Here is a 121,896-nt window from a genome sequence, read left to right as displayed (position 1 = left end):
GCGTGTGCATGATCTATGAATACACTTTCCCAGATTTTAATTACTAATTAAAAAACACATTACAGAATGGCGGTAAATGTAAAATGGGATTAACAATACCTCTAGCTGGGATATCAAAAGGATTAATTGAGCGCTAAATATTGAGAGCTAGTCCTGAGAAGTAACAGAAAAGCTGGATCTCACTGTGGGGCATCATTCTGTTATCTTTCGGGGAAGGGTGGTCAGGGACGCTAGTGCCCAAGCCAGGAGGGCGCCTCCACTGAGCGCACCTAAGTGGGAGGAAATCTAGGAAATGGAAAAGGGGAAATTGAAGGCACCGAAGACAAGATTTGCCTGGATCACAGTTTACACGCGTAGTCTTCGCTGTCTTTTGAGGACATTGACGCCCGCTGAAATCCTGAATGAGGCTGTTCCATTTTCTTGCTGGTCATCTCCCAAGAAAGGGGAAAAGCCCACCTGCGACCCAGCTTCTTTGCCAGTCGTCTTCCAAGGCAACCGGGGAGGAGGCGTGACCTAAGGGCTGGCCCCGCCCCATCTCGACAAGTCGAACAGCGATTGGCCCGATGGCGCGGCGGTGGCGCAAGGAGGCGGGCTTAAGCGCCTCAGCTCCTGCTGGGCCGCGTCGCCATTTTGAGTTGTGTGGGTTTCCAGGACGTAGTGAGTGTGGCCTCGCCCCGGGACGTTCCGTAGATCACAGGCCAGAGGCACGCGTCCGAGTGTCAGGTTGGAGCCGGGAAGCGTCCCTGGGGGTAGCGGCGGCGGGGGCAGGATGAGCGCGGAGGCGGCGGACCGGGAGGCGGCCACCTCCAGCCGGCCCTGCACCCCGCCGCAGACCAGCTGGTTCGAGTTCCTGCTGGAGGAGTCGCTGTTGGAGAAACATCTGCGCAAGCCCTGCCCGGGTAAGCGCGGCGCCTGCACCCCGAGGGCACGGGGACCCGCCCGCGGCCGCCGCCCGCCTGGCTCTCAGGACCCGCCTCTCCTCGGCCACGAAGCTGCGGGCCCGGGAGGCGCGAACCCGTGTGGAGCTGTGGCCCGGCCCCCTCCCCAAGCATTCAGCATCCCAGAGCCGGGGCGCTGCCGTGGGGGGCTTGAAAACGCAAAACCGAGGCCCTCCTGCCTCTCGCGCCCTTGGCCCTTTTACTGTTTGCGGTTTTAGCATCTTCGACCTGGTCGTGTAGGATTGCGTGGGCTGGGGAGGCTGGCTCTGACACCCCCCTGCGGAACGCCGGCCTGGCATCAGTCTGGAGCGGGCGAGAAATTGCTGTTCTGGTGCTGCTCCTGACGCTGATTCGTTATATTTTAGGTCCCTATTTAAATGTTTCTTAACGAGGGGATTTTACCGATTATGTATACATCTAAACACACACACACACATACAATATAGATACCCATATATTTGTATATTCCGCAGTTGGGCTGTGAAGTAAAATGAGAAAATCTCCCAAGAGTAGGAAATGCTGTACAGTTGTAACATGGTTGTTTAATGATGATGATCAGGATTAATATCCCAGTTAATGAGTGCTGTTAGGGAAGGAGGAAACCCTCCAGGCGTGTCTGGAAAAAGGTACTGGCGTGAAAAGGTAAGTTTCTTGAATAGTATTTGGCTCCTAAAGTTCATAAAGATGTAACTTGCTCAGTCTACATCAGCTTCATTATAGAGACAACTCTGCCAGAAGTTAGTGGTTTCACTCCGGCAGTTTTACTGCCTGTATCATATTTTAATTTTTTGCTTTTCATACACTTACTGAGTGCTTTCTGGGTGCCAGGCTTAATGCTTCTCACTTGTTATCTTATGTAATTCAGCCTTCATAATCTCAGGTATCTTCTGTTTTGCATTGATGGAAACAGGTGCAGAGAGGTAACCTGATGCAGGTCGCACTAATTGTTAAAACAGTTCTAAAGATGACATGGCTTTCCTGTAATTAACACTGGAGACCTATAACCATTATGTTCTTACTCTGCAGGTGTTTTCTTCTGCACTAGTCTCCTACACTTTCTCCTTACCGCCCTTTCTGATCTCCGCTGTAATCCCCAAGCATACTTCTTAGAAATCATATTCCTTAGTTATTATAAGTACACAGCTGTTGAGGTTCTTTTTGTAGCCAAAAGCTAGTACAGGGAAATCATTTGCATCTTCATAATTAAAACTTAAATATAAGATTTTTTTTTTTTTTTTTTTTACATCCTAGATCCTGCACCAGTTCAACTTATTGTTCAGTTTTTGGAACAGGCTTCCAAACCTTCAGTGAATGAGCAAAACCAGGTGCAACCTCCACCCGATAACAAGAGAAATCGCATTTTAAAACTGCTTGCTCTTAAAGTTGCTGCACATTTGAAGTGGGATTTAGACATATTAGAGAAAAGGTATACAATATTTAAAAGGAATCTGTTTTTGAAGTACTATTTAGATATTTTGGGTTATTTCTGTGTATGCTTATGATAACCAGCCCTTAAAATGCATATTATTTTTCTGTATTTTCTTGGTAAAATATGCAACTTTTTTTCAAAAGGTATAAAATATTTGAATGTTAGATGAATTTAAATCACTTTTGAAGTATAAACTTACCCATAGTGACTTAGTTTATCCTTATTATTTGATATGATGACTAGGGAAAATCCACACCTAAACGGTTTTAAATGTTTCAGTCTATTTTTACGTATCTGAAGAAAATTAATGAAAATTAATGATAGTCATTCTGTGATATAGATGATTTGCTTTTAAATAAATCAGTTATTTTTTTACTGGTCATAAATCACTCACTAGGTCCCAAACTATTAAAATATCTTAGAGTCAATGCCTGTATTTTAACAATAAGTACTGTTAAGGCTATGCTTAGAAAACAACTTGTTTTCCTCCTCTTTTTCTCACAATTTAAAGAGAAAGTACTTTGTAAAATTCAAAAACTAGTGGAGGGGAGACAAGTACTTCTAACATTTTTGTGTAACTTTTGTTGTTTTTCTCCCAATTTTTTTTAAGTAATTTTTATACCCAACATGGGGCTCAAACTCATGACTCCCAAGATCAAGAGTTGGCTCTTCTACTGACTGAGCCAGCCAGGCACCCCTCTCCATATACATATACATGTATGTATATGTGTGTGTGCATATATATATATATATATATATATATATATATACATATATTTATTGTTTATTTAAAGATTTTTTTTTTTTAATTTAAAGATTTATTTTAGGGGTGCCTGGGTGGCTCAGTTGGTTAAGTGGCTGCCTTTGGCTCAGGTCATGATCCCAGAGTTGTAGGATCCAGCCCCGAACTGGGCTCCTTGCTCAGTGGAGAACCTGCTTCTTCTCTCCCTCTGCCACTCTGCCTACTTGTGCTCTCTGTCAAATCAATAAATAAAGTCTTTAAAATATATGTGTGTATCTATATGTTTATTTATTTTAGAGAGGGAATTAGTGGGCAGGAGGGAGAGAATCTCAAGCAGACTCCCCGTTGAGCTCGGAGCCAGATCCCACAACCCTGAGATCATGACCTGAGCTGAAAACCAAGAGTCAGATGCCCAACTGACTCTGCCACTCCAGTGCCCCTTCTTTTTTCCCCAAATAACAATATCATGAACATTTCCCCATTTTGGTTTGTTGGAGATAATTCCAATCATGTGGAGAATTTATTAACTGTTCTTCTGTTGATATTTAGTTTATTTCTACATTTTCACTCTAATAAGTCAGAGCCTTAAATATCTTTGTCCTTAAATTTTATCTGAGTTTTTGGTTATGTCCTTAGTACAGATTATTAAATTGCTGACTAAGGTGGTATAAACATTTTTAAATCCCATGATAGGTAGTGGCGGGTTGCATTTCAAAAGAGTTGTACTAGTTTATGCTCTCATTGGTAGTCTTTAAACACTTTTTCACCACCCTTCTGCAGCATTAAGCATTAGAATTAAAGGAAAGAATTCTTTAATCTGAGGAAGAGCCTGTCCATTAATAGGCTGGAGGTGTATCAAGAGATAGTGATGTGTTCAAAGAAAGTATGATGTATATGATACAGGTGGAAATTGAACACTGATGGAATATTTGATAAGCAACTGAATTCTTTTTAGATGTGAAATTAATACTGTGGCTATGTTAATTTTTTGAAGTTTTATTTAAGTCCTCTCTGCATAAAGGTGGGGCTCAAACTCATGAACCCAAGACCAAGAGTCACATGCTCTTCTAACTAAGCCAGCCAGGCACCGCCTAATTCCCGCCCCCCCCCCCCCCCCCCGTTCAGTTAGTTTTTTGGAGATCTGTTCTGAAACACTCGAGGAAGACATGATTTAATGTTAAAAATTTGCTTCACAATAGTGAAGGGAAGTAGGAATAGAGATGAGACCAGATTAGCCATCAGCTGATAATTGTTGAAACTAGATGATGGCACATATTGGTTCGTTATATTCTTATACTTTTGTGTATGTTTAAATTGCTTTCATAATGAGATTTTAAAAATATTTTGAAATTTAGTATTTCTGTGTTGTTGAGACAGGTGAATAAAATGGCCCTGTGGATTTAGTCCTTTAGCATTTTGATTATGTTCTGTGAAAATACTGAATTGTGCATTTTATGCCTCTTATGCAAACATTAACCTTTTACTTCTTTCTTTTAAGTTTGTCTGTTCCGGTATTGAATATGCTACTAAATGAATTGCTGTGCATCAGTAAAGTTCCTCCTGGGACAAAGCATGTGGACATGGATCTGGCCACTTTACCTCCAACCACGGCCATGGCTATCCTTCTCTACAACAGATGGTAAATTTTTTCATAGACCTAAAATATGTTGGACAGCCTCTTTTTAATTGCACTCTGGCCTTCAAGGGTATGCCTTTTTTAATTTTTTTAAGATTTTTTTTATTTATCAGAGAGAGCACAGGCTGAGGAGTGGGGAGGCGGCAGAGGAAGTAACAGACTCCCCACTGAGCAGGGAGCCTGAATTGGGGTTCGACTCCAAGACCCTGGCCCAGATCATGGCATGAGCCAAAGGCAGACCCTCAACTGACTAAGCCACTGAAGTGCCCCTCGGGTATGCTTTTAAGGGTCCCCTATAACCTAGAGGTCTCTCAGAGGATCTTGTAAACTGTGAGTCTGGTGGTGGAGAAAATTGATGACTGCATAGTTGAGCATTCTGATAAAAATATGGATGATTTATGAAATTTTTATCTGAATTAAAACAGGATAATTTATAATACAAATGTTCTAAGGAGTACTTGAAATAATAAATGACATTTATAACGTATTAAATTTTCTTTTTTTTGTCTTTTCTTCAGGGCAATTAGGACAATTGTTCAAAGTAGTTTTCCTGTCAAACAGGCAAAACCTGGACCTCCTCAGTTAAGTGTGTAAGTTGGCAGATATGACCCTTTGTTGGTACTTTTTTCATCAGAGTTAAAAAAAATTTTTTCTTGCAAATTTTTAAAAACCCGTGGTACAGAAGGTGTAGAGTAGAACCAGAGGGCAGAAGGCTTGCATCCAGGTAGGTTTGAAGGAGTTGGAAGGGTAAGAGAATCAGGTAGGGTTCTGGACATCTAGAATAGAGAGCTCTAGAAAGATGGTAGGGGAGGGCGCTTTGTGAATTGTGCCTTTCATCTTTGGTGTTAGCTCATCTGCTCCAGAGTATTAAGATTTCTTCATATAATTAAATTTATGTGAAGGTGTATTTGTTCTGTACATAGAGAAATTATCTTAATATGTAAAATTGATAGGAGTTCACATGCTGCTTATAACCTGAATTTATCTGTATGTTTTAAACCTAATACTTAAAATTTAGGTAGTTTACCCAAATTTGTGGCTCGAGAGCATAGTTTCTAAGTTGATATAAATGAGCTTTTGCTGGCCAGTAAGTTTTAGTTTTAAATTGAGAATTATTTTTTTTTTAAACACAAAGCATATGGGAAAATAATGGTTAAATTAGCATCATAATTGAGTTTTTATGGGTTTTTTTGTTTAATTTTTTAAAAGATTTATTTATTTTAGAGTGTGCAGGTGGGGGTAGGGGCAGAGGTAGAGATTCTTCAGACTCCCTTCTTAGCCCTGAGCTTGACTCAGGGACAGATCCCAGGACCCTGAGATCATGACTTGAACAGAAATCAAGTTGTTGGATGCTTAACCAACTGACTGCCCAGGCGCCCAAGTTTTTATTTATTTAGTTATCTTTAAGCATGAAAAGAAACAGCATTAAAAACATTTTTATTTCAATTCCAGCTCACGTTGAATAATGCTCTGACGCTTCGACTTTATAGTCCTTTGAGTAACATTTGATTCTTTTCAATCATTTTCTCTTTCAGTATGAATCAGATGCAACAGGAGAAAGAGCTAACAGAAAATATTTTGAAAGTAGTAAGTATTGGCATCAGTTATACTTTTATATTTCCGGGTTGCATGGCAGAGTATGTTCACATGCTGCTTATAACCTTAAGTATATGAGAATTGGCAAGGTCTAGAAGCAATGACATTTAGGTTTTTACTGTTAGAACATAGTTTGGTAATAATTGTAAATTGTATAGCTTTTCAGTGTTAATGGTGGTGCTTTACCATTTTTTTGTCAAATTGTCATGATACTTGAGATTATCACTCCTTCAGTGATATTTTTATATTTAATATTTCCCAGAATTCTATAATAAGCACATATTACTTACATTTTAAAATTACTTCTACAGTCAGGAAAATGTAGCTGTTACTTTTAAATCTAGTTAATATAAAAGTAGAAATATGGGAGTTACCATAATTTAAAAGTGATCTCTATAATTCTTTAGCACTTACAATGTGCCAGAGATACTCAGGGAAGATAAGATACCTTCTGTATCTATATCTGTATAAAATTAACATGCTCTGTAATATTTTGAATGTGGAAGAAAACTGCATTATTTTATTTTTGTTACTAGTGCCTACTAAATGGATATCAGTGATGCATACAAATATTTCTGGAATAAATCAGTGGAAACAAAACTTTTAAAGCATTTTTCTTTCAATTTTCTATTAAAAAAATCTTTTCGATTTCATGTTTTCTAATTTCAAAATAGGAACTTCTGTATTTTTAAAAATTTAAGATAATCTCAACAGATCTAATTGCACTCCTGTGTTAAAAAAAATTTTTAATAGCTTAGTACAACAAGCTACTGAGTATCCTGTAAATATATTTTGGTTAATTTTCTGTGATTTATGTATTTTAATAGTTCTTTTATTGAATTCTTGTAGCTAAAAGAGCAAGCTTCTGATTCTATTTTGGTGCTAGAGGCAGCCCTTAAATTAAACAAGGATCTTTATGTCCATACGATGAGAACACTAGATTTATTGGCAGTGGAGCCAGGTATGGTAAATGGAGAAACGGAGAGTTCTACCGCTGGATTGAAAATCAGAACCGAGGAAATGCAGTGCCAGGTATTTATAGCTGTGTTTAATCAATGCGTGGCAAATTTTTGGGAGACCTTAAGTGAGATCATTCTAGCGTTATTAATTTCTGCCTTTGTCTCTCTGATTTTGACTTAAGATGTTGTTTAAAACTTTGCATCATATTTATTTTTTGAAAGATTTTATTAGAGAGAGCATGAACACATGCACAAGTGGGGAGCCTTGGGGAGATGGGAGAGGCAGAGGGCAAAGCAGATTTCCCGATGAGCAGGGAGCCCAGTTCTGGGCTCCATCCCAGGACCCTGGGATCATGACCTGAGCTGAAGGCAGAGGCTTAAACCACTGAGCCACCCAGGTGCCCCATTTGAAGACTTTTTAAAGAAAGATCTGTCTGGGTGCCTGAGTGGTTCAGTTGGTTGAGTGTCTGACCTACGGTTTCTGCTTGGGTCATGATCTCCAGGTTGTGGGTTGAGCCCCACAGCATGCTCAGCCCAGAGTCTGCTTGAGATTCCCTCTCCCTCCTTCAAATAAACCTTAAAAAAAAATCAGATTTGTCAGTGATGTGTAGAATAAACTTGAAACAGGATATAAGGAGCTGTAGGGATCTGGATTTGAGCCTGGCCTCTGCCAGTACTTGGTTATATGCCTGTAACCAGACATTGTCACTTTCTGGGTCTTGTTCCTGTTCAGAAAATGTTCAGGTTGGGTTAAATAATCTGAGTCTTTGAGTTTTGCATTTGGTGAATCTAGGCATAAATTTTAAAAGGTTCTTGAAGAAATAAACAGATTCTATTAGTACTTTCCCTGTTGGGTTTTTTTTCTATTTTTTATAGTTGAAATTTCTTACTATTTCACTCTGGCCATTTAGTTGCTCTTCCCCACTTTAAAGAGAGTGGAAATTGGGCCGCCTGGGTGGCTCAGTTAAGAGTCAAACTCTTGGTTTTGACTTAGGTCATTCTCTCCCTCTACCCCTTCCCCCACTTGTGCACACTCCTGGCGTGCTCTAAAATAAGGTCTTAAAAAAATAAAAGAAGTAGAGATGGTAGAGAATTCATTATGATGGTGGATGCAGCAACGGTGATAGTAACATCTAGTTTCCAGTGGCAGCCCTAGCAAGAGTATAGCTCCTTGCTGCTCTCTGTGTAGTGCTGGTGGCCACATGTGGTAAGAGCTTTGGAGTCTAGTGTTGAGATGGCTGCAGTGCTCACTAGGTCACTTTGGGCTCTCATCTGGCTTCTTGCCTCCCTTGCCCCTTTCGTTTTCCAAGCCTGATTCTTTGGCCCAGTAATTCGAAAGGTCATCTGAAATCTTAAGAGTTAAATCTATTTTCTGCTTAAATCAGTCCACTGGATTCTGTTGCTTGTGACTAAGAACATTGTTTCATTGCTCACTGAAATTTTTTTTTCTTAATATATGTACCTGTGTTTTGCTGAGATAAACATAATTTTGTGTTTTGTTAGCTCTTAAAAATGAAAATTACTAAACAAATTTCATCACCATTTTAGGTGTGTTATGATTTGGGTGCAGCATACTTCCAGCAGGGCTCTACGAATTCAGCTGTCTATGAAAATGCCAGAGAGAAGTTTTTTAGAACCAAAGAACTAATTGCAGAGGTAAGTATAGTGATAACAGGCACAAGATAATCAGTCCTTAAAAAGTCCATCTATTTTTTGGCTTTTTCTGATGATAATAAAAACAAGTGCTCATTGTAGTACATTTGGTAAGTTTTAAAAAATACTGAAAACATTTTGAAAATCTGTAATACTACTGCTTAGAAATTACCCCTATTGTCATTTTAGTTTATTTTCTTCCTATTTTCATTCTTTGTTTTTATACAGATAAGCTTAGACTGACTATATTTACCATATTTTTACCATGCCCAAGTCTTTGGATAGATACTTAAATGTATTCTCTTCTGCTGTATAGATGAGCTGTGATTTACTTCATTTCCCTAATGTTTGGGCATTTATGTTTGCTACTTTTATTTACTGTAAAGCTATGATACTTCTGTCTCCAGGCATAAGTTTTTGTTTGGTTTAATGTCAAGTCAGTGGTTACTAAATTTGTAAAGGCTGTGAAACATAAAACCAAGTTGCTTTCCAGGTACATTTCTTTCAGGGTACTCTCATCTGCAGTGCAGTGTGTTTTTCCTTTTTCTTCCCCTTCCAGTTGCTAATTTGGTTGGGTGAGAAATAACAGTAACTTTAAAACATTTGCATTTCCGTAATTCTTAGTAAGGGTGAACTTTTTCATGTTTATCACCTGCATTTTTATTTGTATGATTCTGGCAACTGCATTATGAAGTATATAACTAGGTTTTTATGTGCTTGGTGCCTAGAAAAATTCCTATTTCAGTCTCTCGTCATCAGAGAAATTGATTAAATGTTCAAGAGATTTACTTTAAATCTATTCTAGACCTGTTGGGAATTCCCATTTTCCTTTGTCCAGGCATTCATCAGATTTGTTCTCCTTTTATGTTTTCTTAAGTATCTTAAGTTGTTTTTTAACAGTATTAGCTTTTTGTTAATGTCTTAATTGTCATATCTACTTAGAGTAAAGACGTCTGCCTTTTGTATGTTGGTCTGAAAACTAAACCAGGAGTCAGCAAACATTTGCAAAAGGCCAAATAATAGATACTTTAGCCTTTGGGCTATATTCAGTTTATGTTGCATATACTCATTTTTTTGTTGTGTTTTTTGTTTTTGTTTTTTTCCTTTACAACCTTAAGTGTGGTTCTTAGCTCAAGGGCTCTACAGAAATTGACCACAGGCCAGACTTGGCCTGTGAACACTAGTTTGCTAACTCGTGCTAATTTTTTATGGTTCCTCCATCCCTGAATTTTCCATTACATTTTCTTGTACTGTTAAAATGCATTGAGTGGGTACTAGACTGTTGTTTTTGTAACATTGATGGATAATGATGTATACTTCTTACTTTGCAGATAGGTTCATTATCTCTTCATTGTACCATAGATGAGAAGCGGTTAGCGGGCTATTGTCAAGCATGTGATGTTCTTGTACCTTCTTCTGATAGTACATCTCAACAATTGACTCCATATAGTCAAGTCCATATTTGTTTGAGATCTGGCAACTATCAGGTAAGATGTATGATAGGGATGTAATAGTAGTTGAAAAGTTTTGGAAACCAGGCAGAACTGAGTTAAAAATCTGGCATCGCCATTTACCAGTTGTGTGATTTGGGGCAAGTAAAACAGATTGACCTCTAAAATGGTGATAATAGTTAACTCATTTCATAGGCTCCCTATGAGAATCAAGTGAGAAGTTATAGTTTATAAACTAAGCAGTGCCTCGTACAAATATTGACTCATTTTGATAATATCCTTTTTTTTTTTAAATTTATTTATTTGACAGAGAGAGATCACAAGTAGAGAGGCAGGCAGAGAGAGAGATAGAGGGGAGCAGGCTCCCTGCTGAGCAGAGAGCCCAATGCGGGACTCGATCCCAGGACCCTGAGATCATGACCCGAGCTGAAGGCAGCGGCTTAACCCACTGAGCCACTCAGGCACCCGATAATGTCCTTTCTTAAAGGTCAAGAATTTGCCCATATTAAGTAATTTTTTTTTTTTTTAAGATTTTATTTATTTGACAGAGAAAGAGAGCTCACAAGTAGGTAGAGAGGCAGGCAGAGAGAGAGGAGGAAGCAGGCTCCCTGCTGAGCAGAGAGCCGGATGCAAGGCTTCATTCCAGGACCCTGAGATCATGACCTGAGCTGAAGGCAGAGGCTTAATCTGCTAAGCCACCCAGACGCCCCTTAAGTAAATTTTTAAAGAAACTCTGTAAGCAGAACTTTTAATTTTTTAAATTAAAAGTAGAGAATTTTTAGTTTTGTGGACCCTTAAGTCTTGTGTCTGACTTAAAAGTATGGCCTTATAGCCCATCCTTGTTAGTCACTGCAGATATTAAGACTGAAGAAGAAAGTGACCAAAGTGGTGTTGGTAGTTTTGGATGGTCTCTTACACAGCTTGCTTTACCAATGAGTGTGGTTGTTACCTCAGTTTTATCCATGCAAAGGGCTTAAATTAGTCTTGAGATTTTTATTGCCTCCTTTGGGTATATATTTTTAGTTTTATAATGAAAATCACTGGGAATTAGCATTTGTAGTTTTAAAATCTTTATTGGAAAGCTTTCTTTTTAGAAAATGAATAGTGCCTTCATGTTAGCTCAAAGCTGGAGTCATGAAATGACAAAGCTATAGCATATCTTTAGTTTTGTCTCTACAAATAGGCTTTTAACCGAGCTTGTTATTTATTTTTAAATGAAATTAATTTTTTAAAAAAGATTTTATTTATTTGAGAGAGAATGAGAGAGTACAAGCAAAGGAGAGAGGGAGAAGCAGGCTCCCTACTAAGCAAGGAGCCTGATGAGACCTTTGATCCCAGGACCCTGGGATCCTGAGCCAAAGGCAGATGCTTAACCAACTGAGCTACCCAGTGCCCCTTAGCCAAGCTTTTTAGTTCAGTCTTAAATAGAATTGATACCCCCCCCCCCCCGCAGAAAATAAGAGTAGGGATAGTACTTCCTCCCCCACCTCTGCCCCCTTTTTAAATTCTGCTTTGCCTTGGGGAAGAAAACTAAACTTTCTTAAAGACAGATTAGATACAGATGGATTTATATAGACATCTTTTAGTTATATATCCCTAGTACAGGCTCTATAAAGAGAGTGGAAATCAGTTACAGTAAGATTCAGAATCTTAGGACACTCTCTGGCGTGGTAAACCTTTGTAAACAGACCTTAGAAATATTACTCATGGATAGGCAAATGTTAACTGTGAATATAATGAAAAGCCAACATTTATAAATCAGAAGGTGTTGTAATGAGTAGCTGGGAAGAAAAAAATCACAATTTTATTACAACTCTGAAATTTATCATTTCAGTTATGTATACAGGAGTATTGTAGAAATCCTATTTAGCCTGGTTTTAAAAATAGGGTTCTATTTATATAAACTCTGTAGTTTTTGTGCTGATTGTGTGGTTACTTGGTGGTGCCTGGGTGGCTCACTTAAGCTCAGTTAAGTCCAACTTCTGATTTCTGCTCAGGTCATGACCCTGGGCTGGTGGGATTTGAGCTGCTGTTCCATGTTTCGACTGCCCTGGGAGTGAGCTTAAGTGAGCCTACGTGGGATTCTCTCTCTCCCTCTCCCCACCCTACCCCCAATGAGTGAATGATGAATGAATATAGTTATTTGAACAGCTATAACAAATGTGTCTTCTTGCATGTGGGAAAAGTCTGTCTTGCCTGTGTGTAGGCCTACTCTGTTCATGTTTTGCTGTGGACAGTGCTTGCTCCCGAGTTGTGAAACCACCTTGGTCACTACTTTTTTTTTTTTTTTAAGATTTTATTTATTCATTTGACAGAGGTCACAAGTAGGCAGAAAGGCAGGCAGAGAGAGAGGAGGAAGCAGGCTCCCTGCTGAGCAGAGAGCCCGATGTGGGACTCAATCCCAGGACCCTGGGATCACGACCTGAGCCAAAGGCAGAGGCTTTAACCCACTGAGCCACCCAGGTGCCCCGGTCACTACTTTTTTGATGGTGACAGTTGATTAGCTTTAAATGTTTCCAGAAATCCTCTTCCCTATCTCGATGTGTTAACACTCCTTTCAACCCTTCTCTTAAATTGCTTGATATCACTCCTTTCTCCTCCTCTTCAATTGCTTAAGAGCTGACGCAAAGTCTGTATGGAGTGATATAGGTATTTTCTGTAATTCATTAATGACTATATTTTAAACCATTTAAATTTATTATAATTGTTTCTTTGTGTGCTTTTTCCAGCTCAGTTTTAATATTTTTAAAAGTTTGTTGTATGAACCTATGTTTAAAGTAGATGAGTATTTGAGGGAGAAAGTGAGTGAGCACAGAGGGAGAGAGAGAAACAGACTCCCCACTGAGCAGGTCTTGATCCGAGGACCCCAGGATCATGACTTGAGTCACCCAGCACCCTGAATTTTTACAACTTCTAATAATGTACCTGGGTTGCTTTTGATTGATTCTTCCTTTACATCTTATTTTTGGCTCATTATCTTCAGTTTGAAAGGGCAGGGTTTAGGGAGTGGTAGGTGGCTGTTTTTATCCTCAATCTAATTTTAAAGTTTTAGAAAAGATTTTCCTAGTAAGATGATTTTCTTTCCTAGTTTCATGATTTTCTTCAATATATATTTTCCATTATAGAAAGACTTTTTTCTTCTTTTTGGAAAGACTGTTAAAGAAACTTTGCCAGGATTTTTGAACTGGATGCAATTTTATGTCTGTGTTCTAGGATGTAGTAAAGATTTTCATTGAAGATAACTTAACCTTCAGTTTACCTATCCAGTTCCGGCAGTCAGTACTAAGGGAACTCTTCCAGAAAGCTCAACAGGGGTAAGTAAGTAAATTGAAGAATTACTTTCTTATTTTTGGATAAAAGAGCAAGTGCATTTTGGGTTTATCAAAAATAACCTCCAAATTACCTATAAACTGTGACAGTAGTTTCACCTTTATTAATAAATGGGAAACTAACACAGTCAGAGGAGCCACTTTAATGTTCATCTAATCCATTTTAAAAGCACTTGGGAAAAATTAGCAGAATTTGGTTCTGTTACCTAAGCTGTAACTAAATCATCCCTTGACAGATTTAAAACTTTTCTGTTCTGCTCTATCCCCACCCTTGACATGTGCCTGAATAACCTAAACTCTGACCTCTCAAGGATAAATAACTCATTCTTGTCAGTTTGGTTTTGTAATATATACCTTTTATTAAGAAGAATGTATTAGTGGATCTACTTTTGTATTCTACAGAAATGAAGCTCTAGATGAAATCTGTTTTAAAGTCTGTGCCGGTAACACAGTCCGTGATATATTGGAAGGTAGAGCGATTAGTGTTCAATTTAACCAGCTATTTCTTAGACCTAATAAAGAGAAAATAGACTTTCTTCTTGAGGTAAGATACTTTTTCCCTTTTTGATGTGTAATTTTGCTATAAACATAACCAGTGACCTCTTAGTTGTCAAATCCAGTGCCCTCTTTTCTCTCTTCATCTGACTTGCCGGTGTTGGATACTCCTGACAGACGGTGCTCTCCGTCCTTATCTTCTGCTAGAGCTCTTTGCTGATTCCCCAGTACTAAGTTGTCCTTGGTCGTTCCTTGACGTCTCTTTTGCTCTCCCTTTAGTGTTTCTGTTTACAGTAGTTTTGGTTTTGGCTCAGTTATTTCATACCATTTTTGAATTCTTATTTAAAGCTTCAGTCACATGTTGACTAAACATTCCCAAATCATAACTCTAACCTCTTCTGTGAGCTCCAGAATTCGTGTTTTTGTTGGATCTTTCTACCTCTTTAACTGTCTTAATATAACAGACATTGAGAGAAATATAGAAAGCACAGTTAATACCAACTTAGTTCCAAAAATACAACATTGCCAACACTCTAGAAGTCCTTTTTATTTTTATTTTTTTTAAAGATTTTGTTTATATGTTTAACAGAGAGACTGTGAGAGAGGGAACACAAGCAGGGGGAATGGGAAAGGGAGAGCAGTCTTCCTGCTGAGCAGGGAGCCCGATGTGGGGCTTGGGGCTTGATCCCATGATCCTGGGATCATGACCTGAGCTAAAGGCAGATGTTTAATGGCTGAGCCACCCAGGTGCCCCTAGAAGTCCTTTTTATGCCCCTTACCAAACCCTCTCCATCTCCCCTTGAGGAACCACTATTCTGCCTTTTGTGATAATTTTTTTTCTTTTCTTTATAGTTATGTCACCTTTATATGTACCCTAGAGAATATTCTTTAATTTGCCTTTTTCAAACTTTATAGAAATGAAATCATACAAAATGTATTTCTTTTCCTTCATTAAAGAATATGTTTAACAGATTTTTTTCTAAGTCATATGCATTTATAGTTGACTTTTTTGTTGCTGTAAGATGTTAGCCGCTTAATATATTGTTTGTAACTATTTTCTATCTTTTCATCTTGTTGATGGCTTTCTTTGCTATGCAGAAGCAGATGTAGGCACAATTTTTTTGTTTTTTGTTGCCCTTACCTTTGGAGTCCACTCCAAAAAAAAAAATCATTAAGACTGAGGTCAAGGAGCTTACCGCCTATGTTTTCTCCTAGTTTTATAGTTTCAAGTCCATTATTCAAGTCTTTGTCCATTTTGAGTTAATTTTTATATGTGGTGTACAGCAGTGGTCTACTTTCATTCTTTGCATGTTGCTCTCCAGTTTTTCCAGCACCATTTGTTGAAGAGGATTGTCTTTTTCCCCATTATTTTCCTGCTTTGCCAAATATTAATTGACCATATAATTATAGGTTAATTTCTAGGCTTTCTGTTCTGTTCCGTTAATATGTGTCTGTTTTTGTGCCAATACCATACTGTTTTGATTACTATAGCTTTTGATTACTGTAGCTTTTTTTTTTTTTTTTTTTAAGATTTTATTTATTTATTTGACAGAGATCACAAGTAGGCAGAGAGGCAGGCAGAGAGAGAGGGGGAAGCAGGCTCCCTGCTGAGCAGAGAGCCTGATGCGGGGCTCCTTCCCAGGACCCTGGGATCATGACCCAAGCCGAAGGCAGAGGCTTTAACCCACTGAGCCACCCAGGTGCCCCTGATTACTGTAGCTTTGTGTTTTTTGTTTGTTTGTTTGTTTTGAGATTTTATTTATTTGACAGAGAGGGTGAGAGAGGGAACACAAGCAGGGTGAGTGGGAGAGGAAAGAAGTAGGCTTCCCACTGAGCAGAGAACCCGCTGCGGGGCTCGATCTCAGAACCCTGGGATCATGACCTGAGCCGAAGGCAGCGGCTTAATGACTGACCCACCCAGGGGCTCTGGTTACGATAGCTTTGTAATAGAAGTTGAAATCTGGAATTGTGATGCTTTTCTTTTCTTTTTTTAAGACTGCTTTGGCTTTTCAGGGTTGTGTGTGTGTGTGTGAGATTCCATACAAATCTTAGGATTGTTTGTTCTAGTTGTGTGAAAAATGCTGTTGGTATCATGATAGGAATTGCAGTAAATGCGTAGATTGCTTTGGGTAGTATAAACATTTCGATAGTACTTGTTTTTCTGATCCATGAACATTTCTTTCCATTTCTTTGTGTTATCTTCATCTGTCCCAGGACCCTGAGATCATGACCTGAGCCAAAGGCAGATGCTTAACCACTCTGAGCCACCCAGGCACCCCAAATTTTTAATTTTTAAAAAATTTTAATTCTAGTTAACATGCAGTGTTACTTATATTCGTTTCAGGTGTACAATATAGTAATACAACAGTTCCATGTATTATTCATTGCTCATCAAGATAAATGTACTCTTAATCCCTCTCCCCTTTTTCATCTGTCTTCCCACCCACCTCTCCTCTGGTAGTCCTCAAGATATTCTCTGTAGGTAAGAGTCGGTTTTGGTTTGTCTCTCTTTTTTCATTTGTTTCTTAAACTCCACATATAAGTGAAATCATATGCTATTTATCTTTCTCTGAAGCTTAGCTTTATACTCCCATTCCATCTACATTGTTACAAATGGCAAGGTTTCATTCTTTTTTAATGGCTGAGCAATATTCTGTTGTATCTATACACATCTTATCCATTCATCTATCATAGGACATTTAGGCTGCTTCCATAGTTTGGCTATTGTAAATAATGCTTAAGTAAACATGGGGTTTATCTATCCTTTTGAATTTAGTGTTTTTGTATTTTTGGAGTAAATACCCAGTAGTGCAATTACTGACTTACATGGTAGTTCAGTTTTTAATTTTTTGAGGAATCTCTATCCTGTCTTCTGTGGTAGCTGCAGAAATATGTTAATTTTAAGGGTTAAACTACCTTGGCTTGCTTGTAGTAAATTCAGCTAAATCATGACTTTTTAAAAAATTGAGATATATTGGGGCACCTGGGTGGCCCAGTGGATTAAGCTGCTGCCTTCGGCTCAGGTCATGATCTCAGGGTCCTGGGATCGAGCCTCGCATCGGGCTCTCTGCTCAGCAGGGAGCCTGCTTCCCCCTCTCTCTCTGCCTGCCTCTCTGCCTACTTGTGATCTTTCTGTCAAATAAATAAATAAAATCTTAAAAAAAATTGAGATATAATTGACATGTAACATACTAGTTTTAGGTATATGTTCACTTTTTGAAACATATTGCAGAATTTAGTTTGTGATATATTAAGGTGTTTTACATTTGTGTATGAGGTTGATATAGCTGTTTTTTTGTTCATGTCCTTCTTTTGATTTTGGTACCAAGGTCATACATACCTCATAAATAAATTGAGGGATCTTTTTCCCTTGCCTGGAAAAGTTCTCCTAAAAGTAAACTCATTGCTTCTTTAAGTGTTTGGTAGAATTTACCAATGAAATATTTGGACCTGGAGATTTTTTGTGTGAGGAAAGATTTCTGGCATTGCTTCAGTTTCATCAGTGGATATAGAGTTAGTGTATTTTTCCTGATTATCTTTAAGAGGTTTTTTTTTGTTGTTGTTTTTTTGTGTTTTTTTTAAAGAATTTATCCACTTAACCTGAATTTTTTTTTTAAGAAGTCTCCATGCCCAGTGTGGACCCACTTGAACTCAAACCCTGAGATCAAGATCTGAGCCTGTGACCAAGAGTCAGACATTTAACCAGCTGAGCCACCCAGGTGCCCCCACTTCACCTACATTTTTAAGTTTATTATGTTTTTAAAATGGGTGGCTCATTCGGTTAAATGTCTGCCCTTGGCTCAGGTCATGATCTCGGAGTCTTGGGATTGAGCCCCATATTGGGTTCCTGCTCATCCGGGGAGTCTGCTTCTCCTACTACCCCTGCCCTCAACATGCACCCCCCCACCCCTCTGCTTGGGCTCGCTTGCTCTCAAATAAATAAATAAAATCTTTAAAGAAAATAAAATGTTTACAGCATTTATAGAGATGCCCCCATTTCATGTTTTAATAACTGAGCTTAATTAACACATTTGTTATATTGCTTATCAGAAGTTAATACCCATTCCCTAAGTTTCTTGATAGGTGTACAATGTATCACTTTGTTCGAATAAGCTATTGTGAAAGCATATTCAGGTATTACCTATAATAAAATCATTAGTATTTATAGTGTGGAGCAAAGTTATTGCTACGTATTTTGTACATCAAGATGTTCAGATGTGCTGTATGCTGATAATCTATTCATCTGTGCATAGTTCTTTTACAAGGCTGTTTCTGAGCATGGTACTTGAAAAATTACTGTTTTTTTCCTTTTTTAAAGAGGGAGGGAGAGAGGTGGGAGAGAATCATAAGGCGGCTCCACACCCAGCCTGGAGCCTGAAGTGGGGCTCAGTCTCCCAATCCTGAGATCATGACCTGAACCTAAATGAAGAGTCTTGGACGTTTAACCAACTGCGCCACCGAGGTGCTCCCTTTTGCCCCCCTTTTAATAACAGCCTTATTGAGGTACAATCACATATCCTACTGTTCACCCATTTAAAAACTACAATCCAGTGATTTTTTTTTTTAAGTATGTTCATAGATTACGCAACTTACCACCTCAATTTCAGAACTTTTCATCCTCCCTCTTCTACCTCACAACGAAACTCCATATCTGTTAGTAGTCATCCCTTGTATTCCCTCAGTGGCCTTTGCCCCAGGCAACTACTAATCTAATTTTATCTCTGGATTTGCCTGTTCTGAGCCTTTCATATAAAAGGAAATCATATGTTCCCCCCCTTTTCTTAAAAATTTTACTCATTTTAGAGGGAGAGTGTATGAATGTGAGTGGGGGAGGGGCAGAGGGAGTGAGAAAATCCCAAGCAGACTCCACACTGAATGCAGAGCCCAATACAGGGCCCTAATCCAGCACCCTGGGTCATGACCTGAGCCAAAACCAAGAGTCATAACAAAATGTACTGACCCACCCAGGTGCCCCTTTGTGGCCCTTTTTTTTCTTTCTTTTTTTTTTTTAAACCAACTTCTTTACTAAATGTTTTCAAGGTTCACCCATATTGTAGCATGTATCAGTGCTTTATTAGTTTTTGTGGCTGAGTAATACTCCATAGAAGGGATACATTTTTCATTGTTCATTTTATGTCTCCATTAGTTGATGGACTTTAGGGTTCTTGGCTATTATGAGTTCTTGGCTTTTAGTAATGCTGCTGTGAACATTCTGTTTTTTTGTTAACATATTAGGGAATATTTGAAAATTTCCACCACTTAGGGACTTTTATACTGATGGCGTTGTTTTGGTTTATTGTAAATAATAAATAAATAAATCTGATGAATAAACTCAGAATATTATGAGACTGTTATGCGTAATAACTAACATTTCCACAGTTTTCCTTAATTTCAGTCTTTATTTTTAAAACCTTGGTTATCTTCTTAATCATTGGTTCTGTATACTTTAGCTGTTACTGATCATTCAGCTATTTCAGATTAATCTTCTTTCACTTTTCTGACTGAAGCTACTGTAGAGTTTACCACCTCATAGAATTGGTTAACGTACTTTATATATTCTGGGAAAGCTTTATACCATGCTAGGTACGTTATTTTTTATATCATATAAATACCTGCAGTTGTTGAAATGATCACATTCCACTCTCTCTCCCCATAATGATTCTTATTTCACAGTCTCATTTTTTAAATTACTTAGGTAAATCTGTGATTGATAAGTGTCTGAAGAAGGAGAACTTTGTTGTTTTTAAATGTAAACTTTTCAAACTGCAGGGTATATTTTTTAAAGTGCCAATATTCAAATAAAAATTACTCAAATTCCTAGGTATGTTCAAGATCAATAAATTTAGAAAAAGCTTCCGATTCTTTGAAAGGAAACATGGCTGCTTTTCTAAAGTAAGTGCTTTTTTTTTTCCTTCACTTTCAAGTTAGTCCTGTGAGAAAAATAATATTATTTTTTGTATATAACCTGCATGTTTTATAGCCAGGCAGTCCATTGAGAGCCAGTTAAGTTCAGATTTGTATAGTGACACAAAATTTAGGATTTATATTAGTTACTCCTTTTGTATATTTTGACACTGACTTCACAATTTTAAGTAAGGACCAAAAATATTTTTAAATATATTTCAAATATATCCTTATACAGTTTATGAAGTGGTAGCTTGTTAAATGGTTTATGAGTAAAGATTGGTTAATATGATTGCTTTTCCCAAACTAAATTATAAACTTCTTTTGTTTTACAATATTTTTACTGATCTAGGAATGTGTGTCTGGGGTTGGAAGATCTGCAGTATGTTTTCATGATTTCTTCACATGAGCTTTTCATTACATTGTTGAAAGATGAAGAACGAAAGCTACTTGTTGATCAGATGAGGAAGCGATCCCCTAGAGTAAATCTGTGCATTAAACCTGTAACTTCATTTTATGATATCCCAGGTTAGCTCTCTAGTCTGCTAGCGAAAATGTTGGCACATTTTGCCCCTCTATTATATTTGCCCCTCAGTGTATTTGAGGATGCCCTCTTATTTGTTTTAATTTATACTTATGTCAGTAATTAATTAGAAATTTACCAGTCTTCTGTAGTCGTATTTCTGTCTAAGCATTAAGTGCCGAACTCTGCTGAGTCTATGGTTAATGGAGATTGAGGCCTAGTTACATACAAGATTCTAGCTGGGAAAATAGAGTGATTCTGCTGCTGCTGCTGTGTTCTTGGAGGTAAAAATGAAAGCTGGGAGGGAGTGGTAAAGGGTCCTGAAACTAAAAAAAAAAAAAATACAGGTTCTCATGCGTTTCAGTCTGCAGTCCTGTGTGACACTATCTGCTGACTATGCATTCCTCTTTGGCAACATTGCTATGTTTGCCTTATTTACTTGATGATTTTCTTCCATTTTTGCTTTTATATTATGGCTACAAGTAGAAAATACTATGCTCTTATTAAGAAACGTAATATTTAGAGCTTAATATATAGGTGAGTCAGGATGTATTTGATTTAACAAAACAAAATTGTAGCTGCTTTGAACCTTACTAGGAAAATGACATTAAGACCTAAAATGCTGGGAATGGATTAATGAAGACTGTATCTGAATGTCGAGTTGTAATTGGGGATTTTAATGAACTTCTTGGTTTTCTGGGAAGATATTGCCTCCACCTTCTCTTACTCTCCCTTTAAAAACTACATTTTTAGTATTTACTAAAACAAAAATTTATTTACACATGCCTTTGTTAACACATTATGTTTGAAAGTAGGAAACTGTCTACATAAGTTAATTTTTCCGTATATCCCACCTAGTTCTTTGAATCAGTTACTGGTTTTTATCTTTGTTTATATTTTCGTTGTATTTATTTATTAAATGCAGACTTAATACAAACTGTTAGGTTTTCTGTATGAGGATAGAATATGTAATTTATGATGAATGAGTTCTGAAGATGAGAGCTGTTTCTCATACTTATAATACTTAACATACAATTTCTCTCAATGAATTATCATTCTTATATTTGTAGGATTAAGGATTTCTTTGAATTAAGTCATTATTGAAATGGAAATCTCTTCTTTCTTAGCTTCAGCAAGTGTCAACATTGGTCAGTTGGAGCATCAGTTGATACTGTCAGTGGATCCCTGGAGGATTCGACAGATTTTAATTGAATTACATGGTATGACTTCAGAGCGCCAGTTCTGGACAGTGTCTAACAAGGTTAGAAACCCTTTGTCAAGAACACATAAGAAAATCACACTTATTTTCTGATGTAATTTATTTATTTTAGAAAAAATTTTATTTGTTAGAGCGCATATACACCAGTGGGGGAAGAGGCTCCCTCCATAACTTCTAAAAATAAGTTTATGTCCTATTTATTGTCATAGCATTTCTATATACTTTAAATAAAGCTGTAAGTGTCTGTATAAGGAATGTTCTTTCTTTCTTTCTTTTTTTTTTTTGTCAGAGAGAGTGAGCATAGGCAGAAAGAGTGGCAGGCAGAGGCAGAGGGAGAAGCAGGCTTCCTGCTGAGCAAGGAGCCCAATGTGGGACTCAATCCCAGGACGCTGGGATCATGACCTGAGCCAAAGGCAGCCGCTTAACCAACTGAGCCACCCAGGCGTCCCTGTATAAGGAATATTCTTTATGCATTAGGTAGCTGCTCCTTGCTATGTGCTTCTAGAGTATTTTTGTTTTTATGAATACCCTCTTGAAGTCTAAAGCCTGAAGGTTGAAACTGATTCATTAAAACTTCTTTATGGGACATTGTTTGCTTTATATGTTCATTTAAAAATGCCCAGCTAATGGATTTACCTGTTTCTGAGTTACCTATTTAAAAGCTTTCCTGCATGCAAAATGCGCATGAAAATAACTTTTAGAACACCATTTCAGTGGAATGTAGCTAAAGATACAAAGGTTACAGGAGAAATAAAAGTAGTATGGCAGTACTTCTAACTCACTGCGTACTTCTCTGCTAGAAATGTAGTAAAAAAGCAGCCAGAAGTTTATGTATATTTTATGGGATTTGAACATGTAAGTGCAGTGAAATGAAAGATTTCTCTGAACATTAGTGTTGGGCTTCATTAGTGTTGATGTTTCTGTTCATGCTCATTCTTAGAGATGAACAAGGGTAGCATAGTGAAGAGGGAGTTCTGATCTGACTGCCTGAGTTTGAATCCTGGCCTCTATCCATACTAGCTGTATAATCAATCTTGGGCAAGTTATTTGACATTTGTGTGTTTTGCTTTTCTTATCTGTAAAATGAGGATAATAGTACCTACTTAATAGTATTTTTGGTGAGGATCACATAAATTAATAGATATACGCCTAGAGCTTTTATTTTCTTCTTTTTGTCTATAGATTATCCTTTAGAAAGTTCCAGTCCATTTAATTTATTACTGGGTGATAGTGAATATGTTCATTTTGATTAGTATTACATTATGGCTATCATTTTCCTTTCACTACAGAAGTGACCCTTGCCAATCCCTTTAAAATATCATTAAAGATAGGGAGGGCACGTATTGCATGGAGCACTGGGTGTGGTGCAAAAACAGTGAATACTGTTACGCTGAAAAGAAATTCTAAAAAAATATTTTTAATCACCAGTTCTTCAGTTTTTATAATTGCATTGTTTTGCCTTTAAATCCTGTATACCACACTATATACCCATTTTATTTTTAAATTTTCTGAAGTTTAATTCCAGTTAGCGTACAATTTTATATTAGTTTCCACTGGACAAGCATCTTTAATTAAAAGACTTTTTCTTGAAAAAAAAATGATTAAAGATTATTGAAAGATTCTTCCCTAGATTTGCCTTTCTGTGTGTGTATGTGTATTTATGTATTTTTATCTCTTCTAGTGGGAAGTGCCTTCCGTGTATAGTGGGGTTATCCTGGGAATTAAAGACAATTTAACAAGAGATTTGGTTTACATTCTCATGGCCAAAGGTTTACACTGCAGTACTGTTAAGGTAAGTAAAAGCGTACATCAACTACTGGTTAAGAATGTGCTTTATATTCAGGGTCTGACCTAAAAATTGATGGCAATATTATGTCCTTTAATTATGAACTTAGTATATGTCTTCAATTATTTGGGTCTCCAATTTATTTATGTCTTTATCTCTTTTAATGTGTGTGCTAGGTTTTCACTCAAAATCTAGTATTTTACACTCAAAGACACTTCCTAATTTGGACTAGTCACAATTCACGTGGTCAGTAGACACGTACAGCTAGTGACTACCATATTGGACCATACAGCTCTAGGTAATTGTGGAGCTCTTGACAAGTTTATAATAGGGGGCATGTCATTCGCAGCTTTTCTCTTTCCATCCCTAAAGTAAGTAACATTTATTGGGCACGGAGAGACTCTAATGCAGTTTTCATATATATTTATTCTTTAACTTATTACACACACACACACACACACACACACACTCTGTGTAGAAGGTGTTATCTCAGTTTTATAGGTGAGAAATCAGTCAAAGGTATTAAATTAACGTCACTCAGCTAGTAAGTGGCACAAGTCTTAGAACGGATAAAAGAGAACAGAGGGAAACATTTAGGAGGTAAAATCTAGAATTGAGGGCGCCTAGGTGGCTCAGTAGGTTAAAGCCTCTGCCTTCAGTTCAGGTCGTGGTCTCAGGGTCCTGGGATCGAGCCCCACATCGGGCTCTCTGCTTAGTGGGGAGCCTGCTTCTCCCTCTCTCTGCCTGCCTCTCTACTTGTGATCTCTCTCTGTCAAAAAAAAAAAAAAAATCTAGAATTGATTGCTTACTGATGTGCTATGGAAGGCAGAAAAGAATGGGGAGCAATGCTCAGCTTTTTGCTTTGGATGCCAGCAAGTGAATATTCAGAAGAACATTTTTGAAGGATTGATTATTCATTTTTACAATGGTTAATTTGGGCCTGCAATGAGAAACAGTCTAAAGCCTGGGGAATGGTCTGGGCTACAGATAGAGATTTGGTAGGCCTGAGAGATGACCCAGGGAGAATATACAGAATCGAGGGGATACAACATTGGGTCCAAGAAACAGTGGCATGATGTGTATGAGGACCAAACAGAGGTGGAGTCCTAATAGCCAAGCGACCAGACAGACTATCAAGAACAAGGGAGTGGGCAGCACTTGGATGCAGTCCTTAAGTCCTGTAAGATAACTAAAAAGTGTTGAGTAGTTTGCACAATTAGAGTATCTTTGTTTAGTAAGAACTGTTTTTTCATTGTGATGGGGGTAGGGGCCAGATTGTAGGAGTCAAGGAGGCACGTGGGAGGAGAGAGAGAAAGAATGAATGAAGACTACTCTTTGAAAAAATTAGAAGCAGATATGTAAAGAAAAGGGTTGGACTTAGTGAATTTATTTGATTTATTAGCCAGTTATATGAACTAGTAAGCTCGTATGCAAAGATTGTAGAATGTAAAACCTTACTGAAGAGTGTAAGAATGTAAAACCTTACAATTACAGAATTGTAATTCCAATTCTGAATAATCTAGGTGTGTAGTAGGGTACTTGTCATAGAAAGTGTATGCATTCTCTATATACATAAAAGTATGTGACGTGTATAATTTTATGTGTGTGTATATAACATGTATAGCTTATGTATATAAAATATATGTATATGATACGTATATAAATTATGGAAAAATTTTTTTGTTTTATATTTTATGTAAAACTTGTTTTCTATAGCATGTTTTTATACTGTTTATTGGCTTTTTAAAATTGTATACTGTAAATTGGATTTTTTAAAAGAAGTAAGTATTGGAATAAATCAGTGACACAGATGATAAAAAGATACTCTAGCCTCACTCTCTGAGACAACTGTTGTTAACCATCTAAATTAGTTCTTCTCTTTGCTCTGTACTTAGAAAAACTGCACAACTTTTTTTATTCCGGAGGAAAAGTAATCCAGTGATCTGTTTTTTCTTTCTGTAGGACTTTTCCCATGCCAAACAGCTGTTTGCTGCTTGTTTGGAGTTGGTAACAGAGTTCTCACCGAAACTTCGTCAGGTCATGCTGAATGAGATGCTGCTTTTGGATATTCATACACATGAAGCTGGAACCGGGCAGTCAGGAGAGAGGCCTCCTTCTGATCTTATTAGTAGGGTGCGGGGATATCTGGAAATGAGGCTTCCTGGTAAGATGTTCACAAAGTCAAGTTTCAGAAATGCAGTGCTCAACTAATCGTAGGGAAGAACCTTAAACACTTGCTTGGCTTTTTGCCATTCTTCAAAAAGTTACTGCTCTCCTAAAACAGAATTCAGATGTGTTCTCTTGAGAACATCAGAGATAATGGAGGAAACTATTCATTTCCTAGGATTCCCATAACAAAGTATCATAAGCTAGATGATTTAAAACTGCAGAAATTTATTCTCTACATTTTTGGAGACGAGATATCTGAAATCAAGGTGTCTGCGAGGCTGTGCTCCCTCTGAAGGCTCTGGGAAAGAATCTTTTCCTTGGCTTTTTCTAGCTTCAGGTGGCTGCCAGCAATCTATGGCATTCCTTAGCCTGTAGCTTCACACTGCAGTCTCTGCCTCCTTTGTTACATGGCTTTCCCATGTGTGTGTCCTCTTTTAAGGCAGCAGTCATTGGGTTTAGGGTGTGTCCTAATCTGTGTGATCTCATCTTAACTAAGTATATCTGTGAAGACCCTGTTGTCCAAGCAAGGAAACTTAGGTCTCAGGTGGAAATGAATTTTGAGGGAACACTGTTCAGCATACTATAAAACTATATTGCAATGTTAAGATATTCTGTTAACAAAGAATTAAAAATGTCCTTGTAAGTATAGGTTGAACATTTAATTTCTCATTACCATCATAGAAATTATGAAAATCATTGCCAGGGGGTTAGGAACTCACTTGTCACTTTAGGAACAGACCTTCTGTGTCCAGTTATAAGTGTAAATATGTTATGATAAGGAGCTTACATATATAAATGATCTCTGTTGTATGTAAATCTTGCTTAGTTAAAGCAATTTTACATGTTTAAGTGATAATTTAGAGCAATTAAATCATACGGTACACATTAAAGCTATAAAAGTGAAGTATAAAGGAAGGTGCTTAGTAATGCGCAAAAACAGAAATGGCTTCTGGCCCTCTGGGGCTTTTGGGTGAATTTGTTACTACATTCTGATTTCTAGCAGATATTACAACTTTTTGGCACTCTGCTGATAGAGTACCTTTGAGCTTTAATGCATCAGTGCCCTTTAATGTCTTAAAAATGGATCCAGTAATATATTGGCACTATCAGCTGACACATGCTACTGTGTGTGTTTTCTTTTTAAAGGTGGAAGTTTGGTTTTTTATTTATAATTTCTCTAAAATGTAAAGTAAAAGGAATTTTTAAATTTTTAATTTTAACATTTGTTGAGTGTTAGCTGCATGTCAGATGTTGGAGCAGCTTTAGGTGCAGAACTCATTTAGTCCTTCTGGCAGCTCGGTGAAGTAGGTACTTTAATTATTACTGTTCATAAATCAGGAAACAGGTACAGAGAGATGAAGGAATTTGGCCAAAGTCATGAAGAGACTGAAGAGTGATTTGAATCCATCAGTCCTGGCTAAGCCTCTTTTTTCACTCTTTGAAATAGATGGGAATGCCTTTAAATAAGCACAGGTCACTTTATACCACCTTTTTGACCTTTAAGTCGTTTGGAATTCACATCACTTTTTTTTTTTTTTAAGATTTTATTTATTTGACAGAGATCACAAGTAGCAGAGAGGCAGGGATAGAGAGAGGAGGAAGCAAGCTCCCCGCCGAGCAGAGAGGCCGATGCGGGACCTGATCCCAGGATCCCGGGACCCATGACCTGAGCCACCCAGGCGCCCCACATCACTTTTTTGTTTGTTTGTTTTTGATCCAAGACTCCTAGCACTGCATGTAATTTATATAAATTTTTACCTTGCTGGATGTTCAGCTGCTTGTCCCATAGTTGGTGTTACATTTAGTGTTTAAAATGGAACTGCAAGGATGTCATGTATTGTTAGGAGAAAGAGGCATAGGCCTAGTGCCTTGCTTCAAGCCTCAGTTACAGACTAAGGTCCCTGAGTTCAGCAGACACCTGGCAGTTGTGCACCCCACTGCCACTGTGAGAGTCGGGGTGGGTAGGATGGTCTCTCCAGCAGGGGGAGGGGTGCACACGAAAGGTGACATCTCTTTCATAATCCTCCCTCTTTTTTTCTTTTCTTTTCTTTTTTTTTTTTTTTTTTAAAGATTTATTCATTTGGGAGAGTGGGGAGCATAGGGAGAGGAAGAAAGAGAAAAGCAGGCTCCACACCCAGTGCAGAGCCCAGCAAAGGCTCAATCCCACCAGCTAAAGCAGAAATTTCCCAATTTTAATACCTTTGTATTAGCTTACTTTCTATTAAGACGTGTCTTTGTTATGTTCCTAGGATTTCAACAAAATTGAATTCTAGGTCTGTCCTGGGTGCCTGTTATATTATAGGACTCTACATTTAGAAATAATGATTAATTGTATTGCAGATGCTCAAAGGGAAGTTTAATCTCCAAATCATTGCTTTTCAGGCTGTATCAGGATTCTCCCTAGATTCTGATTTATCTTTAAGAACCATTGCTCTATTATTATTGGGGAGTGCTGGGTGAATAAAGGAAACCTTCGAGCCAAATGCTGTGTGATCTGCCTTTGGCAAAACGTAAAGAACTCAGTGACATGCATGCATTGGGGATACTAATTTCACTTCTGTCTTTGTTCTTTCTTGACGATGTTGCAAATAATGTATATTTTGCTGTGTTCCTATGACTCTCTTTGTCCTGTCAAATCCTTTTTTCGGCAAAGTGAGATATAAACTAATAGCCACAGTCTTTTCTAGAAAGACTACACTATTAATACAGTACTCAAGGAGTTTAATAGCTCTCCCTATTTTAAGTTAACATTGTTATTTAGTATTCTTTGGGATTTTTCTTTTTGCTGAAGTACATTAAAACATGAATATTGGAGCACCTGGGTGGCTCAGCCTCACATCTGGCTCTCTGCTCAACTGGGAGCCTGCTTCTCCTTTTCCTTTTTTCTGCCTCTCTGCCTACTTGTGCTTTTCGCTCTCTGTCAAATAAATACATAAAAATCTTAAAAAAAAAAAAACCCTGAATATTCTATACTTTGAGCTATGAAAATTTGCAGCATATTTAAATAGTTAAGGTATATTATTTAATCTCAAAGGAAATTATGTGCAAAAGTTTTTGTTTTTTGTTTTTTTTGGTCCAAAACAGTTGAATTCTGGGTGATTTTTTATTTTTCCCCCTCATCACTTTTTTTTTTTTTTTTTTTTGACACAGAGAGATCACAAGTAGGCAGAGAGGCAGGTAGAGAGAGGAGGAAGCAGGCTCCCTGCTGAGCAGAGAGCCCGATGCGGGACTCGATCCCAGGACCCCTGAGATCATGATCTGAGCCGAAGGCAGCGGCTTAACCCACTGAGCCACCCAGGCGCCCCTTTTTTTTTTTTTTTTAAAGATTTTATTTATTTATTTGACAGAGATCACAAGTAGGCAGAGAGGCAGGCAGAGAGAGAGAGAGAGAGAGAGAGAGGGAAGCAGGCTCCCTGCCGAGCAGAGAGCCCGATGCGGGATTCCATCTCAGGACCCTGAGATCATGACCTAAGCCGAAGGCAGTGGCTTTAATCCACTGAGCCACCCAGGTGCCCCCCCTCATCACTTTTTAATTTAAAATTGGCTTTGGTGCAGTAAATATTTTTTTGAAAGTAAAAGTCTTATTTCTGAGGAGTATTTATTACATTTTAATCCGAAAAAATATTTTAAATGGTATATTTACTCAGATTTATTACAATTTTATTATGTTTTAGTTCTTTCTGTGCTCTGAGTTTGCTACAAGTTTATGTGGTACCATTGTACTTTGTGTGTTTACTCTCTGCTTGTTTGAATTACAAATTTCTAGAAGACAGGTACTGTGGACTTTCTCAGGTTATTGGCCATGTAACATATTCCTAGTAGATGGTTGTGTTGATTAGTAGTGGGGACCATGCAGTCTGTTTGTTATTGGGAAACCTTAGTTTTCTAGGGAAAAATGTAAAATGTTGGAATTTTTCTATTTTTTCACCTGTAACTTGTTTTTAATTTGTTCAACTGAAATCTTAGTACATGTTTGCTTTGTTCTCATTTTAATGTTATGTGGTAATTCCAACTGTTTTCTTTTGGCTTTTTAGATATTCCTCTTCGTCAGGTGATTGCTGAGGAGTGTGTTGCTTTTATGTTAAACTGGAGGGAAAATGAATACCTTACACTGCAAGTTCCCGCGTTTCTGCTTCAGAATAATCCATATGTAAAGGTAACTTGTGTTTAATCTAAACAAAGGGGTTATTAGGTTGGGATTATTATACCTGTTTCTTTAGATCTATCTTTATGTATTTATTTTTAAGGTTTATTTATTAGAGAGTGAGCATGAGCAGGGGGAGAGGCAGAGGGAGAGAGAAAGGGAGAAGCCGACTGTCGGCTGAGCAGGGGCCTGATGTGGACTCCATCCCAGACCTCGAGTGTCATGACCTGAGCTGAAGGCAGATTGAACCACCCAGGGGCTCCTGTTTTCTTTAGATTTGTACTACTTAGGGAACTTATCCATTTTCTATAATACAGTGGAAGATTGGACAAATGTTTGTGGTTAAAAGTATAGTTTTGCGTTCATGAGAAGGCAAGCAAAAATTAGTAACAGACAACATTTTGGTATAACTCTAAATTAGTGAAATGTTAGCTTTTCTTGCTTTGATCAAAATAATCAAACTCTAGTTTTAAGGTCGGGAATACATGAGCTTACCTGTGTATGAACTGGTGGAGTTGTGAGGGGTACATTTCCAGCTGTTTCTATCTGTGCACCTTACCTTCTTTGGAACCTATTTCCTCCTTTAGATTTGGGCGTGATTCTTGTTAATGTTTATGTAATTACACCCCAGTGAAAGAATTCCTTCAGCGAATTGGTGCTTAGTTCTCCTTTCTTAATTTTAGCTGTCCTGTGCAACTGAAATGTTTCTGGGTGGAGAAAACAAAAAAAGAGACTGGAGTTTTCCCTAAGACTGTGTCTGTTTTGTGCTGTGTATACTGTGAATAAGCAGTTGACTATTCTCGCTTCCTGGTCTTATTGTTAAGATAACATTTAGTGGGGCCACCGGTTGGCTCAGTAGGTTAAAGCCTCTGCCTTCCGCTCAGGTCATGATCTCAGGGTCCTGGGATAGAGCCCTGCATCGGGTTCTCTGCTCAGTGGGGAGCCTGCTTCCTCCTCTCTGCCTGCCTCTCCACTTACTTGTGATCCCTGTCTGTCAAATAAATAAAATCTTAAAAAAAAAAAAGATAACATTTAGTGATTTAACATTTTTCTGTGTGTACTTTTAGTTTTTTAGATTTCCTTCTTATTGTTTGTATGCTTTTTGCTCTTTATCTGCTCTCAAATTTAGTACATAATCTCTTAAATCAGTGGTTATCTGGGAACTCTTGCAAGACTCTTGTCACTTTTTTACATTTGTCTTTGGTTGTTTTTTCCTCCTAATTTCATGTATGTCCTTTTAAAAACTGAGCTCATTTCAACTCTTTGAAGATTTACTGCTATTTTTTGGTGAAGGTTTTCCTCCTTTTTGTCTTCTCTACAATTGTTTCTTTTTTTTTTTTTTTTTTTTTTTTTTAAAGATTTTATTTATTTATCAGAGAGAGAGGGGGGGAGAGAGAGAGCACAGGCAGACAGAATGGCAGGCAGAGGCAGAGGGAGAAGCAGGCTCCCTGCTGAGCAAGGAGCCCGATGTGGGACTCGATCCCAGGACGCTGGGATCATGACCTGAGCCGAAGGCAGCTGCTTAACCAACTGAGCCACCCAGGCGTCCCATCTTCTCTACAATTGTTTCTAAAATTTATTGTCATAATTTGAATCATTTTTGTCTTTGGAATTTTAGACATTGGATTATATCTAGTTTTTGTTTGTGTGTGGGGGGGGGGTTGTTTGTTTGTTTGTAACCTTTGTGATAGGAGTTCCTCATATCTAGAGTAGTTGTCTGATTATGCCCCATAATCTTGGTCTTTACTAAACTCTCAGGTGAGAGAAGCATTTTGTTCCAAGAGATTTCCACTTAGGATTGTCGCTTGTGGCTCAGGACAATACAGTAGCTTTTCTGTTCTTCTCTCCAATGAGTTCTGTGGAACTGTGCAGAGGCACATGGTTAAGGGCCTCCTGTGTGCAGGATATTGTGCCTCAAGTTCCCTGCCCTTGGGCTGGGTGATATCCCTGCTTCCTGCAGTCCCCCTGATCACACCCAAAAGGAGGGGTGACCTTGCTGAAGAGTCACTGAGGCATCTCATTATCTCCTCTAGTTAGGGTTTGTGTGTCCCCTTCCCTCGTTGGCCACTTGCTGCCTTGTTTATGTGAGGAAAAGGGAATCCCTTTCAAAAATCCCGTCATTTGGAGCAGTTTCCAAACTTGGAATTTGGCATGGAATATGTATACATATGCATAGGGAAAAATCTGGAAGGGTATTGACACTCATTATCTCTGGATAGTGGAATATTTGGTGATTTTAATCAGTTTTATTTTCCATATTTTCTTATTTATTTGGATATTCTGTAATCACAAAAAAGAAAGGGAAAAAATCTTAAGCATGTAACTAAATTGTGCCCTTTTGAAATAATACAAAACTGTGCCGTCTCCCCCTTGGATCAGGAGAGGAGGCAGCGTAGTATATTGGAAAGTGCACAGGATTTATGGACTCTTGGGTTATAAGAGACTAGCTGCTAGGAGGAGGAAGAGGGCTTGGTGGTTATAGTAATAACGTAAGACCAGGGTTTTTAATGTGGCCTATAAGGCTTTTTAAAGTGCAGGTGATTCTTCCCCAGTTGGCTCTCTGCTGCTCCTCTGTCATGCCAGCTCTGTGCTGGTGGTACCAGACTTCTCCGAGTACTCACATGTCTCTGTGTGCAGGATACTTTCTCCGCTTCTACACTTAAGCACGTGCTGTTTGGTCATTTAGCTGGGATACCCTTCTTGCTTCTGCCTGTTGGTGTGGTTTCTTTTCTTTTTTAAGATGTTTGTTTGTTTGTTTGTTTATTAAAGATTTTATTTATCCACTTGACAGAGATCGTAAGTAGGCAGAGAGGCAGGCAGAGAGAGAGGAGAAAGCAGGCTCCCTGCTGAGCAGAGAGCCCAATGTGGGGCTCGATCCCAGGACTCTGGGATCATGACCTGAGCCAAAGGCAGAGGCTTTAACCCACTGAGCCACCCAGGCACCCCAAGATGTTTGTTTATTTGACAGAGACAGGGCACTAGCAGGAGAAGCAGCAAGCACAGGGAGAAACAGGGTCTGTGCTGAGCAAGGAACCTCATGCAGGGCTCAATCCCAGGACTCTGGGATCATGACATGAGTCAAAGGCAGATGCTTAATGACTGAGCCACCTAGTGCCCCCTTGTGTGGTTTCTTTGAAGCTTTGCCTTATTCCTTTCTCCTCACCTTACCTTTGAAATTTGCTACTGGTCCTGTTACTTTTGAATCATAGACATAGATTTTTGTTGGAGTTATGCAGTGTAATCTTGATAGTTACTTTTTATACTCAGTGTTTTTTTTACCTGGTGCCCACACATAGTAGATGTTTAAGAATGTTTGTGGAATTCAATTGACTTGGGGCCTTAGACTTTTTTGTTTGTTTGTTTGTTTTTTAAGTAATCTCAGTACCCAGTGTGGGGCGTGAACTCCCCACCCCAAGATGAAGAGTCATATGTTCTTCCGACTGAGCCAGCCAGGTGCCCATGGGGTCCAAGATTTCTGAAAATTTTTACTTTCAAGTAAAGTAGTCTAGTGAGGTTCAACTAAGCGTGTGATTCTTGACAATAGAAAATGAATTAAGACCAGGAGCTATAAGGGGCCCTCATTGCACTGCCTGTCAGTAGCTGCATGTATGGTGGGCCTCGTTGTCGGAGCCGACTTGGGTTCAGTAGGCATGCAGGAGGAAATGTTCTGCTAGACTATGGACTCTTGATTTCCTTTCACGTAGCACAGCTAGAGTTGTTGAAGAGTGCAAGCAGTCGTGGGTGTGGAAGGGACAGTGAGAGCGAGAGAGGGAGAGAATCCTAAGTGGGCTCACGCCCATCACTGAGCCCGATTCAGTGCTCTGTCATGTGCCCCTGAGATCATGACCTGAGCGGAAATCGAGTTGAATGCTTAACTGACTGAGCCACCCAGGTGCCCCACAGCAGGGGTTTTTACATCATTTTTACTACCTTAGGAAGCACCAGGGTTCTAAATTTTCTTAGGTGTGATCACGGAGTAATGGTTATGAGTTGTGATTACGTAGGAGAATGTTCTTGTCTTAGAAGATACATACTGAAGTATTTAAGGATGAGGTGTAGTGTCTGCAGCTCACTAGCTGACAAGCAGTATAGGTAGACATGTAAAGTAATTGTGGCAGAATATTCACAGTAAGTCAAGTGTATGGGTATTGAACTATTCAGATTTTTTATTTTTGAAATTTTTTATTATAAATTGAGAGAAGTATCAGTTTTCATCTTTGTCATAATATGGCCACTTTCTTGAAGAAACTGCCTTAAGCAGTGGGGGCCCCATTATGAATATTTTCTAGGTCCAGTAAGGGATCTGGGGTTTCCTGATAGACTTGAAATTATACTTGCCATTTTACCCTCTTAAAGAACAATTAGTTACCAGATTTAGTAAGAATGAAGGATGGGGAGGCTCTCATTTTGAAATTACAGAGGGAAAGAAATGCTGAATTTGACTTAATCCAATTTTTTCCTCTACGTTTGGGGCCTATCTTTTCTCTGTCTTTTGCTTTCAGCCCTTCTACTCTTCATGGGTTTCTCCTGCATTTTTGGTCATTAAGGCTTCCTCTATTTAGATCATTCACTTTGAGTAATCTGTCCTTCCTTCTGTCTCCTCACATCTGCAATAGCTCCAGTCAGTGGCTGCCGTTTTTCTTAGACAAAGGTTGTCCTTAAATCTTACTACTTTATCTTGCCAACTTCAATTTCCAGATTTCTCCTCTCATTTTTTCACTAAAAGTTTGTTTTGAGTGATTAAAGCATGTGTGAAGTTAAAGCACTGTTTTAATTGCTTCTCTGGGCTTTACCACAGTTAACATTATGTATATGTTCCATTACACACACACACACACACACACACGCACGCACACACCCACGTCCCCCACCCCTTTTAAAGTGGGATCATACTATTTACCAGCTTGGTGTGCCTCCTCCTCCCCCGCTCTGCCAACACAACTTTTAATGAAGCATCTACCTCTTTGCTTTGTCTCAGTTTTGTTCTTACTAGACTATACTTGTTTGTCCTCATTAAACTTTAATTGTGTAGAAAAAATGAGCTTTATAGTGTGGCAGAACCAGAGCATCCTCTTTCCCATTCAGATTTCTGATCTGTTAGTAGACAATGAGCTCTAAATTCCTCAGCGGTTGGATGGAAGGTACAGTATAAAATAACTGGTATCTTTGGATAGTTATCTTTCTTTCTTCAAGTGTGCCTTAATAATAGAACTTACATCTGTGGTTCTGTTGTTACAAATTATTTTTTGTGAATTTTTTGTTTTTTGTGTGTTATAGCTTGGACAGCTTTTAGCAGCTACATGCAAAGAACTTCCTGGCCCGAAAGAAAGTAGACGGACTGCTAAAGACCTTTGGGAAGTTGTTGTTCAGATCTGTAGTGTGTCCAGTCAACACAAACGTGGAAATGATGGCAGAGTTAGTTTAATAAAGCAAAGGGAATCTACATTAGGTATAATGTATCGGTATGTTTCTATCAGTTTATTTTTTGAGTTATGTGTACTGTGTACTGTTTCAAGAACATCAGCCTTTTATCTTTGTATATCATAAAGATAGACACTATTAGAGTTCTCTGGTACTGATTTCTGGTCTGACATGGCCACCTTTGGAGGTATCTTATGCTTATATGCTATTTTAAGAGATTGCTAATCATTTAATATCTGTTGGAATTCAGAATCAGTGAAGCCTGTGATTGCATTGTACTGAAGAAGTCACATAATGATAAAACAGACAAGTTGTTTTATTAGGTTAGTGTGACAATAGAACATTATTCTCTTTTATATGTGCAGAACTGGAGAGTTAGAAGTAAACCATCTATAATTTGCTTTCTTTTTAATTCTGATAATAAATGTAAATACAAAATTTGTGTTTTTTTTGTAGGAGCGAACTACTTTCTTTTATCAAAAAATTACGGGTAAGTTTTATTAAAAGTTGATCTAATTACTGCTGATTTTCATACAACAGGACTGAAAAAGAGTGTTTAAATGCTGATTATTTAAATACTCTGTATAATGTGCTTATTATCTTCAGTGATCATTCCTGAAGATGGGTTGGTCTAAATGCAGAGGTTTATTTTGCATTTACCTTAACATGTTTTAGTGAATAGAACAGGTATTTTTTAAATTTTAAAGAAGTTTTCCTAATATAGAGCTGGTTGTGTGAAGCCTGGTTTTAATTTTTGTTAGCATTAATATTACCTCTATATATTGGACATAACCTAGATTCCATTCCATTCTTTATTATTGTAGGGAATAAAAAGTTTAATTTTTTAGAGATAGCTGGAAGTACTAATTGGAAAGAGATTTTTTTTTTACTCAATTTTAAAAGTCATCTGAGGACTGGAGCACCATAGGCTTGTCACCTCAGTATGGTAATTTTTATTTTAAGATTTATTTAATGTAGAGAGAGGGCGTACATGCATACATATGGGTGCACATGCATGGGGGGCGGGTAGAGGCAAAGGGAGAAAATCTCAGGCAGACAACATGCTGAGTGTGGAACGCAGCTCAGGGCTTAATCCCATGACCATGAGATCATGACCTGAGACAAAACCAAGAGTTGGATGTTCAACTGACTGAGCCACCCAGGTGCCCCTAAATAGAGTAATTTTTGTGTAAATTGTATGCTTGATTTCTTTTATGAGATTAAAAATAACCTGTAGTGTGTGATCTAAAGAAGATGGTATATTTCAAAAGTGAAAGAATTTTTTGAGAGCAAATCCTTCGTGTCCCTGAGGTTGACAGGAATATTAAATATATATATTTAAGGATTCTTTCTTCTTTTCTTTCTTGTAGGAGCCATTGGTTTTGACTATTATTTTGTCACTCTTTGTGAAACTTCACAATGTTCGGGTCAGTATTTCATAATCTCATTAAAAAAATCTTCAAAAGAAATTTTTAAAAAATCACACTTTTAAAAATATGTATTTTTTTCTTATTAGGAGGACATTGTCAATGATATTACAGCTGAGCACATTTCTATTTGGCCATCTTCCATCCCCAAGTAAGATGTATTATAGCTTTATATTTATTACTTTTATATTTAGAAACCATCCTGATATAGGTAACCTTGAGTAATTTGACTAAAAGGCTTCTCTTAGGCTTCTCCAGCTAAGTTTGTTTCTTTGTTGCAGTCATTATGTTTCTATAAATGAATGTAACCTAACTCTAAGAGCTAAGTTATACCAGCCTTCAGTTGAACAGAAAGATCCCTAAGTGATCCTGACAATTTGTCAATGGGTAGAAATTCTAGAAAATCGAGGCAAAAAAATTGATTTCCTGTTAGATTTCCAGGATTTTGCATCTTTTACAGGTATCTATTTGAAAATGACTTTTTAATCATTCTTTGTAGGTCTGCTCTAATACTGTGATTGTCAGAGGCGCCCCAACCCCTTTTAGTTACTAAGAAGTTCTTCGGTACTTTAAGAAATGTTCTTTCTTTTATCTCCTGAGAACCACAATAAGATGATGGGGGAATTTTGGAGAGAGAGAAGAAAATGTTCTTTTTCTATTTTATTTTATTTTATTTTATTTTAAAGATTTTATTATTTATATGATAGAGAGCACAAGCAGAGGGAGGGGCAGAGGGAGAAGTAGAAGTAGGCTCATAGCCGAGCAGAGAGCCCAATGTGGGACTTGATCCCAGGACCCTAGCTAGGATCATGACCTGAGCAGAAGGGAGGCACTTTAACTGACTGAGCCACCCAGGTACCCAAAAATGTTCTTTTTCTGAAAGAAGAAACCATTTACACATTGCTTTTCCTACCCATAGCAACTTCTCATTCAGGAGTCCCATTTCTTTTCTCACGAAAGTTACTTTTTCTTCCTTCCCCACTCCCCAATTTTTTCTTTGCCTTTTTTTTTTTTTTTTTTTTTTTAACTTATGCCTGAAGGGCAGGACTAAGCCCTATTTTATTGCTCTTAGTGGCATCTTTGAAGAAGGAAAGATTTTGGTAGGTAGGTAAGTGGTCTATAGAATGAGAGTAATTTGCTTTCATCTCAGTCTTAGAGATGGAAAGTAGTTGTGCATCTTGAGTAGAGGTTTGGAGGGTCAAAAATGGGTGGGTGACCCTTTCCTCCACTTACAGAGGCTTGTTTCCCGAAGAATCACCCTGCTTCATGAAGCCAGTGTTTATACTACACAACGTTACAACTGCAGATTTGTTTTTTCAAGATTTTTAAGTAATTCTGTACCCATCATGGGACTTGAATTTATAACCTGGAGAGCAAAAGTCGCATGCTTTACTGACTGACCCAGCCAGGCATCCTGTAACTGCATTTTTTATATGAATTTTTAAAAAAGATTTATTCATTTATTTGATAGAGTACAAGCAGAGGGAGCAGTAAGCAGAGGGAGAGGGAGAAGCAGGCTTCCTGCTGGGCAGGGAGCCCAATGCGGGACTCGATCCCAGAACCTTGGGATCATGACCTAAGCTAAAGTCAGATGTGCAACAGACTGAGCCATCCAGGCACCCCTGAAAATTTTTTTTTTTCCTAGCTTACCTGCATGAACCAGGTTGGGCGGGGAGGGGCAAAGGGAGAGGGAGGGAGGGAATCTTGCAGGCACCAGATGTGGGGTTTAGTCTCACAACCCTGAGATCATGACCACAGCTGAAATCAAGAGTCTTGATGCTTAACCAAATGAGCCACCCAGGGGCGCCTTATGTAAAATTCTGTATGTAAGATAGTAGTCCATAAGTCAGGTAGAAATACTTCTGCTTTTTTTAATTGATATTCGCTAGCATCATAATTTAATGATTGATTTTCAGTGTACGTTTATAAATGAAGCAAAAGAATAGTTTACCATAGAGACTTTGAGCTAGATTGGTAGGGTTTGAGTCTGAGCCTCTTTTTCAGTTACCTGGTGGATGACCTTGGATAAGTTGCTTTCTTTGCCAGTTCTTCATTTATTAATTGGGTGAAAGAATAGTACCTACCTCAGATTTGTGAGGATTAAATAAGTTAATACATTTTCTAAACTAGGTGTTTAGAATAAGGACTGGCACATAATAGGCTTAATAACCATTATCTTCATGATAAAGGCACTCTAATGTAAATTGACCCAGAGAAAATAAAATGTGACTAAATGACCAAGAAAGCATTTTTCTTGAGCAAGAGTCTTTATTGACTCCAAAAATAGTGTGAGAATGGCCTGGATTAAACATTACTATTTTAATGTCAGTTGTTTTGATTTGTAGATAGAATTCTTATTAACATTTTATAAATTTCTTGTATCACAAACCTGTTTAACTCATTTAGTTGTAAATGTCTGATCAAGTATTTGCCAACAATACCTTAGTTTCTTTCCCTCTGTACTGGGATGCTGGTGAATTATGGTTAGCTCTTGACCCTCTTGTGTGTCTGAATCCAGAGCCTATGTTCTCTCCCACTGTCCCGTACTGTTTCTGGGAGGTGGGCACTATCAGCTGTATTTCTTGGATGCTGGGCTGGCTTTTATCCCCACAGTTCCATCTTGTATTTTTGTGTCAAAGGACTTCCAGGTTTAACCAGGCTCAGAGCAGCTGACTTCCTTCCTTCCCTGTACTCCTTTTTTAGACTTAGTTGCTCTGATCATTTTAATATATTTACTCTTAGTAATACTTAGCATTGTATTTATGGTCACCTAAATTTTGGCTAAGTCTTTGTTTTTAGTGTGTCTGGAATTTGAAGTTGAAAAATAAAGATTAATGTTCATTGTCTTTTTTTTTTTTTTTAAAGCCTCCAGTCGGTGGACTTTGAAGCCGTGGCGATCACAGTGAAAGAGCTAGTTCGGTACGCCCTCAGTATAAACCCCAACACCCATTCCTGGCTAATTATTCAGGCAGACATTTATTTTGGTAAGTGAGATGTATGGTTGCTTTGTGTTTCTGCTTTTTTGTAGCACTTTCGGAAGTGAAAATAAATAATGACACATTTTTCCCCCAATACTTTAAGTCTTGTTTTTGATCTCTGACTCTTCTTCCTAGACAGACTTATATATTCATTTTTCCGTATTGAGCATTTGGTTTGCATACTTTTAATTTTTTTATATTGACTATCTTTTTTCTGTTTTTTAAAAAAAAGTTTGAATGTTCATCTACTAAGTTGGTTAAAACATTCTTTTTTTTTTTTTTTTAAAGATTTTATTTATTTATTTGACAGAGATCACAAGTAGGCAGAGAGGCAGGCAGGGGGGGAAGCAGGCTCCATGCTGAGCAGAGAGCCGGATGCAAGGCTTCATCCCAGGACCCTGGGATCATGACCTGAGCCGAAGGCACAGGCTTTAACCCCAGTTAAAACATTCTTAGGAGGGACGCCTGGGTGGCTCAGTTGGTTGGACGACTGCCTTCGGCTCAGGTCATGATCCTGGAGTCCCAGGATCGAGTCCCGCATCGGACTCCCAGCTCCATGGGGAGTCTGCTTCTCTCTCTGACCTTCTCCTCATTCATGCTCTCTCTCACTGTCTCTCTCTCAAGTAAATAAATAAAATCTTTAAAAAAAAAAAAAATTCTTAGGAAAAGAAGTTAAAGGTAGGTAGTTTGTAAAATTGCTTTTTTTTTTTTTTTTTTTTTTAAATTTATTTTTAGAGAGAGACTGAGAGAAAGCACAAGCAGGAGAGGGGGAGACAAAGGGAGGAGAGAATCCACAAGCAGACTCCTCCCTGAGCTGGGAGCATGATGTGGGGGCCTGATCCCAGGACTCTGAGGTCATAACCTGAGCCAGAACCAAGAGTCAAACACTTAACTGACTGAGCACCCAGGCGCCCCTTTAAAATTGCTGTTTTAAAATATTCTATCCCAGAGGTACCTGGGTGGCTCAGTTGGTTAAGCAGCTGCCATTTGCTCAGGTCCTGATCTCAGGGTCCTGGAACGGAGCCCTGCCTCAGGCTCCCTGCTCAGTCGGGAGTTTGCTTCTCCTTCTCCCTTTGTCCCTCCTCCTGCTTGTGCTTGCTGTCTCTCAAATAAATAAATAAAAATCTTTAATAAAGAAATTTGGGGCACCTGGGTGGCTCAGTGGGTTAATGCCTCTGCCTTTGTCTCAGGTCATGATCCTAGGGTCCTGGGATTAAGCCCCACATCGGGCTCTCTGCTCAACGGGGAGCCTGCTTCCTCCTCCATCTCTCTGCCTGCCTCTCTGCCTACTTGTGATCTCTGTCAAGTAAATAAATAAAATCTTTAAAAAACAAACAACAGCAAGAACAACAAAATCACCTTTTAAAAAGAAATTTAAAATATTCTATTCTGAATATGCTGTTCTAAAATCTGTCTCGGCACTCTTGATAATTATTTGTATTCTTGGAAGTAGATTCCTGACTCCTCCCCCACCCCATTATATGTGATAGATACTTGATATGAAAGTTTCGATATTTCTGTTACTGTATCGATAAAATCAAATTTCTGACTGATAGTGGTTCAGGATCAATTTTCTTTAGGAATTGAATTTTTTAAAGAGAAAGTTCAAAATAAAAGAGAGGGTAAAGGCTAGTATAATGAACCCCCATGTATCTGTCATCCAGCTTTAACAGTCATTAACTTATGCCCAGCTTTATTTTATCTGTACCCTCACCTGCATCATCCCCCCTCTCCTGGATTCTTTTTGAAGCAAATAATTACTAGTTTCAATGCTCATTTTTACCATAAATCCTCAAAGAACTTACTCTCAAGATCTTAATATCCATGTTCAAAATAGATTTATCAATTATAAACTTCCTCAGAAAATTCAGGTTATGTTTCTAGTATGGGTGTTTGGGAAACAGATACCTCCAATACTAAATTCTAGTAATGTGCTAGTAAGGTTGACAGGAGATCTGAGCTAAATTTTTGGCTAATCGGTTTTAGAAAGCAAGGAACATATTATATTGCTTCTTTAAAGTAGTTCTTTAAAATGTGGTGTGTGTGTGTATGTGCTGTCCTGGATAAGTCTTATCCCTACTCCTGTGGTTTGAATCTGCTTTTATCAACTCATGAAGTAATAATACCCGACTCTTCACAAAAGAGGCCTTGTCTATTTTTTCACCTATTATGTCTAATTATCAGTAATTCTTTACTTCTGTTTTCTACTTTAGCAACAAATCAGTATTCAGCAGCTCTCCACTATTACCTGCAGGCAGGAGCTGTGTGTTCTGATTTCTTCAATAAGGCTGTGCCCCCTGATGTATATACAGACCAGGTAAACTATTTTTGTGGGCTCTCTTTCTTTCCTACCTTTACAATGTTTTTTTTTCGGGCTCCTTTTTGGGTAAATTTATTTCTTTCCGTGTATGTAGGGATAACTCCAAATTGAACGCTCTAGCTGCAATTCCACTGTATATTTCCAGGGCCCACAGATCACTGCTGCTTTGATTTCCCAAAACACTTAAAACTCAACCTGTCCAAAACTGATTTCAGTATCTGACCTTACATTCTCCCTCCTCATGACCTTTTCCCACAAAAAGAACAAAACACCAAAATACCAAACACCTTTGTTCAACCATTTGAGTTGACCAAGCCCAAATCCTGATGTCCTCTTCTTTACTGACACTCCGCCTGAAATCCAGTCAGCCTTCAGGACATACTGATTCTCTCTTCAATCTCAAATTTATTTCATTTTCTTCTCATATGTATTGCTCTTTCCTCTGGTTTAGGCCACCGTTATCAAAACTTACTGAATGGGATTTTTTCAGTACTTTAGTAATCAATGGTTTTTAAAATGAGATCTTAAATTTTGTAGTAACTAGCTACTTTTAATTAAAAATTCTGGTTTTTTTAGAGCAGTTTTAGATTCACAGCAAAACTGAGCAAAAAATAGGGTTCTCATATACCCACCATTTCCACATACACAAAATTTTCACCACTGTTGACATTCTACATCGGGTCAGTTGGTTACCATTGATGTTGAATCGTTTTTGAAAATAATCTATTTTTGTAGGTAATAAAACGAATGATAAAATGCTGTTCCTTGCTGAATTGCCACACACAGGTTAGTTCATGATACCATGTTGTTGATTTGTTTTCATGTACTGAGTTTACTTTAAATATAAAGCATTGAACTGGGAAGTAGCCTTTCTTTTCTGTATCATAAAGTTTATGGTGCTTAAGATTTTGGCATATTCTTTCAAATTTTTTAGTAAATTTTAACTGAAATGAAAGTATGAATTAGAAAACATTGGTCTTTGCGTTTTCAAGTATTTTTTTTTTATATGTAAGAGCGGGTATATACATTAGTCAGCAAGGAACCTATAAAATCAATATGGCAGTGAGATACTCCTTCATATTCACTAGGATGGCTGTAATTGAAAGACAGTAACTAGTGTTGGTGAAGGTGTGGAGAAATTGTAACCCTCATACATTGCTGGTAGGAATATAGAACGGGGCATCTCCTTTGGAAAACAACTTGGCAGTTCCTCAAAAACTTTAGGCATAAAATCACCATGTAAGCCAGCAGTTCAATTCCTAGATTTGTAACCAGAGAAATTGAAAACCAGTCCACAGAAAAATTGGTACATAAAAGTGCACAGTAACATTATTCATAACAGCCAAAAAGTAGAAACAACCCAGAGGTACATCAGTTGGTGAATGGATAAATGAAATTTGGTAGATCCTATGGTAGAATGTTATTTAGCTATAAGAGCAGGTGAAAGGCTGATATGTGCTACAACAGGGATGAATCTTAGAGGTATTTTGTTGAATGAAAAAAAGCCACATAAACATGGCTTTGTATTAATGATTTTATTCATATGAAATGTCCAGAGTAGGCGAATCTATAGTCCAAATGTAGATAAGTGGTTGCCAGAGACTGAGGGTGTAGAGGAGTGGACTAGCTGTGACAGGTCTAATTGCATGTTCTGTATGTCCTTGAAAGTCATTATGTAATACTTTTGTTTGGCAGTTTTCCATTCCTTTCAGTTTTCTGAACTGGCTTTTTGCCAGTTTCTCAAATAAAACTAAACTATGATTTAGTTCATTGATTTAAAAAATATTGGGTAGATTTTTTAAAAGATTTTATTTGAGAGCACGAAAGAGCATGCGTACTAGAGTGCACACATGCACATACAAGCAGAGGGAGGGGCCGAGGAAGAGGGAAAAGCAGACTGAGCAGGGAGCGCGATGAGGGGCTCCATCCGAGGACCCTGACACTTAACACCCTGAGCCAGTAGGCGCCCTGGGCAGACAGATTCTTGTGTAAAGGTTTTTCATAGTTAAAATTAGATGTAGGAGTCCATAAATACAAGCTGATCTACTCAGTACGATCTGCAAGCCCTCTTGAATATATTCTTGATGTAAGAATCATTAAAAGTTAACCCTCCCAGGGGCACCTGGCTGGCTCAGTTGGAGGAGCATGCCACTCTTGATCTTGGGTTTGTGAATTCAAACCGCCCATTGGGTGTGGAGATTATTTAAAAAAAAAAATTTAATAAATTAAAAAATTTACCCCGCCCATGGGAGTCATTGTTGACACTGGTTATGTGAAACCATTTTCAAATCTTTGTTTATGTAGGTGGCAATTTTATGTCAGTTCCTCAGAGAAATTGACTACAAGACAGCCTTTAAATCATTGCAGGAACAAAACAGGTACGAATCATTTTTTAAATGAAGTTGAAATTTTTTGGCTTAAGAAAGAGGAAGTAACTAAATTCTATTTTTCAGTCATGATGCTATGGACTCCTACTATGACTACATATGGGATGTTACCATTTTGGAATATTTGACTTGTATCCTTTCATCAGCATATGTGTTACTGGAACAGTTCATTTCTGTAAATTGAAAAAATACTGTGTATTTCCTAAATTAAAGTTGAGGAACAATTGAGATTACGTCATGGTATTTAATAGTATCAGATTTATTATTCTTAACTGATTTGTTTAGATCTTCACCATAAAAGAGGAGAAACAGATAAAAGACAAATTGCAGTAAGTTACTTTATATGCCTTTCTTCAGTGATATACTTAATTTCCATGGTATTAAACCATTGTTAACATTTGGACCAACAAAAAAAGATTTCATGTGCCTGGTTATTGCCAGAATTTAGTTATCTGTGTTTACTTTTAATAGGTCCTATTTTTATCTTAGAGCTTTTACCTCTAGTTTATTTTATATTAAAATGTTAGATCATATCCCTCTCTGCTCCAAACCTTTAAATGGTTTTCCATTTCCTGCAATGCCAGAGTCCTTAATAATGACCCACAAGGCTGCAGATGACTTGACCACTATCCATTCCACTTTCTCTGTTGCTAACTTCTGCTACACCATTAGCTGTTCTTTGAGCATGCTGAAAACATTCATCACTAAAGGGCCTTTGAAATTTTATTTTCTAGAAACATTTCTTAACTTCCCTCAGGTCTCCTCAACTGTCTTCTTAGTGATCATCATTTCTTGGGCATCTTATAAAATAGGCAGTCTTTCCCCCACCCTTTACCCTTTAACACTTCTCCTTTCTCTTTTGAAATTTTCCTTCATTACACTTATTACATTTGATACACTGTATATTTACTTATTGGTTACTTCCCCACAAGGTAGGGACTTGGTTTTGTTACAGCTGATACCTAGAATGTTTCCTGGCTCATAATAGATACTTAGTAGTTATTAAATAGATTATTAAAGATTTGACTTATAAGCCAAAGCATTATAAATTTATGGCCATTTTTACTTGTCTAACATTTTTGCATCATTATCACTAAAGATATTTTCTCTTTCCTCTTTCACCCACATTAACAAAATTACATGTTATTATGCATATTTTAAAACTCTCTACTTGGACTAAATTGTAGGACCATTATTTAGAGGAAAACTATAATAGTATCTTTTTTAAAAATGAAAGGATAAAAACGTGAAACTAGCTGCACTTGACTGGAGGCCACTGTCCCTGCATTTCCAGCTTATCCAGGGCTGGAAGCGTGTAATCATCTTACACGCTTTCTCTTTAAAGCTTACGTTGGTCTCCACATGAGCTCATCTAAACCAACCTACTGGGTGTTCCTCTACATACATCAAAATACGTGGTCTGTTAACGCAGTACCCCTAGCTTTGCAGGTTCCATTGTTACCTTTACTCTGAATCAGCCACCCACACCCATAGCCAGGCCTTATTGTCAGTTGTTCTACGTAAGGTCTTTCTGCCAGTAATCTATCCCTCTCTTATTTCCTGGCTCCCATGTTCATTATCAGTGAGATGTTCAGGTTCAAGACCAGTTTTTCCTCAGTCTGTCAGTGCCTCCCCAGCTTCCCGTCCTTCCCTACTCACCAGTATAGCTAATAACCAACCTGTGTGCTGTCGGAGATACTGATTCAGTTGGTCTGAGACGAGGTTCTGGAATCCACATTTTAATTTTGGCAGGTCGTTCTGATGACAAACCACATTTGGAAACCCCTGCTTGTCTATGGCTGACTGTCAGAACTACCCTTTGATCAATATTATAGCATCTTTGCTTTTTTTGGTCCTTCACTTCACCTGGAAAAATCCCTTTTCAAAAATGTAAGCTTTTTATTCTGAGCCAGAGTCCAACTGGAAAAACTCCTGCAACCTTAGAAGCTGGTGCCACTACCAAACCCTGGTCTCCAACCTTCATTGGCCCTTCATCTCTTGTGTTATGGCCAGCAGTCAGGGGTCTGCTTTTTCACGGACTAATTTAGACTTGCCTTCTGTTTAGCCCCCCTGTCCTTTCTCTCCCTATTCTGTACTTCATTGCCTGTGTTCAGACCAGAAAAAAGACTGACCAGCTCCTATCCATATAGGAATTGTAGTTTTGGGAATTGTGGCCATATGAGTTCAGCTTCAGATCCCTCCTTCCCACCTTTAAAATCTAACTGTGCTCACCACTAGGCGCCCTCTTAGTAAGAGGTTCTGTTACTCCTTGATGAAGGCACGTTTTTAGGCTTTGATTCTCTCTTCAGTGACCTTTAACTAGTTGTCTCCTCTCCTCTATTGTCAATCTGCCCCATAGCTTATGAACTATTTGATCCTTGACTGTGCCTCTACCTCCCTCTTCCCTTTCTCTGCCTAGTTTTTTGAAGCTCTTTGGTCCAGTGTAACTCACCACTCCTGTTATCTCAAGGTTCATTCAGTCAGTGGCTGTTCTTCAGTCCTTATCCTTTTGTTTATCTCTCACTTCTTAAAATTCTTTCCCTGACATCATTTTTACTGTTCTTTTCACTGACTGTTAGGACTTTTCTTCTCTGTGGGTATCTCCCTGTCTGCCCCTTAACTTTGATTTCCCCCAAAAGTTGGTCCTTCCATTATTCCGCTTGCTCTGCGTCCTCCCTCGGTAGCTCCATCCACTTAGAGTTTTGACTGCTACCCAGAGTACATTGTTTCTCTCAAATCTCTGGGCTGTTCCAATTTCTGTCTTCTACTTTGGACTTTTATAGCCAGTTATCTTTGTGACATTTGGTTTGTTTGAAATTACTCTGTAGTTATACCTTGGGACCATGTTTTTCCCTGTGTATTCCTTCATATGGAAATGGTATTATCCAGCAAGTCTTCCTACTCTCTGATCCTAGTCTTGCTACCCCCCTTCAAGCTACATATCAGAACAGTCTTTGTTGTTTAAAGATGTTCTAATTGGGTTTCTTTTTTTAATTTGTAGATTACTTTAAAGGTAATTCAAAGATACTAACATGTTCTCACAAAATGCTCCTTGGCAGAATACTGTCGATTTTTAGTAGGCTGAGGTATTTCTTTCTAATCATGGAAGAAGTGCAGTACTATGTGCTGTTACAGTGCTGAACAGCTAGCTATTTTTGCACATTAAAAAAGTGAAGCCTTTCCTGAAACATGAATTTTGACTTCTAAACTTTTGTTGGAGCCCTAATTTAACTGTAACAAATGTGTCAAATGACATGTAGGGGTTATTTACTGGTATTTTTAGTCAAACTTATATGAATTAATGTTACTGTAGCTAGAGTTGTCTCCCCCCTTTTCCACAGGGGTAAGTTCTAAGACCTCTCTGGTGGATGCCTGAAATCATGGCTAGTACTAAATGCTACATGTACATACCTACCTATAAGAGCAGTTATAACAATATACTGTAATAAGCTATGTGAATATAGTCTCTCAAGAGTATCATCACCCTTCTTCTGATGTGAGGTGAATGATGTAAGCATTGTGGTACAGTATTAGATTACTGTTAACTTTTTTTGTTTTTTTTTTAAGATTTTATTTGAGAGGGGGAGAGAGAGCAAGCAAGAGCACAAGAGCAGGTGGAGGCTTTGATAAGCACTCAACCAGGCAGAGGGAGCAGCAGACTCCCTGCTGAACAGGGATCCAAAGATGCTGAGATTATGACCTGAGCCTAAGATAGATGCGTAACTGCCTGAACCACTTAGGCCCCCCTACTCTTGACTTTCTAAGATATGTCAGGAGGAGGATCATCTGCTTCCGGACCCTAGACCTTCAGATAAGGGGGACCTATACTATAATTCCATAAAAAGTGGCTTAGCATATCCTTTTTAAGAGTGGCTCTAGTCTGTTTTTATTAATTTCTTCCATCTCTCTCATCATTTACAATTAGAGGTTAACTAATCATTAAGCTGAGTGTTAGTATGTAGGTAGTTTTATATTATGTTTACTAGTATTTTTTACCACACCTGTAATAATGTCACTTTCTTGTTTTGGAAGATCAAAGCCATCGGCCAGACAGAACTGAATGCAAGCAACCCAGAAGAAGTGTTACAGCTGGCAGCGCAGAGAAGGAAAAAAAAGTTTCTCCAAGCAATGGCAAAACTTTACTTTTAAGCAGTTAGTTAAAATTTTTTAACTTTTATTTTTTAAACAATGGGCTAAAAATAAACAGTATTAGATTATATAATACATATGTACACATTTAGTGGTGTTTTCTTTTCAGACAATACTGAAAAAATTTAAAAACTATACAGAAGACTTCATACCATAACCATAGCTTAAATTTATAATTTCTTCAAAGGAAGAGATTCACATGTCCAGTAACAGAATAAACTAGCAACTTAGTATAATTTGTTTTCTATTTAGACTCCCTCTTGAGGCTGAAATTTCATTTTTTTAAAAAACTAAAATATGTATAAGTAGCTAGTCTATATACAGCAAGTTCTTATGTCAGGTTTTTTTGTTTGTTTTCAATAAATAATCTAGCAGTCAGTATACATTTACTACGTTTCTGCCTTATGAAAATAAGTTTAGGTCAAGTGTTAAGCTTTATCACTTTGACACTGTCCTTAACTCATAATGTAGGAATTTAAAAAGGACCTTAATAATTTTGCAAACATAAATAGTCTTAGTCACACTAAATTAAGAAAAAGTCCTTGGGGATATCTTGGAGTTAGTAAAGTGACTTTCTCATATAAATAGGTTGAAAGGGTACTTCTTCACTTAAATTGTGATGTACAAAAAGTTATTATAAAGCAACCTCTGTGTCAAAGCCCAAAGTAGGAGCTACAACATTTATCTTGTTTAAAATTTCTTTGGTATTCCCCCTTTTTAGAGCACAGTTTAAGCACCATGTTCATCTAAGCCTTATTGGTTAAAAAATGTTATGGCAAGGCAAATGTATCAGTTAAAAAACAGATTAAAGTTCATTTGTAAAAATTCAAGTTTTATAATAGCTTGCTACAGCAGCTATAGATAAATTAGTCACCTTATTATAAAACTAAACCTTTGTAAACAAGTTTAAATTTTATTTTCAGAGACCAAATTGCACTAGTCAAGAATATAAATTTTGCGAATCTAGAAACTAGATTCAAAGTATTGTATTACTCATGTCCCCTTTAAGGTAGCACTTGTCTAGTCTAAAACTCCAATGATAAAATTCTTAATTTATCAAGATAAACATAGTAACACTGGATCAAAAAAATTCTTACGGCATAAATTGTGACTGGCTTCTATCCAGTCATGCTGGGAATGAAGTCATCTTTGTAAACAAGTCCAGCTGTTTAAACAGCTAACCTAGGAATTTCTTCCTTAATGCCAATTTTAAGTGTTTTTTCTTAAAATCAAAGAATGGCAGTGAAACTTCTGAATTGGCTAGGACAGTCATAGCACTACTTTCCTGAAAACTTTAGTAGTTCAGTTCTATGAAATTCTACCCAATACTCAATTCCAACTTGTTTGCCAGTTCACTTTAGTGTTTTCCTGGTGGTTTTTCAGTGCTCTTCGGTGGTGTCATAATACCTCCACTGCACACTGGTGACAACTGTCCACCCTTTCTGAAAGTGTTTACATAATTTACTTCATCCTGTACATGTGAAGAAATCATGCAGAGATTAATAGGTAAGCACTGACAGTAAAACAAAACCCAGATTTTTTGGGTATTAACCTGAGACTACTTAGGCCTCGTGTAGGTTTCTGTCTTTGAAAGCATGACTAATCACGTTTTAGAGATACAACGGTTTGAACTGCCTACTTTAAAAACTCTTATCTGGAATACTGGCATTGATCTTGAGACACTCCACAAATCTTGCTGTGACATTAGTGTGCCCATAAGAACTTTCTAGCCCCTAGTAGCCTAAACCATTGCCCTAAAGTATTTCTAGTATCCTTACTATCAGTTTCAGTGACTTACTAGATAAAACCCAGAAGCCCCACAAGAAACATACCAGCATAGCCAGATAATTCGTATGTGTCTGGATATTGTGTCTATCTTCCATAGAAATCTTCTTGAAAATCTTCAGCTTCACGGGGCTAGAACTTTTTACTACGCTGACAAAAGGCACCATCCAGTCTACACATTCAGATATGTTGTCCCATTCCAAACCTAGACAGAGGAAAGTTTAGGAAAATGTGAAGGTTCCATCAGAAACGATCTTTAAACTTAGTTTGAGAGTGCTAAACTGCTTTAACTTGTTGTAACTTGATTCTGGCCTTTTATTTTTTAAACTTATTTATTAAAGAACACATGTTAGCAGCAGAGGGAGAGGGATAGACTCCACAAAGAGTGTGGAGCCCACCATGGGGCTCGATCCCATGACCCAAGATCATAACCTGAGCTGAAATCAAGAGTCAGACAACCCACGAGCTATCCAGATGCCCTGATTTTGGCCTTTTAATAATGTGACCAATCAACTTAGAGCCTTTTTTTCTTTTAAAGGATGTATTCATTTGAGAGCACTTGAGCAAGGAGAAGGGAGGGGCAGAGGAGCAGACTCCCCAGAGTGCAGAACCAAAAACAGGATTTGATCCCCAAAACCTGAGCCAAAACCAAGAGTTGGACATTTAACCAACTGAGCCACCGAGACTTAGAGCTTCTTAATCAGTACCTTCTATATATGAAACAAATTGTCAAAACCCAAAGAACTCTTAGAGCTTTATCCATGTTGACTAACTTGAAATGGATGTAATTTACATTTGATCTTTTTGTTTATGGATATATATTGACAATTAGAAAGTACTTCTAACAAAAGGGAACATAATGGCTAAACTAATTTTCTTCCATTTTAATAGAAAGCTAAAGTTGATAAAAGCCCCTTTAATATTTAGTTGTAAACATATAAGAAGATAACAAAATACAGTGCCTTACCTGAGGCTTTCTTCACCACTTCAACAGAGGTAAAGTGGCATAAGGCAGCGGCAGCCAATATTCTGTACTGGAACTCTAATGAATCGATGGCTAGAATACACAGATCTAAAAGCTAACCAAGGGAAAAGCAAAAGTACACATATTTAAGAGGAGAAAGGATGAGTGATACATGTTGCTACTAAAGATGAGTCAGGTACAATTTTAGAGTACTTAAGAAGTGGATCCATATGCCAAGAATTGCTAAACTAAGGGATCCAAAGGTAATTTCCTTGAGAGTGGTGGCTTGAGTTAGGAAGTGAACAGACAAGGATTGTTAGGATGTGGTGTGCTCTGTAATAGTAGGAGGGGCACCTAATCCAGGGTGGGGAAGACTTGTGCTGTTTAAATCCTTTTTTTTTTTTTTTAAGATTTTATTTCAGAGAGAGAGATAGAGGGAATATAAGCATAGGGAGTGGGAGAGGGAGAACAGGCCTCCCAAAGAGCAGGGAGCCTGATGCAAGGCTTGATCCCAGGACCCTGGGATCATGACCTGAGCCAAAGGCAGACGCTTAAGATTGGGCCACCCAGGTGTCCCTGTGCTGCTTAAATCTTAAAAAAACAGGATAGCTAAGAAGATTGGAAGGTGTATTTTACATATAGGGAACAGCATTTGCAAATGAGAAATGAGACAAATGAGAAAGTATTCCTTGCCCTTAGAACTCCTAGTTCAGAACAAAGGAATTCCTTTCCTTCATTCCTTATTTAAAGGGGGGGGGGGCAGTGGCTGGAGAGGGATAGATTAGATCATAGATTAGCCTAGGTTAGATCATAAAAGGTCCTTAAGAATTCTAGTTCTGATTACTGAAATTACTGGAGGACTTTAAATCAGGAAAGCTACATTTTAAGAATGATCCTTTAGAAAAGTGTTCCCCCTGTATCTGCTTCAGTGTAGTCTAAACAGTGAGATTATTTAAAAGGCGGTATAATGGAGAAGAATGGTGTAAAACGGCTAGATTTCAGAGGCCTAAGGTGAATACCTGTGCAGTGAAATAAACTGAGCAGAAGACTTAGAAATAAACAATACAGATACAGTAATTACCAGTTTATCAAATGTTTGTTCTCGTTTGTTACAAAATGTTATAAAATGAACCAATTCTAATATTTTACTGGTAATTCAGTGTTAGTGTTCATAATTGTGTTGACTAGATTTAAAATAAAACTAAGTTTCACCCTAGGTTATTTAAAACCCATCCCAGTATGCCACAGTTCCTTCAATTCCATATGTAAGCTTTTCATATCCTACATAGAATTAGAACACAGAACAGTTACAGTGGCCTTTAAGATACTTAGGAGAAGCAGGCAGGAAAGAACATTTGTTACGATGGCCTAGGAAAGCATAATTTGAACCTAATTTAAAACAAAAAAATCTTAATTCTAAAGTACAAAGTAGGCACTCTTTGTATTCAAATAAGAATAAGATAATCATATAGAATAATTTCACATCAAACTAAAGGCAACTGGCTATATGTCTTTTTCCATTTTATATATCAAAAAGAGGTATTTAACTCTACTTTGAACTCAAAGAATGGAAAGTATTCATAATACATTTAAACTCTAAGTTTAAAAAGTTTGTTTTCTAGAATTACTAAGCAATATAAGTATTGGGAACAGAATTTTATGCATCAGTTTTGTTCTTGTCAGTTAAGGAGTGGATTTAATTCATTATGCTTTTTATTATATAACTTAGTTAAGACTTTAAATGCACTGAACAGCTATAATAAACATTAGCATATATTCATTAAAAATACCTGAGCTATTTGAATGAACTTTTCCTGAGAATACTGAGGTAGAAGAACTTTAGGAGCATCCTTAAGAGCATCAACTTGGAGGAAGAGATTTAGCCAGGAGATGACTGTTACAGGACAGAGTTCCCATTTTAAAGCCTGTTAATGGAATTAAAATACCTGTTAATAAATGGAGATATGTACACACTATAATACATAGTTACTTTATTAGTCAGTTAAAAACTTTCTGCTTTAGGTTTATTTCTTCCTAGGAATTTTATTGACCCTTATTTTTATTAAAAATATTTATAGGTACCTCAGGATGTAAAGGTGCTTATATTTTACAGTCTACTAATAGAGGCCCCTTTATAATTCTCTAGTTGTCTTTCTTTAAAAAGCTTACTATGTCTGGTATTCATTCATCCTCTTATTTCTTGCAGCGCCCCTGGTCTTCCACATCTATTATTATTTATTGAAACTGCCTTTGTAAAATTGTATTCAGTGACCAGAGCTAATTCCATGTAGATCTTTTCATGATCTTTGATGGCTTCTTGTCAAATTTAAAAGTTTAGAACAAAAAAGACAAATCCCGATTTATGATATACTCTCCTCCATGAGACCCTAGGACTTTACCATTTACAAGCAGTCTAAAATAATTAGGTGAGAACCGTGTTACAGAAAACTCCATCTCCTCTTTACCTACTCCTTATAGTGTGCTTCAAGCCTGAATAAGGTTATTGTTAGAATGGCATCTTTCTGGTAAGCTGATATTTAACAGAGCTATGAATATGAATAGATTGTAAACATAATTTACAAAATATAAATTTATAATTTATAATAAATATAGTTTAGATAATCTATAAAAAGTCCTTGTTTTCTGGTGTGTCCTATATATAAACTCAGGGTGTTCAAATTTAATAACATACTTTCTAGTTGCTAACATTCAGCATTTACTTTAATTCAGGGCCTGATTAAACACCTTTATGCTTCTCTTCTCCATGCTTGTTAATAGTCCTTTTTTGCATATAGAAAGAAAAAAGACAAATAATTTTCATTCTGTATCTACTGGAAGAAGGGGGGGGCAGTATCAGAACTAAGATTTGAATTATCAGAATAAAATGTCAAAACTAAGATTTGAATTGTTGGAATTCATTTGTATACACAAATGAATTAGGCTATGTTAATTATACTTTTCAAAGTGTTTTCCTTAACTTTAAGAAAATAATATATTCTCAATAGAAACAAAGACACAGAAAATGAAGAATCTACAGGTTATGTAAATTCCACTCTGTCTATATACCATTGTCAGTATTTTGATACATTAACCTCTTTGAACTGATCCTAATGCTGAGTGAAACCTGTTTTCACTATTTACATTGTGGTCTTTCAGATTCAGTAGTAACTACTAACTTAGTAAATAGCAAAATAGACAATAAATTTATTACCTTTAATATAATAAGTTCCATTCTTAAGATATCCTCTTCACTGCAGGCACCATCAGTAACATAAGCAAACTCTTGTAGTTTAGGAGCATATATTTCCTTTAAAGTGGATTTTTAAAAAATTAAGCACAGTTGAGATTGAGATTAAAACAAAAGGTTATATAGAAACCACATACAGGCTTCATTTTTAAGGACAGCTTCATAAAGTGATTATGTGTCTTAGTAACAAGATTTTTCACAGATGTAGGAGTCTGAATCAGCCAACTACATTGACACTTATTTTCATAGACTTGATCTTGAATTTCAATTAATAAACAACTAGAGTATCTTAAAATATTTCAGTTAAAAAACAAAAAGCCATATTTTAAGACTCCTTATTTATATTGGCCACACCAAAACAAGACACTTCAACAAGGTTTAGAAACTACTGAAAACAGTTCCTTTCTAAAGGTGTGGTACATCAAGAAATATGTTGTGCAGTTTGGCTGACAGGTCTGTCTCTAACAGCCCAGAGGAAAACAAAATGATCAGAGTAGAAAGGAGGCCTGCTACAGATGAGAACAGGTTAAACATCAAGAGTTCAGTCTAGAAAGATACCTGAAGCACACAGTAAGGATAGACCGAACACAAAATTATTTACCAAATATGTCAGAATTGGGAGATAGCTCTTGGTGCTCAAAAGACAAATTTGGAAGAAAAACACACTTAGATTAAGGCCTGATTCACAGTCCCTCTCCAACTCTCAAAATGATGACAAGTTTCAAAACTTTCAGAAGAAAGTATGATATCCAAAATGGATTAAGAAAAACAAGATTATGTGAAAGAAAACCTCAGGCAAAAAAGGGTTGCCTTCCATCCTGGCAGCACCACCCAAAAACAGAATATAGACCATTCAGTATATACAGACCATTATTTTAACCCAGCATAGTATTTATTTCATTTGATTGGTCAGTTAGTTTTCAAAGGCCATTCTATTGAAATCAAGTGCTGTATATGTATACAGACCACACTTTTGGTGTATTTTGTCCAGCAGAATGGACCATAGGATATTTCACCTAGATGCTTCCAGAATCTAATAAACCAGATGCTTATAATAGGCTCAGATACTAACAAAGGGAACTGTACTTATCTATCCAAGTAAGTAATATCCAGAAAATGTTCTGGGGGAAAAAAACCCATTCAGCTTTCCTATAGAGTTAATGTCAAAAGCTGTATTTGCTGGGATTATTAATGTGTTGATTTAAAAAAGTGAGATATATGATCATGGATAAAGCTTGAGAACTCACCTCCAGTTTGGAAGCAATGAATAATGAGGTAATTCCAATGAGTTGAAGCATATTTTTATTTATATCCTTTTGTGTCAACATAAATCTATCAAAAAAGTCTTGCGCAAGGTAAAATGTTTCTCTATGAAGTGTGTATACCTCACATACCTAGAGAAGAATTCGAACATTTATAAATATTCTATGCATTTCTCCAAATTAGAAAGTTCTCACCTAAAATACCAGTCCTTAGAATACTTTTTTTTTTTTTTCTTTCGAATACTTTCAAGACCAAAATTGCTTTTTTAGGATAACAGAGCTAAGATTGGGCAGGGATATGGAGGGGGGTACTAATTATATACAAATACTAACATATACTAGGATATAGGATAAAAGAATCTATTACTATCCTCATTTACTTACTAGATTTTTTTAAAGTTATTTAAAGGTTTTATTTATGTATATGTCAGATGGAGCACAAGCAGGGGGAGCGGCAGGCAGAGGAAGAAGCAGATTCCCCACTGAGCAAACAGAACTTGATCCCAGGACCCTGGGAACATGACCTGAGCTGAAGGCAGATGCTTAACTGACCATGGCACCCAGGTGTCCCTACTGTTACTAGTTTTATATATGTATTTTTTTCATATGGACTTAACTTATTCTCAGATATATTTATACTTTTGCTGACTGTGAGTGGAAACTTTTTTCCATTAGTTTCCTAATTGTTTATTACTGGTAAGTGGTTACGTTTTCATGCTTAGTTTATAATTTTAACAGCTCGAGATGATTCTCTTCACTGTTCTAGGTAGACATTTAACTACAAAATAACATTTTTTTCAGTGTTTTTAAACTTCATTTTTTTCAAGTTTTACTGTGTTGGCTAAGAATTTTTATAGAAGACAACTGAATGAACAACATTGGTGATAGACAAAGTCTTGATCTCATCCCTTGTTTCTTACTGTAATGGGAATTTCCCTAATGTTTCACTATTGTTAATAAACAGTATCTGTCATTTCCATACTTAGTATAGGGAAAACTTCAAATTCTGAACTCCAGGAAGTAGCAGCTTTATCGCCATTTTGAAGATGAGGAAACAGGGACGGAAGTACATGAGTTTCTAGTAAATTATGTGTTAAGGAACTCTTAGTTTACTACATATTTTGAAATGAGGAACAGAAACTGATTTTCAAAAAATGTCTTTCAAGTCTATCGACACTTTATGTTTCTCTTTTAAACTGTTAAGATAATATTGAACCATCTTTGCATTCATAGACTAAAAGGATATATACTAAGAAAAACTAGAGTTTAACACTGCTGGATTGATTATATTCTATAGTTTTGCATATAATCCTATTTAAGGGAAGATAGCAATAAATTTGATGGGCAACTACTGGATAAAGTCAGCGTAACCATAAAAAGGAAAAAAAAAATCTATTTAATTGTGCTTAGGTTGCTTCCATGGTCACTAGGCACTCCAAAAGTAAAAATTCAGCCACCTTCTTGTACCCACATGACTGAAATATCTCCCCTGTTAGTCAGAATAAGAACTGATAACCTAACTCAAAAGGACAGTGTTTTATAATCTTAAAAACTTTTCTGATAGCTTCTGAGATCTACTCTGCCATGTATTATTCCACTGAAAAGCCTATAGTGTCATCTCTATCAAACACAGGGAAACTACAGAGTAAACATCCAAGGGCTGGAGAAAAATCAGTTTGTCATTTACACAAGTAATTTTCTCAATTTTAGAGACTCTTGGAATTATTATCCAGAGAAAAAGAATGGGCCTAAACAGAACATTCTGTCACAGATCTTTAGAGATTTGGAGAACACGGTTACTTCTTTAGATTAATGGTACAGTGTGTTTCAAAAAGGAATAAAGGTGTGTAATAAAGGGAAACTACATGAAGCCCAGAGGGCTTAGGGCCTCTGGATATTCAAAGCCTCCTTATTATTTAGGACCTAGAAATCAGGATTCCAAATCATAATTTGATTTTGGTGATGTAGAAAAAGGACTTCTGAGGGCCAAAGCCTAGTCCTGGTTCTTCACTTTGCATAGCAGAATTCAAAATCTTTTCAACTATGTATATATTCTGTTTATCTTGATTATCCTCAGCATCTAGTGCCTGGTACACAGCAATTCCCACAGACACTAGGAGTTCTGAATTAAGTTTAGGTTGTATGGGATGCAGTGCCTGTGTTACTTTATTCTCACAAAGCGGACATTTTCCATTTTGGTACTGTTAACTGCAGTATGTATCCCCCAAAAGATGGCTACTGAAAATATAGCAAGGGCACATGGAAAGCACATATACATCTAAATACTTTTCCATTATACAGAGATAAAGAAAATTTGTATTGGTGGAACATACCTCTAAAAGCCAGTCTAGAAGTATTGACCTCATCTGTGGTTCCAAGTCAGAATGCAGAACTTCAAAATGTTTGTCATGAACATACCTGGTCTCCTTTTTTAGCATGTTTAGCCAAACATCCTTTGAACATCCCCAGCTATAGAAGGGGAGAAAAGAATATGTAACCTACTTAATATTCAAGCTACCTGTTGTACAAAGAATCAACTTCAGGTATTGAAAAACAACTTTGAGTTAGAATTTGGAAGGAGGAGCTCTTAAAGTAAATTAGGAAAAAATTGCTACTTTTAGAAACCATTTCTTTAGCATAAAAAAGCAGAAGCCTGAAATTGTACAGCAAGAACTTAGACTATGGCTTTCAAGAGTGCTTCCCCCATTTATAAATTAAAAGGCTTCCATTTAAGATAACAGTATTTTCTCAAGAGCAACACTGCAAATTTAAATATTTAAGCATATAATCCCAGTAGAGACAAGTTCCAGTCATCTCTAAATAAATCAATAGTAAACTCACCTAAAGTGGTGGTGACTGGGGCAGAGAATAGTAAAGGGGAGGGATGGTGAGTTTAAATGTCTGCCCATTAATTTGTATATTAGAGCCAAATATACTACATTACATGCTTTGTATAAGCTGTACCTCTTAGTCATATTAACTAGAAAAAAGAATATAGGTATTTCTAAACTTGGTAAGAAATAGGGTTGATCTATCAAATGAAAATGTCTTACCTGTTAAAGTGCTTCCTTACTAAAATTTAGAAAAATGACTTAAACCTCATTTAAAAAGCCTCTAATGAGGCTTAGAGTATTCAACAAGTAAATGAAAAGCACTTCATAAAATCAGTATTTTAAATACCCATATCCTTTGCAAACATCACCATTCTCAGTACATGCATAAATATTAGTAAAGCAATTTTTGGATGTTTTTCGGTCTTCTAATGAAGGCAAAATAGGATTCAAGATAGTGTAATATACTAAGTAGTTTTAATCTTTGATATTAAATTATAAAAAATGTTCTTACCTTAAATCAGGCAAAGGTGAAGGATTAATAAAAAGATTTTTAAATCTGTAATTTGTAAATCGGGAGAAGTCACTTGTTCCTATTTCTTTGTGGGGTGTTTCAATGATAATACAAGGACTGATCCCCCCAGATAATACAGGTGGCCAACAGTTCTGTCATATAAAACAAAAATTTGTGCGAAAGAAAATCAGCTTTTGTCTTGGATGGAAGCTAGTATCTCTAAACATCTATAGTTTCCCCCAACACCACTGTTAGTTAACCACTGCTGACAATCTAGTTGACATTCATATTTTAGAATTCAGACACCGTTCATACAGATCTTCATACATAAAGAGTAACAGGTGGGGATGTTTTAGAGAACAAAATACAATTCTGGAAATATACAAGACATTAGATATTGGGGAAGGGAGTAATAACAAAATGCATCTGTAGTCAAACACTAATAATCACTTTCAAGATCATAAAACGGAAATTCTCCCTCTTTTCAATAGTGGTAAGGGCACCTTGTTTTATAAAAAGCTCCTCCCCCCACACCAGTTAAGTCTGCTTTCATACTTCAGAATACTATAAAGCAAAACCTTAAAAGTGGAATCAACTGATGTCAATTACTTAAATAGCTTTTAAAGGACCCTCTCCCCAACCAATGCTGGTTTCAAAGAGAACCATTGTCTCTAGTGTTCTCTGCACCACACATAGGGAGAATAGGTGGCAAAGGGCTATGTGCCAGTCTGTCAGTGACTTCTATCCTATTTATGCCCCAAGGAACAGCTATTAGGACCCTCCACTATAGTCAGAGAGGGAACAAAGAGCAGTACATTGGACAGATTAGGCGGGCCCTGGTGCACCAGGCGATTCCAAGAGGGAGGGGTTTACAAAGAGGAACCAGCTGCTTCAAGGCAAACTTGATCTGCAGCTGTAGTAGGATTCAGGCACCTAAAAACCACCCAAAGATATGGGCCTTCTGCTGACCTCTAGGGGCATTCGAAGTAAAAGTGTCAGAGGTATCTTCCTATTGCATAGCAATAACACAATTTTATCATTTGTCCTGCATTTGTTTCCCCCAAGCCCATCCAGCCCAGTTCTGCATTACCCTAATCTCGTACTGCTGTTTCTTGGCGACCTCCTCTTTTCTTTTTTTGACATCCTGGAAAATAAAAAAGACCATTATTAACCTGAAGTCCCAGCAAAGAATTTCTTCTCTCTCCTCTCTCTCTCAACTCACCTGAGCTGTTTTTCTCCTCTTGGCCTGAATTATCTGGGCTTCCTGGGGGGAATCCGTCTGGCTGGGCTGGGGCTGTTGCTTAGCTTGTAAACGGCTACTACGGTGACATTTTTAAAAGAAAGTTTAATCAAGAGTTTAAAGCGCAGCAGCGAATTTTTAAACATATCTACAAGACAGTGTTACCTGCGTCTTGACATTCTCTTCTTTCAAGTGTGTGAAATCTCTGGAGGGGACAGGAAAAACGAGAGTCAAATATTGTCACCCATATTCTCCCAAGTGCCAATCAGACGCTCCTTCAGGGGTTTCAGCTAAGTCCCTCAGGAGATGGCCTGAGCCATTTGACCATGCTGTCTCACGCACTACAATGGTTATCTCACGGTATTAATTTTGGACACATGCCTGCGTCTCCTCAATTGAATAGACAGCCGGGACGCGAGTGTCTTCAAGAATTTACAAAGCACCCAAGCAAGGAGGCAGGTCTCCCCCAAAATGGGTCTTTTCTGCGCCCTCCATCCTCTCTCCCGGAACCCCGACGGGGGCTTGGGCAGCGCCCCCACATCCCCCTTCCATCCAGGACGAGTCCCGGAGAGAGGGGGTTGTGGAGGCGAAACGCTGTAGAGAAGCCGGTTCCGCGCCAATTTGGAGAGCGGCGGTGGCGGGGAAGCAGGGGGCGGAGGGAACGGAGACTTGTGTCACGTCCTTCAGTCTCCGTTCCCTCCTTCCCAGCCCCACCGGGCCCTGCCTGTTGCTTGAAGGGGCACCGGGACCCCGACTCCAGATGGGGGTGGGAGTGAAAGGAAAGAGAGTTAAAGGGGAAACTGGGGTGGTCAGGGAGCCCTTCGCCCGTGAAGGGAACCCAGACCCCTATCCTCCCTCCCGCGGGAGAGCTCCCCTAACGAGTGTGGGCGAGAGAAGCCCCTAGAATGAGGGGCATTTTCCGTGGCCTCCCCCTTCGGGGCAGTCTTCCACCCCCCGCCGCCTCCCCGGCTCCCTGCCAGAGATCCTGACAGGGACGCAACGCGGGAAGCCATCCGCCCCAGCCGCCTATTTCTCAGCCTTCCCATTTTTCCTCCTCTAGGCTCCCGCCCGCGGGAAGAATCGGCCCCGTAGGCTTTCTTTCCTCCCGCACTCCGCCCTACGCCCGGCACCTTTTCACCGCTGGACCCGCTACCGCTCCGCTCTCAGCTGGCGCCGGCGCCAACCCAATATATAGGCCGGGCCGGGCCCGCCCCGCACGCATGCGCCTCACACTGACACCTCCGGACTGCGCGCTCCCGTCTCCCGCGCGCCGCGCCCTGATCTCAGTCCGCGCCCGCCCACCCCGAGGGGCCGGGGCCAGCTTGCCCAGGCCCTCAGTCCGCGTTCACCTGCTCTCCACCTCACCTGCCTGCGCGGCCCGGAGGCGGGAGGGAGTCTCTCAGAGGCTCCTCCTCCGAGGATTGGTTCCCGGCCGCTCTGCTTCCGCATCTCCCGCCAGTACTTTTAATTTCCCTCCCGCCCTCAACTCCCAGGTCCCGTCCACGTCAGGCCGCGGCTCAGTCCCGGCCTACGGCCAGGTGGAGGCGTCACGGGCGAGCATAGAGTACTGAGGTAGTGGCCCTCCTGCGGCGCACCGTGGCGGTCACGCTAAGGCCTCAAGGAACCCGATTCTGTCGGGAAAGACGCCAGGGCCGGGAGGGCCCGCCCCTGCGGGAGGAGCGCCGCTTCGGCTGGCGAGCTGGCCAATGGGAGGCGACGACGGCGGCACAACGTGGAGCTGCTGCAGAATGTAAACACAGCCCGGCGCGCGGCGGGCCAAGTGGGTCCCCGCGCGCCCCCCGTCGGGTCCGGGACCACCGGGGCCGGCCGCGGCACCCGAGGGCAGCCATTCTCTGCAATGCCGGTCTTGCACTTTGCTCCAGCCCGCCGACGGAGGTTCGTATCAACCCTCTTCCCGCTCCCCGCTCCGCCGACCGGTTACCTCCCATGGATGGGTCCCTCGGCACCCCGCCGCCTTTCCCCGGCCCGGCGCCTTCCCACTCCGAAGTCCCCGCGCTCAGAGAACGCTCGCGCCAGGCCGCACCCTCCCTTCCTGTCCTCCGGACCTGAAGTTCTGGGGCCCCCCACGAGTAAAACGTCTCTTCAGAGCAGGTCCGGGGGCAGCATCCCGCCTTCCCCTGAGAGCGGTGGCTCTCCCGGGTTGGGCCGGGAGAACTGCCCCCACCACGTGCAGCCCGCGGGCCGACCCGCCGCGCCCCGCCCCGCCCCGCCGCCGCCAGCGCGCCCTGCGGAGCCCGCGCGAGTTGCCCGCGCTGGAGGGAGCCGCCCGCCTCCGAGCTATAATAGCAGGAGGCGGGCCCGACGCGTTTCCTTCTCTTTCCCCCCCTAGCCAGACACAGGGGTGTCCTCGCTACCTCTATCACCGCCCCTCTCGTGCGCGCCCCGGACTGGCCATCTCCAAGTAGGACAAGCCGTTGATAGTCCGCCAACAGGTTTGGCGGCGGGAGAGGTGGGGCGGGGACGCCTACGGGAACAAAGACCCCCGCGGCGGAGGAGCCGAGCGCAGGCTCCCGGGAACTCGCGGCTGGTCGGGCCGGCCGCGGGCTGGTGGCTTCGGCGCTTTGCCTGGCCCGGCGCGAGCCGCTGGGGTAGGGCCAGGGATAAGAAGGCGCTCGGGCCGGCGCGGTGGCGCGGCCCGGGCGGGAGCCCTTCCCGAGATGCACCAGGAGGCGGCAGCGGGATCGACCCGCGCCCCCGCCCGGCGCCCTTTGTGCGGCTGGGTCCGGGAGGCCCTGGGAGCCTAGAAATAGCCGCAGCTCTTCGGGATTTCGGGCCCGCAAGGCCAACTGTTTTTCATGCTCCCTCTCTCGATTCTTTTAACGACAGTCTCGTGCCTCCCGCAAAATCATTGTTTCTCCCCGGTATTAACGCAGGAAAAAATAGGAAGAGCCTTGCCTCAGGTGGCATAGAATCAGGAGAGGCCCAGAATCTAGTCGGTTCCAAGAAGCTTGATACCGTTATAATGCTTAGGATGGCGCTCTCGTTCCGGAAGGAGTTGCCTCCGTTTGCAGTCAACTCAGAACACTTGGCGGTAAAAAGCTTAGAGATGTCACAGCATGATGGTAAGAAAAGGGAGGTCTACCAACAAGTGTCTGTTACCTTGACGGACGCAAAACGGGCGGCCTAAATGAGTGACGGTGATAATCAAAATATACTGAAAACTAGGGATGTCCATGAACATTTGTAGGATTAATCTTGGAGTGTGCATGTATTGTATGCCCAGCACTGGGCTAATTAATAAATTACTTGTAAACAAGACATGTAATTAGAAATGTTCTTTGCTCAGTGCCCTTGGCTATGAAGTGAATACAGTGCAGTCGTAGTAAGAAAGAAATCAGAAGCAATCTCAAGACTGCTTTGTCTGGAACCAACAGGGTGAATTCTGCCATATTACAAACAGCTGGATGGTTAAATGGGACTAAAAAGGACATGGGTTTACTCTCAGATGGACCCTGGTTCCAGTCTTGTTCTGCTGCAAGATACTGAGTTCCTCTGAGTAGGGGTTTTCTCCCGAAAACACAGAAGATACTCATTTCAAGGCTCTTTCTAAAGATTACATTTGATAATACATAGAGAGACCCTCTCTTGTGTATGTTACCTGTCACAGAGAGATGCTCAGTCCTTGCTCTTCGCTCCTCCGTCCCCCCTGTCTCCCCCGTTACTAGTTCACACCCATGGAATTTGAGTTGTTTGAAAGATCTGCAATAAAATGAAGCGGAATTAGGAAATTGCTGTTTCCCAGAATTTTTTTCATGTAGTCATCCTTTTGGATACTTACTTCAGACTTCGTTTTTTTCTTAAGATATATTTGTTTGTCAGAGAGAGACAGAGATCACAAGTAGGCAGAGAGGCAGGCAGAGAGAGAGGAGGAAGCAGGCTCCCCGCTGAGCAGAGAGCCCCATGTAGGGCTGGATCCCAGGACCCTGAGATCATGACCTGAGCCAAAGGCAGAGGCTTATTAACCCACTAAGCCATCCAAGTGCCCCCAGACAAAAATTTTTTTTTTAAGTTTTTAAAAGTTTTTTAATTCCAGTAATCTCTGTAACCAACATGGGGCTTGAACTCATGAACCCCCTCCCCAAGATCAAAAGTCATAGACTCTTCCAACTGTCTAGAGGCCAGCTAGATGCCTCTAGACATCATCTTTCAATATGTTATCTTTGTTTCACATTTTAGTCCCCTCATTTCCTACTGATCTCGCTTTTACAATTCACTTATTTTGCGTGACCTCAGGGTTATGTGATTCAGCCCGGAGTTGTGCTTTGTGCTCAGCAAGGAGTCTGCTTGAGATTTTTTCTCCCTCTCCCCTTTATTCTCTCTCTCTCTCAAATAAATAAATCTTTGAAAATTCACTTTGAAATGTATATTCTTTCATGCTTGTGATAATTTTAGAAATTTTGGCATTTTCTAAAGTATACTTTTTCCATTGTTCATGTAAAGTTAAAACACCATGTTAAATAAAGTATTGGCCTCTACAGTGCTTTTATTTTCAGGGAAAAGGACAGGGAGAAAAACAAGACTTTTAGAGGAATACCTTTAAAAAAGGCTCAGTTCACTTATTTCTTGCTTATGTACCTTTTCCTCTCCATGCCTCCTCTGCAAAACCTTCCTAAACCCCTTTATCTCTGCTCTTCAGTTCTGCTCACCTCACAGTACTGTAATTACCTATTAAAAATGTCCTTTATCTCCAACTAGGCCTTGGATCTTGTTCATTTTTTTTTTTTTTTATAGTCAGTACCCAGCAGTTCAAAGGCCTTCAGAGTAGGACCTTGGTAAATACTGAATTGAATTATGCATGGGATATCCCATTATAGAACTTCAGTTCTCAAAGGCTAGAGTGATGGATTGTAGAATTATTCACCAATTAATAATAAGGTTTTTTAAAATCCTATTTTTTAGAAAATTTTAGATATACAGAAGAATTGAGAGGGTAGAACAAAGCTTCCATATATTCCTTTACCCTCCCTGACCACCTCACAGTTTTTCCTATTATTGACACATTAGTGGGGTACATTTATTACCATACGAATAATGTCAATGCATTATTTTGAACTAAAACCCATGCTTTATTCAGATTTCATCAGTTTTACCCTAATGTCTTCTTATTGCTCCTGGATCCAAACCCATCACATTTAGAACTCATGTCTCCTTGAGGTTCCTCTTGGCTGTGACAGTTTCTCACATTTTCCTTTTTTTTTTTTTTTTTTAAGATTGTATTTATTTATTTGACAGACAGAGATCACAAGCAGGCAGAGAGGCGGGCAGAGAGAGGAGGAAGCAGGCTCCCTGCTGAGCAGAGAGCCCGATGCGGGACTTGATCCCAGGACCCTGAGATCATGACCTGAGCCAAAGGCAGCGGCTTAACCCACTGAGCCACCCAGGCGCCCCCATTTTCCTTATTTTTTTACGTCTGACAGTTTTGAGGGGTGCTGGCCAAGTATTTTGTAGGATGCCTTTTTTTTTTTTTAAAGATTTTATTTATTTATTTGAGAGAGAGAGAGCAGGAGTGGGGGGGGGGTGCGCAGAGCAGAGGGAGCCAGATGTGGGGCTCTATCCCAGGATCATGATGGGAGCTAAAGGCAGCCACTCAACTCACTGAGCCACCCAGGTGGCCCTGTAGGATAACTTTCTAGTGAAATTTGTCTTATGTTTTTCTAATGGTTAAATTGAGGTTATAGGTTTGGAGGAAGAATATCATAGAGGCAAAGTGCCATTTTCATCATATCATATCAAGAGTACATATTATCATCGCGGTTTATGACTGTTGATGTTGACCTTGATTACCTAATAGTGTTTGTCTGGCTTTTGCATTGTAGACTTACTTCCCCCATCCCCACCCTCAAATACTATACTGCTTGGGAAAAAATCACCATGTCCAGCCCACAGGGAAGGAGTGGGGAGCTATGCCTCTCGTCTTCAAGATAAAATATCTACGTTATTTATTTGGAGTTCTGCTACATTTGTCTCTTCTCTCCCATTTACTATCTCATTCAGTGATTTATTTATATTAGTATACACTCATAGATATTTACACTTTTTGTTTTGTTTGTGTATTTTGAAGTATTATTCAGTATTACTTTATCTTATTGCTCAAATTGTTCTAGCCTTGGCCAGGGTATTTTTGATACTTTTTTTGGTCATAGAGTTGATTTGAAATTAAGCAAAAATGAGTATGACTAAATGATAACCAGTATATCTCCTATGAAGAGGGAACTAAAACTTTGTAACATTAAACGTGTTTATTCATCTTAGTCAAAACTCATCAACAGAAAAAAAAAGTCCTTTCATATTTTAATACTGAATTGCCCATTAGACTATTCCTTTAATTGCCTCATCAAGGACATTTTCCAGTGAACCTGTTTTTTCCCTTTTTTTGTACTGCTGAGTGCTGGTACCATTACTACTAGTATAGTTTTGATGAAGTCCCAGAACCTAAGTCAGGTTCGGTGGGGTGAGGAGGTTCGGAGCCGACGACTAAAGAATTCTTAAGACATCGTTGGTGCAAAAGGTGATTTATTAGAGCACGGGGACAGGGCCCGTGGGCAGCCACCGTCTTCATTTATGCTAGGACACCAGCCATTTTCACCCCCACTGCCATTTGCATCATCACAGCAAACATTAACACCAGGAGAACAGTTTTGACCTTGTGATCTCCTTGAAGGGGGCTTTGGGACTCCAGAGGTCCCCAGATCACACACTGAGAACTGCAGATCTAGTTTCCAAAGCAGAATGCTAGGAGTCATCTTAGTTATTCCTTTCTTCTTTTTTCTGAGCCTCATAATTATAACTAGTACTTCCTGAGCGGAGCTAAGCTCTACTTTAAGCTTTTCCATTGTATTAACTCCTTGTAGTCCTGCACCAGCACAACGAGGCAGGTGCTGTTACTGTCATCCCCACTTCAGAGATGAGACACAAACGTAGTTTCCCTGGGACCGGTGGCAGGGTCTGACTTCAGCACTCGTGCGCTGTGCTGCTTCCAGGTACTACCGGGTCGTTTCCAAATTAATCCTTTTTCCCCTCCACCTTAGTTCAGTACGACTCCAGTCTCTCCTCAGTTAGTGCAGTGATCTCCTAACTGGTTCTCCTGACATGTGTTACCCCCTCTAATCTGCTTTCCGATGTATTGCCAACACTTTTTTCTTTCTTTTCAAGATTTTATTTATTTGAGAGAGAGAGAACATGGAGAGGGAGAGGCAGATTCCCTACTGAGTGGGGAACCTGATGCAGGACTCGATTCCAGGACCCTGGAATCCTGGGATCCCGACCAGAGCTGAAGGCAGACGCTTAACCCGCTGAGCCACCCAGGTCTCCCCTAAGCTCTTTCTCAAGCACAGATTTGCCCACACCACCACCATCCTGCTATCGATTGCCCTGGGGTAAAGGCCAGAGCCCTTAACACACAAAGCCTCTTGCACCTGGGAAATTCAACTGCAGAGCTGTGCTACACACCCCCTGCCCTTCTCCATTGGACCTTTGTACCTGCACCTCCCAGTCTCCTCTCCCCCTCTGCTGCCTTCCCTCAACTAATTCCCACAAGTCCATTAATACTCAAACGCCACCTCCTCCGGAAAGCTGTCCTGCTCTGAGGTGGGGCTCTTCACACTCTTTTCTTCCCACTTCCTCCTTTTCCACCATACCAGCTGGCCTCTACTAGGCAGCAGGGAGCTCCCTGGGGGCAGGAACTGCCTCTTTCATACCTGACACCCACGTGCTTGGCCAACCGCAGTCCCCTTTGTGAAATGAATGGAAGGGGCAGCCAAAATGGGCCCTCCTAAACCAGACTCCAGGGACCAACCACTCCCTTTGCAGCAGGCAGTTGGACTCAGCAGGGTCATGGCTGAGTGCTGCCCTCTAGAGGCAGAGCTGTTTCTGGCATCTGGGATTCCAGAAGCACCTAGGAGTCTAGGCCCAGAGAGCCTGGCTCTGTGGGAGCTAGAGCCCCTTAGAGATAATAGGTGTAGCTTCTGAAGGGTTTGTGGTACTCCACGGTGCAGAGAAAGAACAGAGATAAACAGGGGAGCATTGGAAATCTAGAAGGTCTGGTAGAGGTTGAAGTTGGCAGGTAGATGCAGAGTGGATCGGCATGCTTTGGGCCGTGCACTGTTCTTGTTAACTGCAGGGCATATGACAGTTAACAAGAAATGGCCCCTAGCTCCATCCAAGAGCTATATATATCTCCCTGTTGGGGTGGTGGACAGGGTAAATGTGTAACAAACGACTATCATTAAACAGTAGTGAAAAGTGGGGCGCCTGGGTGGCTCAGTCGTTAAGTGTCTGCCTTTGGCTCAGGTCATGATCTCTGGGTCCTGGGACTGAGCCGCATATTGGGCTCCTTGTTTGGCAGGAAGACTGCTTTCTCCCTCTTTGACTCCCCCTTGCTTGTGTTACCTCTCTTGCTGTGTCTCTCTCTGTCAAATAAATAAAATCTTAAAAAAAAAAAAAAAGCAATAGAGAAAAGAAAAAAACTAATATAGAGGGAACTATTAAGTTGTAGGAGGTGGGGAGTGGATTGGGAAGGACTCACGGAGGTGGTGACATTTTGTCTACCTCATTCATTAATTCAACAAACACTAGGACACAGTAGTAAAAGCAAACAAAATTCCTGCCTCCTTGGAGCTTAATTCTAGTTAAGGGGTATAGAAAGCAAGCAAACATAAGTCAGATAGCAATAAGAAGAAAAATAAAAGCAGTATTATATGCTGTGAGGTGCTATATTGGATAGATTTCAGGGAATCTGAACAAGTCAAGTGAGAGAACAAGCCATGCAGATGAGGAGGAAGAACATTCCAGGCAGGGGAACAGGAGGTCCTGAAGACCTTGGCTTACTTAATGGACAACAAGGAGGTCAGTATGGCTGGAATGTAGGGAGGGAGGAACAGAGGGGAGGCAGCAGGAGAGAGCGTTTACAAATGACCCGTGGGACTGCTGGGTGGAAAACAGACTCCGCAGGGAGGTCACCCAGTAGACTAGGGTGATCCAGGTGGGAGAGGATGGTGACTTGGGACAGGCTCGGGTGGTGGGGTTGATGAGAGCTGGGTGCATCCGGAACGGATGTTGGAAGTAGAGCTGAAAGGATATGCTGATGGATTCCTTGTGGGGGTCAGGGACAGTGCAGAGGTGAACAACTAGCTGAAAGGCTGTCATTTATTGGAATTGGGAAGTTGAAGGGAGGAGTGGCTTTAAGGCAGAATGAAATCAAGAGTGGGTTCTGGACAGATTAAATATTAAAACCTTTCCCTACATTTTATTATGAAAATTTTAAAGATTTATTTATGTATTTTAGAGAGAAAGAGCATAGGGGAGGGAAGGGGAGAGGAGGAGAGGTTCTTAAGCAGATTCTGCACTGAGTGCAGAGCCTGACATGACACAGGGCTGGATCTCACGACCCAGAGGTCATGACCTAAGTCGAAACTCACTGCACCACCCAAGCACCCCTATTACGAAAATTTTAAATGCCCAATAAAGCTGAAAGAATTTATAATGAGTACCTGTATATCCAGCACCTAAATTCCATCAATGTTTTGTTATTCCTACTTTATCATAGTTCTCTCCATCTATCCCTCCCTCTGTCCATCCACTATTTCATCTTATTTTCCAGTGCATTTCCAACAAAGTGAGACACCAGTGTATTTTCCCCTCAATACTTTAGCATGCCTAGCATTAACAGAGTTCGATATCGGTTTAGTTGTGTGTGTGTGTGGTAAAACTTATTTAAAATGAAAAGTACAAACACTACATTTACATTCTCAATGGACACACTTTTGTAACCCAAACTCCTGTCAAGTTTTAAAACATTACCATCACCCCCAGAAAGTTCCCTTTCCCTGGCAATACCCTCTTCCACCTTCCACCATCAGGGAGCCACGATTCTGGGTTTTTCCCACCATAGACTGGTTTTACCAGTTCGATGCTAGAACTTCGTATTACATACAAACTGCATTATGCATGTGTACACACGTGCACATGGAATCACAGTGGCTTTTTTTAAGATTTTATTTATTTATTTGACAGATATCACAAGTAGGCAGAGAGAGAGGAGGAAGTAGGCTCCCTGCCGAGCAGAGAACCCAATGCAGGGCTCAATCCCAGGACCCTGGGATCATGACCTGAGCCGAAGGCAGAGGCCCAACTCACTGAGCCACCCAGGTGCCCCACACAGTGGCTTCTTAACGCGTTTTTGACTCTCACCTGTGCTGCTGCATAGACCTGTACTTTGTTCCTTCTTATTGCTTAGTATTCCATCGTATCAGTACACTTATTTATTTTTTTAGTTCTTGGCTAGTTTAAGAAAAGGTGCTGTGGACATTCTTGTATGTGAACATTCCTGCTGTGAACACTTCCGGACAAACATATTTGTTCCTTTTAGGTAGTTACCTAACAGTAGAATTTCTGGATGATAGAGTAGGAATATGTCTCAGTTTTATTAAAAACACACACACACACACACACACACACAACCACCATCACCAACTTGTTGTGATGAGCACGAGGTATTGTGTGGAAGTGTTGAATCACTAAATTCTACACATGAAACCAATATCACTCTGTATGTTAACTAACTGGAATTTGAGTGAAAACTTGAAAAAAAAAAACCTGAAACAAAACAAATCCTATCAGATCTTTTTTTCAAAGGTCCATCAACAAAAGAATGGGTAAATACATGGTGGTCTAGTCACACTGAGGAATACTGGGCTAGTGTTAAAACGAAGTAGAGCCACTTGTATCAACATGGATGCTTTTCAAAAATATGGGGAAAAAAGCAAATTTTAGATAGAAACACTCAGTATGATATCATTTATATAAAGTTGGAAAGTGTGTGAAACATATTACATACAGTTATTGATACATACTTAACAGCATAAAGGCATGTTTTGCAAAAATAATCCTTGATTTCAGGGTAGTAGTATCTTGGGCTGGGGGCAGAAAGCCAAATGGGATCAGAGGGGTCTGTAATAGGCTTCACCTGTATCCTTAAAGTTGTATTTCCTTAAAATCTTCTGACGCGAACACGGTAAAAATATTAAGATTTTATAAAGCTGAATGATGTAGTCACGTTCATTTTACTCATCTTTATACTTTCTGGTTCTCTGACTTCTGACTTGTGTCTAAGGAGCTCCTCCTGCAGTATTTATCTCATTTACTCCTTCGGTCCTGGCCTCTCCTTCTGTAGGTAGTTGAGACTCCGGGCAGAGCCAGGCTTCAGGGGACAGAGCTGCTCATCCCGTTGCTGAGCTCCCTCAGGGGCGGGGCAGCCACAGCCTGGGAAGAGCTCCTGGGAGACCCCTGGGTATGTGCGCGTGAGGGGTTGAGGGTTGTCCTGAATGGCAGAGGCCCTGGGACCTGGGAGGCCACCACCACCCGCAGAGGACTTCCAGCCTTTCCTTCCTGCCTGCTTCCTAAATTGAGGTCTGTGATCCGGGCCAAACTTCCCATCCAATCCCAGGTCCAAACCCTACCTAAAATCGAATGATAACTTAAAATACTTGTTTTGTTCCATTATTCAGGGCTTTTTCTTCAGGGACTCTAAACTTTACATTTGTGCAATTTCCTTTGCCTGCCTATCTTCCCTATTGTGCCTTCTCTAATGATTTTTATTTATTTCTACATGATCTTCTTCACTTTTCTTCTCTGTTTTCCACAGCGTCCTCTAGAGTGGTGCCTCTTTTTGCTTGTATTTCTTGTAATTTGGTTTCTGAAACACTGCTGTGTTTTTCTTACACTTATTTTCTAACTTCACACCCCCTCCCCCGTTCCTCTTTCCTGTCTTCCTGTTGTCTGCGGCCTTCTGCGGCCTGACCACCCCTTCCTTGAGTGATTTCTGCCCCATCAGCCTCTAGCTCCGTTGCAGCTGCCTGGTGACACTTTTTAACTGTTATAATAGGATGCTGATTAAGTTTTTCTCCTGCCCTAAGAGTTTTCATGGTCTGTAGGGCAGTTCTCTTCCTCCTTTTCCGATTTTTTTCTGGCAGTGCCTTTGTACGGGTATTTTTCTAACGTGCTTCTGATTGGAGGTGGAGACGCATCGTTTCATCATTGATTTTTGCACGAGTTGGATTTTTCAAAACCAGCGGTTTGCAAGACAATCCTGTGATGGGAGTGGGGAAGCTTTCCTTCCTTCTCAGCTCAAGGGCTCCCTCCTCTGTTGCTGCAGGGGTGCAGACTTCCTTTACTTGACGGAGCCTCGTCTGATTTTAGGTTCCCCGCCTGGCTTAGGAGGGCTCCCAGGACCAGCAGGAAGCTTCCCTGGTTTCTTCTCCGGACCAAGCCGCTGGCCCCAGGGTCCTGCCCCTCCTGCCAGAGTGTTCCTCGTTCCTTCCCTCTCCTGTCCCTCCGAGTCCTCCAGGCACGTGGGTGACTTCTTTCTTTCTCTTCCCAGTCCTGCTCACAGCAGTTCCCAGCCAGGCTGAGTCCTCTCCTGCCGGGGTGGAATTTTCCCTGGGGATTGCTGGGACCTGCATCCCCCTCCCATCAGGCCCCTGGGCAGTTTCTGGTCTCCCCTGTGGCAGCTGGCAAACCGCACTTTGGATCTGCCCCACGCTGGTGCAGGGGTGAATCCGCACACAGTATGAAGCTTGTGACCTTTCTCACATCCTCATTTCACTGAAGATCTAAGTGTGTAGTGGTCTCAAACCTTCCTTCTCGTGGCTCTGAATGATTTTCGGGAGGACTGCAGAGAATCTGCACAAAGCTGCCAGCATGCTCCCCTCAGGCTGCTCCGGAGTCCTTCCTCTGGCATTCAGAGCCCCCCACAGTCTGGTTTTCCTTCCAGCTCTTACCTGCGACCACGGTTCCAGCCAGAACTCCGCATGCAAACTTCTTTCTCTGGGTTCCTGCTTTTTCCATGACTGCAACACTTCCTCCAGGGAGGGGCCTCTTTAGGGTAGCTGTTGTTTTGGGTGAATCAGCAGGCGGGCATTTCTCCCTCTCCCTTTCTTCTGCTTTCAGAACCTACCTGCCATCCGCCAGAACCTACCTATCCCAACAGGGATAGGTGTGCGAACGGAGCTTGTTAAATCCTGGTGGCCCATTGGTGGGCACTACGACTCTTTCAGGGAAAAAAGCCGAGAGGTCCAAGCAGGGCCAGAGTTCCTCCCTGAATATTCCTTCCCTGAGAGCTAGCTAAGAAGCCTGGGCCGTGCTACAAGGTCACCGTTTCAACCGATGTTCCTCTGGAAAAACGTTGCACCTGCAGCATGAAAGCCTATGGTGACACAGAGAGCGGAGAGAGAGGGTTTCCTTGTTTAAGTCCTGATTCTGCCCTGAGGTTCCTAATAGCACGAGCCAGTCTGTTTCAGTTTAGCTTAAGAAACTGGAGTCAGGGGGCGCCTGGGTGGCTCAGTGGGTTAAGCCGCTGCCTTCGGCTCAGGTCATGATCTCAGGGTCCTGGGATCAAGTCCCGCATCGGGCTCTCTGCTCAGCGGGGAGCCTGCTTCCCTCTCTCTCTCTCTCTCTGCCTGCCTCTCCATCTACTTGTGATTTCTCTCTGTCAAATAAATAAATAAAATCTTTAAAAAAAAAAAAAAGAAAGAAACTGGAGTCAGTTTTGCCGGGGGCAACCGAAAGCCCCTTCCCTGGTCTCCTGTCGCCCCCATGCTGATCCCTGCTGTAACACACCACACACTGCGTGGTCCTGGTCCTTGTCTGGTTATCGTATGGGTCTGTATCCCCCCCTGAAAGCGCTCTCCTGCAGGATCCACACTTGTTCACCGTGGGTGCCCAGGACCTGGCATTGTGCCCGGCCAGCCTTGGGCAGTCAGGGCATATTCATCTGAAAGTACATTTCTGCCTTTCCTCATTCCTCCTATCACTCAAGGTCTTAGAGTCCAAGCCTGTCACAGAGCTTTCCACATCCAGTGAGAGAACACAAGTAAAATGTCCAGCACTGGAGGCAACGCAAAGCAGACTCTCAGACTTGTCCAGACTCTTCACTTGTCCAGGCTCTGAGGACCTGGAATTAGAAACGAGGCATGAGGCGTCAGAGTTTATAATGCCTGTGGTTCTGATAAGGGAAAACACTGTTGCCAAGCGGTCAGAAGCTCCAGGTCCAGAACTAGGTTTTTGACCTCTCAAAATCACCCTCGTACCTTCCTTTGGCTGTATCTTCCATATAGGATTTGGATCGTCTAACCGATTCGATCTTATGAATGTGAGCTCCAGAAGGCCAGGAACTTGGTCTACGTCAATCTCCTAACGTCTACAACAGTGCCTGATCACTATGGAGCCCTAAGAAGAGCTTTGTACACATTTATGGAATTCATCTCTCTAATGGAGATACACACTGGATACCGCTTATTTATCATCGACATACCTTGCTGAAATATTTATGTGCCCAGATTCCCTTATCTGATCCAGATACTAGAAGAACTGTCAAGTCCAAGTCCTATGAAATTAGTAATTTCCAAAATCCTGTTCACTAAGGTAACTCTAGTGCCCCCAAACACTCGGTCAACATTTTTGGAACGAATGGCTGACTTATTTGATGAGTGAAGTTTAAATGCAGCAAAGCAATGGAAGCGAGTGGTTCGGATTTAGTAAGAATACTGTACTACATTTGTTTTAACACTGTTAGAGGTTGTAAGTTTTCTCACAAATGCCCCCTTCACATGAGTCCTGCCACAGCCCTACAAGGTTGATTTGGTAAGTTTTATAGATGAGGGGGAAAGGCTCAGAGGAATCAAAGGGCTTGTCTGAGACTGTGTAGCTTGCAGGTTGCAACTTGAACCCAAGACATGATTCCAAGTTTTATGATCGTTCTCCTTTTTCATGGATACCAATAGAAAGTGAGCCAAAAGTAATAGGAAACATCAACATTTTATAATTCGAACTGTAGAACCTTGGAGTTGGAGGAGGCCTCGCACATCAAAAATTTCAACCCCCTCCCTCATTTTCTGAAATAGGACAGTGAGATTCGGAGGCATTCTGTGATGTATCTCAAGGCGCATCTCCAGCCGAAGATACAGTTACACTGAAGCTGGCTCCTCCACTTACCGCCTCTGGTTTGTCCTCAGGCTTCACTCACAGCTGGAGAGATTGGACTGAAGTTGCAGGAGAGCAAGCTGCCCTCTGCTTTCCTGCATCGGAGCCTCTGGAAGCCCCTGGAAGCCCAGTCCCCCCAAAACCTCCAGCTCTGGCAGGAACATGGCCCCAGCTGAAGGAAGCTTGGTTTCTCTCTCTCCCTCTTTCTGTCATTTCTTTTTCCTTCTTTCTTATTTAGCTTGCAGGTGAGGGGCAAGGTTTGCGGAAGAGGCATCCAGCCAAGGTTCCCTATTCGCTTGCTTCCCTGTGAGATCTCGTTTTTATAAAGGTCACGGAGTCTGAAAGTTAGTAAAAGTAACCTCATTTCCCTCTGCATTTATGCACTGCTTTTGAACTGGTCACAGCTCAGAACCTTTCTGAGGTTTTTCTGCCTTTCTCTCATGCCCCCTGTGTAGACCCTGCTGGCCCACCAAGGGTTCATGGTGCAGGGAATCTTGCCCCCGCCCCGGAGGAATGACTCTACCAGACCTTCGAGAAGATCGTGCCATCGACTGGCCTTGCACATCACTCTGTCTCTATGAGTCGAGCCTGACCAACGAGAGCACAGACCTCAACCTTAAGCGTAATCAGAGAAATGCAGTGACATGCCATTTTTCAACCATCCCCTAGGCAGGGAGAGAGAGAGATCACTAATATTTTGTGCCGGCAAGAGGGTGAGAAAACGAGCGCTCATACGTTGCTGCTATAAATATGAATTAGTTACATCTTGGGAATGCAGCCTACTATCTATTAAAATAAAAAAATGCAGAGATTACATTCAGTTACATTATTCTTGTCCATTCATCCTGTGGAAATCAAAGTTCCAGTTTGTAAAGTCGTGTGTTCAAGAAAGTTTACCACAGTATTATTTGTAATGGCAAAAGCCTAAAAACAATTTGAATTTCTGTCAGGAAGTGTTGAATAAATTGTGGTTTGTCTGTAGTACAGAACATACCGTGCAGTTACTTTTTTAAAAACCTAGTTAGGGGGGCACCTGGGTGGCTCAGTGGGTTAAAGCCTCTGCCTTCAGCTCAGGTCATAATCCCAGGGTCCTGGAATCGAGCCCCGAATCTGGCTCTCTGCTCGGCAGGGAGCCTGTTTCCTCCTCTCTCTCTGCCTGCTTCTCTGCCTACTTGTGATCTTTCTGTCAAATAAATAAATAAAACCTTTAAAAAAAATAAAAAAGATTAAAAAATTAAAAATAACCGAGTTAGGGTTACATGTGTAGACTGAGAAACTCTGAATGTTATCAGTTAAGTATAGTAGGAAAGGTTACAGATTAACATTAATGAAAGGGAGAAAATAAAGAAATGTTTAAATGTGTGTCTGTGTAATTACGTGAGGTTGGGGAGCGAAGTGGCAAGATACCATCCTAGCTAGTAAAGTCTGTAAAGTCTGTACTCTTGAGTTGGGATGGGGATGAAGACATCAACCCACCTCTTTCATTGAACTTGTTACAACAAGCCTGCACTGCTTTTGTGATTTTTTAAATAAAGTGATAATGGGTTTGAGAGTTAGACAGCTGGGTTATAATCTAGTTTCTGTCACTTACTAGTTGTAAGAGGTTTGGTTAATTGACCTAACCTTAGTCCTCACCTGTAAAAGGAGAATAACAGTTAATTCCCTGCATTTAACTCAAGGAAATATACAAAACATGTCTTACATTGTAATCCTTCTGTTTCTTTTTCCTTCTATGCAATTCACAGAATATTTGAACATACACAAAACTTGTTGTCAATGAGATGAGAAGGAGGAAGGGCTAACAAGGGACTCTGAGTATCCAAAGCAGATGTTGTAGAGTGCAAGCTCTTACTAGATCATTTCTTCTTATTTTAGACACCCAAATAAGCTTTTCCAGCCCTGGCGCGTTAGTAAGGATGCTAGGACGGGCAGCACCTGACAGCAGCCAGGAGGGACAGCTGGCCTGAGCCTAGGGGTGGCTGGAAGACACAAGTGGCTGGAAGGCCTGGAGCCAAGGCCCTGTTTTCACAGTGACTAACTCACCTTCATAATGGCAATGCTGAATTATTAGGGAGAAATTAACTCATTCTTTACATAATATTTTAAAAGTTATTTACTGGGGCACCTGGGTGGCTCAGTGGGTTAAGCCTCTGCCTTTGGCTCAGGTCATGATCTCAGGGTCCTGGGATTGAGCCCCGCATCGGGCTTTGTTCTCAGCAAGGAGCCTGCTTACCCCCTGTCTCTTCCTGCCTCTCTGCCTACTAGTGATCCCTCTCTCTGTCAAATAAATAAATAAAATCTTAAAAAAAAAAAAAAGTTATTTATTTAAGTAATCTCTACACCCAACAAGGGATTGAACTCATGACCCCAAGGTCAAGAGTTGCCTGTTCTTCCAAGTGAACCAGCCTGCCGTCCCTCATGCTTTATTTAATCTTATAAATGCCCCTAATTAGAGTGTAACGCAGTCTAGAAGTATTACTACCAGAGAGGATTAAACTTTTTCAGTGTTGTTGCTTAAAAACTAAGTATTGGTTTCATATTAGTGCCAGAATGTAACAGAGGACTTTATCCAATGAGGGGAAGATAGAAATCTGCATAGCCCAGAGTGACAGGTATTAGAAATTGTTCCAAAAAGATATTAACCTGGAACAATGGAACAATCTCCTACAAGTGTGTTATTTGCGTTTTTGCTAAAATAAGGTCTACAATCTATACTCCAAAATCTTTGGGGGCCTGGTGAATTTTGGAACTCAGAATTTTTCAAATATCCTTAAAGGTAGTGTGTATAGGGGCCCCTGGGTGGCTCAGTCATTAAGCATCTGCCTTTAGCATGATCCCATGTGTCCTGGGATCGAGCCTTGCGTTGGGCTCCCTGCTTCTCAGGAAGCCTGCTTCTCCCTCTCCCCCTCCCCCTGCTCGTGTTTCCTCTCTTGCTGTCTCTCTCTCTGTCAAATAAATAAATAAAATCTTTAAAAAAAAAAAAAAAAAGGTAGTGTGTATAAATGTTGTATGTTTCAGGACAGATCCAGCAAGGTCCAAGGCAGCAAATCAGAATCAAACATACTAAAACTCTTACAGTGAAATACTCATTAGGACAAACAGTGTGTAGTTTATTTAAATAATAATAAAACACTAAGTGAAATAATAGCATAAAATAGATTATAAATACTTTAATACTCTTATTTCTAGGAAGACATTTTATGAATCTTTAAATACACACAGGTTCAAATTTAGCTAAATATGCCTGTGCATTTGTAAACCGAGTGTCCCCGTGACCATAGGAGCTGGATTGAGGGAAGCATTCTAATAGGGGCCTCTTTAAGACCTTCTCCTCAGGCCCAGTAGTTCATTAATTTAGGTTTCCTTCTAAGCAGTTCCTCTTTAGTTACCAAAACCCTCATAAACTCACATACATTGATAAATGTGTGTGTTTCAAGGCCAGCTGTTGACTCTTCACACATTTTCACCATATCATCTAAGTTTTTTTCCACCTGTTTACAATTTCATCTTCATCAGCACTATTACCCTCATGATCATCTATATTTAAAAACCACTTCACACCCATTGAGTTAGCTGCTGTAAAAAAGAACAAGTGCTGGTGAGGAGGGAGAGAAATGGGAGCCCTTGTGCACTATTGGGAATGTTAAAATGGTACCGTCACTGTGGAGAACATAAGCCATTTCCTCAAGAAAATAGAATTATCGTATAATCAGCAATTCTGTACAGCCAGACTTCTGATTACTCAGAAGAATTTGAAGCAGGGTCTCAGATATAATGTGCGTCCATTTTCATAGCAGCAACCCAAGTGTCCAGTGACTGATGAATGGATAAGCAAAATGTAAAACACACAATGGAATTTTTTTTTTAACATTTTGTTTTTAAGTAATCTTCACACCCAATGTGGGGCTTGAACTCCCAACCCAGGCATCACGAGCCACATACTCTACCCCTACAGATGGACCCAGCCTGGTGCCCCTATACAATGGAATATTATTTAGCCTTAAAAAAGAAGGAAGTCCTGCATTTTGGCACAATATGGATGAACCTTGGAGGTCACTATGCAGTGTAAAAGAGGCCAGTTACAATAAAGATAAATATTGTCTGATTCCACTCCTATAAGGTACTTCAAGTAGTCAAAATCATCAAGAGAGGAGTTGTAATGGTGGTTGCCAGGGACTGGGGAGGCGGGGGAGAGAATAGGGAGTTGTTTATAGGTAGAGAGTTCCCGTTTTACAAGATGCAAAGTGTAATGGGAATGCTTAGTGGTGAAGGTTGCTATGCAATGTGAGTGTATTTAATGCTACTGAACTGTGCACTTAAAAAAATGGTTAAAATGACAATTTTTTGTGTGTATTTTATCAAAATTTTAAAAAATTTTGTGCACCTGAAATTCTAAAACAAAACAAAAACAAAAACAAAACCAAAATCACTTGAGCAGTGTTCTTATTCAAGACACGCACAACAGGAGGGTCACTGTTGATGTGGAGCATTTCTTTGTTGTCGGCTTTGTATTCTGGCTGATGAATTTTTGCATCAGTTGTCTTCTCATTAGTGCTAAGAAATCCTTCAAAGTCTGCATAGATTTGGTTTCAAACATCAGTGTAAGTCCAAGTCCACGCCAAGCATTTTTAAAAATAAATTTCTAAATTTGAGGTAATCTTTGAAATAAAGATGAGTTGCAAAGATAGGGCAGCTTTCCTGTGTGCTCTACACCCATCTTCCACTAACATTAGATAACCACGGTACATTCGTCAAAACTAAGAAATTCAGAATGGTATAGTAGTATTAACTAACATCTGCATTTTGTCAGATTTCACCAATTTCCCCACTAATGGCCTTTTTTTCCTGTTCTAGGATCCAATGGCAGACACTTCAGTGCATTCAACCGTCCTGTCTCAGAGCTCCTGCTAGTCTGTAGTACTTTCTCAATCTTCCCTTATCTTCCACAACCTTGAAACTTTTGAGGAGTGCTGCTCAAGTATTTTGTACAATGTGTCTCAATTTGAGTCTAATTTTTCTCATAATCAATGTGTGGTTATGCATCACATCAAGGCCAAGCGTTTTTTTTTTTTTTTAAGATTTTTATTTATTTATTTGATAGAGAGAGATCACAAGTAGGCAGAGAGGCAGGCAGAGAGAGAGGGGGAAGCAGGCTCCCCGCTAAGCAGAGAGCCCGATGTGGGGCTCAATCCCAGGACCCTGAGATCATGACCTGAGCTGAAGGCAGAGGCTTAAACCACTGAGCCACCCAGGTGCCCCAAGGCCAAGCGTTTTTTTAAAGATTTTATTTTTAAGTAATCTCTACACCCAACTTGAGACTCGAACCCATGACCCTGAGATCAAGAGTCACATGCTCTACTGACTGAGCCAGCCAGGCGCCCCACCAAACATTTTTATTATTTTTTTTGAAGGTTTATTTATTTGAGAGAGAGAGGGAGAGTGAGCACAAGCAGGAGGAGCAGCAGGCAGAGGGAGAAGCAGGCTCCCTGCAGAGCAGGGAGCTGCACACAGGACTTGTTCCCAGGACCCTGAGATCATAACCTGAGCTGAAGGTAGATGCTTAACCGACTGAGCCACCCAGGCATCCCACCCAATCTTTGTTTGCATGGAAAAGCCCAGGGAAACTATATAGAGCTTTTGAATACCTTGCCTGATGCTCTGTCTGGTTCCCTACTCACCCACCAGTGCCGCTGAGGTTTTCCCCAGTATGTAGCTCCAGGAAAGAGCGGTTTCGTCAGCACTCTCAGTATGCTCAAGAAAAACGTTTTCAGGGTGCCCGCTGAGCAGAGAGCCCGCTTCTCCCCCTCTCTCTCTGCCTGCCTCTCTGCCTACTTGTGATCTCTGTCAAATAAATAAATAAAATCTTCAAAAAATTAAAATTGGATTTCATCAGTTTAAAAAAAAAAAGAAAGGAAAGAAAAACATTTTCATCAAATACGATTTTATCAAATTCATCAACTTTCCGATGCTTGCTGATCATTAGGAGCTGTCCTCACCTGGTGTGCAGGCTGTTTTACCCAATGATGCTTCTTCAATTTCTGGGATCACCGTGATGAATGTTCAGGCACATCTTCAAGGTTCAGTTCTTCCTGGGAGATTCTAGCAGTGTTCTAGTTAGAGAGCCACTTCTTGTTGAATGCACTCAGCCAAAATGTGGTCGAGATCTTAGGTTTTGGGGGGGCGGCTGGCTGGCTCAGCTGGTAGAGCCTGTGACTTGATCTCAGGGTTATAAGTTTGAGCCCCACATTGGGGTAGAGATTATTATTATTTAAAAATAAATTTTTAAAAAATATTTTATTTATCTGTCAGAGAGAGAGAGAGAGAGAAATAGAGAGTGAACACAAGCAGAGGGAGCAGCAGGCGAAGGAGAAGCAGGCTCCCTGTGGAGTAGGGAGCCCCACGTGGGACTCGATCCCAGGACCCTGGGATCATGACCTGAGCCAAAGGCAGATGCTTAACTCACTGAGCCACCCAGGCATCCCTAGATTACTTAAACTTTAAAATAAATAAATAAATAAATAATCTGTAATTTTTGTCTTATGCAATGTTTTCTTATTTTTATTAATTCTTGTTCATCATCACTATAAAACTTAAACGACTTCTGTTTCTTTGTCATAGGAAGTAATGATTCTGCTTCATAATCTTGAGTAAAATATCTCGAAAACACACCAGGACTAAGCTTCTGTAATGACTTCATTCTCTGTGCTACATTGTTAATGAGAGATGCTTCTTTTCTTCTATCTTCTCACTTTTACCAGAAGGGTATCTTTGACCCTGATGTTTTCATAGTTATAAAAGAACAACAACAAAAAAAGGCAACAAAATACCAGCATTCAGCAGATATTTTGAGAGGGATGTTGTGACAGCTGAGTCTTTGGTCAGTTCAAGCCCATTTTGCTGCAAAATAAGTTTCGGTGCCAAATTTATGGAATCACTTTTGGTTTTAAGGGCTTTTCAGATCAGGATTGCAGACAATGAGTTGTGGATCTAATTCTTTTGTAGAGAATTATTTTGTGCAGTGGAAGAAATATCAGTTTCGGGCGCCTGGGTGGCTCAGTGGGTTAAGCCGCTGCCTTCGGCTCAGGTCATGATCTCAGGGTCCTGGGATCGAGTCCCGCATCAGGCTCTCTGCTCAGCGGGGAGCCTGCTTCCTCCTCTCTCTCTCTGCCTGCCTCTCTGCCTACTTGTAATTTCTCTCTGTCAAATAAATAAATAAAATCTTTAAAAAAAAAAAAAAAAAAAAAAAAAAAAAAAAAAAAAAAAAAAAAAAAAAAGAAATATCAGTTTCTTGCTGTATGAAGAAAAGCTTCCTGAGCACCTAGGACAGGAACTCACCCCCCCCTTTTTTTAATCAGAGCCCCCGCTTTAGTCTTGGAACAAAGTATGTCTGATGACCAAACAAGGATTCTGATTGCTGCGGATCACCAGCCTGAGTACACGGAAATGCTGTCATTTGTAGAGAGAAGCATTTTGACTGGCACACCAATCCAGGTTATACATAAAACTTATTGGCTTTATAATGTAGTTTAAATACATATTGAAAGGAGCACAGATGGCTTCTACTATTTTTATCAGAAGTCCAACGGTATTACACAGCAAACTTCCTCGTAGGTCTTAGGCTCTGCACGCAGAAGTACAAAAGTGAGTAACACACGGATTTCGCGTACAGAGGTGAGCCGTAGGTGTCCATGGTTCAGGACTTAAGATTTAGATGGAGACCTGAAGAGAACACAGGTCATGTTATCGCAGGGCAAAGAGCAAGCAGAAAGAAAAGGCGGACCTGAAGGGCGCCTGGGTGGCTCAGCGGGTTAAAGCCTCTGCCTTTGGCCCAGGTCATGATCCCAGGACCCTGGGATCGAGTCCCGCATCGGGCTCTCTGCTCAGTGCAGAGCCTGCTTCTCTCTCTCTCTCTCTCTGCCTGCCTCTCTGCCTACTTGTGTTCTCTGTCAAATAAATAAATAAAATATTTAAAAAAAAAAAAAAAAGGCGGACCTGAGAGCAACGAAGGATGAAGAGTCTGCCTGGAAGAATCAGGGAAGGGGCAGGAAGACCCTGTTAGAAGTGATGCCCGTATGAGACCTTGTAGGACCAGTGGGCTGTGCGGGGGTGGAAGTGACTGCTGGGGATCCCCTCCCCGACAGATCTCCCAGTCCAGCTGCAAGAAAAACGATGTGTCCCCTTCTCCCTTGCGGCGAGGAGAGGCCGCTGACTGAATTCTGGTTAGCGGAATGTCAGCAGAAATGGGGTATACAGCTGAGGCAGTGGGGCATAAAAGTGTGCCTCATTTGAGGTCACAAAGTGGCTGAGGGAAGTAGCAGGATGGGTATAGAAAAGAGAAGAAATAAAGCCTCGTGCAATTTCTTTGAGCCCGATGCAATGCTTTTCTCTCCGTTGTTTCTCAATAGCAATTCACCGCTGCATCTGAGGTGGTCCCTAGCACAACAAACAACGTGGGGCCAGCCAGGCCCTTGTCCCGTGGGATCAGCACCACCCAACAACAAGAGGCTTCCTTAATAGAGCCATTGTCCCCCAGTCCACCCGTCTGAGGGGAAAGGCCAGTGCCCTGCTTCCCAAATGACCCAGTCCCTTTTATAACCCAGCTGTCACCCTGTCAGCCACTTAGGTTTACTTAGTATTTACATTTAAAGGAATTACTACAGAGTCGGCCAAATATCAGTTTACACTACCGACTGAAAAACAAAAACAGCCACAAAGAATAAATGCAGACCACAAGTCGCTAGACGATGTAGTATCCACTTACAAGTTCCTATAGTAAAAATTAGCCCCACCACACTAATCTAAGGATGGCAGCCCTCTGGTTTCTACCCATGCCGGAGTATCCTCACACAAGGGTGTTGGAGACATTTACTAACATCTTGGCATTGGCCTTACATCCTCTGGGAACTTTCACACACTTCCTGGAATTTCAGCTAAACACAGGTCCTGCTGGGGGATGCAAACAGAACCCATATCTCCCAGCAGCCAGACTAGTATATTTTCCTCCTATTTAACAATAGAGAGAGGCGTCTGGGTGGCTGAGTCTGTTAAACATCTGCCTTCAGCTCAGATCATGAACTCGGGGTCCTGGGATCGAATCCTGCATCGTGCTCCTTGCTCATTGGGGAGCCTGCTTCTCCCTCTGCCCCTCACCCCACTCGTGTTCTCTCGCTCTGTCTCTCTCAAATAAATAAGATCTCTAAACAATAACAGAGAGAAGTAAAAGTAAGCTCTGTCAAAATTGGCAAATTATATAAAGCTTTGAGTCTGAAATGGATTATATGACAAGATGGTTGAATTACTACTCAGTGTATTGCCAATGGCATCTCCGCAAACTGGTTTTAAAATAGAAAATGTGGGGAAAAAAACAAAACAAAACCAACAACACACACACACACACAACCCCCCCCCCAAAACCAAACCCAAGTGCAACCACAAAGAATCTCTAAGAAGCAATTTTGTGTGTCAACACTATAGAGATTCTAGAAATCACCAATAAGTGTACAAATTCTATTAAAAAGTGAGGCAAAAATTTCACCCACTCTTTGTCAAATCTTCCTCTAAACATTATAACCTTGTGGGTAAGTGGTTTGCCAATCCAGTTTTATAACAAGGTAGACAAGAAGTCATTCTTGAGTTTATTCACTTTCCTTTAAGAAACACACATCAGTCTTTTCCTCAGGTCTGCTACTGAAATACAAGATATTAAGAGCAGCCTCCCTGGGCTAGTAGTCTCCCAGGAATTTCTGCAGACCCCTAGGGCTGCAAAGGAACATTCTCTAGCCCGTGTTGTCAGATGCTTTTTGGGTCAAAAGTTTTAGGATCAGTGCAAAACTTTCTCTTTGTTTAAGTTGCTCTTTAGTTCCAAAGTGTTCTAACTTGCCTTAGATTTCTCTATAGATATTTATAATCTTTTTTTTTTTTTTTTCCTCCCTAGAAAAGATACTGTAGAGCTCAAGAACTTCTAAGTGTGTTGACCTCACAACTTCGCCGGTTGGACTCCCTTCCTGATCAGGGCTATCAGCACGACACAGGCTCATCACGGAGAAGCCATTGCTCTTCATGTCCCCTGGGGCCGGGGCTGGGTTTGAAGCAGGAAGCCCTGGCCTGGGCCTCTCAGGGTTTCTGAGGCAGTGGTGACAGGGGAGGTCCTGGGAGGCTGGCCAAGAAATAAATTGTCCGTTGAAGCCACCACATCTGCCTCTGTAATTGTTATTCCAGAGGCTTTATCGCAGATAAAGCCTGGTCAGCTCTTTAATTACTAACCCATTTTTCACTTTTTTTTTTTTTTTAAAGATTTTATTATTAATTTGACAGAGAGAGATCACAAGTAGGTAGAGAGGCAGGCAGAGAGAGAGAGAGGAGGAAGCAGGCCCCCCGCTGAGCAGAGAGCCCAATGCAGGGCTCGATCTCAGGACCCCGAGATCATGACCTGAGCTGAAGGCAGAGGCTTAACCCACGGAGTCACCCAGGTGCCCCCATTTTTCACTTTTATAAACTTCTCTAGAGGCTATTTTTAGCTTATGAGAGAGCTGTATAAAATATCACTTCACTGACTTTCGTACTTTGACTTTTTTTTTTTTAATATAGGTTCCTTGCCCAGCATGAGAACCAAAGTGAGTTTTAAACTCACAACCCTGAGATCTAGACCTGAGCTGAGATCTAGAGTTGGACACTTAACTTAACTGACTGAGCCACCCAGTGCCTCTACTGTGACCTACTCTTGAATATAGTTGTCAAATGTTTCTCTGACATGAATAATTTTATTCCTTTAATCACATTAAGAGTGCCCCACGTGAAAGTCCAGGGCACTTTAACCCCCAATTTTACCCCCAATTTTTCTGTTGGCAAGCGTGAGGATTTCCCAGTATCTACCTCTAAGATCTTTTTAGATAACTTACTAGGTCCCTGAACTGACTAGACCCCCCTAAGGCTTTAGTTCCCCAACCATTCCCCTCAGTGAGGGACAGTTAGATAGAAGGTCTTCGCCATAACATTATCTCCAGCGAAATAGGTAGCAACCATGGCTGTTTTTTCTTGCCTACAACAGGTTTACAACAAGGAGGAATGGGCTGTAAAAATTAAATTAAAAAAAAAAAAAGTGCCCCACGTGGGAGTCCGTAGACTAGAGTGAGTTCTTTTTCCTCAGCCTTGCCCAAACTCAAAATCTTCTTTTCCTCTCCTCTTCACCCCCACTTCACACATCTCAGTTCTGTGACAGGACCTCCAACCACCCCTTCTCCAACTCGTTCTCCACATTTTGCCCTGGGGAGGTGTTCAGTAAATCCTGAGCAACTGATAACATCCATCTCCCTTTTCATTCCTTATATCTCGATAGGAGATTAATTTTAATTTAGTTAAATGTTACATTTTGTATGAAACCATCAGGCCAGGGTGTATTGAAGCAACTTTGGGACACATTCTCTTTAGGGAAATCATTCAACAGGAAAAAAAAAAAAATCAAAGTTAATTTTTCTTCATCTTTTAGAGGAAATAAATCCTTCACTTCTCTTAGGAATCCCTTTGCTTCCTACTCCTTCGAATACACGGGTTTTAGCTTATAGAACTTAAAAATAAACTATCATCCCACTAGAGGCACCAGTGTTATTATTTGATAAAAGCACTTAAAAATGACTATTACTTCACTCCTTAATTAAAGGTACCCCATAATCATTAATTGTGATGTATTCTCAAGTAAGAAATCAGACATTTTGGACTGTTATTCATCTTGTGCAGTCCCCATGATTTGCTTCATTATTTTCAGAGACCAAGAAATTCATAGGTTTGAGTCTACCCACCTGCTTTTGGCTACCCTTCTATCCTGGTGGCAGAGAGGATCCTGTAAGCTCTTTAGGGAATGATGTCCCCTCTGCCTAGGCCACAAGGACCCCCTCTGACAGGACACTGTTCTACTTCTGCAGCTGTCCTGAGTTCCAGAAGGTTTGTCCTATCTGAATTCGTTATCCACAATCGACATTATAAACAAATCAAGTTAGCAACAAAGTCTAAACTGGAGCAGTGAATTTAAAAATAAATAAAATAAAATATGACAGAGAGACATTGAGAATCTATGCTTGGACCAAAGGTTTCTAAATAAAGCAGAGCTGATTCAGGGGAGAAACTTGGGATATATATATATATATATATATATACACACATACACACACACATATATATATATATTTATTTATTTATTTATTTGGATACAGAATTTCTTATAGCCTTATTGACTTCGGCAGGTCACACTTCAAGTTTAGAGAAGAAGCCAAGCAAGAAGGATGTGTCTTAATTGTTCCTGTTTCAAAGAAAATCTTGAGGTAAGTTCCCACATTGAGCGTCTGCTGTATGCAAGACAATGCTCCAGTGAAGGGCGCATTCCATGGCCAAGGGCCGAGAGCCCCTAAGTGAAGCAGGAGCGGCCCTGCTGGGAGTGAGGCAGCATGCCACCCGTGCCACCCGGAGAAGGAGAGAGAGCTCTGGAGTACATCATCGCACCCAAGATGCCACCAGCTATAAGAAAGCCCTCTGTGTGTGTCACTAAGAAAGATCAAACACTGTCCCTTACACTAGGATATGCCATTGGAGTATAAGACACGTGTGGATATCACAGGTGTTAAAGTGAGAATAAACAGGTTAAGTGAGAGTAGACAGTTGGTTAAGCGTCTGCCTTCCTCTGGGGTCATGATCCCAGGGTCCTGAGATCGAACCCAGCACAGCTTCGCCCCCACGGCTGGCCTGCACGCCCCACGGCCGCTGCAAGCAGCCCCAGCAACCCCCCATCTGGGGCGCTACACGTGGCGTGGCTGGACCTTTGTGAACAAAGCTCTTTCATTCCTGTCCCTGCTCCAGGTCTCGGCCACACTGGGCCCGGCTCCACACGCACAGTACTGGCCTGCATCCTCTCCAGCCTACCCGGCTTAACCCTGGTCGCTGAGGCTAACGGAAAAGCTCTTTGAGCCTCTACTGGAAGCCAACAGGGCGTGAAGAGAGCCCAGCCCAAACCAGTTTAAGCAATAAGAGAAACCTCAGCTCACCTAACACAGGAGTCCGAGGGTTGAGCGAGATCAAGGCATTATCAGTAGGCAGGGCTGTCTCTCCTTCCCTTCTTCCCGCTCGGGGGCCCAGATTCTCCAAGCATCACCCCCGACCACCCCCTGCCACCCCCGCCTCTGTGGGCTGAGGTCCGGGCTGGAGCTCTAGGTTCAGGTGCTCCTTGACTGCAGTCAGGTGGAAATGGGTCTCAGGCTCTCTCTGCAAGCCCTGAAAGAGCCTCAAATGCATCTCATTCACTTTGATGGGGGCAACAGTCCAATCCAGGGGCTAACCCCCCCACCCCGCTGCGGCCAGGGGCATGCTTTTCGGGGGGGGGGGGCGCTCATTCCCGTGCCTCCTCCCGGAGCAGGGACTAAGGAATGCCACCTGCCCGGAAGAGCGGATCCCTAGAAGAAAATCGGGGCGCTCCTGTCGAAGGACAATGGTTACAGAGTGTCCACAAAACAATACATTGCTGCTTCCCTCCATGCTTTTCTTAATAACCGGTGTATTCTTCCTCTTAATAACCCCCTTCAGTCCCGCGATGACCCCCGCAGGCGCCCACCCGGGCTCCTTGACTGCTGGCCTCAGCCGCCTCTGTCCACGCCAGTCATCTGCTGGGAGACAAGGCCTGCCGTGGGTTGGGGGGTTGGTCTCAAAGCCGTGGGTTGGTCTCAGAGCAGGGTCCCTGAACCAACAGCCACACCTGCGAATTTACTAGAAATACATACAATCGGCCCCACCCCAGAGTTACTGATCATGTTTTCGCATTTCTTTTCCTTTAGTGCCCGCGGGTCTTGGTCCCGCCGCTTGGGAGAATGAAGAGGTAGAGCGGGCGAAGAGTGGGGGACAGCAGGGCCAGGTTTATTGAGCGGTGTTAGGAGGGTCCAGAAGAGCGAGGGGACCCGAGAGGGTTGCTGTGGGAGTTTCTAAATTGAGGAGCTATAATGGGCTGGTCGGTGGCCGTTTTAATCTGATTAACCTTCCCTGCACCTGTCGCACAATCAAGTTTTTGTCCACTTTGCACGGGTCTACCTTCAGGGAGCTGTCCGTGTGGGAAAGTGTGGTGTAGAATAACAGGAAGAGGCTCCCCCCCTTTTTTCTTGTTTTGAAGATTTTATGTATGTATTTATTTATTTATTTGACAGAGATCACAAGTAGGCAGAGACAGAAAGAGAGAGAGAGAGAGAGAGGGAGAGAGAGAGGAGGAAGCAGGCTCCTTGCCGAGCAGAGAGCCCAATATGGGGCTAGAGTCCAGGACCCTGAGATCATGACCTGAGCCAAGGCAGAGGCTTAACCCACTGAGCCACCCAAACGCCCTGGGGCTTTTTTCTTTTAAGAGTAGTTGTCTTTGTGGGCAGGGGGCCTCTTGCTCCTGCCTGCTCTTCTTCCCACTACCCTCCTCCATTAATTAGACACTCTGGAGGTGGGACCCAGTGGATTTGAACAAGCCCTCTAGGGAATTCTTTTTTTTTTCCCCCTCGAAGTTTTAATTTAAATTCCAGTTAGTTAACATATAATGTCATATTAGTTTCAGGTGTAGGATTTAGTGATTCATCACTTACACACAACACTGGGTGCTCGTCACAAGTGCTCCTCTTAATACCCATCACCCATTTAACCCATCCCGCCACACAACTCCCTTCCAGCAACCCTCAGTTTGTTCTCTGTAGTTTGTTTCTTGGTTTTCCTCTCTTTTCCCCCTGGTGTTCATGGGTTTCTTAAATTCCACATACGGTATCTGTTTTTCTCTGACTGACTTACTTCACTTGGCTTAATAGTCTCTAGATCCAGCCATGTCATTGCAAATGGCAAGATTTCATTCTTTTTGATGGCTGAGTAATATTCCTCTCTCTCTCTCTCTCTCTCTCTGTGTGTGTGTGTGTGTGTGTGTGTGTGTTCGTGTATATACCACCTCTTCTTTATTAATTCATCGGTCATTGGATATTTGACCTCTCCATAATTTGGCTATTGTTGATAATGCTGCAACCAACTTTGGGGTGCATGTATCCCTTCAAATTAGTATTTTTGCATCCTTTGGGTAAATACCAAGTAGTACAATTCCAAGGACTGGAGCTCGAGCATGGAAACAAAGTCCTGGACTGAGGTTGACTTGATGTTGGAGATTAGCAGAGCAGGCATGTTGGAAAGATAAGAGATTCAGTTGAACCTGCCATCATCAGGATGGCCAAATTGCAGAAGAGGGGCCTGGGCTGAATGGGGGGGGGAGGGTGGCTGTGAAGAAAGAAGTGGCAGCCCAAATGTTTCCAGTAACTTGAAGCAGGTAAAGTGGGAGAAAGAGCTATGTGGCAAAGTAGTGGTACAGGCTTGATGGAGGAAGGATCTTCCTTCATGCTCTCTGGGTCCCTAGCAGATGGATTTTTTGGTAACTGTGGAATTCACAGCAGCTGGCTTTTTCAAATCCAGCAATGGGAAGAGAGTCTCTGTTTTGTCAAGTCCTCGACCTCTAGACTCTTTCAAAGGATTTGTCTGACTGGTCAGTCCCATCCAGGAGAATGTCTTTTTTTTTTAATCTTAAGAGCAATTGAGTAAGACTGTGATTATATCTACAAAATCCCTACCTTTGCCATAGAATGTAACCTAATCTGGGAGCAACATCCCATCACCTTTGTTCTATTCTGTCTGTGAGAGGAAGTAACAGGTTCAGCAATCCCTGAAGGAGCAGGGGTTGGTTGTGGAAGTTGTGACTTAACAGGGGTCACCTGGGGGGTTGTTCACCACGTACTGTGAGAAAGCTGGCTCTCGGTTTCTGTCATACTTTCACTGTTCAGTCCTGGTAGACACATAAAATAATGACAGAATTGCTAACTGCTACATCTGTGCCAAACAGATTCACCAATTAGAGCAGTGTGTTTGTGAGGTTGTGTCCTCGCTTTCCAATGCAGTGGAAATACTGATTCCCAGTTGACTTGGTTCTTTCCTTCCCCTTCCCTTTCACTGTGGTTCTGTACTCCTCTCTAATAGGTTCAGTTGCTCTTGCTTCCTATTTGGAGTCTCTCCCCTTCCCCCCCACCAACACCCTGGTTGGTTTTCATTTTTTGTTGAAGGTGCTGGGGGGATTTCTATGGTTCTAAGAGTCAGAGATGTGCAGACGGGGATGCCTGGAGAAATCTACTCATTTCTGATTTCTGATTACTGAAATCTACTGAATCAGTGGTTCATTAGTTGCGTCTAACACCCAGTGCTCATTACATCACGTGCCCTCCTTATAATGTCCATCACCCAGTGACCCCATCCCCCCACCCACTGCCCCTCTAGCAACCTCAGTTTGTTCCCTAGAGTTAAGAGTCTCTCATGGTTTGTCTCTCTTTGATTTCATCGAATTTTATTTTTCCCTCCCCACCCCCATGATCTACTTAAATTCCACATGAATGAATTCATATAATTTTCTGATTGACTTATTTCGCTTAGCATTATACCCTCTAGTTCCACCCATGTCATAGCAAATGGTAAGATTTTTTTGATGACTAATATTTCATTACATATATATACCACATATTCTTTATCCATTCACCTGTCAATGGACACCAAGGCTCTTTCCATAGTTTTTTCATAGTTTTATTTGAGAGAGAGAGAGAGCATGGGTAGCAGGGTGTAGGGGCAGAGGGAGAAGCACACTCCCCGCCCAAGCAGGGGGCCCAACATGGGGCTCAATCCCCATGATTTGAGCCAAAAGCAGATGCCAAAAGCAGATGCAAAAGCACACCTCACTTACCTACTTTTAGACTCCCTCGAGTCACTGCCCTCGAGATGTGAAGCAGCTGCTAGATTCCCTCAGCAACCCCTTTACCTTGTAGTAGGCCTGGTAAACATTTCTCAACAGTGACCATTCAGCTGCTATTTTGAGGAGGTGCTTTCATTTCACATGTTCTTCCCATCTTTGGGGTGACCATCCCCCCATGCCTATCCTCAGTCTTTACGTCTCACCATGGAATCTCAGGATAAAAATCTGTCTTGAAATAGTCTAGTTCTAGAATGCAGACATTCCTCAAGGATTCATTAACATGGGAGATATTCTTTGGGCTCTCTGAATGTTTACTGGCTTAATTAAACTAGAGCTCCACAATAAGGGCAATAATGGACATCAGAAATGTCCATATTGGGGCGCCTGGGTGGCTCAATGGATTAAGCCTCTGCCTTCTGCTCAGGTCATGATCTCAGGGTCCTGAGATCGAGCCCCACATTCAACTCTCTGCTCTCTGCTCCCCCCAACACCCACCCACCGTGTGCTGCTCTGCTTACTTGTGATCTCTGTGTCAAATAAAATCTTTAAAAATCTTAAAAAAAAAAAAAAAAGAAATGTCCATATTGCCCTAAAATGTTTAAATAAGATTGTGCCTGCACTTATCTGGGAAAGAGCCATTGGGAATTCAGCAACCTAGCTTTAAAATAGCTAAGAACCAGGGGCACCTTGGTGGCTCAGTTGGTTAAGCGTTTGACTTCGGCTCAGGCCGTGATCTTGGAGTCCTAGGATTGAGCCCCATATCAGGCTCTCTGTTTAAAGGGGGGTCTGCTTCTCCCACTACCTCTGCCCCTTCCCCCTGCTCTTGCTCTCGCTAATAAAATCTTAAAAAAACAAACAAAAAGGCTAAGAACCAGTGTATTTAATTCTGCATTTGTGGGGTGCCTGGGTGGTTCAGATGATTAAGCATCTGCCTTAGGCTCAGGTCATAATCTCCAGGTCCTGGGATAGAGCGCATGTCAGGCTCCCAGCTCATCAGGGCCAGCTCAGCGGGGAGTCTGCTTCTCCTTCTGCCACACCCTCTGCTTGTGCCCTGTCTCTGTATCTTTCTCAAATGAATTAAAAAAAAAAAAAAATCTGTATTTGTTTAACAATTATAGGTTGCAGGGAAAAGGTACTGGCTAGGAGTCATCCTCAAATTCATGTTCACTTAAATGATTATTCATTTCAGGTGAAAAATTTTAACATACTAATTTTATATAAACTTTAAAAACAATATTTAAAGTGCATATTAAATATTTTGGATAAGTAAAACTAAACAGCAAGTAATTTAATTAAGTTGTATCTAGTTTTAAGACTGTGGCCATAAAGATAAAATAAGAGAATCTGACGAGTGTGAAGTTAAAGAACATTTTATTTATTGACAGATTAAAAACCACAACTTAAGTAGTGCAAAATGCACCACTGAACCCAAATACAAAGAACTGGTGTTAATACACAACGTTTAAGCCATGCTACACTTATTTTTGGCAAAGTGCTGTATTGTTTAGTCTGTGTAAAAAACTGACCATCTATGAACCAATCAGTATAAAAAATTCTATAAAAACAGAAAAAAATTTAGATAGTGGCTCAAGAAAACAAGCTGCCATTTATGCATAGATGATGTACAGTATATAATCCAACCAAATGTCCCTTTTGAGTTTTCAAGTTGAAAAAAATTTTATGTCCAGAAATACATCGAGAAGGCACATAGTACAATCTACAATACTCTTCAGTCTCTAAAACTGATGCCCTGCCCTTGTAAAGCAAGTGTGTTCACAATTATACTTGAGAAGAAACCCCACGCCACTTAAACACACACACACACACACACACACACACACACACACACAATTATTGATTAAAATTCCAAACCTCTGGAGGAAAACAACCAAAAAGCAAGCAAAACCACTCATACACATCAAGCCTGGATACACACACATCGAACTCCCCAAGTCCTGATTTGGTTTTTAAGAAGACCACCTAGAAAACAAATATTAAAACTTCGGGCAAATACAGAGCTAAATGGAGCATTTAATAATCATACAATTAAAAAAATATGTTGTAAGGAAAATTCTAAATGATATACAAAACATCCACTTAAGCTGCCTTCCTTTGAATAGTAACATCTCTTCCCACAGAAAGGATACTGTTGCAAACAGAAAAAGAGGTCTTTATCTGTATGCTTTCTAGTACCTCTTTCTCCACCGCCAAACCACTGTAACTGGGGTCATATTTCAAGTGAAAGTGGTATATGGCAAGGCTGACACCACTGGATTAGGCAGGTTTTCTAAATAAAGCATTTCATATAAAATTTTAAGCATTACAATAAGTAGATAAGGATGCCATTTATAATGCATCAACACAGCTGATGGCAGTGAAGCCATCCGAGAGAGTAGCTGGACTTCTAAAAGAATTTAACCAGTATGAATGGGCCTGATAAAATAAAAGATAACTTCAAGGTAACATTACAAGCATATGCTAGTATCTCCAGTATCAGGAGCAGTCTTTTTACTGATTCTAAAAACAAAACTACCTGGAAACTCTTAAACATTCTCCACTAATCCATTTAAACTTAAATGTCTATCTTCCAGTTGGAATCCTTCATTTTTAAATTTTTGCTTTCTTTTGTTTCCAATTAAAAGAAAATGAGAATAAGAAAGATACTCTCTTCTGCTCTTTTTATCGAAGAGTATAGAAAGACAGTATCTTTCCTTGAGGAGGAAGAGAAATAGCAAAGACACTCAGATTCAGTGAAGGTGTACAGATGACAAACCAGTGCACTGCACAGATCTTAGAAGTAAAATCAATAGGCGATGCTGAACGGCCCTCTCAAGTTTTAAGGAAACTGTCTTCTCACTAGAATCAACGTTCTGATACACAGACTACTTGGGAACTGGGAAAATGTCCAGGAAATTAATGTAGAAAAAGCTCACCGGAGTAGAAAGTCAAAAATTCAATCACTGTGCACCTTCTGCAAAAAATTCCCCACCCACCCAACCATATAAATGCATTGCCACAGATGATAAATAATGGATGGTTTGTGTTCACCTTACAGTGCAATACATAGTTAGTTGAGAAAGAAAAAGTAAAACATGGAAAATACATTATAAAATGTTTTATTAACAAAAACACAAACTTTGAGAAACATGGTGCATTTTTAAAAACTAAGAAGCTCATTCATGAAGCACTGCTTGTGTGCACCATACAGTCCAAACTTTTTCCAAGTAACATTCCATATTATCAGTCTAGAAACCATCAGAACACTAAATTCAGAGGGGTCTGATTTCTCATTGCTTAAAGTTTTAATAAATATGCACAAAAGCATATTGTAAACCACTAATATTTACAACAACAGAAATAATAATTACCTTATAATAAATTGCATTTTGGCCATGTTTCAAAGAATATTTAGCAGGTCAACATCCTTCTGTTATTATTGGTCTTGTGTCTCACACAGAGATGCCTAACAAACATCTAATGATCAAGAACTTCAAATGAATTGTGTAACCACTTTCTTCAGTTCTAACATGTGCCAATTTCAGGCAGAAACCTTAGATATTGATATAAAAACCACAGTCTGATAGGACAGATGGCTTGGTTAGCCTAAGAGAACATCCCCAAGACTGAAAGTGTTGCTTCCCAGGTATAAACCATAAAAAACTAGGTCTCGATAAGGCAAACAAAAAAGTCAGTAACAGATAGAGACGTATTTTCAGGTATCAGGAAATTTGAAAAAATAATAGTAAAAAAACCCCAAAAAACCATTGCTATTTTATATACAAATCTGTTCACGCTGCCAAACATATTCTCATGGCTGAACTTCGGTAGCTTGTGAGGTACTAACAAATTGCATGTAATATATGAAAAAAAGAGACCCCCCATGTATTCAGAGGCTTACATCCAGAAAACATTTAGCTGGTCTATTTTCAAGTTACTGACATATAGCCCTATAACAGATGCGGTGTAAAACGTACACACCTTCATGAAAACTTTATCTTAACCACTCAGCTCTCGTAAACACAAATAGTAACAAAGTAACTTCTAGCTCAGTTTGACAAAACTTTACAGACTTGGCCCCTCATTAGAAAACAAATAAATAAAGGGGTAGTCGAAATGGAACGGGAGTAAGGAGAGAAGGCAGATGTAAGACATTCCTGGCACTTCATCACGGCCAGTGGAAGGACCAGCTACTACCACCATCTCATGAAGCTATTTAACCTCTTCTGACCCCAAACATCCCAGTCTAGGCAGAAAAGAGCACAGCTCTTCACGTAGGTTAAAAAAAAAGAAAAAGAAAAAGAAAAAGTCTCCCATAGTTCCCTGCACCGAACTGTTACAGGGTTACTGAAAAATATAATACTTCACATAACTATATGCTTTTTCCCTTGAAAACCTTATATAGACATGTACTTATTAAGGTTGCAGAAGAGATGGAAAAATAAGCTATTTGATTGCAAAGGTGATACTACTGATCTGACAGTAGAATATGCTTTGGGTTGTGTATGTTTAATTTAGTTACAGAGGAAATTGGTGAATGTGGATGGCTCAGCAAAACCCATCACAACTGCTAAGAAATAAAGTGACTGGCTGGAGGTACAAAACAGAGTTTCTGTGTGTTAACTGGCCTCGTGTGAATCGAGCCCTGAACGCCGGCCTCGTTAGCACCAACACTCTGAAGAACAGCTGTGGCAGAACACGGCCACAGGCCCCCTCCCCCCCATCCCTATCATTAGATTCAGTAGAGAGGCCCTTGGAATTTCACACAAGATTCAGCTCTGGACAGCCCCGTTCCCATCAGTACACAGTCCGCACGACAACGGTGAGGAAGGTAAATACTACTACTAACCCCATTGGTGGAGGAAATAGAGGCCAAAGTGGTTAAAGATTCTGCCTGTAGCCCCAGTTACAAAAACAAAAAGTGGAAACTCAAGGGCTCCAACCCATCACTCTTCATTTGGATGCGAGGACAGGATGTCCCCGGGAATCCCTCCTCGGCCTCACAAGACAGGTCCATGGCAGAGGATGGATCACTGCATCAGAAATACAAAATCTATTTCTTTTCCCTTGGACAGTCATAAATAAGAAGTCACTAAAGTGCCTGGACGAATACTTCTGAGTCGACGGATGACAGGAGGTGGCAAGTGGGCAGAGCAGACAGGAAAGACTCCACACAAGTTAAATAGTGGACTAACAGGTATGTTGTAGATGTACATTTCTCCAAAAACAATTTCACAGGTCTAACTGAATCCCGCTGCGTGGGAGACAAGTGCTTTTGTCCCATGATCTCTGTACCACGTCACACAGTCACATCAGAATTACTGAATGCACTGTTCACTAATACTTAATGTACCTGAATTCCAAAATGAACTGCATGGCTAATCCGGAAAACAAAACAAAATAAAACAAAACAACCAACCAACCAACCAAACAAACAAAAAAAACCACAAACCTATACACACAGAAATGTATCAAGTTTTCTTTCAAGAGAAAGTTCAGCCATAATTCCATTATATCTACGGCAACTATCACCTGTTAATGCTCATGTTAGTGTGTAAAAATGTATTCGTCATATACAGAAAAGATTATCAAGTACTGGTCAATAAAGTGTATGGCTGACCCTGAGAATAAATTCTTGCTTACTCAAAATATTGATTAAGTAATACAAAATAAAATGAAATTGAAAGATGCCTATTCTCATACTTGGGAAGAAATGTCTTTAAAATGCGAACTCATGTACACCTTAATAGATTTAAAGACATCCCCAAACACCAAACACTGTAACTGTATTGATATGTTTCCAAAAATATTCTGAAAAAATTTACAAAAAAGTAAGTGTTAAAAGCAAGGCATTATGTGATATACAGCATGTAAATCTGGTTTTCAAGATAGTGTCTAAACACATCGATAAAACTATGTGATTGGTCATCAGTTGGCTGTAAAGAAACAGCATCTTCATTGTCCGTCCACACGCGTCCGTCCACACACATATAAACAAACCAAGAGAATCCAACCAATCTTGAAATTCTTAGTAATTGTACTGACGGGGGCAGGGCTGATGGACAGCCCAGCCATTGTGCTTGACTTGCCTAGAGTGGCAATCCCTGGTAAGATTTTGGCGACGAAGGCTATTTCTGTTCAAAGACTGTCTTTCACTATGTTCTTTTATCCACTGGGAAGGGCGAAAGCTCTTGGGTTGTTCTAGAAAAGCTGTATGCGCAGCAAGAGCTGCAACGTAGCAATGGATGTGCTGCCCCATTTCATTTCGACTTTCCACTCTGAAACAGAAGAAAACGGGACTGTATTAAGTAACAGAGTATGTTATTAATGAACTTGAAAAAGGTACTTAGTGATTCAATTTGCCCCACTAATTTGTTTATGGTTGAATGAGAGCTTAGTGTCTCATAGCTGACAGACAAGTTTACCTTTCGTGACCACACTAACTGACAATGACAGAAAGGAGAGGACGGTTTTTCATAGAAATATGTCATATAATCCATGGATGGTTAATTAGGTAGACTGTATTTTTCTAAAAAGTGCTTCACATTTTGAGTGAATTTCAATCAGGCAGCAAATGCATTTAGATAAGATTTTCTGTGAGGGGGACGAACATTTATTGATTATCTGGATTGGCCAACTGTTTTGCAAATGTAGTGTATTTAATTCTCACCATAATCTTAAAAGGAAAATGTTTTAATTGCCAAATTTTACTGACCAGAAAGCTAAGGCTCAGTGACGTTAATTAAGGTCATTATTATTACCTCATGCAACCAAGATTCTAATACAGGTTTTACTCCAAAGTCTGTGGTTAGGAAGGGGGTTGGTACTGATGCCCTAGGCTGGCTGCACCTTCATACACGTTTTCTGTCTATAAATAAATATTCCAGGAAACAAGCTTTAAACCCACATTTAATAGAAATATGCATAAGAAAATTCTACTCATTTAACACTTTCTGGATAAAAAGCTACCTGCTTATTATAAAAAAGTTTTTCATTGATATCGCAACAGGGCACATTTTGGAATGGCCTTTGCATAGTAATGTTGCAAAGACCTGTGGAGAACACATCTTGAAATATGGCTACAGATCACATGATTATTCTATGTTTTCTACATTAAAAGCTATCTAACAGGATAGATATAAATTATATCAACACATGACAGGAAGAGTTTTAAGAGTTCTAAGGGTTATTTTATACAACAAGGGCAATTATAGATTATATCTGTAATCACTAGAGGAAAACACTATAGTTTTTAAAGATTTTTTAAAAAAATCTTTAAAGGGGGTCATATTAAGAAGCTAATAGGAAGAAGTTAATATAAAGAAAGCAGTTTGTAAAAGGTGGGCATTTTGATACTTTGGGCTTTCTGCTCAGACTGATTTTAACACATATTACACAGTCTCAAAAGGAATGTACTTACTCTGCGCCAGTGAGTCTTATAAGCAGCTTTTCCTGGCCCTACAAATGTTAAATGGTGAACTATTAAATCACTAGTAAGATTTAAAATGCTATTTAATTTTACTGTTAGGACATGGTGCATTTTCTGTAATTAAAACTGGTTTACTATGGGTCATTAAAGGCACATGTATTATTTAAGATTATGATAGCACACAGACCTCATAAACAATACTTTACAAAGGCCAAAATACAATAAAACATACACTCTGAAGCCCATCTGTAATTATGAAGCACCTTCTTGTTACATACTTTACGATAATATCCCTAAGGATAGAAAGGATAGAGGCAATCTAACTTTTGAAGATACCATGTTTAGGAAACATAGATATTTACTACATAGCCATCCAAAGTTTGGTAACACCTGATCTATCTTGGTTTAGTGTTTTGTTTTTTTTTTTAAATAAGGATTTGAAATCCAGAAATAAAGGTGTTCAAAATGTTTAGTTACTATAAAACTATGATAATTTGCAGTACTTTTGAAGGAATTCCTAGAAAGTGAAGTGTGTTCTTTTGATTCTATATATGGAAAAGTATCTATTTGTTTAACTTTCCTGTATGTTACATCAAAACATATAACAAGATTGGGTCGCCTGGGTGGCTCAGTGGGTTAAAGCTTCTCTGCCTTCAGCTCAGGTCATGATCTCAGGGTCTTGGGATCGAGTTCCTCGTCGGGCTCTCTGCTTGGCAGGGAGCCTGCATCCCCCCCGCTCTCTGCTTGCCTCTCTGCCTACTTGTGATCTTTCTGAGTCAAATAAATAAATAAAATCTTTAAAAAATATATAACAAGATAAAGAAACAAACAAAATACAAAAAAAAAAAAGATCATTCTGACTGCATCAAAACATCAAACACATAACTAGATGCAGAGTATGATCTTGGATGGGATGCTGGTCTGGACAAATGAGATGAACTATTCTGGGCTCCAATGAAGAAAGCTGAGTATGATGTGGATAGTAGATGAAGTGAAATTTTACTGAAAAGAAAAAGGTTCAGATCATTGCCTAAAGAAGCAGATTATAAACAGTATATACAGCTTGATCCCATTTAGGTTACAAACGTGTGCGTGTATGCGCGCGTGTGTGTATGTGTGTGTGTATGTGTTTGTGAAAAACAAGTTGGAAGAATGTGCCCTGGGGTGTTAACAGTGTGCATCTCCGGGGCGTGCAAATGTCTTTTAAAACTTTTTAATTTTTACATATTTGCATTTTCTAATTTTATGCAAATGCATATATGCTGTTTCTGGAATAATAATATTATTTACAAAGCTGTTGTACATATACACACACACTTTAAACACTGAGAAGTAAATATACAAACATCAGTGTTTGTATTTAAAGTGAATTTTTTAAACATTTAAAGTGACTATTAATCGTGCTAAACTCTTGAGTGGAATTCTACAGAAGTGAAATCAGAATCAGGTGGGAAGCATTTCTGAGAAATGAAGAAATTAATTTGAATCAATCATACGGCAATTTAATCAATACCATGTCCTAGAAATTTTGATTTTTTGTTGGAATGCCTGAAACACTGATCTCTCAATAAACTTGAAGCGCTGAATCAGGTGCCAGTTAAAGTAACATTTCCCACCAAAGATCTTACCCAGTATAAAGCCAGGCAAGTGTATAAGCAAATTGTTTCTCAGCTGGGTAAAGGATATGTTTATCCTCATAGAAGATCACAAGATTACTTAGAGTATTCAGACTTGCGAGTGCAGCAAACTCTGGTAAAGTTAAATTAATGAGCTGCCTGGGTTTTGTTTGTATCTGGCAAACAGGAAATGGTAGAAGATATATACAATGATCCAGTTAGTGGAGTTAGAGCCCCAATAATCTAAGAAGAGGCTCTTTGGGTTATAGGACCAACTATGGGAACATTCTGAACGGTTCCAAACATTCCATGTCACCTGAAGTGTATGGTATGTAGTGTAGGTATGTAGGAAATTAGGGTCAGCATCCCCCAAATACTGTTTAACACCACAGCACATTCCACTACCATGCACTGTGAACAGCCAGACTTTGGGCTGATGAACATGACCATGGGCTTTCTTTCAGCAGGTGCAAGCATCTTGAATATACTCACGGGATAAAGGCCATAGGACGCCTATAAGTTTGCTTTGAAACATATCAGTCTTTACTGACCAGGCCCTCAGCCTATCTGTCACTCAAACAGAGCCTTTCAGACCTATTAGGACTTCCATATAACAAGAAAATATTGTTTGGGTATGAAATCATTCCTCTGTAAGGCAGAAAACAACTCTCTGGGGAACACGTTTTGGTAAAATTGCCATTCTACTTCATGTTTACGATTTGTCAAGTTTTTGAGGTTAAGTGCCATTTGATGTGACCCAGCTAAGACTACCTGGAAGAAAATAAGAGTTTTAAGATATACTACTCTTGGGGTGCCTGGGTGGCTCGGTCGGTTGAGTGTCTGACTCCTGATTTCGGCTCAGGTCATGATCTCGGGGTTGTGAGATCAAGCCCCACGTCGGGCTCTTCGCTGAGTGGGGAGACTGACTCTGCTTAAGAGTCTCTCTCCTTCTCCCCTTGCCCCGCCCTGCTCGCGCGCTCTCTCTAAAGAAAAAAAAAAAACAAAAACAAAAAAAAAAAAGAAAGAAAGATATACGATTTTTGTTGAATTTGATAGCCCAAATAATTCAGTGTATAAAGTGCCAGTTACACTGAGACAGGTAGCAGAAATGCCAGTCTTTTCTTCTCTGTCACCATCAGAGTACTATAAATCCAACAGCTCTTCCTTATATAATCAGAGCCATGTTCTAATGGACTTTTTTTGAAAATCTAAAATGAACATGTTTTTCACACCATCCACTACCTTGTGCACCATGCACACACTTTCACAAATCTCTAACGAGATTACTTTGCATCTTCTAAAAAATCAGCTTTGAATTGTAGTAGAAATAAATAAACTGCATGTGAAACAGATTGCTTGTGGACAGAGTAAAATACAGTCAACCCCTCAACAGCTCAGAGGTTAGGGGCGCCAACCCGTGTGCAGTGGAAAATCCACGTGTAAGTTATGACTCGCCCGAAGCGTAACTGCTAATAGCCTACTGCTGACTGGGAAGTTTACCAATAACATCAACAATCAATGAACACATATTTTGCATGTTAGAGGTATTATCTACTGTATTCTCACAATAAAATAAGCCAGACAAAAGAAACTGTTATTAAGGAAATCCTAAGGAACACAAAATACATTTATAGTCCTGTATTCTGTTTATCAAAAAAAATTCTCTATACAAGCAGACTCATGCAGTTCAAACCCAGGATGCTCAAGGGTCAACTGTACTCACAACGTACCTGGGGCTACTTGGGTCAGGACATTCATTGGTCCCACAACTGGCCTCACTGACGCCAGGGCAGGAATTATGCACAGCATAGACAGACATGCTGGGATGTTCAATGAGAAGGTTTTCCAAAGGACTGGTTTCCACCTTGAGAGTGGTTAATTCACCTGCAGTAAAACATGGGGGAGGGGTGATAAACCAGCTCTCCTCCATCGGACAGGACTCAAACTGGAGAAAGCAGGAGTCACCGGTATCAGCCAAGCACTCAAGAGATGCAGGTAAACAGGAAAAGACTGGTGGGTGCTCGGTATGTGACTCTTCACTGATGGCTTCGGCTTTGGCTTCTGCTGCTGAGAAACCAGGGCAGGCATCTACATCGTGGTCCATGTTCGTTGGTGAAGTCCCACGGGAACATGAGCATCCCGATGGTATCACATTCAGGGCACAGAAAAAGAAGAGAGGATACTATAAGCTGATGTTCACATTCTCTCTTCATTTAGGTGAGACACAAACCCACTTATGTTCATTTGTAATGACAGGAAATGATTTCTGAGCACCCAGTGTGTGTGTAGGGTGGTGTAGCACTGCATAGGATGGGTCATGGTGGTTTCGTGGGAATGGGTTTGAAGACTGCGTCTATCCTGCTGAATAAACGTGATGAGCAGCGTGGGTCACTGTTCGTCTAGCACAGGATTTCCTATTAAAGTGCATCAGATGTGAACAGACTATGAGAGTTGCAAAACTGGAAGATCTGACATCAGTCAGTTTCACTGACTGATCATCGGGCACGGGATGTTTCACGCAATTTTTTTTTAGACAATTCTTGCTTATTTACTCTTAAGGCTTCCAAACCTTCAGAGTTACTGGTTTACTTATGCAAAAACTGAGAAGGAAGAGTTTCCACTTTTGCTGGGATGATTAACAGCTAAGAATACCTTACCTATGAAGTCAACGAGAATCCATTCTTCATCTTCTTTCTCACTGAATTCCGGTTCTTGGTTGGAAGAAGTATTGACTTCACCCACAAACATTTTATTCAGTCTCTGGAACATGGTTAAGGCAAGATTGAGACTTTGGCGGGATGTCTTTACAGCTGAGATCTCAAAACACTGTCTTCAGTCTGCCTGATGGCACGACAGGAGATTAAAGTGCACAGGGTGCTTATTCAACTTAGGCGAGAGCAAGGAGAGTCGTTATCCCTAAAATAAAATAGGAAGAGAAGGTCATTTCAAACCAGCACATATTTATACAATATGTGTGTGGTTTTGAAAGCATGTGCCCACACACACGCACACACCCCTTTAGAAGAAAGCTCATGCCTTGGCCTGTAGCTACAGCCATTCTCTTCCTATAGGGTCAAACACAAGAAATGTCAAATACAAGAGATCTAGCACCTCTTATTTATAAACCATTATGAAATGAATACTCAAAAGCAACCTGTACATAAATGTGAGATGAAAGGGAAGGAGCTGGTTCTTTTTCACATCTGTGCTTTCCTAAGGGATAAATCTGACTCATGTAGTTCAAGCTGAAATACTACTTTTCTGTAAGAAAAGCAAACGCCAGATACTAAGTCTTGCTGTATGACATTCAGTGCCCAGAAGCTGCCAAAGGAAGCCTGCAGCAGGACTGGACGGCCACCAGCTTTCCTCGGCTCACCTTCTCTTCTGTTCTGTTCTTCTGTAGGACTGTAAGCATACCTAATTCCACTTAAAAATCAGCAAGCATAATTTGACCTTCAAAACAATTCCTACAGCTGGCACAGAGAAATTTACACTGCAGAAAACTGAGGAGGACAGCAGCGAGCCACGGAAATCGTTGACTGCAGGCGAGCAGGAAGGTAATGTGGCCCGCACACCTGGGTTTAAATGCTGGCTCTGCTGCTTTTGGAGTTAGGAAGTTATACTACTTTAGTGGGCAATAGTTCTACTTCATAGAGTTCTGGTGAGTTTTTATTTTTTTGTTTTTAAAGGGTGAGCACGTGGGAACAGGGGAGCAACGAGGGGCAGAGGGAGGAGAGAGAATCTTTAGGCAGGTTCCATGGTAAGCCCAGTGTGGGGCTTGAGCTCACGACCCTGAGATCACAACCTGAGCTGAAATTGGGTGGCTCAGTGGGTTAAAGCCTCTGGCTTCGGCTCGGGTCATGATCTCAGGGTCCTGAGATCGAGCCCTGCATCGGGCTCTCTGCTCAGCAGGGAGCCTGCTCCCCCCCCCCCCCGCCTGCCTCTCTGCCTACTTGTGATCTCTCTATCAAATAAATAAATAAAATCTTAAAAAAAAAAAAAGAGAACACTCAACCAGCCGAGTCCCCCAGGAGCCCCTCTGGTGAGTTCTAAGTGAGGAACTCTGGCCTTGTCTGATCTTCCAGAATTCCAAATACATATATATATATATATATATAAAATATACACACATACACACACACATATAGAATTTATAAATAATATAAACATAATATTTATATAATATATAAATAATATAATTTATAATAATTATAAATTATATATTTATTATATATGTGTATATTTTATGTGTGTGTGTGTGTGTGTGTGTGTATAACCATTTCTCCCTGTTTACCTGATAGTCATATCAAACCTAACACACACCAAAGAGAACTTTTAATTTCCACCCTCCACAAACTTACATGCACTGTCATCCTTCCCTTTCTCAGCAGCAGCATCCAGCAGTTATTCAGGCCATAATCCTAGCAGTTGCTCCTTCTGCTCCCCACCCAACCTCTCAACCAAACTTTCACCAGGTCCTGTTGACTCTAGCTGCACATGTGCCCTACATCTGCCCACTTCTTGCCACCACTTTCATCCTAGTTGAAGCCAATCTAGTGGGTGTCCCTCTGGACTCTGCCAATCACTACCTCCCTGATGGGTCTCCCTGATCCTACTCTTGTGAAATGGCATAATGCAGGCAACCACTTAGCAAGGCACTTGGCACAAAGTTCTCAGTCAACATCAACTATTATTCTACAAATATTAACTGAGTACCTATTATGCATCAGGCAGAGTGCTGAGCACAGGGGAGGCAGCAGTGAATACGGGCCCTCCCGTGGCAACCATTAACAACCCAATGTGATGAATGCCATGGAAAAAGTACGGGGTGTTCCTCCAATCCAGGCAGGCAGAGGTCAGGAAGGACTACTGTAGTAAATGACTTTGGTCTTGAGAGGTCAAGAAGATCAAGAATGGAGGAAGCCTACAGATGAGTGAGAATGTGGCAACCTTCTATGGGACTCAAGATCCAGACGGATGGTCATGAGCGCAGGCCGGGGGGGCTAAGCAAGAACCAGATCTTTTAGGACCTTCTAAACCAGAAGTTACAGAAAGGGAAAAGCCAAAGATGACCCTCTACCAGAAGCCAATGGGGGGGATGATGGGACCATTTGGCGGAAAACGTATACTGCAGAAGGTGCTGGCTGGGCATTTTGGACATGCTGAATTTGGGACTCTGCAAGTCACGTGCTTGGTGTTGTCTAGTGGGCAGCGGAACATTTCCAGGGCTTTGGAGCACAAGGGCATGGTCTCAGCTGGGGGCACGGATTTGGGAAGTTGTCAACACAACAGGGCTAACAGAAATCATGAATAAATGAGACCAGCCAGGGATGGCGAAAAGCCTCTGACACTCTTTCTCATGAGCATCAGCCTTGAATCCGTAACTTCAGACTCTTGAACCTTTGCTTTCAAAACAGTCATCATTTTTAGCTGGAAACGTAGTTACAGTCTGTAGTGAAGGAGATTCTTGGTTGACGTCTTTATGTGCAAACAGGACTGCTACAACTGTTTGGCATGCTACTACGAATGTGTAGTACTACAAATGTGTGTTCAAATAAATGACATTTGAACACTTTTGTGGTCACAATCCGTCATCATCGTCCATTAATTATTAAAAGAGAGTAAACAGGAAACATTATTTGCATAACCAGTCTGCCAGAAACCCTTCTGGAAAGCAGTGGGGCCAAATCATGAAGGCTGGGGCTTTAGTATAGAATTCAAATTCAGCTTTATGTTCCATGTAAGAGACGTTAGATGAAAAGTGAGCTTGTGTAGTTTGCTTGTGTAGTGTCATAGCTATATCCTAAAAGATGAGCTATGACAAGGTCTGGTGTAAATAAAGGTTTTGGCATATAAGCTATGAGGGAAAAAAGACACTTAAAGAATCTTCCCCCCTTGGGCGCCTGGTTGGCTCAGTGGGTTAAAGCCTCTGCCTTTGGCTCAGGTCATGGTCCCAGGGTCCTGGGATCGGGGCCCGCATCGGGCTCTCTGCTCGGCAGGGAGCCTGCTTCCTCTCTCTCTCTGACTGCCTCTCTGCCTACTTGTGATCTCTTTCTCTGTCAAACAAATAAATAAAATCTTAAAAAAAAAATCTTCCCCCCATTTCTCTTAAATTATGAAGGCATATATTGGCCCCAAGTACAATCCTGTGTCTGCTGAACTAGTTGAGAGAATAATCTTAATTATCTCTAGAGTACAGGGCTGGCCTCAAGCACTGCATCAGCTAGGAAGCTGGAGTTGCTGGGTGTAAAGCAGAGCACCCCACAAGAGAACCCCTGCTCATCCTGAATGAGCACCTTGTCCCCCAACATGAGGGTAACTTACTGGGGCCCAGGCCTATAAAGTGGAAGCTACAAGGCAGAAAACAATGCTGGTGCCATTGTGGTTGGACAGCTGTGGTTCCCAGCTGCTGACTGCCTCCCCCCACCCCCGCCCCAGCTACAGCTCCAAATCCATGAGACAGAAGCCAGCAAATGCCTAGAACAAATACAACTCTGCCACAGGAAAGGTGCCTTTGGAGGAATTTTCCACGGGGCAGCACAGTCAATCTTCTTTTGGTCTCCTGAAGTCCAAGGCTACCTTGAGATATCCCAAATGTCCTGCAAGGGCAACCAACCTTGGGTGGCCCGAGTATTCAGGAGCCCAACCAGGCAAGGGAAGAGCTCATTTTCATCTGTCCTGAGTCATGGCTCAGATTTAAATGACACACCTGTGGAGGCCCCTGGGAAGGAAAAAGACCAGTTTGGGGACAGGTGGAAGGAGGGCTGGCCTGGGGACAAGCAGGAGAGGGTTCTGGTGCTCTCCCTAACATAAGTGGCTGGAGCTAAACGATCTAACCCTTCTGAGCCTCAGTCTCACCACTGGAAAAACGGGGAGACTGTGTTGGATCACCTCTTCACTCTCCCGATAGACCTCTAGCACAATGAAGAAGTAGGGTTAGACTAACTATGCAAAGTTCCTTTGGCCTTGCTTTCTGTAGGAGTCAGAAAGAACAAGGAGCTGCTGGAGAGCCCCAATATGCTGAAGCTGTTCAGTGGGTGGCCACAAGGCACATCAGGCAAACGAGCACTTGAAATGACTTGTATGACCAAAAATCTGAATTTTAAATTTTATTTACTTTTAATACATTTCAAACTCAAATTTGAAAGCTGATAATTGAGCCAATTTTTGGAAACTTCCAAGTATGTTCTGAACAACCGATTAACTATTTCCAATGAAAATTGTACATCTGAATCAAGACGTGATATGTTTAAAAATATACACCAGAGTGTATGTGCAAGGAAGACTTAGTGCCTCCTTGAAAATACTGTAAAATATCTCAAAAATTTTTATATTAATTGTATGTTGAACTATAGTAATTTTGGAATATGTTAGGATAAGTAAAATATGTTAATAAAATTAATTTTACCTATTTTTCTTTTTTAACGTGGCTACCAGAAATTTAAACATACATATAACTCACATTACATATCTCTATTGGACAATGTAGTTCCAGAAAAATCTCTCTAAAATACTGAGAGCCTCACCTCCTAACTGCCCAGGAACTGGCCCTACCTGGTCACTGCCATGCTTCACCTTAGCTCCTGCCCAGGAATGGAGGCTCCTAATGAGGCTGGTTCTATGCGGAGCTGGAAATCCAAGCACAGCCTCAGACTTCACTTTTCATTACATGTCACAGACATTTTTTTTTAATTTAATTTTTTTTTTAAAGATTTTATTTATTTATTTGACAGAGAGAAATCACAAGTAGATGGAGAGACAGGCAGAGAGAGAGAGAGGGAAGCAGGCTCTCTGCCGAGCAGAGAGCCCGATGCGGGACCCGATCCCAGGACCCTGAGATCATGACCTGAGCCGAAGGCAGCGGCTTAAACCACTGAGCCACTCAGGCGCCCCTAATTTAATTTTTTTTTGAAGTAAACTCTACCCGCAATGTGGGGCCCGACCTCCTCACCCGGAGATCAAGTCTCTCACTCTACTGACTGAGCCAGCCAGGTGCCCCGGTCATGGACTTTTTTATATTTACAACTCTAGGGCAATGATAAAACTAAAGTGAAAATTCCAGAGAAAGCATGTGTCCTAAGAGGACAAATTTACAAATACAATTCTGGAATTTAGCAAAGAGGTAGGGTCAAAGAAGGCTAGGTAAGGTAGCACTGCTATTTTTGGGGGCATCTGCAAACTTTCCACAGTAACTAACCAACCTTAGCCAATCTACCAGGGAAGTCTCATCCCAGTGGAGAAAAGAAACAAAGTATCTGGGCCCCAGCATTTCAAGAAGTTAGCTTTGTCCATGTTTTTCTGGCTCAAAATACCTTCCTCCCTCACCGATAAATAAATAAATAAATAAATAAATAAATAAAATTTTAAAGATTCATTATAAAATTAAATAAAACTACATTATAAACAGTTTAGAAGATAGGGAGAATAACTATTTCACTGCCTTGTTGCAATACTGTTAGCATTTTATGCATTTTCTTTTCCACATAAGGTTTCTTTTTATCAGGAAGTCTAGTGAATGCAAAATACTGTATCCTGCTTTGTTACTTAACATTTCATCATTAATGTTTTTCCTATTATTACAGGAGTTAGAAATGCTCTGTGGGCAGAGAAAGGTGGCTAAGTTTAATACTTATGGGGAAGAACATTCTAGTTTGTGAACTTAGAAAAGGCATTGCTAGTCTGTAAGAGCTTGTTAGAATTGTTTATTTTCTTATTTTTGAGACAGGCAAACAACCAACAGGCACTGTGGCTCTGGAGGTACCCTGCTGTGTTTGAAATCTTGGCTTTGCTACCTGCAACTTGTGTGAACTTAAGGTATTTAGTAACCTTTTGGTGCCTCAGTTTTCTCATCCCTAAAATGGGGAGGATAGTGCGCAGATTATGCGTGGATGTGAGGATTAAGTGCGTATCCCTCAGAATAGTGCCTGACAACAGAGCAGGCAGCCAGTAAATATTAACTCAGAATATTAAATATAACTTGGAAAACTTAAGTCCATTCCAAGCCAGCAGCATGAATGTAAGCCACTTAGCATCTTTGGCTCTGAATGTCTTCCTCTGCAAAATGTTTATATAATAATCAGAACTACAATCTACTGAATACTTATTGTATGTGGCAGTGAGTTGAGGTACTTGTCACATGTTACTAACAGGAAACTGAGGCTCAGAAATTAAGTAACTTGCTCGAAAGTGACAGAGCTGGTCAGGTGTGGAGCGGGCATTAGAACATAAATCTGTGCAGTTCCAAGTATCTTGCTTTTCCCTGAACATGATTGCCCAGCCTCCTTTTGGCCTCAACTCTGGTTCTATGAACTTCATAGAACAGTACTTTTCAGCTGGTTTTGGCTGCCAGTAGGCGGCTCCAAAAACAAGATTTTTAAATTAAAAAAAAAAAAACAAACCCAAAACAAAAACAAAACCACAACTTTGATGATCTAACTTTGCGAACTATGTGTACAGTTGTGGCTTCTTGACGGTTTCGAAATATCAGGTGGCCAACCTAACACATCTTCACTGAAAAGCAGCCTCAAAATGATTTTTGTCTTTATATCCCACCCTATTTTAGAACAATAAACATGCCGGTTCAAGTAATTTAGAATTGATTTTAAACTGCAGAAAAACCAAGCCAGGAAAGCTGTCTTTGCTTGTTCCGCTTCTAATCAGCCTATTCAGCTGGTCATAGTGGATTACTCTCCTCCCAGAGACCCACCACTGTCTGCCCTGAAGGGTGAATGACAGCGGACAAAGACAGCAGTGAGTGGTTATTCCCAGCCTGTTAACCTTCAGTTTTTAAAGTAGGGCCATTCCCAAGAGAAATAGGAGGGAACAACAGAGTGAGCAGGCAGTCACAGAAAAGAACAAAAGACAGGAAGAAAAAAACAAAACAGCCCTCGCTCATATAAGTTAATGAGGTCCTGGAACCAGGTAGCGGCCTTTAAAAATTATGCTCCCAGTTCAGAATTATAGAGTCTGTGACTTAAAATCAAATGCTTCCCAGAGATTTTCACATCTGCAATGAACAGTGCGTTTCAATTACCAAGCAAATGATTTCAGGATCTTGGGGGTACCTCTTTATTACCTCTGTTCAATGACCTCATGGGTCACACTCTCTCCTCCCCTTTTCCAAAACTACTCTGCATTTAGAAAAGGCTCTTTTAGCAACAAATTCCCAAATACTTGGACGTTCCAGACGGAAAGAGGCTCTTCCTTAACCTCTCCTCAACTGGAAGTCAACACAGAAGATGATGAGAAGAGGCAGTTAGGAAATGTAACACAAAACGAGGAATGCCCACGTAAAATGCACCTGCAACTTTGAAAGGGAAAACACCATTTCCTTTTAATTGGTTGTGTGGCCTCGAGTCAAATAACTTCATCTCTCTGGGCCTCGGGTTTCCTATCCACAAGATAATGAAGCCGACATCAGAGGGTCTCCGTGAGGAGCAACTGAGACAACTGATGCACGCTAAGCCCTCCGCATAGTCTAGACACTGAGGAAGCGCTCAAACGGCGTCCGGGAGCAAAGCGAGGAGGATTTTACCGGTGGCGGCCAAGTACAGGGCCCCTTCTGCAGGTGCAGCGTCAAAGATCAGGTGGAAGATCGAGCAGGGTCAGGGGACTCGCAGCGGACCCGCGGACACCCAGGGCGCTTAGGCGGCGGCGGCCGCGGAAGAGAGGAGGGTCCCCCGCGCTGCAGGACCCTCGGTGCTAGGGGCGCGACCCGGGGCGGCGAGGGCTGGCGCGGGGGGCGAGGAGCGAGAGGGGCGCCCGGGCGGTCCTCCCGGAGTCCCCGACGCCAGTCCAACGGCCGAGGGCAGGAGGAGGAGTGGAGGGGAGTCAGGGGGAGGTCCTGCCGCGGCCAAGAAAACAGGCCACGCTCGCGGGAGGAGGCAGAAACCGAACACCCACCGCCGCCCCGCGCCCGGCTCGTCCGCCTCCGTCCGCACCCCGGGGCCTCGGGCCGGCCGCCGCCGGGGGCGGGAGGCGGGAGGCGGGAGGCGCGGAAGGCGGCCGGCGGGAGGCCAGCGCGGGCCGGCCGGAGCCAGCGGCCCCGGGGGCCGGCCCCGCCCGCACTTACGTGGGCCCGAGCGGCAGCGGAGACGGGCGGCGCAGGCAGCGGGCGCGTCGCTCGGCGGGGTCGGCGGGGAGCGGCGCGCACGGGCGCGGGGCTGCTGAGGTAGCTGCGGCTCCCCGGACGGCGGGCGCGGGGCGCGGGGCCGGGCTGCCTGTCCCGTTGCTGGACCACTGGCCGCCGGCCGCCCGTCTCGCTCCTTTTGTTGTTGTGCTGCGCTCGGAACAGCTGATCGGCCGCCCAGCCCGCCCGTCGGGCCGCCCCGCCCCGGGGCCGCGCCAGGCCCGACCCCACCAATCGGCGGCGCGGGGGCCCCGGGGCCGCCCTGCGAGAGGTTGTCACTAACGCACGTGACCTGGCGGCGAGCCGGGCGACGCTCTCAAGTTAGAAACAAGCCCGGGCAACAAAAGCCGGGGCGCCGTGGGACGAGAAGAGGGGCGAGCGGAAGGAGGGCGAGGAGCGTGTGTGGGGGGCACCGGCGCTGGGGCGACCCGGGAGGGGAGCAGGGGAGGGCCGGGGCGAGCAGAAGTGGGAACCCGCAGGAGTGTGGGGGCAGAACGGGAAGGGTGAGAGGAAGAGCCCCGACCCCAGCGACCCTTTGCCTGAGTAAGGGCCCGAGGGTTTGAGGGCACTGAGGGATGGAGGGCCATGTTTGTGGGAGAGGAAAATTAAGGGCGTTGAGAGTGATGGAGGCCAAAGACCCCAAGGGCCCCGTTCGGCCCATTGTAGGGGTAGAACCTTAGACGTGACCCTGTAACGGCAGGTCCACTTCTTGGCCTTTTTGGGGAAGAAAGTCTGGCTCCAGATGCGGGGGATGATGCCCCACTTAACCTCCTTTTTAAGCCAGGCCTCATCACCCTGTGGGAACTGACACTGGGAGCTGACTGAACTTGCCTACAGCCTCAGGATTCAACCTACAGCAGACAAGGCAGAAGGGGCCGTGAGACCAGGGCCCAAGGCAGAGAGGTCCGTGACCTGGAGAGGTCTGCTCCAGCAGACCTGGAGGAGAACCTGGAGGAAGGAGAGTGGAGAGCTGCTTCTTCCCCAGTCTCTGCATCCAGGCTCCCATGTGACCCGGGGAGGTTATGACCTCGGCCTGACTGTTGACATACCTGCAGACCGTTGGCATTCACACGGGCCGGCCTGCTCACTGGTTATTCATAGTGAGAAGAAGATGAGATAGTGGGCTGGAAGACGCTTTCCAAGCCTAAGCTCTGTATGCAGATGGGTGGATTAACTGTCTGATAGAGGCAGGGGAGTCACATAGATGCACCTCTGCTCTCATGTGGATCCTGTGTGGACTGAGATGCAATTCTCCCACGCAGGGTGAAATTTATGGCAACCACTGACAGGTATATCATACAGTATCTGAAGGCCTCTCACATTCTGACATTCCCAAGAATCCTGTGGTCAGCCCATTTCCAACAATACTGGTTTTAAAGGACGAAAATCAAAGTGCAGGGATTTGTTACTTTTTTTTTGTTTTGATTTTTTTTTAATTTTAATTTTTTTGTTGTTGTTGTTCTGATACCCAGAAGTAATAACCAAAATATGGTGGCCATTGGACTTTTTCTCAGGAGGTAGACTGGGGCTATAAGTTGGACTGGATAACCTCATGGAATTGAGTGTGCTTTAGATTTTAGGTTTTAGCAAATCAGGCACACTTATGTTTTCTCTCAAATGTTATTGCTACCCTTGGAGCTCCATAATCTCTTCCTTCTTCTTAGGAATCCCTGAAGAGACCATTTTCCCGTTAAAGGCATGATGATTAAAAAGTCAAGTTGAGACCTACTTTTTCTAATGTGATAAGGTTTATCAACTGTTAAAGGCAAAATGTGAAAGCATACAGTACTTTGTTATGATAGTGGAAACAGTGTGAGGTAGCTGATGCTTCCAAAGACAGTCACAACAATATTTCTTTCATCATAAAGTGGAGACTATTTTTCTTCCCCTTGAATCTGGGCTGACCCTGGGACTGCTTTGATTAATAGAATGTGGCAGTGATAGTGTTCTAGGATATCTAGGACGAGACATTAAGAAAGCCTGACAACCTCTGCTTTGCACTCTGTGGAAGGCTGGCTGCCACAGAAGAAGAGATCACCATGCTCTGGGGAAGCCCAAGGTAGCTATGTGGAGAGGCCACATGGAAGGAGACACATGCCTGGCCAGCCCCTCTATTTAGCTCACCTCAGCTGAGGTACCAAACATGTGTGTGAAAAAGTGGTCTAGGGAGTTCCAATCCCAGCAGACACCACGTGGAACAGAGGTGAGCCAGCCTTACTGAGCCCTGTCAAAACTGCAGAATCACAAGCAAATAAAAGATCATTGTTTTAAGGCACTAAATGTTGATGTGGCTTGAAAAGCTGCAATGGATAACCAAAACACAAAGTTAAGCAAGAAAAGGACCACAGCAGAAAGATCAACCTGCTTTAAATTCCACAAAGTGGAATTTGGGGGGATAAAAAAACTTCTTCTTATCTTATCTCAAGTGTTATTTGCTTTCTGTTTACTCTTTCAGTGATTTGTAATCTTCCCACCTGGTGCTTGTTTATCCCAAGAGTGTACCAAGGGGATGGGGGAGGGGGCGTGGGAGAAGTCTGCCCCTATGAGGGAGAAGTATTCTGTCACCGTACATTGTTTGGAACTGTTGGAGCATGAAAATAATAAAAAGCAAACTGACTTTTAATTAGTTTTGTTATCGTATTAAAAATTTCTATAGACGCGTACACATACAGAAATTCACTGCTTTTCGCCCGCACCGGGAGTGGGTTGCGCCCACTGCCTCCCTCCTCGCTGTGCCACTGGTTTACATACACACATGCAGTGAGACTCGGAATAAGCATAGAGCTGTCTGAGCGCAACCGAACTGTCAAATCACACAGCTGCAAGCCAGCCTCTCGTCTGTCAGCTGACAAAGACCCAGCTAGGTTCCCTGCCTTGGCAGACCCAGTGAATCCAACCATCCTTTAATTCGAAGGATAATTCTCAGTGGGTTGCTATAGTACCCACGTCCAGGCTGACTCCCTGCTGAGGGGGTGACCCTTTCCCCATCTGTCAGAGTCCTCCTGTCCGTTTTCCATGGAGCTCAATACACTCCCTTATCTCCCCCAACAAAAGGGATTCAACCTCAAGTTTTGTTCTGAAGGACTACAGGGCAGGACCACATTTATACCAACCTCCAGAAACAATGCAGTTAATGCCCGTGTGTCCTGCTTACAAAGGCAGGCTGTGGCCATTGCCCTGCCAGTTGCGTCAGGGCTGCTAAAGAATGTTGTTTCCTACCAAGCCACAGATGGGGAACCCCACTGGCTGGCTATTCAGGGCAACCTCAGAACAACAAAGCAACAAGTTGTCCAGTCTATCCTGAGAAGAATCTGAAAATGAAATCTACTCAGGTAACTTCCGATCTGTCCTTCAGCAAATCCAGTCTTCCTGTCCTTCTGGCATGTGAAATGTCTGGAAAAGAAGCAATTTTGTTTAGTTGCACTTTAGAAGAACAATTACTTGGAATTCCAGTGAAACGTATTATCTAGACAAAGAAAGAAAGGATCTCTCTTGGTCTCCAGAAAGCCTGGAACAGAAGGAAGCAAGAGGTTTGGTGACCTCTACTTTTTGAAATAAAAACAGAGAACAGAAATCTAACTGAGCTGCCATTACCATCTTAGGAAGAAGTCAGAAAGGATACTGAGGCTACAGGTGTAACAGCTTTCCAAGACCCTGGAACCTGGCAACTTGCATATTCATTTTTTAAACCCTCTATCCACATGGTGATTAGAAACAAAATCCTTACAATGAAGAGTCTGTGTTCTGACTGAGGAACCAGAAAGGAGAAGTGGGGTGGGTCTACCCCCTTTCAGCAGCCAGCAGCTAGGGAGAAGAGTCCTGAGGGCTGTAGTGGCGTAGGCCAGATAGTGAGTGATCAATGACCGTCTCCCAGACTCACAGTGCTTTCTTCAGCTCCTATAAAGTCTTGACCTTAAAGGATTTTAGTTTCTAGGTGGATGCACAAATAACTGTCCAATTATCTAAAATTATATTAACACTTAACTGTACAGCCAAGAGAGAGGAAAGTGAGTCATCCCTTAATACATGTGGCCTGGATACATGATACAGAATGTCCCTCCATACACCTTCCCAGCCCCAGGCAGCCACAAAGCTTGAAGGGACTGGCAGATGTGGCAGACCCAACCCAGGCCTCGGGCAGCTGCGGCAGTCACCTGAAGTCTGTGAGCAAAGATCCTTATGCCTCCTGCTGCCAACATACCTCTTCACTCACACGGCTACTTCTGGGTCACTGCCCAACAGTTGTCATGGGCCAGAGACAGCCTGAGGTGGGGGTCTGTAACCATGAATTGCTCTATTATGGGGACAGCTCCAATAGAACGGTTTTTTTTTCCTGCTCTTCTCAAAAGGATGACTCAGACAATACGATCAGTACTTACGTAAGCTCACAAAGTCTTCCTATTTAAGGAAAACTTATTTATTGGGTTATTCTTTTTGCCGGAATTAAGCACCTTAAATATCTATTACATTTCGCAAGATTAATTTGTGTTCTTCAATGTCCAGATTGTTTGTGGCTTTGGCCAAAGGCCTAAGCATGTTGATAATCTGAGGTGGGAGGGTTTTTGATTATTATTCTTTTGGGGCCTCTTCTCCTGCTTGACTCCTCTTGGGAGTAGTCATTTCTTTCCCTTCGTAGGGCGGACAGAGGGAGGACAAGAGTATGTAGATCTGTAAACGTTGACCACTACTCACCCATTCATCCAGGCCTGTGGTGTTCACAGCACGCATCCAGACATCCACTAATTATTTAATGAGTATCTGCTCTGTGCGGGGCACCAGAGGCACAGCAGCGAACGAAACAAAGTCTCAGCCCTCAAGGAGCTTCCATCTAGTGGAGGAGATACAATAAGCAAGTAAACATGTAATGTAATGAGGGCTGTGAAGAAAAACAAAGCTAGGTAGAGTTAGAGAGAGGCTGCTGGGGAGAGAGGATGGTCAGGAGGTGACCCTTGAGCAGCAAGAACAGAAGGCACGAGGGGAAAAGGTAACCCAGGCAGCCAGAAAAGCCTGTGCAAAGATTGGAGGCAGAAGAGGTTTTGTGCTGGAGGAAGAGCTCTGTTCCTAAACTAAACATAGTGTCACTGAGAATTGGGTGTGACCTGATATCTGCTGGTTACCTGAGCTGACCCACAGATCTATGAATTAAAGAGGACTGGCCACAGCACTTTTAAAAAAATTTTACTTTAAAAATATTTATTTTAAATATTAACTTATCTAAGGGAGACAGTACACATGAATGGAAGTTGGGAAGCGCAGAGGGAGAGCGAGAGAGAGCCTCCAGCAGACTCCACAATGAGCACAGAGCCTGGCTCGATCCCAGGACCCTGAGATCATGACCTGAGCTCAAGTCATGCACTTAACCCTCTCAGCCACCCAGGCATCCCAGAACTTTAAAGTCCTTTGCAGTCTTTTGGATTTCTGTAATACTTCTTGAAAAGCATATAGGTCCCTGAAAAGTAACTTTCTATGTTTAGCCTAACATGGAACAAAATTTCAGAGCCCTGAGAACAGGTCTCACAGAATGGGCCTCAGGTAATCAATTGTGTTGCATGCTGGGAAGGCAAAACCACTTTGGAGAATGTGGTATCTGGTACGGAAGGGACAGGAAATTGTGGAGTTCCGGTTCTGTATCAGGACAGTCACTTACCTTCTGAGTCCCACAGTGTCCTCAACTATAAAAGAGAGGAAAATATCAACTCAGGGAGACAATGCAATCAGAAAAGTGTCTGGGATATTAGGTATTCAATAAATGTTTATTTTCACCAGCACGCGGACCTTTTTCTGAGGATTTTATTTAAATGGTTTTGTTTCTAATCGCCTTTGTGGAAATAGGATTTTTTTTAAAAAAGCAAAAACCTAAAGCTTAAGAGCTTTAATAGCTTCTCAGAACTTGAGCCTGAAAAACCAACAAAGTTAAGGACAAAACACTCTCATCTTCTTTAATAAGTCTATAAAAGCAAGAACCACAGAGGCATAGACCCATGTTTAAATTTTTCTCTACCTAACTTATGTTTTATATCATCTGAATGTTTAAAGGCAGAATTTGGAAAATAAGCCCTTCCCTACACACACTGATAAACCCAAGTAACTTTATCTGCCCAAACACAAGTGCAAGTGAAACCAAATGTTGAGGCTGTAGCGTTCATAATTAAGAATAGTATCTAGGGGGCACCTGGCTCAGTGGGTTAAAGCCTCTGCCTTCGACTCAGGTCATGATCCCAGGGTCCTGGGATCAAGCCCCACGTCGGGCTCTCTGCTCCTCAAGGAGCCTGCTTCCTCTTCTCTCTCTCTGCCTGCCTCTCTGCCTACTTGTGATCTCTGTCAAACTAATAAATAAAGTCTTAAAAAAAAATAGCATTTAAAGTGAAAAGCAGCTTTATCTAATGGTTTAGAGCACTAGTTCTGGACTCAGACCTTAGTGCAGGCTATCTGACCTTGGATTCGACCTCTCTTAGCCTTAGTTTCCTCATCTGTAAATGGGGATGGTAAGATTGTCTCTTTTAGGAGGTTCTGAGGATTAAATGAGATCATGCATATAAAGTGCTTAGTATAATGCCTGACACCATAATATGAGCTTATTAAAATGTTGTAAGTGTAACCCGAGAGGACTGAGTTCTGCAACCTTCAGGAGAGTGATATGTGAGACAGTGGGTCAAGGAAGGCCTCTCAAGAGGGTGAATTTTGAGCCAAACCCTGAATGATAATAAAGGAGCAAGAAAGCTCTGTGAAGTTCTAGCCAGTGACTCGTCATAGAGGCAGAAGGAACAGTGAGTGTAAAGGCCCATCATAGGTGTGCAGAGAGGTCTAGCAGCAGTGGTTGGAGAGTGGGGAGGGAGGTGGGCAGTGGAAAGACATGAGGTCAGGAAGGTCATGAGGAAACTTGCAAGCAGGGATGACAAGTCTGGATTTCATTCTAAAAGTGATGGGACATGGGGCGCCTGGGTGGCTCAGTTGGTTGGACGACTGCCTTCGGTTGTCCTGGAGTCCTGGGATCGAGTCCCGCATCAGGGTCCCAGCTCCATGGGGAGTCTGCTTCTCCCTCTGACCTTCTCCTCACTCATGCTCTCTCTCACCGTCTCTCTCTCAAATAAATAAATAAAATCTTAAAAAAAAAAAAAAAAAGTGATGGAACATGAGAGCTGGTACCCTGGGGTTTCAGACATGTGAGTTTGAAATGCTCTTTGGATACCATGGGGGAAGTTTGGGCCCAGAGCTAAAGAGATAGGTGGGTACTGGTGACATAAATGTGTAACTTACCCACTTGTTCATGTTTAAGACACAGAACTAAATGGATTGGGCAAGGACAGACTATGAACAGAGAAGAGGGCCAAGGCCTAGACCTGGGGCTCTAAACTTTAGTAGAAAGATTGGGGATCCTGGGTGGCTCAGTTGGTTAAGTGTCTGACTCTTGATTTTGGCTCAGATCATGATCTTAGGGTCCTGGGATAGAGCCCCGAGTTGGGTTCTGTGCTGGGAGGGCAGTTTGCTTGAGATTCTCCCTCTTCCTCTGGACTCTCCCCTCCCCACCCCCGCACTCTCTCTCTCAAATAAGTACTTTTTTTTTTTTTTTTTTTTAAGGATAAGGAACTAAAGTCAGCCAAGAAGACTGAGAAGTAGCGGCCAGTTAGGTGAGTGAAAAATTAGAGTGAGTGACCTGGAATCTAAGTGCTTCAGAAAGAAATTGTGACCAAGGGCAGAAAATCTGATTAAGGACAGCAAAATGGTCTCCGGATCTGGCACGGTGGCAGCTGGTGGGGCGGTCAGGTTAGGGATAAGCTGGAATGAGCAGTTCTGGTTTATTGGTGGCTACGGAATTCTGATGACGAAAGGGAAGGTCCCAAGAAAGCGAGACTATGGGAAGAGGAAGCGGAGACCGATCCTCAGTGTCTTAGTTTGCGAGGGCCACCATGACAGAGTGCTGCACACTCGAGGCTTGAACACCGGACGTTCATTTCCTCACAGTTCTGGAGGCTGGAAGTCCAAGATCAAGGTGTTGACAGGATTGGTTTCTCCTGAGGCCTCTTTGCGTAGCTTGCAGATGGCTGCCTTCTCCTTGTGTCCTCACATGGACTTCCTCTGTGCTGTCTGTGTCCTAGTCTCCTCTTCAGACTGGGACTGGGGTCCACTCCGCCTTCCTTGGTTTAACGAAACCCCTTTAAAGGCTCCATCTCCAAATACAGTCGCCTCCTGAGGTGCTGGGGCGGTAGGGCTTCCACATACGAATTTTGGGGGTTGGGCGGGGGACACACAGTTCCATCCGCAACACTAAGCAATGCTTTTTTAAGGAATTTTATTGTGAAGGAGAACAGAGCAAAGGATTGGGGTGGAACTAAAGACTGTCTCTCTGAGTGGGGAGACAGGGAGGTTTGGGGTGTGTTTTGGATTTTTTACAATGGGAGAAGTTCCAGCCGCTGGTATTGCTGGTGAGAATGGCACAGAAGAGAATGTGAGACTACAGCTGCCGGGGAGAGGAGGTTATTTCAGAAGCAAAGTCCTGGAATACCAGAGAAGGGATGAGATCTAGAGGTGTCTGGTGACTTACCCAGGTCCCTGACTTGTGAGTGGTAGGGCTGGCACTTGACCCCAGAAATCCTAACCTTGAAACACACTGTCCACTGGCTACATTTCCTTCCCTGTTCTTGGGAGCAGCTGGAACCAGAACAATCCCTTAAGAAGGCAGGAGAGGAATGCAGCAGAGGGAGCATGTTCATACACGGAATTATGGCCATCCTGGCTACCTACTACCACCTGCAGGGGTGAGGGAGGCTGTGCGCGTTTCACAGAAGGGGAAGGAGGAGAAACAGGTGAGGCTCCGCTTGGCTGACTGATGAACTAAAATACCCAGGAAGTCCAGGTCCGAAAGTGGTGGAGTATTTCCGACTCACACCCCAGCCTGGGCCTATTTATTTGACCCGAGCTTGGCTATGGAGCGCCTAGCCAGGGCATGGTTTCAGAAAGTTACACCATCAGCGTTTCATAGGCAGATCGCCACGGCAGGTGGCTTTGCGATTTTGCTTCTACAAACTCTCTTATCATAGCACTTGCATGTTGGGGCCTAGACATTAAACAAATCAATCAATAAATAAACCTTGGCTTCACATTTTGTACAGACACATTTAACGGACAACTACACACACACACACAATGTGTCTTTGCTGCTGTGCCGTCTCTGGGTCATGGGGTCTCCTGCAAACACTTCCTCCTTTTTTGGGTTTTGTTTTAAGGTTTTATTTATTTATTTATGAGAGAGAGAGAGAGAGAGCACACACATGAGAGAACATGGGGACAGGGAGTGGGAGAGAGAGGAGCAGACTCCCTGCTAAGCAGGGAGCCTGAAGTGGGACTTGATCCCAGGACCCCGAATCATGACCTGAGCTGAAGGCAGACACTTTACCATCTGAGCCACCCAGGAGCCGCCCCCTTTTGGGTTTACAGCTTTACTGAGATACAATTCACA

The 121,896-nt window shown here is 41.3% G+C and overlaps 3 protein-coding genes across 11 annotated transcripts; 1 reads left to right on the top strand and 2 right to left on the bottom strand.

Annotated features, from left to right (window-relative positions):
- The first annotated feature begins 597 nt into the window (after positions 1-597).
- INTS8 (integrator complex subunit 8) lies at positions 598-54,629 on the top strand. Of its 4 annotated transcripts, XM_059165995.1 has the most exons (27): positions 599-899; positions 2,190-2,364; positions 4,608-4,748; positions 5,264-5,335; positions 6,281-6,332; positions 7,191-7,373; positions 8,849-8,956; positions 10,285-10,440; positions 13,618-13,718; positions 14,136-14,277; positions 20,050-20,120; positions 20,485-20,660; positions 21,783-21,916; positions 23,556-23,666; positions 25,623-25,824; positions 29,864-29,985; positions 35,251-35,435; positions 35,851-35,884; positions 36,765-36,821; positions 36,911-36,972; positions 39,687-39,805; positions 42,013-42,116; positions 42,855-42,905; positions 44,424-44,497; positions 44,573-44,637; positions 44,792-44,835; positions 48,539-48,732. In XM_059165995.1, exons 1-27 carry the CDS (start codon positions 770-772, stop codon positions 48,653-48,655), a joined length of 2,988 nt encoding a protein of 995 aa, XP_059021978.1. In that variant the 5' UTR covers positions 599-769; the 3' UTR covers positions 48,656-48,732. The 4 variants fall into 4 exon arrangements, with proteins under 4 accessions (XP_059021979.1, XP_059021980.1, XP_059021978.1 ...); XM_059165996.1 differs by lacking the exons at positions 44,792-44,835; positions 48,539-48,732 and adding an exon at positions 54,389-54,629 and having other exon boundaries at positions 598-899; XM_059165997.1 differs by lacking the exons at positions 44,573-44,637; positions 44,792-44,835 and having other exon boundaries at positions 598-899.
- CCNE2 (cyclin E2) lies at positions 48,664-62,155 on the bottom strand. Of its 3 annotated transcripts, none has more exons than XM_059165999.1 (12): positions 61,864-62,155; positions 60,664-60,703; positions 60,481-60,577; positions 60,349-60,402; positions 59,259-59,410; positions 58,247-58,382; positions 55,899-56,045; positions 54,616-54,711; positions 53,195-53,329; positions 51,408-51,519; positions 50,488-50,645; positions 48,664-50,126 (listed from the first exon to the last, which is right to left on the bottom strand). In XM_059165999.1, exons 2-12 carry the CDS (start codon positions 60,675-60,677, stop codon positions 50,013-50,015), a joined length of 1,215 nt encoding a protein of 404 aa, XP_059021982.1. In that variant the 5' UTR covers positions 60,678-60,703; positions 61,864-62,155; the 3' UTR covers positions 48,664-50,012. The 3 variants fall into 3 exon arrangements, with proteins under 3 accessions (XP_059021982.1, XP_059021983.1, XP_059021984.1); XM_059166000.1 differs by lacking the exon at positions 61,864-62,155 and adding an exon at positions 61,637-61,692; XM_059166001.1 differs by lacking the exon at positions 61,864-62,155 and adding an exon at positions 61,629-61,687.
- A 31,468-nt stretch (positions 62,156-93,623) lies between these two features.
- TP53INP1 (tumor protein p53 inducible nuclear protein 1) lies at positions 93,624-112,499 on the bottom strand. Of its 4 annotated transcripts, XM_059165993.1 has the most exons (6): positions 112,383-112,499; positions 103,969-104,227; positions 103,042-103,399; positions 102,116-102,294; positions 99,687-99,724; positions 98,443-98,544 (listed from the first exon to the last, which is right to left on the bottom strand). In XM_059165993.1, the coding sequence occupies exons 2-6, from the start codon at positions 104,078-104,080 to the stop codon at positions 98,527-98,529; spliced, it is 705 nt and encodes a 234-aa protein (XP_059021976.1). In that variant the 5' UTR covers positions 104,081-104,227; positions 112,383-112,499; the 3' UTR covers positions 98,443-98,526. The 4 variants fall into 4 exon arrangements, with proteins under 4 accessions (XP_059021974.1, XP_059021975.1, XP_059021977.1 ...); XM_059165994.1 differs by lacking the exon at positions 102,116-102,294 and having other exon boundaries at positions 98,403-98,544; XM_059165991.1 differs by lacking the exons at positions 99,687-99,724; positions 102,116-102,294 and having other exon boundaries at positions 93,624-98,544.
- Between the last annotated feature and the right edge of the window lie 9,397 nt (positions 112,500-121,896).

Source organism: Mustela lutreola, chromosome 3 (genome assembly GCF_030435805.1).
Source record: "Mustela lutreola isolate mMusLut2 chromosome 3, mMusLut2.pri, whole genome shotgun sequence".
NCBI classification, from domain to species: domain Eukaryota; kingdom Metazoa; phylum Chordata; class Mammalia; order Carnivora; family Mustelidae; genus Mustela; species Mustela lutreola.
Note: the sequence above shows the minus strand (reverse complement) of the source record. Positions and strands in the feature narration are given on the sequence as shown.

Bases quoted from the DNA above. Each gene is read 5' to 3' on its own strand.
- INTS8 (XM_059165995.1), top strand. From the start codon at position 770: ATGAGCGCGGAGGCGGCGGACCGGGAGGCGGCCACCTCCAGCCGGCCC. The intron at 14,278-20,049 runs GTAAGATACTTT...TCAAATTCCTAG, and splicing joins AAATAGACTTTCTTCTTGAG to GTATGTTCAAGATCAATAAA. The intron at 44,638-44,791 runs GTATCCTTTCAT...TGATTTGTTTAG, and splicing joins CATTTTGGAATATTTGACTT to ATCTTCACCATAAAAGAGGA.
- CCNE2 (XM_059165999.1), bottom strand. The intron at 59,411-60,348 runs GTAATGCAGAAC...TTTATATGACAG, and splicing joins AACAGCAGTACGAGATTAGG to AACTGTTGGCCACCTGTATT. The intron at 51,520-53,194 runs GTATTTTTAATG...TCCCTTGGTTAG, and splicing joins AGTTCATTCAAATAGCTCAG to CTTTTAGATCTGTGTATTCT.
- TP53INP1 (XM_059165991.1), bottom strand. From the start codon at position 104,080: ATGTTCCAGAGACTGAATAAAATGTTTGTGGGTGAAGTCAATACTTCT. The intron at 103,400-103,968 runs GTAAGGTATTCT...ACCACGATGTAG, and splicing joins GATTCTCGTTGACTTCATAG to ATGCCTGCCCTGGTTTCTCA. The intron at 98,545-103,041 runs GTACGTTGTGAG...CTTCTGTTTCAG, and splicing joins CCTGACCCAAGTAGCCCCAG to AGTGGAAAGTCGAAATGAAA.